General features: G+C 37.1%; 6 protein-coding genes, 1 long non-coding RNA gene and 1 pseudogene across 8 annotated transcripts; 4 read left to right on the top strand and 4 right to left on the bottom strand.

Moving 5' to 3' along the window:
* The first annotated feature begins 2,301 nt into the window (after positions 1-2,301).
* LOC111985189 (aspartokinase 2, chloroplastic) lies at positions 2,302-9,632 on the top strand. Of its 2 annotated transcripts, none has more exons than XM_024016835.2 (14): positions 2,302-2,554; positions 2,697-3,302; positions 3,411-3,493; positions 3,591-3,631; positions 4,838-4,992; positions 5,177-5,326; positions 5,485-5,580; positions 5,989-6,105; positions 7,098-7,217; positions 7,297-7,389; positions 7,469-7,585; positions 7,865-7,981; positions 8,675-8,737; positions 9,274-9,632. In XM_024016835.2, exons 2-14 carry the CDS (start codon positions 2,883-2,885, stop codon positions 9,349-9,351), a joined length of 1,650 nt encoding a protein of 549 aa, XP_023872603.1. In that variant the 5' UTR covers positions 2,302-2,554; positions 2,697-2,882; the 3' UTR covers positions 9,352-9,632. The 2 variants fall into 2 exon arrangements, with proteins under 2 accessions (XP_023872603.1, XP_023872602.1); XM_024016834.2 differs by having other exon boundaries at positions 7,469-7,591.
* A 1,899-nt stretch (positions 9,633-11,531) lies between these two features.
* On the top strand, positions 11,532-12,362 carry LOC136063644 (uncharacterized). Its single transcript, XR_010625272.1, has 2 exons — positions 11,532-11,717; positions 11,994-12,362. It is a non-coding gene; the product is annotated as an uncharacterized LOC136063644 (long non-coding RNA).
* Positions 12,363-68,019: 55,657 nt separating this feature from the next.
* On the bottom strand, positions 68,020-71,806 carry LOC111985197 (uncharacterized). Its single transcript, XM_024016848.2, has 6 exons — positions 70,796-71,806; positions 70,306-70,652; positions 69,810-70,194; positions 69,347-69,665; positions 68,899-69,290; positions 68,020-68,667 (listed from the first exon to the last, which is right to left on the bottom strand). Exons 1-6 carry the CDS (start codon positions 71,804-71,806, stop codon positions 68,020-68,022), a joined length of 3,102 nt encoding a protein of 1,033 aa, XP_023872616.2.
* Positions 71,807-78,128: 6,322 nt separating this feature from the next.
* Positions 78,129-83,399, bottom strand: LOC112015950 (CLP protease regulatory subunit CLPX1, mitochondrial-like; annotated as a pseudogene).
* An 832-nt stretch (positions 83,400-84,231) lies between these two features.
* On the top strand, positions 84,232-85,152 carry LOC112015948 (uncharacterized). Its single transcript, XM_024048415.1, has one exon. The coding sequence runs from the start codon at positions 84,232-84,234 to the stop codon at positions 85,150-85,152; it is 921 nt and encodes a 306-aa protein (XP_023904183.1).
* Positions 85,153-85,463: 311 nt separating this feature from the next.
* Positions 85,464-86,663, top strand: LOC136063338 (uncharacterized). Its single transcript, XM_065763558.1, has 3 exons — positions 85,464-85,565; positions 85,653-85,967; positions 86,127-86,663. The coding sequence occupies exons 1-3, from the start codon at positions 85,464-85,466 to the stop codon at positions 86,661-86,663; spliced, it is 954 nt and encodes a 317-aa protein (XP_065619630.1).
* A 10,215-nt stretch (positions 86,664-96,878) lies between these two features.
* LOC112015893 (UPF0481 protein At3g47200) lies at positions 96,879-112,374 on the bottom strand. The gene is made up of 2 exons (XM_024048347.2): positions 112,215-112,374; positions 96,879-98,281 (listed from the first exon to the last, which is right to left on the bottom strand). Exon 2 carries the CDS (start codon positions 98,253-98,255, stop codon positions 97,044-97,046), a length of 1,212 nt encoding a protein of 403 aa, XP_023904115.2. The 5' UTR covers positions 98,256-98,281; positions 112,215-112,374; the 3' UTR covers positions 96,879-97,043.
* Positions 112,375-124,171: 11,797 nt separating this feature from the next.
* Positions 124,172-125,806, bottom strand: LOC112033783 (CLP protease regulatory subunit CLPX2, mitochondrial). Its single transcript, XM_065763549.1, has 3 exons — positions 125,630-125,806; positions 125,065-125,227; positions 124,172-124,324 (listed from the first exon to the last, which is right to left on the bottom strand). The coding sequence occupies exons 1-3, from the start codon at positions 125,804-125,806 to the stop codon at positions 124,257-124,259; spliced, it is 408 nt and encodes a 135-aa protein (XP_065619621.1). The 3' UTR covers positions 124,172-124,256.
* Between the last annotated feature and the right edge of the window lie 18,373 nt (positions 125,807-144,179).

Below are 144,179 nucleotides of genomic sequence, written 5' to 3'. Positions count from 1 at the left end.
TCCGATGGATGGGTCGACGGTGGGTGGGTATGGGTCTGAGGTCTTGGTCATTGAAACTTTTGTGGTTGGGAGTAATGTCGGTGTCGATGACGGCAATGACGAGGTTGGAGCCAAAGTCGGACTCTTTGCGGAGGTCGGAGTTGTCGGTGGGTTTGAGGCCGAGGAATTGAGGGGAGCAAGTGGTGTGGAGGTATTGGAGAGTGTGGGGGGAAGATGGTGGGTTTGGAGTCTGGGTTGACTTGGATTATGAAGGTTTTGGGTTTGAAAGTGGGTGTGGGTGAGGGTGTGGAGGCAGTGGGTTTGTCGGGGTTTGTGGTTAAGGTGGTGGTGGGGCTTCCGATTTGTTGTTGGTGGGCTATGGGTTTGTTTTGAATTGTGTTTTGGGTTGTGGAGGATGTGGTGGTTGTGTGGTGGTGGCTGTTGGTTGTTGGCAGCAGTGTGGTGGCTGTTGATTGTGTTTGATGAGTTGTAAATATTATTTTAATATGTTATATATATTATTTTAATGTATATAATTGAATGATAAAACATCTGATAAATGGGATGTTGTGAAATGATGTGGTAAAATAATAAAGTAGACTTTTAGTGTGTCAAAATGACATTTTTTATAGAACATCTGCTACGGATGCTCTTACAGATATATAACTCCAAACTTTCATATTAATTGTCCTCCATTCTAGCTTTAACTTCTATCTTAATATCTTTTCATTATGCTTTTCTCTAACCGATTTCCTTTACTATAGACACATAATTGCACCGATTTCCTTTACTGTGGACTTATAATTGCATTTCTAACTAGCCAACAGAGAAGGAAAATGAATGAAATAAGTAAACATATATATATATATATATATATATAAATGTATGTATGTAAATTAACTAAAAGAATATTTCAACATTATTGAATAATATTGGAACTAAACAATGAAATAGATAGTAAAATACTATATAAAATAAAAATAAAAATTATAGGTTACTATGAGAAACCGTGACCTTGGGAAACCCAGTTGAATGAGTAGGCTGCGAATAACTTGTTTCTCAAATTAGAACTTAATTGACAGTATAGTACTTCTTAGATTGAAATTAAGTTTTACATTTGGAGTCCCACTTGTTTTATTTAGAGATAAAAACAACAAAACTAAAATCATATGAAATACCTCTTTATTTCATTGGAATGTTTTAATTTTTATCATAATAGATCATAAAACTCTAAGGTTTGAAAAGTATCTTACTCAAAAAAATTACGATAGCAAATTACAAAATGACTAACTTAATATTCTTAGAAATTTGTTAAATACAAAAAAATTGAATTGATTTAGAATTTGACTAAAATTTTAGGATTGAACTTATATGTATAAATATAATTTTTTTATTGTCTAAAAAATATGTGAAACTTGAATATTACGTTCAATTCAAATAGTTTGAAAAGGTCTAAGGACATAGTAAATGCCACTATATGTTAAAGTGGTCCACTATATTATTTATTGTTAGAATTATGATTAAATTCATCATTTTTAATAATTTAAAATTTTGAAAGTATCGTTCATTTAACATGGTATTAAAGTAGTAGATGAATTCAATCTCAAGTTTAAATCCACACGTAATAATTTAAGTTTTAAGTAAATTGGTAATTTAACATTTATTTTTATTTTTCCCAACCAACCACTTTGAGAAATTTGGTAAAAATTATTATTTTTTGAATGTTACAATCAACCCCTTTGGCAAAAATGGTAAAAATTATTATTTGGTCACGTTAACTTGTGATTGTAGGTTAATTATTAATAAACCATATTAAGAATTTTTTTACATTACTTTCAATAGGAAACATAAAAAACTTCTGTTAACAAAATTAATTACTTTATCATTTTACATAAAATATTTTAAAAAATGAGTAATTCTTTTTTTTAAGGGTAAAAATAAATAATTTTTAAGTGCTCTGAAAAGGATGCCCTCTCTCCTCTCATTTATTATAGGGTATATTTATTAAATTCATGTCATAATACCATTTCTTTAACTAACTAAGAAATTTCCTTTAAAACCAGCAAAGAGTAGAATCTTTGTTCTGACAAATCCGACGCGGCTTCTGGTAGCGTGTCAACGACAATGCTCAATTTACAAGTATTGCCACTGTTACAAATGCCACGATTCAATCTGGACCGTCCGTTTCAGCAGAATCCTCGCGAGGGTTTTACCGAGCAAAGTAGTAGTCGTCGAAAAAGAGAAAAACCCCAAAACTCAAATAAATAAATAAAAATAGAAAAGAAAAAAAAAAGCGCACTATAAATACTAGTATATGTATAAGGCCAAAACGGAAACAACAACACAACACCACGTTTTGGCATTCAAACGGTCTTTTGTGTTGAAGAGAGGCCGCGCCGCCGGGTTTTTCTTCTGAGTCGCATTTTTCTCACATTCATTCACTTCAGAGCGTCAAAGTTCTGCACTCAAAAAAATAAAATAAAGTCCGAGTGAAAACTCTACCAATTTTCTCTTCTTCGAAGCTCTGCGTTTTGAACCAACTCTTGCATTTCTCTCTTCGTAGCTCGGTCTCCAGGTACTAATCATCAAATTTTTTTTTTTCTCTGGTTGCATTTTCTTTCATTGAAATATACAGCGCCGTTTAATCTTTTATTATTGAACTTTTTGTTTTATTTGTTTGTTTTTGAATGATTTTGATTGATCATTGGAATTTGCAGATCGAGCTACTGAAGATTGAAGCAAATTTTGTTGAAATTTCTACTTCTGCGGATTCAGATCTTTGAGCTCTTACTTGAATTTCGTACCTATTCGTCGAAACAACCTGTTAGACTTAGATCAATTGCATTAGCCTCATTTCGCTACAAGTTTTGCGAGATTAAAACTCAGTTTTGAGCTGATTAAGCATGGCGGCTGGTTTGCAATTTAGCGGAGTTAAAGCGCTTTGCCCTGTTTCATTGCGAGGAGGAGGATCTTCGTGTTGCTTGCCTGTACGGTCGCAGCGGCTTCATTTTGCTAGTTCAGTAGCTTCGGTGGCCGAATTTTCGGAATTTTCGAATGCGAGTGCGAGAAGTTGCCTTAGGAGTAGAGTTTTGAGAGTGAGTTGCGACGGAAGGGTTGTGGATGTTCTTGAGAAGAAGGAAACGAAGCATCAAAGTTTCAGCGAAGCGGAGAATCAATTAACGTGTGTCATGAAATTCGGAGGCTCATCCGTGGCCTCTGCAGAGAGAATGAGAGAGGTTGCCGAGCTTATACTCAGCTTCCCCAATGAGAAGCCGGTAATCGTGCTCTCGGCGATGGGAAAGACAACTAACAAACTTTTATTGGTATAAAAATTCATTATGATATACACATTTTTAGTGTTCTTGTTACGTTTTCTTTTGTGTTGAAGGTTCTTTTTTTGGTAATCAAAATTTTCGTTTGTCTATTGTTAGGCCGGAGAAAAGGCTGTTAGTTGCGGTGTTACTAACGCGTCGAGTATTGATGAGTTGAGCTTTATAAAAGAACTGCATCTCAGGCAAGAATGGCTGAGTTTTCTTGCTGTTAATACCATGTGTTGTGAAAATGTAAAATCATATGTTAAATGTGTTGTTTCACCTTTTTATCTTATTCAGGACCGTGAAAGAGCTTGGAATAGACAAGTCTACCGTCACACGTGAGTTACTTCCTTGAATGTGAAATCGGCTGTAGTGGTCAGTTTGAACAATTTAGAGTCATATTGTGATATGTAAATCGGGTTGTGTGTAATGCCTCTAGTCATATGATGGTTTAAAATTGTTTTATGTATCCTTGTGTTTTGCTTCTTCATAGGCTGTTACTGTTTGGTTATGTTACTCTATAATTATGTCCTTTTTAATGGTTATGATGTTGATATGCTGTATCTTAAGCGCTTAACCCCTAGGGGTTGGCTCAAGTGGTCATGGCCTTGGGCTTGGTGGTATTCTCCCTCCAATTCTAAGGTTTGAATTCCCTTGCGTGCAAACTATTTCTAGGGGCCACGTCTTATTGGCAAAGCCAATGGCTTACCTGATCCCTGTGGTGTGGGCGCATTTACATGGGTCTGGGGTTTAACTGGATAAAAAGACATGATGCTCTGGACAGTCTCTGGGGTTCCTCGCCATCAAAAATATTCGGCTGTCTATGTTTGATGTCAATATGCAGCTAAATATGAATATGTCTAGAAGAGTTTTGTTTAACTAAGAAGTTTATTTTAGAACTGGTGCATATAAAGGAAAGTACATGTAAATTATATGTATTTGGCAAATTCTGCTAGTGTCTGTTTTGAGAGTAGCTTGCTTCATAAGCTGCTTCAAATAGAAAAAAAAAAGGCATTAAAAATTAAGGCAAACTTGGTTAGTTGTCAATTAAGGAATTATATGAGAGAGTATGATTTTGAATAGAATAGAATGATGGAAAAAAAAAAAAATACACGTGACTGATCCTAACTAATCTAGTGAGGATAGATAGTTGACCCCAAAAAATATAAGACTAAGGATTGGTTTATTTCTAGTGAGCAGCTTGACAAAGATTGGTTTATTTCTCAAGCTTTGGAACCCCAATGTGAACCATAATACCTTGACAAAGAACCTCATACGTACTTGAACATCTTTTAAACTTTAAAGCACAACACATGTGTTTGAATATTTCTAGTGAGTAGCTTAAGATTGGTTCAGTTCTTCAATTACTCTTCATATTATGTGTTTAATTTTTTATACAATGAAAGTATTAGATTTGTTGTCAAGGTAGATTAAAGTACTTGTACCAACAGTATCCTTAGTACATTTGTTGGATTCAGATGATGGTTGATTGTTCTTATTTGTCTCCATACTGATATGATGTTGTGTCTGAAAAATAACTTCAGCACACTTAGAGGAGTTGGAGCAGCTTCTGAAGGGAATTGCTATGATGAAAGAGTTGACTCTTCGGACGAAAGATTATTTAGTTTCATTTGGGGAGTGCATGTCAACTAGGATATTCGCAGCATATCTGAATAAAATTGGTGTTAAAGCTCGCCAAGTATGTAGTTTCCAGCTTACTTATTTTCTCAATGCATTAGCAAGTTATTATTCTCTAATGACTGGTACATGAACTTAATAAGTCTTCTTGGAAGAGAATGGTCAGACTTTGATTTGTGCTTTTGAGTACCTTCGTAGAACCATTCTTGGTTAGAGTAATTTATGTACTTTTTGTTTTGTGGCAGTATGATGCCTTTGAGGTTGGTATTATAACCACAGATGACTTCACAAACGCGGACATTTTGGAAGCGACCTATCCAGCTGTTGCAAAGAGGTTACTTGGTGATTGGGATTTTGATCCTGCCATACCAATTGTTACTGGCTTCCTTGGAAAGGTCTTCTACTCACTAACTGCTTTGAAAATCTTATTGGAAGAACTTGGGGGTGTTAGCACCACTAAAAAAATGAGTTTCCCATGACGATTTACAATAGTGCTATAATTTTTATATTCCTGATTGTACTTATCAAAAAAAAAAAAAAATCCTGATTGTAGGGCTGGAGGTCATGTGCAGTTACTACATTGGGTAGGGGTGGTAGCGATTTGACGGCCACAGCCATTGGTAAAGCATTGGGATTGCGAGAGATACAGGTCAGTGCAGATGTTTAAGGTTTATATGTAAAAAAAGTTCAAGAGATTTGCATATGCATAAGTGATGAGCCTCAAGGCCTTGGCTTCAGATGTTAAAGGGTTAGGGGGTGGAGTGGAACTAGGGTAGGTATAGGGTTCTTTTCTGGGATTGCATATTAAAAAATAAATAAATAAATAAAAGAGTTGCAAATGCTGCCTGGACACCAACCTTTATGACAAAAGCATGCAACGGATATATAGATAGCGCTGAAAATAAATGCATATAGGCTATTATCTTTTTTCTGAAGCACATGAAACAGTTATATTTTAACAACTTCTTTGTAAAATTTGAATGGGATTCTGGTATTTGCATTTGCATAATTTCTTATTTTCTTCTATTAAAATAAGTTGAATTTCAATCCTTTACAGGTTTGGAAGGATGTTGATGGTGTTTTAACATGCGATCCTAACATATATCCACGGGCAGAACCTGTACCATATTTGACATTTGATGAGGCTGCAGAACTTGCATATTTTGGTGCTCAGGTAAGATTATCTCATAACCTCTAACCTATTTAAGCAGCGGAATCTGCATCATTTTTGGCTTTTCTCATTTGGCTCCTAACAGGCCAAAATTAGTCTGCCATATTGTCATGATGTAAATTATGTCGCACCTCCCTATATTGTGTGCCTCTGGAGTGGTGGTTTCTCTGGAGTGGTGGTTCCTCTGGAGTGGTGGTTGTGGCTTTATTTATTTATTTTTTTCAAAAGAAAATATGCGGGAGTTGGGTTTGTTTTACACTTTTTTCGAGGGGTTGGATTGCTGAAAATTCACCTTCAAATAACCTGATGTCGGTTCTGCAAACACAAGGTTGATACCAATATATATATATATATATGTAACTTATAAGTAGTACCAAGAAGGTCTTGAATCCAAGACCCAAACTTTCACCTTAATCTTATAAAGTGCCATTAAAGCAATAGCACATTGGGCATTCATCATGTTGATGATATATTAATTTCTCAGCAATTTTTTTTTTTTGGGATTATTTCTGCATCTTATTCTAACTTAAAGATGGCCATTTTTTTACTCTAACATGACAAGAGTCCAATCATGGGTGCAAAAGAGTTGACTTCCTGTGTTTTACATGTTTTTTCATGGTTTTGACCCTATTCAACTCGTTACATTGGATATTGCATGCTCTTAAACTTAAATGAGATCTGAAAAGATTTGGTTTCTTGTTTCACAGCATGTTTAGTGTTCATGTAGCATCAGGTTATTTTTGAATTTCTTTGCTCCAATTGCTTGAGAGACTTTGAACAACCTAAAGTTTTTAACTTCATCTTCTGCATCTAATCAAATTTACACTCTAGCTAAGTTGTTATTAGATCAAGCTGGGTGCATTCATTCAGTAGTATTGTGAATTAGTATAGTGTTTATTGGACATCTAAAGATAATCAGAAAATCAGAAACTTTATGGCAAAGATAAACATGATATTTAGACTGTCAGCTTCCCTCTCTTCCCCCCTTTTTGTAGGTCTTGCATCCACAGTCCATGAGACCTGCTAGAGAAGGTGATATTCCTGTTAGGGTTAAAAACTCTTACAACCGTGAAGCTCCAGGTACTCTTATAACCAGGGCAAGAGATATGAGTAAGGTTTGTAGCAATTGAGTGTTATTAGATGTTGTATAGAAGATTCCAACTAGCATTAAATTTTCTTTCTCTAATATTGCAGGCAGTACTAACTAGCATTGTTTTGAAACGAAATATAACTATGTTGGATATTGTTAGCACAAGAATGCTTGGTCAATATGGCTTCCTTGCTAAGGTGAGAAGCTAATGATTGGGTGCTGTTTGGCCTTTTGTTGACTCAAAATCTCATTTTTGCATGGTTTATGTCCATGAAGGTATTCTCAATATTTGAAGATTTGGGCATATCAGTTGATGTTGTAGCTACTAGTGAAGTTAGTATTTCCTTGACATTGGATCCATCAAAGCTTTGGAGTAGAGAGTTGATTCAGCAGGCAAGCGTATGATATCTTGTTCCATGTGTTCAATTTTTTGTTTAAATTTACGATTGAAATTAGCACATGCTTTAAATTCCAGGCATTTTGTGGTGTTCCTGCAAGTCATTTCTTGCATGCATAAAGTCAACTACTGTATCTGCTCCATAGAGCATACCTACCATACTAAATATATTATTAGTATTTTATTCTACAGAGCAGTTGTTTATTTTTTATTTTTGCAACTGCATTTTATTTATTTTATTTTTATCTCATCTCATACTATTATTTTTTGAGCAGGAACTCGACCATGTTGTGGAGGAACTTGAGAAAGTTGCTGTTGTGAACCTTCTTCAGCACAGGTCAATCATTTCTCTCATTGGGAATGTTCAGAGGTCATCACTGATACTAGAGAAGGTGCTGTATACATTTTGCAGATTTAGTTAGAGAATATCTCTTGAATTGTTGTAGAAACTTCTTAAGGTGATTGCAATTGTTGAGTTGTTTTTCTCTAACTGTTGTAAGAGATTTTTTGGATTACCTTCTGTCCATAAATTTGTGGAATATAAATCTCTCTGAGAGTTTTTCTCATGTTCTTTTTCCACTGAATTCTTACAAGAAGTTGAATGCTTTGTAAATAGTGGAAACTTTTGGACAAGATTTGAATAAGCTTTGAGGAAGAATGGAAATTATAACAAGTTTCTATATTTGTTTACCTATCAGAAAAAAAAAAAAAAAAAAAAAAAAAAATCTTACAAGTTTCTATGTTCAATTTTGTCAAAGTTTCTCCATTAAGTTTATCTTTTGAAAAAATAAAAATAAATTCAGTGGAGCAAAATTTTTCATATGAAGCCATTGTCTTTCCATGGCATTTACTTTCTATATTTCTGTTGATCTCGTTGGTCATTCATCTTGTTGGTCATTCATGTAGCTTTATTTAACACACGTGTTCAGTAGTCAGTATACAAACACACATAATTGCAAATGTTTAAACGAGGAATCGTCATTGGCCTTCATAGCACTGATATCCTGCAAGGCTTAGCCCTTATCTAGCTGTCTCTTTTCGCATTGATTTTACGTTACTAACTTACTGGGTGTGTATTATGGCAGGCATTTAGTGTTCTGCGAACAAATGGAGTCAATGTTCAGATGATCTCACAGGGTGCATCTAAGGTCTCTCCTACACAACAGTTTTTTTTTTTTTTTTTTTTTTTTTTAAATTTCTTTTTGCATATATGTTATTTTAGGGTGTTTCATATTTCAGCATCAGACTTAAGCTTCAGTTTCTTAGCACCCTGACAGACAGGCCACCTCTGTTTGGAACTGACAGATTTTTCTTTATAAAACTATCGCAATCCTATGCATCTATAATTTTTTTTTTCTATTTATTTTCTTTCCCTCTGTCTTTGAACATCATAATTACAGGTTAGATAAAGTTTGAAACCGTAACTTTCTCAAATTTTTTCTCCAGCACTACTCAACTTTGACACACAAGCACCTTTGGTAATTTAATCTAGGAATTAAATTAGTAAAAGTGTAGTTTTATTCTCAGATCTTCCAAATCATTGGGGTTGGGCCATCTGTTGAATCTCTCTTTGATTGATCAATAGAACTCCAGGTTTAGGAGTTACTCGGAAGGTTGCTGAAAATAATAAGAATTTGTTTACATCTGTATCTGCCTCACTGTTTTGTTTTTTTCTGCTGGCCAGGTTAATATTTCGTTGGTTGTAAACGACAATGAAGCAGAGCAATGCGTGAGGGCTCTCCACTCAGCTTTCTTTGAGTGATCTTCTCTATGATAGACGTGGAATGTTAAGAATGGTTATGATCCAACATTATCCCTCCACATTGGTGTTGTTTGTTCATGTAGTAGTAGTAGTGATTTTCTCACTGCTAACCATTTACCATAATATTTCTCAATATTATCTCTATACCCAAGCTTTTTGGAAGGAAGTTGCGTCCCTATTCATGTCCAATTAAAGATCTGGCATTGTAGCCATCTTTTTTATTGAACAATGTACTAATATTTTAGTTTCAAGGTTATAGCTAATCATCATTTATGACTCTAGGTAATGAACTATAGCTGAACTAACACTTCTTCTCTCATATGGGATTGAGGTTGAAGTTGTGGGTTCAATATCCACTTCCCTTTCTCCTTGTTTTAATATTTGCTTAACAGTGATTCAAATCCTGATGTAAGTGCTCTAATTTCCCCAGTTAGAGCACCCACATTAAATTAGACTTTAGCTTACCATGTCAACTGTACTCTGAAACCAACCAACCTTTTTATTTTTAATAAAAAAACTAATATTATGCTCATGTGATGCACAATTTAATCAAGAATCTGAAAATTCCCCAAAGAGTATCTTTACAATGTAACTTCATATTGACCCCAAACATTTGCAAAGAAAGCAGGAATGCAGAGGGAAATTACTAGTTTAAGCAAGACCTCATCCTTTTTCGGAATGGGAACTAGAACTTCCAAATGTTGTTGCATCATAATATTTTCTTAAAGAAGCTAAAGATGTACTAATATAATGATCATGCATTTTTACATTATACTCTTGAGATCTATGCAGAAAGCAGCAAATGCTAGTAAAATATTCACAGGTGTGTGTATATATATATATATATGTTATAACAAGTTAACACTACCTCAAAACAGTTGGCTTGTTCTTAAGCACGAGTAATTCTTAGGTACTCTTGGAGCACAGAGAATGGTGCTCCCTCCTCTCACATTCATGGTGGGGTTCACTCATTAAATTCATGGTGGGGTCACCATAAATGTGAGAGAAGGGAGCACCATTTCACTATACTCCCGGATTACCTAAGAATTTTCCCTTAAGCACAATCTGATCACACTTTCTTTTCTTCCCCTTGGAAAATTTCAACATCGAATAACTTTATAAAAGGGCTCAATTTGTATTCAAAAGTGAAAGACGGACATTAATATGTCAAACCAACATTATTATGAAAGGGCTCAATTTTTTTATTTTTTATTATCGATATCATGTATGTGTTCTTTCTACGTATTTATTTAAGAGAAATGATATATCTACAACATTTTTATAACAAATCTTAAGTGGTAGGTTGTTATTCGTTGTTATTGTTACAACAAATCTTTAAGTCTCTTTATTTAATGACGTGTTCTCATTGGAATTAGGATTCAGGAATGTTAATCCACACTGTGGGAGAGATTAATATAAAAAACTGATAAATAGCCGGAGTAGTGCTTAACAGAAAACTTGACCCAGCCCATAAAATTATGGATAAAACACAACACACGCTGCAAGTGCATCTTATATAATAATACTGGTATACTCAAACACAGCACATTCTGCAAGCTCATATATACTAATACTGGTATACTCAATTTGACATCTATGCAAGTGTAGCTAGAATTAAAATTTAAAAAGAAAAAAAATTCAAATAATGCAATTATGTCTTCAAAAGTTTGTTGTACTAAGTCATGTTATAAGACCATCCAAGCCATTGGCTTTATCAGAAGGCCACAAAAATTTCTTGGTGGAAAATTATCAGAATAATTAGTGACTATAATATGAATGATTTGATGTATCACATTTATTTACAGCATCACAAATTAATTTACTTGATTTATGCAATGTTCAGTTACAGAATTGACAAGAGGACAGAACCTGAAGAGTGAAAACTAACTTTCTATAATACATTACAGCCTAAGAAAATAAATTAGGGACTCAAGAAACTCTGTTCAGAACCTTGCTGAAACAATTCATTCCTTACTAGGACTAAAGGCACATTTTACTTCTAGCTGGGTCAAATCAGTTTGTGATATATAAGAAACCCACCATCTGAAGGACCATCCATTAACTTGAAATCAGCAAACTTTATAAGACAAGTGAATATTTTTGGCAACAAAGATGATGATTTGGAAAGTGCAATCTCAAAGATTAATATTAAATCCTTTCTTTTCATGTACGCAGATGTATCCCAGTGTGTGCACCTGCAGATGCGTGTGAAAATTTTACCGTCTCTCAAACTACACTTCATGTTAATGCCCATAAATTTTCTTGTCCCATGAACAGATGAACTTACTGCCTTAACTTCCAAGATAAATCAACTGAATATTCATTTCAGAGACGGCAGGTACTCAATGAGTTTCTAGACTTGAAAGGTTAGTCATCTTCAACTAAAACTTTTAACAATTTTCTAGATTGAAGATATGTAAATGTTTATTTTACTGCTAAATGGTCTAGGAAGGGTATACATCTTCCAAATTGTGAAGTGGTTGCCCTCGGAGAAGTAGGGTACATAATAAGTCTAAGTTTTAATAGTAGATTAAAGATTTCGTTGAATAATAGGTTGCATTCAACCTGAAAAATCTTTGTAACTTCTTTTCTGGAAACACCAATATATAGCAGTAATATTTTCACCATATTTTCCACTGCAGGGTACATTCGAGAGTATTTTGTCATATTAGACCCAAAAGGAGTAAATTTTGGCCATTTATTTATGCTTGTTGTAGCTTTGGATTCAAGGCAAGCATGGCTAATATGCATAAAGTAGGCTAATATATCTCTAATATAGATAAAGAAAGGACATTCGGTATATCCCACACTTCTATGGCATATAAAGCTTCTCTCCAGCCCAATCATTCGTCATTGTTGCTATTCTCCTCCTAACATATCTCTTTCTCCTTTTGACTTTTTCCTACCATCTAGTCTGATCAAGAAACCAGAAAAATACCTTTTTTGCCAATAATATGTAGCAAGAATGATTTAATAAAGTATGAGCATTATGCATTTAACACATTTTTTTATGATGCTAGAAGTTGCATATTTAAAGTTGGTAGTTGTTGTTGGCCTTTCATTACTAAATTCTAAATTCTTCAATACTTTAAGGGTAAAATTCAAATTCTAAAATTTTAAGATGTAAAATTCAAATATCTCAAACTTTAAAGTATAATTTGCAATTTACCTTAACATTTTTTTTCCCTAAAAATAAAGCAATCAAAATGGATAAGAACACAAATCAAACCCCCAGCAGAGACGTCGCTCCACCAAAATAAGCATGTCCTGAAACCTTTTAGCACAAAAACAAAAAAAAGGACCAATTAAGAGATACAAGGCACTAATTACTCGGAATAGCTCTTAAAATTAGAAAATAATACCAATTTCCAAGACAACAACAATGATCCACCAATATAATGAGCTTTCTTTAAAATTTTTAACAAACTATCATCCATTCTACCAAACAAATTTCTCTTTTCCATCGACTCTATAGCTAGTAACATACATTTAAGCCCAACTCACCCAAAACCTAAATGATCACACCTTTACTCCATAAACTCGATTCTTAATATCCACGGTCAGAGTCCCCATGAAGCAAAAAAAATCCAACCATGAGTGATTTCACTTAACTTCCATGTAATTTGCATTAGCAGAACTTGAGATTCCATTTTGCCACTGCTGCGCATGGAAACAAAATTTATTATATGTGGGTGATAGTCGTGTTCATGACAATTAATTGGACTAGTTTAATTTGATTAAAAATTAAAATAACTCTATGGCACAAACGGTCAGTTAACCTAATTTTGGTTGGAAAATTATTATAAGATCTAGACATGCATCATGCACAATATAGCTCTAGCTTCTAGGCAATTCGTCAAATGTACCTAGCCTAAATAAATATATCAAGTAATTTAGAGAGGAAAGGGGAAAAAAAAAACACTCGTACATCAATGCCAACATAGAAAGCGAACCATTTTATTCAATTTGTTTTAAGGAAAGAATAAAGCCATTTATATGCGAAAGAAGGGACAAATTTTAAGTTTAGTTTCTTAATTTACCATTCATTATATGTTATATAAAGATAGATTATTTTCGTATATAAGTGTCAACATTTCTAATTATTTTCAAATATTAGATTATTTATCTATTTAATGAGACCTATTATATAAGCAACTGCAAAAAATTAATTCTTGAAAATTACTTTTAAGTTGTACAAACCATTTTCCTTCAAGTTACTTTTGAGAACATAAGAACCCATGAAATAAATAAGTAGATGTACATAGTCAAACTATCATAATTATCAAACAAAAACTAAAATACTCAAAACCCAACAAGAAACACATTTTTATTTCTTTTCGCATAAGAGTATTTTACTTAATTTGTATGTACCTAAACTAACAAAATACTTGGTTTTTCGCTTAAAAACACACACACACACACACACACACATTATTCATATCACAAACTCCACTAAAAAAATTATGGTAATTTTTAAGATAAAATAGTTTAATTTCAGGGAGTTGGGCATGTAATTCATAGATGTTGCACAATTCTTGAGAATAAATTTATTTTTCTTATGTTTTATATAAATTAAAAGACAAAATAGTTTGGTTTTGGGGACTTGAGAATGTATATGACAGTTAATCACTTTTTTATTTTTTATAAAAAATTTCTTAAAATAGTTTACTAATATATGTCTTAAGGCACATGCTAGTAAAACTTATTTATAAGTCATACCTGCTTAGCCCTTGCATATAGGGGTGAAGCTTTCCTCATAAGGACAAGCACCTTGAAATCAAGCATCAGGAGGAGTGCTTCCAAGGTCAACAAATTCAAGAGCTTTGCTTTTGATATCATAAAAATACCATTTTTTAAGTGTGAAGCTTGAAAATACTAGTATTTTCCCAAACTTGAGGCATGATACAATCTCTGGATATAAGTCATCAGCATCAACTCGTTGAAAATCCTCAAAAAGGACTCTAAATCGAAATACCCATTGATGATTCTCAAACATGGTATACATCTCTAAACATTCCTTAGGGAATGGGACGAAGTCAACCAAACACAACCTCCCTTCATATTCTGCCAGACGCTTTGAAGAGTATACATCTTCTAGTTTTGGAGGTAGACTGATTATTTGGAATGTTTCTTCACTGACATCAAATGCTGTAATATGAAGATATTTCCAAAGAGAATCATTATTCATCCAATATAAAGTGCCATTAAAATAGATTGTAGAGTCAAAAAAAGCGTAGGAAGTTGGAATGTCAACGATCCTCCATGAATTCGATTATCTTGGAAGATGTTCAGGACTTTATATTGCTTTGTTAAAGGACAATATCCAAATCCAATTAACTTAAAACTCCTCCAAGTATCAGGAGGACTGGGATAACAAACTGGTAGGGTAACAAACTCTCTGGTAGTGGGATTACATACATGAAAATCGTGACCATCACTCAAGCAGATCAAACCGTTCAAGGAATATATACTGCCGATTTTGAAAAAGCTTGGGTGGATTGTAGATCTAGATATCTCTTTTGTAATCAAAGTCTTAAAACCACCTCCTATTTGTAAAGAACGTATTTGAAAGGAAATCGTATCATCAGAAATACGATGGGTGTTCAAGCAGATGATCCCACTGTAGGATTATATCTCCTTAAAAAGAATTTTATGTGGCTCATATTTGAAGATGAAACTCATGTCATAAGTTTCTTATTTCATGTCTTAAGTTTCCTATTTGTGAAAGTTATATGTTAGATGTAACATCCTTTAGTAACTCTCAAATGGTGTAACCCATTTGGTTAATAAACACCATGAAGTTACAACTTTTAAGCTCCTTGATGGAAGGAGAGTTATGGAAATCTTCATCTAAAAGGGTCCTTAGTCTAGCCTATATATATAGCCTGTGTTTCCATCAAAAGAATGTGTAAGGTAAATGCCATAAACTAGAAGACACATTTTTTAGATATTCTATCATATAATGAGTCTTCTTTTTTTTCTAAACACTGAGACAACTATGGTTGAAAGTATGTTTATGTTTATTTATTTTCCACTGCAACTCTAAATTTATCCAACATTTGGTATCAGAGCTTCCTTCATGCTATGTTGTTTAGTAATTTTTTCTTTCATAGATTTTTCTATGATTTGGCTAAATTTCCGATGCACATATGGATTTAAGGATATAAAGTATTTGCATTGCATATTCTTATATGCTGGGACCTTTCAGCTAAATTAACTATGACATCAAAATCTGGCCTTTTAACCAATGTCAACAAACCCAGTTTTGAGAGGCATAGAATAGAGTTAAGTTTCATGCCATATGTCTCATGTGTGGGTCATAGCATATAGTATTGAAGCCTATCACTGAAATGGCTTTTACCATCATTTGGGCTGGATGGCTTTAATATGGGATAGTTTTCAGGTATAGACAACAATCTATGGAAAATTATTCCTTACGCATTTGGCCTTGGCCGAATGTTTCTGTGGAGATTATGATTAGTTTTTCAAATTTAAGCTTCTCATGAAATTGAACATTTGTCATGATAACTTTGCATATAGATTATTATGCTTCTTTGTTATTTAGAAGAACTTATCTTGTCCGACTTACATATAGTGTGCAATGATTTTATAAAGTTTGTGACTATATATGGAAATTTGATCATTACATAGTTAAAATTTATGATATTTTTCGTGTATTTACAGTTTCTTACATTGTCTTTAAATATCATTTTATGGTTTATTTTAATTGACAAATATGATGTTTAATTTATTTTTATGATGTCATTTGGAATGGTGAATATCAATATGACTTGAGAATAGCCATAGCATCTTAAGCCATAAAGATAATCACGTCAAATTAATTTTTATAATACTTCATTAAGAAAAATACATCTAAATTGTAATTAATTCGTGAAAAGCCATAACTTGGCCCCATAGGAAGGTTATTATTTTTATGATTTAATTGGAATAAGATGGTGAATTAAGCATTAAGAATATAATTTTCCTAGGCCCAAAGGTATGGAAAATTTTATTCTTATTGATTATATTTACTAGTCTTATTAATAAAGTATCTTAGTAAATTCATGTGTGATGCACCTCTACCCATAGGAAGGTTGGAATTTACTACTAAATTGACATTGGTTGATTTAGAATTAAGGTCTATATTTCATAGCATTAAAGTTTATTTTTCTTGGTTATTGCAGCAATTCCTACTACTTATATAACTTATTCTTCACGTGTTCCAATGCTAATTGGTGACAATTATAATGACTAGAATGAAAGTATTATATTTTCATTAGGATGCATGGATCTTGATTTGGCGCTCCGTGTGGATGAACCACCCGTCCCCACGGAATCAAGTGCACCAAATGATAAACTTGACTATGAACGGTGGGAGCGATCTAATCGCTTAAGTTTAATTTTCATAAAATCCCATATAAATAAGAACATTAGGGGTTCTATCCCTGAATGTAATAAGGTTAAGGATTTTATGAAAGCAATTGAAGAACAGTTCATAAGATCTAATAAGGCTTTGGCAAGCATCTTGATGAAAAGGTTTTTAAGTAAAACTTTTGACTATTCTAAGAATGTGTGTGAGCACATTATGGAAATGAGGGACATGGTTGCTCAACTAAAATCCCTAGAAGTTGAGATTTCTGAGTCATTCCTAGTCCATTTCATACTGAATTCTCTCCCCTCTGAATTTGGTCATTTCAAAATATCGTACAACACACATAAAAATAAATGGTCAGTAAATGAACTTTTGACTATGTGTGTTCAAGAGGAAGAGAGATTAAAACATGAGAAAGTTGAAAGTGCTCATTTGGCCACTCATGTTAAAGAAAATGCTAGGAAGGGCAAGAATGCCTTGCAAGTGAAGAAAAAAAACATAAAGCATAATGACAATAAAAACAAAACTAAGTGTTTTTTCTGCAAGAAAGAAGGGCATATGAAGAAAGACTGCCTAAAGTACAAGAAATGGCTCGAAAAGAAAGGTAATCTCATTTCATTAGTGTGTCATGAATCCTTTTTTGTTGAAGCTCCAAATAATACATGGTAGGTTGACTCTGGTTCCACAATTCACATTGTTAACTCCATGCAGGGTTTTCTAAATCTAAGGAAGTCGAAAGGAAATGAACAATGCATCTATTCAGGAAATTGGATGTGTTCAAAAGTTGAGGGAGTTGGGACTTTTCGTCTGATTTTAAAAACTGGATATATATTAGATTTAAATAATGTTTTCTATGTACCTTCATTTTCCAGAAACTTAATTTCCATTTCCAAACTTGTTGTTGTTGGTTATGGATTTTTATTTGAAAATTCAATTTTAAGTATTTTTAAAAATAAAGTTCATATTGGTGGTGGAACCTTAGTTGATAGTTTATTTAAAATTGATATTGTCCCCAATTTTGAATGCAATTATTTAAATATGCATGCTAATGTTGGTATAAAGCGGAGCTTGATTAATGAGAATTCCTCTATGATGTGGCATAGGAGATTGGGACATATCTCCATAGAAAGAATTAAAAGATTGGTGAAAGATGGAGTTCTAAAAAATCTTGATTTTACTGATTTTGGTACTTGTGTGGACTGCATTAAGGGTAAGCAGACCAACAAGACCACTAAGGGTGCCAAGAGGAGCTCTGATATTCTTGAAATCATACACACTGATATATGTGAACCATTTGCTACTCCTTGCCCAAATGGTTAGAGATATTTTATCTCATTCATTGATGACCATACAAGATATATGTATCTCTATCTTTTATATGATAAGGCTGAGGCACTAGATGCTTTCAAAACCTATAAGGTAGAAGTAGAGAAACAAAAAGAGAAGAAAATTAAAATAATTAGATCAGATAGAGGTGGGGAGTATTATGGTAGGTACACAGAAAAGGGACAAATGCCAGGTCCATTTGCTAAGTTCCTTCAGGAAGAGAGCATCATTGCTCAATATACAATGCCAGGTACACCACAACAAAATGGTGTTTCTGAAAGGAGGAATTGTACGCTTATGGATATGGTAAGGAGTATGATGAGTAACTCTGATCTTCCTTTATCCTTATGGAGTGAAGCTTTAAAAACCGCTGTGTATATCTTAAACAGGGTTCCATCTAAGGTAGTTTCCAAAACACCTTTTGAATTATGGCATGGATGGAAGCCGAGTTTAAATCATTTGCACATAAGGGGTTGTTCTGTTGAAGTAAGGATTTATAATCCACATATAAAGAAACTAGACCCAAGGACAACTAGCGGATATTTTATTGGCTATGCAGTAAACTCCAAAGGATTTAGGTTTTATTGTCTTTCTCACACTCCAAGAATAGTTGAGGCTAGAAATGCTAAATTTCTGGAGGATTTCGAGCTTAGTGGGAGTGCTTTTCTTAGACGGATAGAGTTTGAGGAGGCACAAGATTTTATTGAACTACCCTCAAATGATATCCTTGAGGAGCAACAGACCCATCAAGAACAAGTTCATATTAAACCAACTGCTGAAATTTCTGAAAATACAAGAGAAGCAGAAGGTGTGAGAAGATCCTCAAGAATGAGGAAACCAGCAATTTCTAATGATTATATTGTATATCTCCAAGAGTCTGATTTTGATATCGGGCCTAAAGATGATCCAACTTCGTTTTCTCAAGCCATGAGCGATAGTAATTCCACACTTTGGTATGATGCCATGAAGGAAGAGATGGAGTCTATGGCTAAAAATCAAGTTTGGGATCTCGTTGAGTTGCCAAAGGAAGTAGTAGCTATTGGCTGCAAATGGGTTTATAAAACCAAAAGAAATGCTTTTGGTAATATTGAACGATATAAAGCTAGACTTGTAGCCAAGGGTTTCACTCAAAAAGAAGGCATTGATTACCATGAAACCTTCTCTCCAGTTTCTAAGTAGGATTCGTTTAGAATAATCATGGCCTTATAGCTCATTTTGATTTAGAGTTACATCAAATGGATGTGAAAACAGCATTCTTGAATAGGGATCTAGAAGAGGTGGTATACATGGTCCAACCTCAAGGATTTTATGATGATAAAGACAATCATTTGGTTTGAAAGTTAAAGAAATCTATATATGAGCTAAAGCAGGCCTCACGACAATGGTATATAAAGTTTCACAATGTTATCCCTTCATATGGATTTGTTGAGAACATTGTTGATCAATGTACATACCTTAAGGTCAGTGGGAGAAAATTCATTTTCCTAGTCCTATATATGGATTACATTCTACTTGCAAGCAGTGATTTGGGCTTGTTACATGAGACAAAACAATTTCTCTCCCAAAACTTTGAGATGAAGGATTTAGGTGAAGCCTCATATGTCATTGGCATTGAGATTCATAGAGATAGATCACAAAGAGTGTTAGGATTGTCTCAAAAGGCCTACATTGAAAAAGTATTGAAGAAATTTGGAACGAAAGATTGTGCACCTACAGTAGCACCCATTATGAAAGGAGACAAATTTAGTAAGAATCAATGTCCTCAAAATGAATTCGAGCAAGAGCAAATGAAGAACATACCATATGCATATGCAGTAGGTAGCCTGATGTATGCACAGGTTTGCACAAGGCCTGATATCGGGCTTATAGTGGGGTTCTTAAGTCGATATCAAAGTAACCCTGGTTTGGATCATTGGAAAATTGCGAAAAAGGTTATGAGGTACTTGAAGGTACCAAGGATTACAAGTTAACTTACAGACATACTGATCAATTGAAGGTGATTGGTTATTCAGATTCTGATTTTGCCGGGTGTGTAGACACAAGAAAGTCTACTTCAGGATATATTTTCCTTCTTGCTGGAGGAGCTATATCTTGGAGAAGTACTAAGCAAACACTTGTTGCTTCGTCTACAATGGAGGTAGAATTTGTTGCATGCTATGAAGCAACAACACATACATTATGGTTAAGAAATTTTATCATAGGTCTCAAGATTGTCGATTCTATATCGAGACCTCTAAAGATTTTTTGTGACAATTCGGTTGCAGTTTTCTTCTTTAAGAATAATAAAAGTGGAAGCAAAAGTAAGCATATCGAAATAAAGTACCTCAAGGTTAGAGAGAATGTTAAGAAACAAAAGGTATCCATCGATCATATTAGAACTAAGCTAATGATTGCTAATCCCATGACTAAAGGTTTGCCAACCAAACCATATAAAGACCACGTGGAACATAAAGGATGTAAGGTTGAATTTAATCAACCATTTAATTGGCTTTATTCCGCGACCAATTTGCTTGTAATTTAGCACTTAGCAACCCTGTATTTAGGTGGAAAAATTCTAAGGGTAGTGTGTGAGAAGTTGTGAAGAAAAGCTCAAGAGTGTGCAAGAAAAACAGAGATTCGCGGCTAGGGCTCGTGGGTGGATCGCGACTGGCAAGCCGCCAAAAGCTGGCACGTGAGAGGCATACTGGGAAGCTGAAGGGTCGCGCTAGCTGTCACGCTACAGGACAAAAGTTCCAGTCTGGCCAGGCTATTACGTCGCGACTTGAACTCGCAACTTGGACAAGCCGCGAGACCAAGTCGCCAACTTGCCCTGTTTGGCAAAAACTGACGTTTTGCATTCCCTTCTCACCCTACTATATATACACCCTTATACCCATCATATTGAGGGAGCTTCCAGAGAGAATTTTGTGAGAGAAAACCCTAGAGAAAAACAAGATTACCTCATCCCCAATCTTCATCTAAAGAGACTCTATAAATTCCTCTACTCTCTTCCTCTCCATTGTCATACCTTTGAGAGGTTATTTACCAAACCCTTATCTCATCACACCCACGTCTGTGAGAAGGTCCATTTGGTGCTTAGGGAAGCAGTTTGGGAAGGAACCAATATACATTGGTTGATGCTATGGTCAAGTAACGGAATCCGGGAAGCTAAAGAAGAAATAGGTTCGGCATAACCTCGTTGGAGGAAGAAGCTTGGAGGGTTTAGGTACTTGGGTAGATTAGGCTTGGAGGGTCTTCTGCTGTTCATGTATCCCAACTATATTCTTTAGTGGATTTTATTATCGCTTGGAGGGCGGTGGAGAGGTTTTACGCCGAGGACTTCGGTTTCCTCTTCGATAACACATTGTGTGTTGTCCGTGTGTTTGCATCTCTCTTTCCTTTATCTTTGCCTTATATTTCCTGTTGTGGATGTGTTTATATTTGGCTTAGATTGTTTTATCAATTTTGTTATAAGCTTGTTATCATATTTCGGACATTAATTGTTTGATATTAAGCTTGAATTGGTATTTTTGTAATTGAGGGGTCTAAATGTTCAAGGGTGTTTCATACCCATTTTGAACTTTCAATTGGTATTAGAGCGGGTACACTTGTTGTGGTTTAAATAACTAAGTGTGATCCTTGACCCCTTGTGTTTATTTGCCATGGATTGTGCTTTGTATGCCTCCTTATATGATTTGGTTGGTGATGAATGTAACATGCCACGTGTTTGTGAAAATACCTCTATGAGTGATAATCATTGTGACCATGATGCTATGTTACATGAACCTTTGGATGTTGTTGATATTCTTAACATCAAACTCTTGAAGAAAAATGCTAAGAAGTTTCAAAAGAATTTGAGCAAGTTATTTTGTGAAAAGGATGATTTGATTGCTAAGCTCAATGAATCCAACAAATTGGTTGAGAAATATAAAAAACTTGCTGAAATTTCTCTTGAAAAGCTGAAAGAGTTTGAATGTTTGAATATAGACTTGGATGCTAAACTTGTTTTGTCTAACAAACTTGTTGATGATCTTAAATGTGAAAATGAATCTCTTAAGATGCATGCCAAGTGTTTGATTGCTGAATCTATTGCTAAAATGGATGATAATATATGTTGTAATCATGTTATGGTACCCAATTTTGTGCCTAATGTGTATTCTACCTTTAAGGACAAATCGGTGTACATTCCTCCACATAAAAGAAACCAAAAGGTGGAGAGAAAGGATATTAAATCAAAGCCTCAATTTAGGTCTCAATCTAAGGTTTTGGATGGATCTAAGTTTGTTCCAACTTGCCACCATTGCGGTGTGATTGGTCACATAAGACCTCAATGTTCTAAGTTGAAGAGAAAACAAAAACATGTTGCTAGATCCCTTCACAAAAATCCTAGTGGACCTAGACACATTGTTTGTCACCATTGTGGTGCTTTTGGTCATCTAAGACCTATTTGCTCTAAGTTTCATGCTCTTAAAAGAATTAAAAGAAAAGAGAAACTTGAGCTTCTTGGAAGTTATGCTAAATATGGTAAACCAGTTTTGAGTGAAAATAACATGTTGTTAAAGAAAATGTTTAATGCTCTTAACTCCTTGACTATATGCATCTCCGGTTCTCATTCTTCCAACCCTCGTCTCACTTCTCTTGAGTCACTCATTCCAAACAATCGTTCCGTTTGGATGAGGAAGGGTTCCTACGGTTGAGCTTTTGCTCTTTTGGTCCTTGATCTAATTCTTTCGATCTTTGTAGGACCCTTCATGCATTAGATGCCATATCTTCATGCATTTATGCATCTTGCATTTTTTTGTTTGCATTGTTTTGTTTTTAATCTTACTTTTATGTTTCTGTTTTGTGTGAGTAAAAAATCCAAAACCACAGAAAGAGCGAAAAATTCAAAAAGTTTGATCGTATATGTTTGAGCACATATCACATGTGAGTTTTTCCTTGTACCTCCGTACAAATGACTTTATGCATTTACGAGCTTAGCTTGTTCTTTATGCACTTATATCTTTATGGGAAAAATCTTGACATCTTTGTGTGATTGTTGTAAATCGATCTTCAAGCTTGTCATGAATGATTAGTCAATAGTCTTATTGGTTTTGAGACATGCATAGACTTGTACCTATATATATTCCCACTCTTTATTTTGTTGTTTTTGCTTAAAGAGCTCACCAAATGTAAATCGCCAAATGAAAAGAAATATTGAGCTGCAAAAGCCTGTCGCACATACTTGTATTTGACTAGGAAAAAGGGAAAGCGACCAAAATAAAATATATGATGCCCCAAAAAGCCAAAGGCTAACTCATTAATTGAAATATCAAAAATTTCAGGCATCTATCTCACAATGAGATTTTCTTTGGTCAAAAATTGCAAATGTTATGATTGAATATGGAGCCAAATGAAAAGTTTCAAAGATATGTAATCATTTTCTTGTGGGAGGTCATATATGTTCATTTTTATAATTGAGATAGACCACTTGACTAAGTGCTAGTTGTGTATGACTTGATTGAATTGATCATTGAAATTTCACTCTAGACTATGGACTATTCCACACTTGATACGCACACACAACACACATGCCTAATGTTCAATGAATGCCTTATTCATTTGTTCGATTGTACTTTGTTTAAATGTGATGTGTGTGTGCTCATCTCTATATGGATCAATCCAAAAAGATTTTTGATCATTTTATATGCTTTTGGAAGTGATTTTTATCACTCTTTATGTTCATGTTTAGTGCATACATTGTTTTTTAGTGTTTAAACATGTTCTGGGTTGAAAAACAAGTGTCAGAATTTTTGGCCACTTGATTTGGCGACTTGCAACCAGCCAAATACTGTAGCGAGTTCACACAGAAGGTTTGGCGACTTACTGGCGACTCACTGGCAACTTGCCCAGTCGCCAAATGCTCAGAATCAGTCTTTTTAAGAGCTTTTTCATGGGAAACTTGTTTTAAACCTCTCCCATCCTCTCTTAAACCCTTATTTCAATATTTTTACATCAAAACCCAACCAATTTGAATGGTTTTTCATTCCATTAACATCTCTAAGATAATTTTAAACTCTTTCCATCATTTTGGATCCTTAGATTATGTTTTGGAGAGTTTTGTGCTCTTGGTTGAGATTTTCATTATAGGGGTTAGGCAAATATTTTTTGTCGAAATTTTTGTATGGGATTGGTTTCCTTTAATGATTTGCTTTGGATGTTGGCCCCTTGTGGCAAAAAGAGCATGTATTTAGGGTGGATTTCATAATGTTCATGCATTGTTTTACATTGTTGTTTATAGTGTGCACGCTAGGTGTTTGATAAAATGCCTCTTAGGCATTTTCTCGCTTGTTTGGACTCCAATGAGTTTCAAACTTTAGGGTCTCTCATGTTTCCTCATTAGGAACATGTTTGGTTCTTTGGTTGTGTACTTAACACACTTTATCCCACATGTGCATTTTTCATACATTGGTCATGCATTGCATATAGCCACCTCTTGCACACACCTTGCTACCCTTGTCATGCATTAGTTCATACATTTTTTCTTCATCCTAGCATGTCATGTCTTAGGATTGAGCTTCATTTTCTCTTTCATCTCGCACCCCTCATGTATCATTGCACCCTTCATGCATAATTATCATTATTCATACCTTCATCTATTGTCCTCTTTTCTCCTTGACCCCTTTGTCTATTCATGTCAAAAAGGGGAAGAGTATACTCTAGAGTAGTATACTGGAAAGTTTTGTCATTTCTATATGACTCTTATGCACATTCTTAGGGGGAGAAATTCCATTTCTTGTGCACATTCGTAGGGGGAGAGATATTCCATAGGGGAGATGCATATACCAAGGGGGAGAAGACATTGAGCTAATAAGAAAACTTTGTTTTGGTGTTTGGTCAAGTTGCTCACATGTTTCACATCATGTTTACTTGATCGCAATTTATTTGTTACATTATACTTGTCCGTTTATTACTTGCTTTACCCTGAGGGTCTAATGTGTTTTGTGCAAGCGTTTCAGGTTACAAGTATATATGTTCCAAGTTCATCACAACTCCTATGATTCATGATAGGGGGAGTGATATGATAAGGGAAGTATTTTATATTTTGTATGGTTCAGTTTGTACCCTTTGTTGCTTTTGTAAGCTTTGAGGGTTGTTTCTTGTACTTATGCACATTTGTAGGCTTTTATGGTTTGTGTCATATATTTGCAAAACTTTGCATATGCAGCCTTTGTGCTTTGTGTTTTGGTACTTGTTAATGCCTTGCATTATCTTAAGTACAACACTCTTATGCCCGTGTAGGATTGTTCCTAGATGCATATATGTTTGTATGCATTGGTTGAGTGTTGGACTTGCAAATGATACTCTTCAATTGAGTTTATCATTTTTGCATGTCCGGATGTTCATTTTTTATGTGAATGAACATAGTAATCACTTTTGCTTAAGTGACTACTGGTGTTGATCTTGCCATGAATTATTGCTTTTATGCTTATGTTCATTTTTGCTTGATCATGCTTATTTTACTCTATATGCATATTAAGTTTTCTGCATACAATGATATTGCTATGTTATTGTGTTTCAGGAGTTGCTTATTCATATGTTCAAGAGCTTTACAGAATCTAGAGTTAGGTGTGAGTGAGTTTTCCAACTGTTCCCAACTCATGTTTAAATCTAGAGTCTGTTGTAGGGTTTTGTCACGGAATAGCCAAAGGGGGAGATTGTAAAGTTGAATTTAATCAACCATTTAATTGGCTTTATTCCGAAACTAATTTGCTTGTAATTTAGCACTTAGCAACCCTGTATTTAGGTGGAAAAATTGTAAGGGTAGTGTGTCAGAAGTTGTGAAGAAAAACTCAAGAGTGTGCAAGAAAAACAGAGGTTCGTGGCTAGGGCTCGCGGGTGGATCGCGACTGGCAAGCCGCCAAAAACTGGCACGTGAGAGGCACACTGGGAAGCTGAAGGGTCGCGCCAGCTGTCATGCTACAGGACAAAAGTTCTAGTCTAGCCAGACCGTTACGTCGCGACTTGAACTCGCGACTTGGACAAGCCGCGAGACCAAGTCGCCAACTTGCCCTATTTGGCAAAAACTGACGTTTTGCATTCCCTTCTCACCCTACTATATATACACCCTTATACCCATCATATTGAGGGAGCTCCTAGAGAGAATTTTGTGAGAGAAAACCCTAGAGAAAAACAAGATTGCCTCATCCCCAATCTTCATCTAAAGAGACTCTACAAATTTCTCTACTCTCTTCCTTTCTATTGTCATACCCTTGAGAGGTTATTTACCAAACCCTTATCTCACCACACCCACGTCTGTGAGAAGGTCTATTTGGTGCTTAGGAAAACAGTTTGGGAAGGAACCAATATACATTGGTTGATGCTATGATCAAGTAGCGAAATCCGGGAAGCTAAAGAAGAAATAGGTTCGGCATAACCTCGTTGGAGCAAGAAGCTTGGAGGGTTTAGGTACTTGGGTAGATTAGGCTTGGAGGGTCTTTTGCTGTTCATGTATCCCAACTATATTCTTTAGTGGATTTTATCACCACTTGGAGGGCGGCGGAGAGGTTTTACGCCGAGAACTTCAGTTTCCTCTTCGATAACACATCGTGTGTTGTTCGTGTGTTTGCATCTCTCTTTCTTTTATCTTTGCCTTATATTTCCTGCTGTGGATGTGTTTATATTTGGCTTAGATTATTTTATCAATTCTGTTATAAGCTTGTTATCATATTCCACACATTAATTATTTGATATTAAGCTTGAATTGGTATTTTTGTAATTTGGGGGTCTAAACGTTCAAGGGTGTTTCATACCCATTTTGAACTTTTAAAGGACTTAATAACTTATTTGATGTTTAATTTCTCTTTAGTTGTTTTGTATTTGGGACACATATTTGCTTGTTCTTAGAGAATAAAAGACAATATATATTTTGTGCACATAAAGTATATATATAAAGTTTATTTAATCCACGGGGATAAATAAAGAACAATATATCCATGGGGATGTTTAGAGGAGGACCCGAATGGCTAATAGGTAGTTCATTCATAAAGAATTAATGGCCCATAAAGTATTCATGTAAGGATTACATTACATTGTAATACATGGAAGGAAATACTCATTATAATTGAGGGGATTACCGCCATGATTCATGTATTGGATTCTTTATTTGAGTGAGAGCATTTCACAACTAGTGACATGGATAATATTGTGGCTATAGCATAATGATAAGCACTTATTGAGTTCTTTAAATTTCATGTGGGCCAAGTGCGAGAATGTAGGATTATATCTCCTTAAAGAGAATTTTATGTGGCCCACATTCGAAGATGAAACTCATGTCATAAATTTCTTATTTCATGTCTTAAGTTTTCTATTTGTGAAAGTTACATGTTAGATGTAACATCCTTTAGTAATTTTCAAATGGTGTAACCCATTTGGTTAATAAACACCATGAAGTTACAACTTTTAAGCTCCTTGATGGAAGGAGAGTTATGGAAATCTTTATCTAAAAGGGTTCCTAGTCTAGCCTATATATATAGCCAGTGTTTCCAACAAAAGGATATGTGTAAGATAAATGCCATAGACTAGAAGACACATTTTTTAGATACTCTATCATATAGTGAGTCTTCTTTTTCTCTAAACACTGAAACAACTATGGTTGACGGTATGTTTATGTTTATTTATTTTCCACTGCAACTCTAAATTTATCCAACACCCACGAGATGTTTCCCTTAAGCGCTTTAAGTGTAAAGCTCCAAAGTCGCTGATTAACACAGACCATGCCTTACAAACGCACTTCAATCTGAACACACAATCCAGTGGAAGCAGTGAGAATATACAGAGGATGATTTCATGTGGGAGAGAATCATAACTTCTGCTTCCTTCCAGTTCCGTCGTTCTTGTTCTTCTTTTTGGCTCTCGGCTTGCTCTCAAACGTGAAACACAGTAATATACTAATTCCATAATGTGTAATAGTCGTATATATATACCAAAAAAAAAAAAAAAAGGGTTACATGAGAGAGGGGCTCAAGCCCAATGTTAGAGATATATATTAGACATATATTAGCCCAATGTAATAGGCCCAAGCCCATTCCTGCTTGTACTAGTAGTCTAGGGTTTAGTCGCCTATATATACTCATGTTAGGGTTCATTGTAACACAGGTTATTGTACTACACTCCTACACAATAAAGATGTAGCCCTTAAGGGATTCCTCCGTGGATGTAGGCCGTCAAGGCTGAACCACGTAACCCTCGTGTTCTTGATGTTCCTATTCTATGCTTCCTCTTCCGCATCCACTCTAGCATACACAACATAGTATAACACATTGCGTTTGATAATATTCTCCATTAAAAAAAAAAAAAGGAGGCAAACAACCAACCAAAAAAAAAAAAATCGCAATCACCCAAGTTTATTAAATAGGAAAATCCATGCCAAAAAAAAAAAAAAATTAAAAATCTCGTCCAATTAAACCCAAAAAAGAAAACAAAAAGAATAAGAAAAAGAGCAAAAAGAAAGAAGCACCCACAAAAATGAAAGAAGAGTTGAAAATATCGCATAAAAAAAGAAGAAGAAGCAATTAGCATGTAGGAGGAGAGGTAGTTCAGTCATTTGACTACAACTATTTTTCTCTCTTCTATTTTTTCCCCAAATTGGAGAGAGAGAATTTTGGTGGATCCGAGGAGAGAACACCCAAACCTTACCAATTTTCTCTTATCTTTTCTCTCCGACCAAACATCCACAAAAATCATTTTCTCTCTACTTTTCTCATCCTCTTTTCCATTACCCCTAAAATCTCCCCAATTAAACGGACTCTTAAGTCTTAAAACTCACTCATATCCTATGCAAACATGCAAATCCCTTTTTTATTTTTTGGCGTGCTTATGTTTGTAATGGTGAAATCCAACACATCCGACAGTCTCACTTTAAATCTTTGCTACTTTGATCTTCCCCAATTCTCCAACTATTCCCAATGTTTAATTAAAAAGATTTAGTTATGATTACTAATCAAGAGTTGATCTGGTCACAGGCCTGGAATATTTTGAATTAGATTACCAAATACCAACAAACAATACCAAAGCGAATGAAAATTTAAAAGAAACTTGAGTTTTTTCAAATTCATTTTGGGGTAAAAGAATATTTGGTTCTCTAAACTTTATTAAAAGCTTGTTTTCATCTCTAAACTTTAAGAAATTCTTTTTCATCCTTAAACTTTGTAAATAATTTTATTTTATATTTTATTTTTTTATAATAATTTAGAGACACAAATAAGGATTAAAAAAATTAATTTTTTAAAATAATTTAGGGATAAAAAAGATATTTTTTAAAATTTAAGGACAAAAAGTAAAATATTTTCAATAGTTTAGAAATGAAATACAAACTTTTCAATAAATTAGGGACTATGAACTTCTTAAAGTTTAGGGATAAAAAAAAAACTTTTGGTAAAGTTTAGGGACCAAAATAGTATTTCATCATTTATTTTATTTATTCTCTCTTAAAATATTATAATTTTATTTTATTTTATTTATTTTTCTCATATGTTTTTTTATATTGAGGAGTTAATGTGGCATTATTTTTTTAAGAAAAGAAAAACTATTGTTTAGGAAAAAAAATACTAAATATTACTTTCAAAAAAAGTGGGGGGAAAAAAAAGATGGAAGGAAAGAGAGGGGCAAATGGGTAAATTTCTATCTACGCCTCTATCTTTCCCCAATTTCCACCCCAAATCGGGGAGGCTTTGAAATCACTCCAAATGTTGACTGCAAGAAGAAAACTCTTGGCCCCATTAAAATCTCTCTCGTTTTCTCCCCTTAACTAAACACGCCCCTGTACCATTTTTTCCTTACTTTTCTCTCACTTATTTTTCATCTCCCAATTTTCCCCAACTAAATGCACCGTTGGTTTATGGATAAACAATTGTTCTGTTAGGTATCCCGATTAATTCAGATATAATCCATAAAGTTAACTCCCATTTAAGTGAGATTAATAAGATTTTTGTTTTTTGTTTTTGCTTTTGTTTTGTTTTTATTTTTTATTGAGAGGACCTTAAGTGGAGTTAGACTTTTTTGTTGGCGAGTGATAAAGGATAAGATACTACCAATGTTATTACACAATATATTTAACATTTTTTGAAGTACGTATACACATCATAAGTCGAAATTCCTCTACTTTCTCTCATCTAATCTATGAAAAAATCGGTATTATCGATTCTACTAAAAAATGTTATAAAATTGACCAATAATTAATATGATTAGTATCACGACAATACCAAATTTCTTGATTTTTTGTTTATCTGTTTTATATTTATATATATTTTTTGATTTGTTTTATATTTATATAATATAGTATATTTTATAGTATCTGTAAGGTTAGGATTTGTGGCCCAAGCCCAAAACAATGAATTTGTAGAGAATGGATGAAAGAGCTAGGTTGATTATGGAATTGACAACAATTAATCACAACCCACAAGCATAAACCCACATGAATTTACACGTAAAGAATTGGTATCCGAAGAGGCGTATTATTGATTATGTGGTGAATACAGATCTTAGGGTTACAATAAAGTTTTTTCGTTTTCTTCTCTCCTCTTTTCTCAGGAGCTTCTTTCCTTTATATAACCTCCCTTCTCTTCATCTCCATCGTCCACTTGTACCTCATCCGTGAGCCTACTTGAGTATATGTTATGTCAAACATCTCCTTTAGTTCTGTGTGAGTGGCGGTAGGTAAGGATACACTGTTCAGAGGTCTTCTCCACATAAATGCGGCCAAAGAAGTTGCTGCAGTGCCTTAAATGCGGTGGTAGCAGTTTTTCCTTTAGATATTTCCTCATTCCTATCTTCTCCAGATATATCCAGAGCTTATCTTGATCAGGAGGAGTCCTCGGAAGATCATTTTGACCTTTTATACGTTCAATTGATCCATACTATTCACGTCAGAGGAGTATAATTTCTTCGGATAGAAGGCGACCTCTTCGGATTGTAATCAATTTTCTTTCTGGAGGTCCCTCTTCCAGATGGACCTTGCCCTTACCTCTCTTTCTCTTCGGACGCACAATATTTCTCACATGGGGCTCTAGGCCCACTACTTTAGACTGAGCCTTTTCCCCCCACAGTATCATTTTTATATGAATATTTGATAATATACTAAAATTTACCCTATTATCCGCATTTGAAGCTAGACCTCACGGTAAATGAGGGCTTCTCTTGATAGTACTGCGTGTGCTCTCTCCTTCACTTTCGTAAAAAAGCAAAACAAGTCACGCACAATGTACTTTTACTTAAAAATCATGGCTGCTTCACTTCCTCACAATTATCTCCATTCTCACCCTAACTTAGCATGAACAGCGAGAAAAGGAATAGAAAAGCATGGAAATAATAATTTTATAATATTTATACCCTCTCCGTGGGAGCTTTAATGAAATGAATGAAAGGTCCATTTTTTTGGGAGTTTAAAGTAGTAATGAATGAAATGAAAAGAAGTGAACACTAATAAATATTGTTATTTAAAATATTAGGTAAAAGTAATTATTTAACAAAAATATATAATGATAATCCTAAAAAAATTTGTTATTTTTGCTTCCAATCACGCTGGTAATCAATAGAACATTATGACTGAAACAATGTATAAAATTTTATTTCTATTATTTGAGTGAATAATATTACATAAAAGCCTGCAAAAATCTCTCTTAATAAATTTTTTTTTTTGAGAATAATAAAATTTTATTTCTAAGTGTTATATATTTTCTTTAAAAAAATGACACACCCATATTAGTAATATCAACATCAATTTAAGCCTGTGACAAACTGAGAAATTTGGTATATTTAATGGGGATCCAAGTGTTGGTTGGTTGAAGACAGTTGATCAGTACTACGTTGGCTCCAACAATTCCATCCAGGTCTCTCTCTCTCTTTCCCTTTTTGTCTTTGTTATAAATTTGATTGAAGATGTGTTGTTTTTGGCTGTGTAGGGGGCTTGTGTGCAAAATGTATTGGATTCTCTAGTGCCTGCACTATTGGCTGACCAGAATCGAAAGTTGTCAATGTTGAACAGGCAAGTTTGTTGGTCCAATTAATATTTCTCATTTTAAAAGTTATAATATATTGTACTGGGTTACTGACTACTGAGTTTGGTAGACGAAGAAACATTGGAAAAGAGAAGGAACTAAACTTTTAACCTTTACTGATTTAATTGATGAAAATCCACACACTAAGTAATTATGTTGGGCTTTTTTTACTTGGGTCCTATTTGATGGATAATCTAAGATTTAAAATTGCTATTTTTTTTTTCTACATTGTCCTGGTAAACAAACAAAGCATCATGGCTTGGTTGGTGGAAACTCTGGAGAGACTATGCTGGACTTGCACATAGGAATAGGAGAATTGGAATTTGAGACAGTGAAAGTTTATTTATTTATTTTTTTGAAAAAAAAAAATTTATTGCCTTTGAATTATGCCCCATCTCAGTCTCACCAATGCCCTCTTTGCTGTTCTTGCAATTAAACTATAATATTACAGTTCATTGAATCACAGTGTCTTGAAATTGCAAGGACCGTGTTACATCAAATGTCTAGGTTGCCATTAAATGCTAACAATTGGTTGAACTTGGTCAATTTTGGTATTTTGGTGTTAAGTCACTTTGAGTGCCAATGCAATTCTCTTTCATATACATCGTTGGAACCATCATATATTAGTTTTCCGGTACCTATATGACACGTTTTACCTACTAGCCGTTAGATGATGCCATGTGTTCAATTCTTGCTGTCCTATATTCATAAAATATTAATTTTATGACTTTTTCATGTGCTTCATAAATTCAGACATTTTTCCAGCGCTGATGGAGAAACCAGAGTGAGATAATCCAGCATATGGTCAAGCAGTAGCGAGCTCGGCTCAACTAGAGTTCATGTAACATACTAAGTTAACAAATACATCATGCTATTTTTCCTTTTCTCAAATTTCTATAGAGGCCCACCTAGCAAATGCAAGGGGGAGGAGGTGCAAGTTGAGCTAGTGTTCATTGACATAGGACACAAGTGTTGGCCCAAGATGTTCCCACTCAACCCACTATTCCCTCCGTTGCTCAGGAGTAAATGTGCACACAGTGCTTCTAGGGATGCACCAAATCCTTGGAGAATTTGATCGTGCCAATGAATTCAAACAGTCTCATCACTGGCTACTGCAATATTAATAATGCATTGGCCAGTGATTGTAGTAAAATGGGTCTTCTTTTTTTTGGGGATTTTAATTGAGACCAATGCTTCCTAGTGCGTTGTTTTTAGAATTTTCAATTCATCAATAAAATTCTTGTGGGCATTTAAGCCATTGCATGCACGTCATTCTTGGAATGAATTTAGTTCAAGTTGCATTTATTTAAGTGATTTACTCTCTTTTATAATGTGTTATGCAAAAAGGCATTGTTGCCTAAAATATCGCGATAAGTTCATTTTTTGGAATTTACATTTTCATTTTAATTTATGCTAATTTTGGGGTAATCTAGTCACAGAAAAAGAAAAATGGTGATATGGAAATAGCATAATTAAATTAAGTTGACACCACAATATTTTATTTCATTAAAAAAATTTGAAATGATCTTGAGAAAAGTATTGGTAACATTGGCTTCCTCTTGATTTTCAATAGTCGAATTACTGAAAGTTAAATACAACTAAAGAAAAGTGGACAAACAAATAACGTATATTTGGATGTGAGTTGGGTAACCTACTAATTTATCAAGACCTAATTATGAGCCTTTTGACTAAGTAAATAAAATTTTTAAATCAAGAAAATGTGTTTGTATTTGAAAACTTTTCACATGGTTTTAGTCTATTGATATTTCACAAAATGAGGCTGTTTAGTATCAAAATATAAAATAAGAATAAAAACAAGTTCTGGTTATTTTCAATGATAAAGTCGTACATTGTAAAATAAGGGACTTCAATTCAAATTTTACCTACCCAAAAAAGAAATCAGGTAGTGTCTTGGCTTGAAACTAAAAAACAGTTACTATGGATTATTGGTCACAAATTTTCAAATATTATTATAACTATATTTGTAAAAAATAAAAAGTTGAATACCTTTTCCTATGATTTGTAAATTGAAATTTTCTCGTAATACAATCTTCATATGCAGTGACGAGCCGCAAATTTTCTGTCAAGTACCAAACGCCCTCCTTTCCCTTAAAAAACAAGTGAGAGTAATTTTTCTATAAAGACAAGACATAAGTATTTCCATATATGTACATACATACATACATATATATATATATGTTTTCGTTTTGATGTCAAATAATTTATATTTCTATATATAAAACTATATTTTTAAAGTATATCTTTTTTATTATAAAGCTTTTAGTTATTTTGATTCATCTTAAAGTTGGTCACAATCCCATAAGTAATAAGTAGTATATAGCAAATATTTAAATAATTTAACATTCACGAATTTTGTACTAATGCTTAGTTTTTTTTTTTTTTTCACTTCCCTAGTGCCTAAATTCTACTAATTAAAGATAAATTTAATATGTTTGTTCTTATTATTATTAGTAGCGTAATTTGTCAAGTTATACCTAGTGTGGCTTTAAGTAATGTTACAACAGTTAATTTTTTTTTTGAACGTTAATTTCACTAAATTTATTTTTGAATTACATGTTTACTGTATAACCTCCATGCCTTTAAAATTTTGAAATGATCAGAGATCAATAGCTCGTTAATTTGTAATTGTTCAAAATTTAAGTCCATATTTTTGTACTAAAATTCTGCATTAAAAAGGAGTTTATGGACCGAATAGTTAATAACATCAGATTAGCACGAAGTTTGACATGCGTATTAAGAATATAGGAAAAAAAAATGTAATTCAATAGTGTGTACGTTGGGTTAAAAAATGTAATTCATCAGTCAAAATTTTTACACAAATTTGATTAATATATTTGGGTAGTACGCATGAAGGTTGGGTTAAAGGATTTATATACTATAATAACAGAAAAGGATCAAAACACTTATAATATATTGATTAAAAGGTTTCTATATTTCTCTTTTTGAGGTGTATTTGTACTGTGAGATATATATATATATATATATATTTAACTGATAAGATACTTTGAGTTATATATAGTATATACACAAAATCGTGGATATTGTAGGCGAGACGTTGATAATTGTTTTGCGCTTTGTTAATAGGAGAAGTAGAAACAGCCTTGGAAGTTTTATTCAAAATCCTTGAGCATTATACCAAAAGACCCCTTCAGGTCTATTATTATTATTATTAAATTCATAATTTTCAAGAACATCTTTGGGAAAAATGGCCACCATGAATGAAGTATAACATATTGTGATCTTAATGAATGTTTTCTAGCATTGATGGTATTAATAGAACAGATTTTGATGTATTAAACTAATTCATCAATGACACTTAAACTGGTTTCAGTTTTTATGTCTTTGGTAAGTACTATAAATCCACATCCTCTCGCTTCCATTAGCCTCAAGAGTCCTCCAATACCATTAATAAACTAGTAGTCACACATACTACAAGTTTATCCTTTTTGATAACTACCATGGCATATAAATCACAAAGGATTGCTTTCATGTTAATATATGTGTGTTTGGCAGTGTTGTTTCCTACAAGGCTAGCTCAGTTGCCACAAACACCTGGATTGCCTCAAATACCTAGATTGTCACAAATACCAAGATTATCAGAAATATCTGGATTGTTGCCACAAATAACTCGATTGTTCCCAAACCTTGGAAATGGGGGAATTTCAGGGGCAAATGGGCAGTGCTTGTCATCTCTTGTAGACATACCAGGGTGTCTTACTCAAGTTTTTGGTTCACTTGTCAATGGCCAATTCAGCATTATAGGTCCCTCTTGTTGCAAAGTCATCTCGGAGATTGAGGGAAATTGCTTGTCGAATTTGTTCCCCTCCAATCCCATCTTTGCTCCTTTGCTCAATAACTCTTGCGGTCAACAATCTAAGGGAAACGAACAGGGCTCTGGAATCAATGCGAGTAAGGCCGCTTTACCAGGGATTTTATGGTGGAATCAAGACATACCGAAATGCTGGTCATCTCTTTCGTGTGTACCAGGGTGTCTGACAAACATTATGAATTCACTCTTTAATGGCAAAGTTAACTTCTTTGGCCCTACTTGTTGTAAAGCCATCACTTTGGTCAGTGACCATTGCTTGCGTAAATTGTTCCCTTTTAACCCAGCTTTTCATTCAACACTTAAAAGCGTTTGTTTAACTGGCTCTGGAGTTGAGGGACCTGCACCTTCACCTCTAGGAGCAGATCAGATCGCTGTGAGCAAGCTCTATTTGCCAGGGAAATTACCTTTCCTAGGACTATCAGACGGGAATTTGGAAAAAGATGTTGCAAAATGCTGGTCATCACTTTCGAGCATTAATCGGTGTGTTGATGAGATTTATGGAACACTTTCTGGGGGTGAATTTAGTTTGGTCGGTCCTGCTTGTTGCAAATCCATCACAGTTATTAGTCACAAGTGTTGGCCCAAGATGTTCCCACTCAACCCACTATTCCCTCCGTTGCTCAAGAGTAAATGTGCACACAATGCTTCTAAGGCTGCCCCAAAACCTTGGAGAATTTGATTGTGCCTATGAATTCAAACAGTCTCATCATTGGCTATTGCAATATTAATAATGCATTGGCCAGTGATTGTAGTAAAATGGGTCTTTTTTTTTTTTTGGAGTCTAATTGAGACCAATGCTTCCTAGTGTGTTGTTTTTAGAATTTTCATTTCATCAATAAAATTCTTGTTGGCATTTAAGCCATTGCATGCACGTCGTTCTTGGAATGAATTTAGTTTAAGTTGCATTTATTTAAGTGATTTACTCTCTTTTATAATGTGTTATGCAAAAAGGCATTGTAGCTTTAAATATATGCTTAAAATATCGTGATAAGTTCATTTTTTGAAATTTACATTTTCATTCTAATTTGTGCTAATTTTGGGGTCATCTGGTCACAAAAAAAGAAAAATGGTGATACAGAAATAGCATATTTAAATCAAGACGACACCACAATATTTTATTTCAATAAAAAAATTTGAAACGATCTTGGGAAAAGTATTGGTAACTTTGGTTTCCTCCTAATTTTGAACGAATACAACCAAAGAAAAGTTATCAAACAAATAACGTTTATTTAAATGTGAGTTGGGTAACCTAGTAATTTATCAAGACCTAGTTATGAGTCTTTTGACTAAATAAATAAAATTTTGAAATCAAGAAAATGTGTTTGTATTTGAAAACATTTCACATGTTTTCAGTCTATTGATATTTCACAAAATAAGGCTGTACAGTATGTACGTTTTTAGACCCCTTAAAACACAACCAAATTAACCTAGTTAATTTGCCAAGTGATTACTTAGTCAAATTATCAGATCTAGGTTAACACAAATATATTATATCAATGTAAAGTGTAGAAAATAAAGAACACAAAGATATAATGACCCAAGAAAACCAAATCGGTAAAAATCCTGGGGAAGATTTAACCTAGCTATCCTCAAGGTAAAACTGAATCCACTATGAAAGAATTGAAATAGCGACTTAGACCACTAACGTCCTATTGCTACCTCAAGTAGGAAACTTACTACCATGACCACGTGACAGCCCTGAGTCCACGGACTACTTCTTTCTTATATTCCCAGCAAGCACAAGCACTCCCGCTTGTATATCTTTAAGCTCTTGAATCTACATCTAAATGATCACCAAATTCTTGACATAATCTTGAATCTCGGAAACACTAAGTATGTGTGAAGGCAACCACCTCTTGATCTCACAAAAGATTCACACACACAACATAAAGAGCAACCTCAAAACGTGGCTAGGGTTTTCCCTTTTATACTTAAAGTAAAACATAAAACCCTAAACGTCAAACAGACTTGGGTTGAGTTGGAAAATCTGCCGAAAAAACAATCTACACAACATTCGATTGGTTGAGTCTAATTCTCAATCAATCGAGCCAAGCAGATTTACACAGTAAATCCTACAGCAACTCGATTCTAACTTTACATAAAAAACATATACTTTGAGCAAGTCTAAACAAGACTAAAACATTTTGATCATGATTTGCCAACATTACAAAATAAAGTTCTAATACATTAGCTCCTAATTCTTAGAACCTAACACAGTATAAAAATAAAAAAATAAGTATTACAATAAGTTCTAGTTATTTTCTATTATAAAGTCTTATATTGTAAAATATGGGACTTGAGTTCAATTATGTCTACCCAAAAAGGAAATCAGGTAGTGTCTTGGCTTGAAACCAAAAAACAGTCATTATGGGTTATAGGTCACAAATTTTCAAATATTATAATAACTATATATGTAAAAAATAAATGTAAGATAAAAAATATAATAAAAAAAGTTGAATATTGTGTCCTACGAATTGTGAGTTCAAATTTTCTCGTAATACAATATGCATATGTAGTGACGAGCCACAAATTTTCCGTCAAGTACCAAACACCCTCCTTTCCCTTAAAAAACAAGTATGAGTAATTTTTCTATTAAAACTAGACATAAGTATTTCTATACACACACACACACGCACACACACATATATATTTAAGTTTTCGTTTTGATATCAAATCATTTATATTTCTATATATAAAACTATATTTTTAATGTATATCTTTTTTATTACAAAGCTTAAAGTTATTTTGATTCATTTAATGTGGGTCACAATCCCATAAGTAATAAGTAGTATATAGCAAATATTTAAATTAATTGAACATTCATGAATTTTGTACAGATGCTTAGTTTAGTGTTTTTTTTTTCTTTTTTTCTTTTTTGTACTTCTCTAGTGCCTAAGTTCTACTAATTAAAGATAAATTTAATATACCTCTTCTTATTATTATTATTGGCATAATTTGTCAAGTTACACCTAGTGTGGCTTTAAGTAATGTTACAACAGTTAAAATGTTTTTTTTTTTTTTTTGAATGCTAATTTCACTAAATCTACTATTGAATTACATGTTTACTATACGTAATTTTTCTATAAAAACAATTCATATGTATTTCTATAAACATACATACATATATATATATATATATATGTATGTTTTTGTTTTGATATCAAATAATTTATATTTCTATATACAAAACTATATTTTTAAAGTATATCTTTTTTATTATAAAGCTTAAAGTTATATTGATTCATGTGGGGCCAAGGAGCCAGATAGCCCCGGCCCACTTTGAACCAGGCCCGAAGGCCCATGCCGAGGATGTATCTAGGGTCTGAGGATGAATGTAAGAAGCCCAGGTGCCTAAGAAACAACGCTGAGGACGACTCTGTCCTCGGACAGCCGAGGCCATAAAGTGAACAGGCAACACACCATCAAAGGGAGTCTTCCTGAATATCCAAAGAGAAAAGAGCAAGTACCACGCGTCAACAATGGAAGCATGGTGGAGGAGCAATTCCAGGGTGAACTGTCACCTCCACATTAAATGCCCACAACTAACGTCCTGGCCGCATTAATGAGGAGGGAACTCCAGAACAGTGCTGCCTTGGTTGCCACAATCCACAGGAGGATTGGGAAGGCGGCTGATGGGACAGACACTTAAGTAGTGGCCTAGTTGCTCAACAAGTGTAGGGCTGGGATCAATTGAGAGAGGAGTATATAATGGAAGGAATGCCTCTTGAAAGGGGGGAAGCTGGAGGAAAGAACACTGTAGCAACCTGAATTCTCCCGGAATCCCTTGTAACCAATCACAAAAGAAGTAATAAGAACTGCAAGCTCTCGCGAGAAGGGCCGAGGAGCATCATTGTTCATTTTAATCCACGTTCATACCATTTAAATCCACGAGCAACCATGCATGGCCGTTGCATCCCTCACTAGGGCCTAGTTCTTGATCCCGCTCTCTATAAATTCATTGCAGGGTTAGCTGGGCTTGAGTCCACTCTCTCAACTACTAGAAGTGCTTAAACCTAGTCCCTACAATTGGCACCGTCTGTGGGAAGAAACTCATGCGTTAGTAAGGACAACAACCAAGCATGGTAGGATCAGACCCTCACCAAGGGAGTTCCCATCGACTTGAACAGGCTAAATCCCAGCATCAGGGTAACTATGGTGACCCTAGGCGCGGTCAAAACAAGGAGAACGGACGATTTCGAGAGGGAAGCGTGCATACCTCACAAACTAGTGGAAGCCACACCCACAGGGGCGGCCACGTGCCCCAGAGGCACGATAATGGCCAGGCCACGCAATCGGAAGAGGCTAAGAGCCACGCATCCCAGAGACAGGATGATAAGGTGGCCATGTAACGCGAGATAGATGATTTGAAGAGAAATATGCACCATGCACAGCGAAAACAGTCCAAACCCAGCCCTGACTTGCCCTCTGACGACGAAAGTGATGACGACTACAGGCAAAGGTCAAGAACACCCCCGAGCGAGACTTTCTCTCACGAGAAGGAGCGTTACCAGAGGCATAAACGTAACAGCCCAACTCCTAGGGGCTTAGGAAGTGACGCCATGAGTAGGGCACTGGACCGACTCTTCAGGTCACCCTTTATGCGTTGTATAAAAGAGGCAATGCTCCCTCGGCAGTTCCAGTAGCCAACCTTTACCGTTTACAACGGCAAAACGGACCTCGTGGAGCATGTAAGTCAGTTCAACTAGAGGATGGCTGTTCACTCTAAGAACGAGGCCCTGATGTGCAAAGTCTTCCCATCCAGCTTAGGACCTGTGGCAATGAGGTGGTTCAACGGCTTGAGGACATATTCCATAGACTCGTACAGACAGCTGACCCAAGCCTTTGGTTCACGTTTTGTTACGAATAGCAGACCTCCTCGGCCCGTGAGCGCGTTACTGTCCCTGTCCATGCGTGACGGGGAGATTCTCAAGGCTTACTCGGACAAGTATTGGGAGATTTATAATGAGCTGGACGGCAAGTACAGCGATGTCGCCATCAATACATTCAAGAACGGACTACCAATGGGGCATGGCCTGAGGAAATCCTTAACCGATAAGCCCGCCACTAGCGTGCGATAGCTGATGTATCAAATTAATAAATATAAGCGGGTAGAGGAAGATCTGCTACAGGGCAAGGGGAAGGAGAAGGTTATCCCTCAGGAAAGGAGGGATTTCAGGTCAGACCGGTATAACAACGCCCGTCCGAGGAGAGATTTCATGGGACAAATACCCAGACTGTCAGCGCCATGTTCCGAGAACCAGTACACAGGGTGCTGAAAAAGATCAGGAATGAACCATACTTCAAGTGGCCGAATGAGATGTCGGGGGATCCTGAGAGGCGCAATTAGGACCGTTACTGCCAATACCACCAGGACCACGGACATGCCACAGAGGACTGCAGGAACCTCTGGAACTACCTGGACCAGCTAGTCCGGGAAGGAAAGCTGTAGCACCTCCTGCACCATTCCAATAGCCATCAGGGCCAGACCTACTAGGAGCCACGGAAGGACACCGCCATGAGGCAGCCCGCTAGTATGATTAATGTAATCCTGGCTGCGCTAGGAAGAGCAGGCACGCGCCCCTTGCGAGTGCTGTTTGTGACCCAGGTGCCCGCCGATGAGTCCCAGTCCGAGCTAACGAGGGCCAGGAGAGGCTTTACCCCGACTCTAAGCTTTTCCGGGAAGGACAAGGACGGGACCACCCAACCCCACGACGATGCTTTGGTGATCACCCTCAGAATTGGAGACTACGACGTAAAAAGGGTGATGGTGGATGGTGGTAGCGCGGCTGAGGTCATGTACCTCGACCTTTATAAAGGGCTGGGGCTAAAGCCAGAAGACCTGACGCCCTATAGCTCTCCCTTGATGAGCTTTGATGGGAAGCTAGTCATCCCGAAGGGCATGATCAGGCTGCCCATCTAGACCGGCCCGGAAGTAGCAGAAGGCCTTGGCTCCACACCTTAGGTGGCGTTGCCTCTTCCTTGCACCAAAAGGTGAAATTCCCGTCATGGGGCCGAGTCCTCGAGATCCGGGGTTGCCAGTCCGCAACAAGGCGGTGTATGGTGGCAGCCATCTCACATCGACACGATTCAGAGTCCTCGGCCGCCGCGGCTGAAAGCTTATAGCAATTAAGGACCTCGGTGGTGCCAACTGATACAATCGCCAAGGGAGAAAAATATGAAGACCTAGAAAAAGTAGTCGTCGATGACGACCCGGGGAAGTTCTTTCAGGTCAGAGCCCAACTGCCTCCCCGGGAGAAGGAGGAGTTGCTTGAGTTCCTTAAGAGGAACCTTGACGTGTTCGCATGGGACCCCTGCGATGCCCCAGGGATTGATCCATCCTTCATTTGTCACCACCTTAACATCAACCCGTCTGTGATCCCCAAGAAGCAGCCACCCCGACACCCGTCAAAAGAGCACGCTAATGCAATTAGGGAAGAGGTCAATAAGCTTAAGCGCGCAGGGGCTATCAAAGAAGTTTTTTACCCCGAATGGTTGGCTAACACTGTGGTGGTTAAGAAGAAAAGTGGGAAATTGAGGGTTTGTGTAGACTTCACGGACCTGAATAAAGCATGCCCCAAAGACCCCTTCCCAATGCCACGGATAGACCAGCTGGTAGATGCGACCGTAGGCCATCCTCAGATGAGCTTCTTAGATGCCTTTCAGGGCTATCATCAGATCTCACTAGCCTTAGAGGATCAAGAGAAGATAGCCTTCGTGACACCCATTGGGAACTACCACTACAAGGTAATACCATTTGGCTTGAAAAACACTGGATCTATTTATCAGAGGATGATGACGAGAATGTTCGAGCTGTTGTTGGGCAAAAACATCGAGATCTATGTTGACGATATGGTGGTGAAGAGCAAACTGGTGTCTAAGCATTTGAGGGACCTTGGCTGTATATTCGACGTCCTGAGAAGGCACAGGCTACACCTAAACCCTTCCAAGTGCTCGTTTGGCGTGGGATCTGGCAAGTTCTTAGGGTACATCATTACCCACCAGGGGATCGAGGTTGATCCCGACCAAATCAGGGCTATCCATAACCTAAAGCCTCCGCAAAACCCCAAGGAGATCCAGAAGCTCACTAGAATGATTGCGGCTCTGAATCAATTCATTTCTAGGTCGGCTAATAGGTGCAGACCCTTCTATCTCCTGATCAACAAGTGGAAAGGATTCGAGTGGTTCAAAGAATGTGCCATGGCCTTCTAGCAACTTAAAGAGTACCTAGCCCGGCCTCCCATCATGTCTAATCCGGAGGCCGACGAGGTCCTATATGCATACATTGTCGTGGCGCTCCACGCTGTGAGCTTAGTGCTGATACGGGATGACAGTGGTGTTCAAAAACCAGTCTATTACGTTAGCAAGTCGCTGCACAAAGCCGAGGTCAAGTACTTACCCTTGGAGAAAGCCATACTTGCCATGGTCCACGCTATGCAAAAGTTGCCCCATTATTTCCAGGCTCACACGGTGGTCATTTTAACCCAACTACCCTTGAAGTCGGTACTTCGGGCTGCCGATTACACGGGAAGGATCGCCAAATGGAATACAATTCTGGGGGCTTTTGACATTAAGTACATGCCTCAGACCTCTGTAAAGGGCCAGGTCCTAGCTGACTTAATGGCTGAATTTACCGAACCAATCGTGGAAGAGGTAGCCAAGATGAGGGACATGGATGGCAATCTCTGTCCTAGGGCCCCCGTGTTGGAAGATGTACGTTGATGGCGCCGCGAACCAGAGAGGATCCGGAGTGGGGCTAGTCATATTGTCCCCCGAAAGTCTATCATAGAAAAATCCTTGAGGCTCGGATTCTCGGCCACGAACAATGAAGTCGAATATGAAATGTTGCTTCAAGGGATGGTTATGGTGCAGAAATTGGGAGGGAAAGGAATAAAAGTGTTCTCGGACTCTCGGCTAGTAGTGGGTCAGGTAAATGGAGAGTTGGAAGCTAGAGACGTGAGAATGCAAGAATATTTGAGCCTGGTCAAACGCTTGCAGTCAGCCTTCACCCTTTTTCGCTTATCACATGTCCCCAGGAGCGGGAACACCCATGTAGACTCGTTGGCCATGCTCGCCACGTCCTTGGCTGGAGATCTGCCATGGACCATACTTGTCGAGCATCTGGAAAGAGTGAGTGGGGTGGCAAAGGGCGCGATCCCCATCCATCAAGTCAGTGTGGGACCCAGCTGGATGGACCCCATAGTGAGATTCCTCAAAGATGATGTTCTGCCCGAAGAGAGGTTAGAGGCAAAAAAGATATAAAGGAATGCTTCCCGGTTCTAGTTGTCTGAGGACCACAAGTTGTATAGGCGCTCCTACTCTAGACCATACCTACTATGCATCCACCCCGAAGCAGCAGAATTACTGCTCGAAGTGCTACACGAGGGAATCTGCGGGAGCCACACAGGAGAAAGATCCCTGTCCCACCGAGCCATCACACAAGGATACTAGTAGCCGGGAATGCAAAAAAAGGCCCTGGAGTATGTCAAGAAGTGTGACCAGTGCCAAAGGTTCGCCCCAAATATTCATCAGCCTAGAGGAGTCCTCAATCCTTTATCTAGTCCATGGTCGTTTACCCAATGGGGCTTGGACATTCTAAGACCTTTCCCCAAAGCGCCAGGGAATAAGAGGTATCTCTTGGTGGCCATAGACTACTTCACCAAGTAGGTCGAGGCCGAGCCACTGGCCTACATCAGGGATACAGATGCAAAGAAATTCCTTTGGAGAAACATCGTCACACGATTTGGGGTCCCTCATACGCTCATTTCGAATAATGGACTCCAATTCGACAACAAGGCCTTCAGGAGATACTATTGTGAACTTGGGATCACAAACAGGTACTCAACTCCAGCCTACCCTCAGGGAAATGGACAGCAGAGGCTGTCAACAAGGTCATCGTCAATGGGCTTAAGAAGAGACTGGATGACGCCAAGGGGAGATGGGTGGAGGAGTTACCCCACGTTCTCTAGACATACCGGACTACGCCACGACGATCAACAGGAGAAACACCTTTTGCCATGACTTATGGTGCCGAGGCTGTGATCCCTCTGGAGACAAACCTCCCAACGCTAAGGACTAGTTCTTTCACTCCAGGCGGCAATGAGGAACTGCTGGGAAGGAGCCTAGACCTAGTTGACGAATGAAGGGAATGAGCGATGATCCAACTGGCTTATTACCAACAAAAGCTCAAGCAGGGATATGATGCCAATGTAAAGCTCAGACCACTAGCACTAGGGGACCTAGTGCTGAGAAAAGTCGTGGGGGCTACCAAGAACCCATCCTGGGGAAAGTTGGGGCCCAATTGGGAAAGGCCATATCGAATTACCTCGGTGGCAAGGATAGATGCTTACTACCTAGAAAACCTAGATGAAAAACCTGTACCTCGTCCATGGAATGTAAATAACCTGAAAAGCCTACGTGTTAGATTGAACCAAGGCCGTGCATGGTCCTCTGACTCAAGCCTATGGGAAAACTAACTACTTCAAAGAATACTAAGTGTTAGACTGAACCAAGGCCTTGTATGGTCCTCGGACTCAAGCTTATGAGGAAACTAACTACTTCAAAAAAAAGACTAAGTGTTAGACTGAACCAAGGCCTTGCATGGTCCTCGGACTCAAGCCTATGGGGAAACTAACTATTTCAAAAAAGAGACTAAGTGTTAGACTGAATCAAGGCCTTGCATGGTCCTCGGACTCAAGCCTATGGGGAAACTAACTACTTCAAAAAAGAGACTAAGTGTTAAACTGAACCAAGGCCTTGCATGGTCCTCAGACTCAAGCCTTTGAGGAACTAACTACTTCAAAAAAAAGACTAAGTGTTAGACCAAACCAAGGCCTTGCATGGTCCTAGGACTCAAGCCTATGAGGAAACTAACTACTTCAAAAAAGAGACTAAGTGTTAGACTGAACCAAGGCCTTGCATGGTCCTCGGAATCAAGCCTATAGGGAAACTAACTACTTCAAAGAAAACTAAGTGTTAGACTGAACTAAAGCCTTGCATGGTCCTCAGACTTAAGCCTATGGGAAAACTAACTACTTCAAAGAATACTAAGTGTTAGACTGAACCAAGGCTTTGCATGGTCCTCGAATTCAAGCCTATAGGGAAACTAATTACTTCAAAGAAGACTAAGTGTTAGACTGAACCAAGGCCTTGCATGGTCCTCGGACTCAAGCCTATGGGGAAACTAACTACTTCAAAAAAGAGACTAAATGTTAGACTGAACTAAGGCCTTGTATGGTCCTCGGACTCAAGCCTATGGGGAAACTAACTACTTCAAAAAAGAGATTAAGTGTTAAACTGAACCAAGGCCTTGCATGGTCCTCGGACTCAAGCCTATGAGGAAACTAACTACTTCAAAAAAGAGACTAAGTGTTAGACCAAACCAAGGCCTTGCATGGTCCTCGGACTCAAGCCTATGGGGAAACTAACTACTTCAAAAAAGAGACTAAGTGTTAGACCAAACCGAGACCTTGCATGGTCCTCGGACTCAAGCCTATAGGGAAACTAACTACTTCAAAAAAGAGACTAAGTGTTAGATTGAACCAAGGCCTTGCATGGTCCTCGGACTCAAGCCTATGGGGAAACTAACTACTTCAAAAAAAAGACTAAGTGTTAGACTGAACGAAGGCCTTGCATGGTCCTCGGACTCAAGCCTATGGGGAAACTAACTACTTCAAAAAAGAGACTAAGTGTTAGAATGAACCAAGGCCTTGTATGATCCTCGGACTCAAGCCTATAGGGAAACTGACTACTTCAAAAGAAGACTAAGTGTTAGACTGAACCAAGGCCTTGCATGGTCCTCGGACTCAAGCCTATAGGGAAACTAACTACTTCAAAGAAGACTAAGTGTTAGACTGAACCAAGGCCCTGCATAGTCCTCGGACTAAAGCTTATGGGGAAACTGACCACCTCAAAGGGGACCTGTGTTAGGAAGAATCAAGACCCTACTTAATTCGTGGGACATACAAGGTCTGCCTAAGCATCAAGTGAAGCCTACGAGCAGGCTAATTCAGTTCAGTTAGTTACTTCAATGACTGTTGTAATCATTACTCGTGATAACGGCCTCCCCTATAGCAAATTTTAAAAAAAAAAACAAACAAAAAACAAAAACAAAAACAAAAACAAAAACAAAAACAAAACAAAACAAAAAAAGGGGGTTTGAGCCCATGAGCACCACTTAAAGCGTTTTGGGGGTCGTGGACTTGGTCCTAGTCTAACCCACTTCTAAAGGGGTGAGTGACTGTAGATGCCCTCACGTTATTATAATTACTGCCGTGGATGGCAGAAATACAATTGAAGTTAGGATTATGCAATTAAAAAGAGAGAATGGATAACACACAAACGAGTAAATAATCACAACGAATAAGAGGAAATAAGACTCGCGCTATATTAAATCCACAGAAGTTACATGGCAGGAGTCACATTACAATGTTCAAAAAAAAAAAAAAAAGAAAGAAAGAGATAAAGATGAAGTAAACGGCAAAACAGAAGCAAAGATAAGGCAGATATGTCCTTACAATGCCCAAAACAAGGTGAGACAGGGCCGCCTACTCCTCCCACTCAAATCTTCCCCCCGCTAATGGGTGGCTGGTCTGTGGCAGCCTTAGGATCCTCTGAGCTCTGACTTAGAGGGATAGCCTACAGAGACACGGCTAGGATAGCTGCCTCCTTGGCGAAAGAGGCTTGGGAATCAGAGGAGGGATTTGTAACGTCCTGGGGTGCTTCCTCGTTTGGGCCTTTACTTGATTCAACCACCCCAGGAGGATCACCCCCTTTAATAGGCTCGCCAGCAAGTCCAACAACCGAGGCTCCCTCCCCTGAAGTAGCACCAGCCGTCTCAACGGCCACCTCAACCTCAGAGCTATCGGGGGCAACCTCATAAATGGCAAGGGGTAGTACACACTCTCCGCCTTCCACAGGTCGGACGAGGCCTCCACCCCGACTTGTTTAAGGGCCTCGTTCCAAACCTGTGAACAGTAACACCTGCATACCCCAGGGACTCGAGCTTTGAAGGCAACTTCTGTCTCGGCTACCCCTGCGGCATAAGCTGCCTCCTCAGCTTCCTCTTTAGAAGCCTGGGCCTCATCCCTACCGAAGTCCGCCTCAGCCTTAGCCCTCAGAACTTCGTCTTTGGCCCATTCAACCGCATTTCTGACCCCCTCAACAGTAGCCAACTTACTTGTCAGGTCAGTAACCAGCTCCTTTGCGATCTTTAGCTGCTCCTCTGCCTCACCCAGACGACTCGTCTGATCTTAGGCCTGCTTCTGGGTACCAGAGAGGCCTGACACTGTGCTGTCTCGAGCCCTAGTCAATGCCTTTAGCTCCTCCCGGGCCGTGGCGAGGTCAGCCTCGGAGATCTTGAGGATCCGAACGGCCTTTATGTGTTTCTCATGCTCTGCATCCAGGGCCTTTCCTTGGTCGTTGGCCACCCCCTCCAACCTAAAGGTAACTTGGACGGCCTGCTAATCAAAACGAATTCACAATAAGCCAAACTCAGAAAAAGGAATAAAAACTGAGGTCAGAAAAATCATAAGTGTTGAGGGTCTTACCATTCCTAAGTATCGCTTAAGGCTGAGGAAGACCTGCTTGCTCCTTAAAGTCTCCAGCTTGGCCATGTTCGCAGGAAGTAACAAGCACCTCTCTAGTGCGTCGGCCACATGCGCACCTTCGCCCTCTCTAAAATCCCTGAGGGAGGAGTCATCCCTCAGAGGCTCCCCATGGAGCATTGGGGTGGAAAGCCTGAGCCTCGGGCTAGGTATTGACCTGTCTATCCTGGCCTTGGGAGCTTATCTTCAGCTGTTTTGAGGGCTGTCGAGTGTCGTCCCCCTCCTGCGTGGACCTAGACTTGTCCCTAATAGGCCTTTTACCCTTATCCTTTTTCTGCTTAGAATCAGTGGGCTCGAGCCTGGATGGCAGACTTGTCTGAGGTGGAGGAGGAGGAAGCCTGGATTGGGCAGAGGCCGACCTGGTCTGGGCAGGCTGAGTCTTGAGAGGATGAGGAGGTGGAAGCTTCGGCTGGGACTTCCTCGGTTGGCCTTCGATCAGGTCATATAGATTGGATTGGGGTTTCTTCTTGTAACCCATCTCAGGCCGATAAGAGATTTCTGACGAGAGGAAGTCCGCTTCGGTCAGACGAGGGTCACCCAAGTCTCTAGGAGGGTCCTCGGATTGGTGGACTTGACCAAATACGTCAAACTCGTCCTCGGCAGGGCCAAAATCAACAACTTCCTCTTCCCTCTCTAGGTTTTCTTCTGTGGCCTCTACGAATCTGTGGGAGGAAAAGGAGCCTACTGATGTGATGCCTTCTGGAGTGGAGGGCTCTTCGGGGAACAGGAACCCGTGCTCGGTTACAGTGATTTTCGGCAAACGAGGGTCTTTTGCCCTGATCACGTGCTTCGGAGCAGCAAATGATTTTTGAATCAAGGTGTATCCCAAGATTTTGTGAGTGGCTCTAACTTGATGGTCGACTTCGTTCTCGAAAACCGCCGCCCTTAGCACTATCTGCAAATCCTCCCTGTTGATCAAGCTGAAGTGACGCTCGTAGGCGTGCGGGTCTGCAGAAAGAAGACACATCCATGTTAGTAACCAAACGGAGCAAATTGCCCCAATAGTAAAAAATAAATAAAAAATAAAAAATAAATAAAAATAAAAAACACTTAAACCCCTCCTACTCCCACTGCCCCACCTGGTGTTCCCTCCGTCGTTAGGCAATGAAGGCCATCGTGCCACTCTCCGGACACGATGAGAAAATCCTTGTTCAGCCCTTTGTTGGACTCAAGGACGCACTGGATAAGCCAGACCCTATCGTCCCTTGTCTTCATGTAGTACGACTTGCCCTTTAGGTGCTGAAGGTTGTAACACCATTTTACGTCATGATGGATCAACCTTAGCCCTATCTTCTCGTTCAGGGCGTCCACACAACCCATAATTTTGAAAACGTTGATGGCGCACTGGGTGGGGGCTAGCCGGAAGTACGTAAGGTAGCCCCTCATCATTGGCCCCATGGGGATTCTCATGCCACCTTCAAGGAAGGCGATGATGGGAATCACCACCTCGCCCTCCTTCCTCCGAATGAGCCACTCCCCTTCCTCACAATACTTCAAGCCCACGTTATTAGGTATCTTATAGTCGACGATGAATTTCTCCATCGCCTCCTCAGTGTAGACATACTTCTTAAATCTACCCATTCTAAGTGACGCCTAAGAGAACTAAGAAAGAGCAGATAGAAGAGAAGGAGGAATAGAGAGGAAGAAAGCTCAGAGAGGGATAGAGTAACTTATAGAAATGAGGAGAAACTCCTCGGACAGGCTTTTTGTATTGGAGATGTAAGTGAAAATTTAGCTGGACTCAGGATATACATGCAAGAACTCTTGATTGTGAATGAAAAAGGGGAAAAAGCAGTTCGAATGGGTATTTATACCCCAAATCGAGGAGCCGTGCGGGTTTTCCCGCCCATAAATGCGAAGCGAGTCCCTACCGTTAGATTGGCATCATCTTGTTGAACGTGGGGAGCACAGAGCCGTCTGAATTTAATGAAGGACACATTACGCAACCCGAAGTGTCAGCAACGCACCTTGGGCAGATGAAAAGACCCCAACACTGACGGAGGACAAGACTCAACTGGACACAGAATAGGCCCAAGGATGTCAAAATCCTCCTCTCCACCCGAGGATGCGGACAGCAAGATTTTGAGGGGCTATTGTGGGTAACCAAGCTCGAAGGCCCACACCAAGGATGTATCTAGGGTCTGAGGATGAATGTAAGAAGCCCAGGTGCCCAAGAAACAACGCCAAGGACGACTCTGTCCTCAGACAGCCGAGACCATAAAGTGAACAGGCAACACACCATCAAGGGGAGTCTTCCTGAATATCTAAAGAGAAAAGAGCAAGTACCACGCGTCAGCAATGGAAGCATGGTGGAGGAGCAATTCTAGGATGAACTATCACCTCCACATTAAATGCCCACAACTAACGTATTTTTTGTTTTTTTTTTTTGTTTTTTAAGAAAGAATGGTTAAGAGGGTGGCCAACTTGGGTTTCCCAATTGGGCGAAACTATAGTAGCTCTTAACTTCTCTTTTGTTAAGACCTCATTTTGATGGAATAGTGATTCGTTTAATGAGTAATTTTTAGGTACTCTTAAATGTTTTTTAATAATTCTCTCAAGTATTGCCGTATTGAGGAAAAATATTTTATTTACGTATGCCATGACGTACGTATTCCTCTCTTGACGGGTAGGCCCTCCTATCAAAAAAAAGAAGGGTAGGCCATGACGTATTTTAATTTTAATGTTTTTTTTAGGAAAGAATAGTTAAGAGGGTGGCCAACTTGGGTTTCCTGATTGGGCAAAACTATAGTAGCTCTTAACTTCTCTTTTGTTAAGACCTTATTTTGATGGAATAGTGATTCGTTTAATGAGTAATTGTTAGGTACTCTTAAAGCATGAATAATGGTACTCCTGAAATATAAAGAATGGTACTTCTGAAATATAAAAAATGGTACCCCCTCCTCTCATATTCATAGTGAGGTCACCCAACAAATTTGGAAGCCTAAAGCAATATATTTAAATAGGTCATTTTTGTTATAACTTAAATAATATTTAGCTAGTATTTAATATCTAAATTTTTTTTATAACAAAAATATATTCCATTTATTTTGTAGTATGCTCTTCTTTTTTTTTTTTTTAAATACTAGAGTTATAACAAACTTTACTTAAAAAAAAACCTTTCCAAAAAAAACAAAAAAATTATTAATTTTTTGGAAATACGTAAGGCAGAGGCCTGAAAGTACAAAGAATATTAAATTATCCCCGTACTTTTGGATTTTCTTACCTGTATTTATAATATTTGGAGGGAAGGAGTGACGTTTTGAGTGACGTCTTCGAAAAATTGCAATATCTATCTATTCGATTTTGCTTTGTTTGAATTTTTATATTTAAAAAATGATCGCTGATCTCGTAGAGTTTGCTGGCTGTTTCTCTAGAATGATTTTTTTTTAAAAAAATTATTTTTAATGGTGCAGTTGAAAGAGTAATCAAAAGTAGCAAGTGAGACAAAGTCAGTCAAAATCTTCATGGGTTGAAATTTTCTTCTGTGTTAGGTTATTTCTTTCTGTTTCAGAACTCATAAGAATTATTCTACAGGTTCTCTAACTTCATATTGTGGCCAAAAAATGGAAAAACTGAACTTTAGCCATATATATTGTAAAGTGTGCATTTGATATTGCTTACAAAGTCAACTTTTGATATTATTCAGTTTATTTTTGCTATTATTCATAAGTCTTATTGCACGTTTTAGTACTATTTATAGGTCTCACTATATTATTTCAGCTATCTTTTAATTTTATTCACAGTGATTTCAGTAAAAAGTTTTCTGTTTTAACGAAGCTGTTCTTAAATGTTTTTTTAATAATTCTCTCAAGTATTGTGGTATTGAGGAAAAATATTTTACTTACAAATGCCATGATGTACGTATTCCTCTCTTGACGGGTAGGCCCTCCTATCAGAAAAAAGAAGGGTAGGCCATGATGTATTTTGTTTTTACATAGGTCATGACGTATTTTAATTTTTAATTTTTAATTTTTTTAAGAAAGAATGGTTAAGAGGGTGTCAACTTGGTTTCCCAGTTGGGTGAAACTATAGTAGCTCCTAAAAGCATCTCCAATGGCTTCTTTAAAACCAATTTTAGAGAGAAAACACCCTAAAAACCCATTCTAACAGCTTCTCCATCTCCATTTTTTAGATTAGAATTGCTACAGTACTTCTCTACAAATAGAGAACACTGTAGTGTTTACTGTTCACACTTCAAATGTTTTATTCTATTATAATAATCAACTATTGAATAAAAAAAAAATGTTGGAAGATATGTAGTTGTTAGAAAAAGAATAAAGAATGAATGAAGAAATAATATTTAAATGAGATGGAGAAAATGATAGAGAATCTATTGGAAAGTGTATTTGAAAAAGTAAGTAGGTAAAAGCTAAATATCACTGTTCACTTTCCAAACAGTACAAAAATTTAAATAAACTGTTGGTGATGCTCTAACTTCTCTTTTGCTAAGACCTCATTTTGATGGAACAAGGGTTCATTTAATGAGTAATTCTTAAGTACTCTTAGAGCATGAAAAATAGTACTTTCGGAATATAAAGAATGGTACTCCCTCCTCTCACATTCATAGTGAGGTCCACTCATTAAATTTATAATGGAGTCTATCATGAATATGAGAGAATGATGCACTATTTCATTATACTCCGGAAGTACATAAGAATGTTTCACATTTAATTGGATGAGTGGAAAAAAATTAGTTTTCTCTTCTATGTGCTTGGTTGAAGGGATGAAAACGTGGGAAGGATGGAAAACTCTTTTGTTTGGTTGAGAATAAATGTGAAAGGATAAAAAATGTAGTTTATATAAATTTACTCTTATTACATAATATATAAGAAATAATTTATTTGTACTTATTAAATAATATAAAAATTTACACATCATACATGTAAAGTTATATTATTTTTCTTTATTATTATAAATACTTTAATCAAATATATATATATATATATATATATTCCCAATATCAGAGACACGGCTAGGATAGCTGCCTCCTTGGCGAAAGAGGCTTGGGAATCAGAGGAGGGATTTGTAACGTCCTGGGGTGCTTCCTCGTTTGGGCCTTTACTTGATTCAACCACCCCAGGAGGATCACCCCCTTTAATAGGCTCGCCAGCAAGTCCAACAACCGAGGCTCCCTCCCCTGAAGTAGCACCAGCCGTCTCAACGGCCACCTCAACCTCAGAGCTATCGGGGGCAACCTCATAAATGGCAAGGGGTAGTACACACTCTCCGCCTTCCACAGGTCGGACGAGGCCTCCACCCCGACTTGTTTAAGGGCCTCGTTCCAAACCTGTGAACAGTAACACCTGCATACCCCAGGGACTCGAGCTTTGAAGGCAACTTCTGTCTCGGCTACCCCTGCGGCATAAGCTGCCTCCTCAGCTTCCTCTTTAGAAGCCTGGGCCTCATCCCTACCGAAGTCCGCCTCAGCCTTAGCCCTCAGAACTTCGTCTTTGGCCCATTCAACCGCATTTCTGACCCCCTCAACAGTAGCCAACTTACTTGTCAGGTCAGTAACCAGCTCCTTTGCGATCTTTAGCTGCTCCTCTGCCTCACCCAGACGACTCGTCTGATCTTAGGCCTGCTTCTGGGTACCAGAGAGGCCTGACACTGTGCTGTCTCGAGCCCTAGTCAATGCCTTTAGCTCCTCCCGGGCCGTGGCGAGGTCAGCCTCGGAGATCTTGAGGATCCGAACGGCCTTTATGTGTTTCTCATGCTCTGCATCCAGGGCCTTTCCTTGGTCGTTGGCCACCCCCTCCAACCTAAAGGTAACTTGGACGGCCTGCTAATCAAAACGAATTCACAATAAGCCAAACTCAGAAAAAGGAATAAAAACTGAGGTCAGAAAAATCATAAGTGTTGAGGGTCTTACCATTCCTAAGTATCGCTTAAGGCTGAGGAAGACCTGCTTGCTCCTTAAAGTCTCCAGCTCGGCCATGTTCGCAGGAAGTAACAAGCACCTCTCTAGTGCGTCGGCCACATGCGCACCTTCGCCCTCTCTAAAATCCCTGAGGGAGGAGTCATCCCTCAGAGGCTCCCCATGGAGCATTGGGGTGGAAAGCCTGAGCCTCGGGCTAGGTATTGACCTGTCTATCCTGGCCTTGGGAGCTTATCTTCAGCTGTTTTGAGGGCTGTCGAGTGTCGTCCCCCTCCTGCGTGGACCTAGACTTGTCCCTAATAAGCCTTTTACCCTTATCCTTTTTCTGCTTAGAATCAGTGGGCTCGAGCCTGGACGGCAGACTTGTTTGAGGTGGAGGAGGAGGAAGCCTGGATTGGGCAGAGGCCGACCTGGTCTGGGCAGGCTGAGTCTTGAGAGGATGAGGAGGTGGAAGCTTCGGCTGGGACTTCCTCGGTTGGCCTTCGATCAGGTCATATAGATTGGATTGGGGTTTCTTCTTGTAACCCATCTCAGGCCGATAAGAGATTTCTGACGAGAGGAAGTCCGCTTCGGTCAGACGAGGGTCACCCAAGTCTCTAGGAGGGTCCTCGGATTGGTGGACTTGACCAAATACGTCAAACTCGTCCTCGGCAGGGCCAAAATCAACAACTTCCTCTTCCCTCTCTAGGTTTTCTTCTGTGGCCTCTACGAATCTGTGGGAGGAAAAGGAGCCTACTGATGTGATGCCTTCTGGAGTGGAGGGCTCTTCGGGGAACAGGAACCCGTGCTCGGTTACAGTGATTTTCGGCAAACGAGGGTCTTTTGCCCTGATCACGTGCTTCGGAGCAGCAAATGATTTTTGAATCAAGGTGTATCCCAAGATTTTGTGAGTGGCTCTAACTTGATGGTCGACTTCGTTCTCGAAAACCGCCGCCCTTAGCACTATCTGCAAATCCTCCCTGTTGATCAAGCTGAAGTGACGCTCGTAGGCGTGCGGGTCTGCAGAAAGAAGACACATCCATGTTAGTAACCAAACGGAGCAAATTGCCCCAATAGTAAAAAAAAAATAAAAAATAAAAAATAAATAAAAATAAAAAACACTTAAACCCCTCCTACTCCCACTGCCCCACCTGGTGTTCCCTCCGTCGTTAGGCAATGAAGGCCATCGTGCCACTCTCCGGACACGATGAGAAAATCCTTGTTCAGCCCTTTGTTGGACTCAAGGACGCACTGGATAAGCCAGACCCTATCGTCCCTTGTCTTCATGTAGTACGACTTGCCCTTTAGGTGCTGAAGGTTGTAACACCATTTTACGTCATGATGGATCAACCTTAGCCCTATCTTCTCGTTCAGGGCGTCCACACAACCCATAATTTTGAAAACGTTGATGGCGCACTGGGTGGGGGCTAGCCGGAAGTACGTAAGGTAGCCCCTCATCATTGGCCCCATGGGGATTCTCATGCCACCTTCAAGGAAGGCGATGATGGGAATCACCACCTCGCCCTCCTTCCTCCGAATGAGCCACTCCCCTTCCTCACAATACTTCAAGCCCACGTTATTAGGTATCTTATAGTCGACGATGAATTTCTCCATCGCCTCCTCAGTGTAGACATACTTCTTAAATCTACCCATTCTAAGTGACGCCTAAGAGAACTAAGAAAGAGCAGATAGAAGAGAAGGAGGAATAGAGAGGAAGAAAGCTCAGAGAGGGATAGAGTAACTTATAGAAATGAGGAGAAACTCCTCGGACAGGCTTTTTGTATTGGAGATGTAAGTGAAAATTTAGCTGGACTCAGGATATACATGCAAGAACTCTTGATTGTGAATGAAAAAGGGGAAAAAGCAGTTCGAATGGGTATTTATACCCCAAATCGAGGAGCCGTGCGGGTTTTCCCGCCCATAAATGCGAAGCGAGTCCCTACCGTTAGATTGGCATCATCTTGTTGAACGTGGGGAGCACAGAGCCGTCTGAATTTAATGAAGGACACATTACTCACCCCGAAGTGTCAGCAACGCACCTTGGGCAGATGAAAAGACCCCAACACTGACGGAGGACAAGACTCAACTGGACACAGAATAGGCCCAAGGATGTCAAAATCCTCCTCTCCACCCGAGGATGCGGACAGCAAGATTTTGAGGGGCTATTGTGGGTAACCAAGCTCGAAGGCCCACACCAAGGATGTATCTAGGGTCTGAGGATGAATGTAAGAAGCCCAGGTGCCCAAGAAACAACGCCAAGGACGACTCTGTCCTCAGACAGCCGAGACCATAAAGTGAACAGGCAACACACCATCAAGGGGAGTCTTCCTGAATATCTAAAGAGAAAAGAGCAAGTACCACGCGTCAGCAATGGAAGCATGGTGGAGGAGCAATTCTAGGATGAACTATCACCTCCACATTAAATGCCCACAACTAACGTCCTGGTCGCATTAATGAGGAAGGGACTCCAGAACAGTGCTGCCTTAGTTGCTACAACCCACAAGAGGAATGGGAAGACGGCTGATGGAACAGGTACTCAAGTAGTGGCCTGGTTGCTCAACAAGTGTAGGGCTAGGATCAATTGAGAGAGGAGTATATAATGGAAGGAATGCCTCTTGAAAGGGGGGAAAGCTGGAGGAAAGAACACTGTAGCAACCTGAATTCTCCCGGAATCCCTTGTAACCAATCACAAAAGAAGTAATAAGAACTGCAAGCTCCCGAGAGAAGAGCCGAGGGGCATCGTTGTTCATTTTAATCCACGTTCATACCATTTAAATCCACGAGCAACCATGCATGGCCGTTGCATCCCTCATTAGGGCCTAGTTCTTGATCCCGCTCTCTATAAATTCATTGCAAGGCTAGCTGGGCTTGGGTCCACTCTCTCAACTACTAGAAGTGCTCAAACCTGATCCCTACAATTCATTTAAAGAGGGTTACAATCCAATAAGTAATAAGTAGTATATAGCAAATATTTAAATTAATTTAACATTCACAAATTTTGTACTAATGCTTAATTTCGTTTAGTTTTTTTTTTTTTTTTTCTTTTTGTGCGGGTACTTCTCTAGTGCCTAAATTCTACTAATTAAAGATAAATTTAATATATCTGCTATTATTATTATTATTATTGGCATAATTTGTCAAGTTACACCTAGTGTGGCTTCAAGTAATGTGACAATAGTTAATTTTTTTTTTTTTTAATCTGAATTTCACTAAATCTATTGTTGAATTACATGTTTACTGTATAACCTCCATGCCTTTAAAATTTGAAAATGATCAGAGATCAATAGCTCGTTAATCTATTAAATGTTCAAAATTTAAGTCCAAATTTTCCTATTAAAATTATGCATTAAAAAGGAGTTTATGGCCTGAATAGTAAATAACATCAGATTCACATGAAATTTGACATGCGTATTAAAAATATAGAAAAAAAATGTAATTCAATAATGTGTATGTTGGGTTAAAAAATGTAATTCATCAGTCAAAATTTTTACACAAATTTGATTAATATATTTTGGGTAGTACGCATGCAGGTTGGGTTAAAAGATTTTTATACTTTAATAATAGAAAAGGATCAAAACACTTATAATATATTTATTATAATGTTTCTATTTTTCTCTTTTTGAGGTGTATTTGTCCTGTGAGATTTTTTTTTTTTAACTGATAAGACACTGTGAGTTATATATATTATATGCACAAAATCGTGAATATTGTAAATTAGAAGTTGACAACTGTTTTGCTTTTGGTTAATAGGAAAAGTAGCAATAACCATGGAAGTTTTATTCGAAATCCTTGATCTTTATACCAAAAGACCCCTTCAGGTCTATTATTATTATTATTATTATTATTATTATTAAATTCATTATTTTCAAGAACATCTTTGGGAAAAATGGCCAACATCAATGCAGTATAACTTATCGTGATATTAATGAAAGCTTTCTAGCATTAATGGTATTGAACGGATTTTGATGTATTAAACTAATGCATCAATGACACTTAAACAGGTTTCAGTTTTTATGTCTTTTGTAAGTACTATAAATCTACATCCTCTCGCTTCCATTTGCCCCAAGAGTCCTCCAATACCATTGATAAACCAGTAGTCACACATACTACAAGTTTATCCTTTTTGATAACTACCATGGCATATAAATCACAAAGGATTGCTCTCATGTTAATATATGCGTGTTTGGCAGTGTTGGTTCCTACAGGGCTAGCTCAGTTGCCACAAACACCTGGATTGCCTCAAATACCTAGATTGTCACAAATACCAAGATTGTCAGAAATATCTGGATTGTTGCCACAAATACCTCGATTGTTCCCAAACCTTGGAAATGGGGGAATTTCAGGGGCAAATGGGCAGTGCTTGTCATCTCTTGTAGACATACCAGGGTGTCTTACTCAAGTTTTTGGTTCACTTGTCAATGGCCAATTCAGCATTATAGGTTCCTCTTGTTGCAAAGCCATCTCGGAGATTGAGGGAAATTGCTTGTCTAATTTGTTCCCCTCCAATCCCATCTTTGCTCCTTTGCTCAATAACTCTTGCGATCAACAATCTAAAGGAAACGAACAGGGCTCTGGAATCACCGCGAGTAAGGCCGCTTTACCAGGGATTTTATCGTGGAATCAAGACATACAGGAATGCTGGTCATCTCTTTCGGGTGTACCAGGGTGTCTGACAGATGTTATGAATTCACTCTTTAATGGAAAAGTTAACTTCTTTGGCCCTACTTGTTGTAAAGCCATCACTTTGGTCAATGACCATTGCTTGCCTAAATTGTTCCCTTTTAACCCAACTTTTCATTCAACACTTAAAAATGTTTGTTTAACTGGCTCTGGAGTTGAGGGACCTGCACCTTCACCTCTGGGAGCAGATCAGATCGCTGTGAGCAAGCTCTATTTGCCAGGGAAATTACCTTTCCTTGGACTATCGGACGGGAATTGGGAAAAAGACGTTGCAAAATGCTGGTCATCACTTTCAAGCATTAATCGGTGTGTTGATGAGATTTATGGAACACTTTCTAGGGGTGAATTTAGTTTGGTCGGTCCTGCTTGCTGCAAATCCATCACAGTTATTAGTCACAAGTGTTGGCCCAAGATGTTCCCACTCAACCCACTATTCCCTCCGTTGCTCAAGAGTAAATGTGCACACAATGCTTCTAGGGCTGCCCCAAAACCTTGGAGAATTTGATTGTGCCTATGAATTCAAACAGTCTCATCATTGGCTACTGCAATATTAATAATGCATTGGCCAGTGATTGTAGTAAAATGGGTCTTTTTTTTTTTTGGGAGTCTAATTGAGACTAATGCTTCCTAGTGTGTTGTTTTTAGAATTTTCAATTCATCAATAAAATTCTTGTTGGCATTTAAGCCATTGCGTGCACGTCGTTCTTGGAATGAATTTAATTCAAGTTGCATTTATTTAAGTGATTTACTCTCTTTTATAATGTGTTATGCAAAAAGGCATTGTAGCTTTAAATATATGCTTAAAATATCGTGATAAGTTCATTTTTTGGAATTTACATTTTCATTCTAATTTATGCTAATTTTGGGGTCATCTGGTCACAAAAAAAGAAAAATGGTGATACAGAAATAGCATATTTAAATTAAGACAACACCATAATATTTAATTTCAATAAAAAAAAACAATTGAAATGATCTTGATATAAGTATTTGTAACTTTGGTTTCCTCTTGATTTTCAACAATTGAATTACTGAAAGTTAAATACAACTAAGGAAAAGTGAACAAACAAATAATGTATATTTGGATGTGAGTTGGGTAACCTAGTAATTTATCAAGACCTAGTTATGAGCCTTTTGACTATATAAATAAAATTTTGAAATCAAGAAAATGTGTTTGTATTTGGAAACTTTTCGCATGGTTTCAGTCTATTGGATATTTCACAAAATGAGGCTGTGGAGTATCAAAATAAAAAATAAGTATAACAACATGTTTTGGTTATTTTCAATGATAAAGTCTTATATTGTAAAATAAGGGACTTGGGTTCAAATTATTCCTACCCAAAAAAAAAAAAATCACGTAGTGTCTTGGCTAGAAACTAAAAAACAGTTATTATGGATTATTGGTCACAAATTTTGAAATATTATTATAACTATATATATAAAAAATAAATGTATGATAAAAAATAAAATAAAAAAAGTTGAATATTGTGTCCTATGAATTGTGAGTTGAAATTTTCTCGTAATACAATATGCATATGCAGTGACGAGCCATAAATTTTCTGTCAAGTACCAAACACCCTCCTTTCCCTTAAAAAACAAGTGTGCATAATTTTTCTATGCATCATCAGTTGGTGTCATCTGTGGGGAAATCTATGTTTTGCAATTTATCTTTCTATGACCAAAGGTTGCATGGTCCAGATAAGGTCAATGGCCACTTGTCTAGGCCACCAGGAGTGTGGAAACGCTTCCAGCCACCCCAATCACGCTCAATAGTCTGCACCTATTGTGCAACCGCTTTCTGTCCAACAAATACAGTCCATGGCAGCCGCCATGGCAGAGTTAACCCATCAAAATTAGGAGTTAACTCGAGAGATCAATCAAAGAAGGCAACGTCATGAGTAGTGTGTGGAAGGGCAAGCTCAAAGTCAAGAAGCTAGAGAATGAGAAAATGTTGAGCGTGAGAATCACTCAAGGGGTACCGTTTCACGAAGAGTGCCACACTTGGAAAAGGTGATGAATCAGATGAGGAGAGCCATGGACGAGATGAAGGAAAATATGAGAAGGACGAATCACTTAGATGACTTAGTTCATCAAGCTGATTCCCTTTTCATAATGTCCATCAGCAGTCATCCCCTACCTTTCAAGTTCAAGATGCCTGCGTTGGACTCATATGATGGAACACGTGATCCATGTGATCACATTGCTACCTTCAAGGCCACAATGCATCTTCAAGGGGTTCCAAATGAGACCACGATGCACCTTCAAGACATACAGGAATGCTGGTCATCTCTTTCGGGTGTACCAGGGTGTCTGACAGATGTTACGAATTCACTCTTTAATGGCAGAGTTAACTTCTTTGGCTCTACTTGTTGTAAAGCCATCACTTTGGTCAATGACCATTGCTTGCCTAAATTGTTCCCTTTTAACCCAGCTTTTCATTCAACACTTAAAAACGTTTGTTAACTGGCTCTAGAGTCGAAGGACCTGCACCTTCACCTATGAGAGCAGATCAGATCACTGTGAGCAAGCTCTATTTGCCAGGAAAATTACCTTTCCTAGGACTATATATCAGACGGGAGTTGGGAAAAAGACATTGCAAAATGCTGGTCATCACTTTCAAGCGTTAATCAGTGTGTTGATGAGATTTATGGAACACTTTCCAGGGGTAAATTTAGTTTGGTCGGTCCTAGTTGCTGCAAATCCATCACTGTTATTAGTCACAAGTGTTGGCCCAAGATGTTCCCACTCAACCCATTCTTCCTTCTGTTGCTCAGGAGTAAATGTACACGCAATGCTTCTAAGGCTGTAGCAAAACCTTGGAGAATTTAATCATGCATATGAATTCAGACAGGCGCATCATTGGCTAGTGCAATATTAATAATGCATTGGCTAGTGATTGTAGTAAAATGTGGTCTTTTCTTTTCTTTTTTTGGAGTTTAATTGAGACCAATGTTTCCTAGTTTGTTGTTTTTAGAATTTTCAATTCATCAATAAAATTCTTGTTGGCATTTCAACCATTGTGTGCACGTCGTTATTGGAATGAATTTATTTCGAGTTGCATTTATTTAAGTGATTTACTCTCTTTTATAATGTGTTACGTAAAACGGCATTGTAGCTTAAAATATATGCTTAAAATATCGTGAAAAGTTCATTTTTTGGAATTTACATTTTCGTTCTAATTTATGCTACAATTTTGGGGTCATTTAGTTACAGAAAAAGAAAAATGGTGATACGGAAATAGCATATTTAAATTAAGACAACACCACAACATTTCATTTCAATAAAAAAATTTGAAATGATCTTGAGAAAAGTATTGGTAACTTTGGTTTCCTCTTGCTTTTCAACTGTTGAATTACTGAAAGTTAAATACAACTAAAGAAAAGTGAACAAACAAATAACGTATATTTGGTTGTGAGTTGGGTAACCTAGTAATTTATCAAGACCTAGTTATGAGCCTTTTGACCATATAAATAAAATTTTGAAATCAAAAAATGTGTTTGTATTTGAAAACTTTTCACATGGTTTCAGTCTATTGGATATTTCACAAAATGAGGCTGTGCAATATCAAAATAAAAAATAAGTATAACAACATGTTTTGGTTATTTTCCATGATAAAGTCTTATATTGTAAAAAGGGACTTGAGCTCAATTATGCCTACCCATAAAAAAAATCAGGTGGTGTCTTGGCTTGAAACTAAAAAACAGTCATTATGGATTATAGGTCACAAATTTTCAAATATTATTATAACTATATATGTAAAAAATAAATGTAAGATAAAAAATAAAATTAAAAAAGTTGAATACTGTGTCCTATGAATTTTGAGTTGAAATTTTCTCGTAATACAATATGCATATGCAGTGACGAGCCACAAATTTTCAGTCAAGTACCAAACACCCTCCTTTCCCTTAAAAAACAAGTGTGTGTGTGTGTAATTTTTCTATAAAAACATAAGTATTTCTATATATATATATATACATTCACACACACACACACATGCATATATGTGTGTGTGTGTGTGTGTGTGTGTGTGTTTGTTTTGATATCAAATAATTTATATTTCTATATATGTTGGGTTAAAATGAATTGACTCCTTGCAAATTAATTAACTGCCCAAGTTAATTAATTAGTCAAATTACATGTGATGGTGTGGTAGCACAAATAAATCACCAAATAACTAAATGCAGTGGAAAATAAACTTGACATAGGTGATTTATTTACGAATGGGGAAAATCAATAAAACAAAACACCTCCGGGTGAATTTAAGGTCACCACTCCTGAGAATCCACTATTATCATTCACAAGCAATTACAAGTATAAGGAATCTTACCAAACACTTTGGCCTATCCTAAAATACCAACCTACAGTTGAATCCTTACCCCAATATCCAATTGGACTTGTATTGTAGCGGCAATCTCTCCGTTCAATGCACGAATCCCAGTACGTGACTAACTCACCAACTTGAAGAAGATTGTTGGTTGCAATGTTCTTCAATTCATCAACAATGAAGATCAAGAAGCTCCTTGGTCACAAAACCCTTGGTGTAAAGATTTAGTAGCTTTTACAGAGAGAATGATGAACTAGAGGAATTTCTGCTTCCAGTCACACAATGCATGTATTGTTCTTGCATCACCTTTTGATGGCCCTTAAAATAATCTTTATATATGTCTAGGGTTGAGAGAAAGAAACCCCACACAAATACATAGGAATATGGGTGTAATCAGATTTGAAAAGTTTGATTTCGTAATTCACGACAGATACAGCTTGTGTCGAGCTTTAACATTAAATCTCGATAGAAATGATTCTGCCAAGATTTAATGAATAGCACTTCCTTCACTTGTTTCTTAGTCAGACTTGTATGGCTTCAATACTTAACTTGAACACTTGTTTTTTGAAGTACTAAACTCGTTCTAGATCTACCCAATTACAAGTAAAGTGCGTTTTGTGAAAAGATTAGCCAATTGTATAAATATGTCCCTAACAATATATAAAACTATATTTTTAAAGTATATCTTTTTTTATTATAAAGCTTAAAGTTATTTTGATTCATTTAAAGAGGGTCACAATCCCATAAGTAATAAGTAGTATATAGCAAATATTTAAATTAATTGAACATACACGAATTTTGTACTGATGCTTAGTTTAGTTTAGTTCTTCTTTTTTTTCTTTTTTTCTTTTTTGTACTTCTCTAGTGCCTAAGTTCCACTAATTAAAGATAAATTTAATATATCTGTTCTTATTATTATTATTGGCATAATTTGTCAAGTTACACCTAATGTGCCTTTAAGTAATGTTACAATAGTCAAAATGTTTTTTTTGAATGTGAATTTCACTAAGGGTCCGTTTGGTTGGAGGGGTGGAAAAGTGGGAGAATAGAAAAAAATTTAATTTCCATCTTTTTTGTTTCGTTGAGAGTGGAAAAATGGAGAGATAGAAAAAGTGAGTTTGTATAAATTTATGCATATACCCTTATTAAAAAACGATGCCTAGTTAAAATCCAAAAAAGTGATAAAGAAAAATCAATCGCCTAAATTTATTAAAAAAAAAAATCACGTCCACCAAAAAAAAAAATAATCACATCTAAAAAAAAAAAAAGTGTGAAGAAAAGCAACGTGGGTGAAGGTGCAATTGTATATGGGAATTTTTGTCAAAAAAAGATGCCCAATTTCTCCCTTTAGTTTTCTCTCCATTTTGAAGAGAACGTTTTGGTGGGCCCGGGAAAAAAACACCTGGGTCTCACCATTTATTTTCCTTCCTCTCCACCCAACCAAATACACTCTAAAAAAGTTTTCTTTCCCATTTTCTCTCCAAAGTTTTTCATCCACCCTATTTCACCTTCAAACAAACACACCTTAAATCTATTGTTGAATTACATGTTTACTGTATGTAATTTTTCTATAAAAACAATTCATACGTATTTGTGTATATATATATATACATACATACATATATATATATATATTTATATATACATATATGTTTTTGTTTTGATATCAAATAATTTAAAGTATATCTTTTTTATTATAAAGCTTAAAGTTATTTTGATTTTTTTTTTTTTTTTTTTTTTTTTTTTTTTTTTTTTTTTTTTTTTTTTTTTTTTTTTTTGTACTTCTCTAGTGCCTAAATTCTACTAATTAAAGATAAATTTAATATATCTGTTCTTATTATTATTATTGGCATAATTTGTCAAGTTACACTTAGTGTGGTTTTAAGTAATGTTACAACAGTTAAAATGTTTTTTTTTTATTTGAATTTCACTAAATCTACTGTTGAATTACATGTTTACTGTGTGAGAAATTATATGTCCACAACATTTTTACAACAAATCCTAAGTGGCAAGTTGTTACTAGTTGTTATTGTTGAAGCAAAAAAGTAATCTTAGTGTTAGTTTCAAATTTGAACCATTAACAACTAACCACCTGTGATTTATTGTAAAAATGTTGTGAACATAGCATCTCTCTTACTGTATAATCTCCACGCCTTTAAAATTTTAAAATGATCAGAGATCAATAGCTCGTTAATCTATTAAATATTCAAAATTTAAGTCCAAATTTTTATATTAAAATTATGCATTAAAAAGGAGTTTATGGGTCGAATAGTAAATAACATCAAATTAGCATGAAATTTGACACGCTTATTAAGAATATAGAAAAAAATTGTAATTCAATAGTGTGTACGTTGGGTTAAAAAATGTAATTCATCAGTCAAAATTTTTACACAAATTTGATTAATATATTTTGGGTAGTACGCATGCAGGTTGGGTTAAAAGATTTATATACTATAATAATAGAAAAGGATCGAAAAACTTATAATATATTTATTAAAATGTTTCTATCTTTCTCTTTTTGAGGTGTATTTATCCTATGAGATTTTTTTTTTTTAACTGATTAGATACTGTGAGTTATATATAGTATGTACACAAAATCGTGGATATTGTAAACGAGAAGTTGACAACTATTTTGTGTTTGGTTAATATGAAAAGTAGCAACAACCATGGAAGTTTTATTCAAAATCCTTGATCTTTATACCAAATGACCCCTTCAGGCCTATTATTATTGTTATTATCAAATTCATTATTTTCAAGAACATCTTTGGGAAAAATGACCAACATCAATGAAATATAACTTATGGTGATCTTAATGAAATTTTTATAGCATTGATGGCATTAATAGAACGGATTTTGATGTATTAAACTAATGCATCAATGACACTTAAACAGGTTTTAGGTTTAATGTCTTTGGTAAGTACTATAAATCCACATCCTCTCGCTTCCATTAGCCTCAAGAGTTCTCCAATACCATTGATAAACCAATAGTCACACATACTACAAGTTTATCCTTTTTGATAACTACCGTGGCATATAAATCACAAAGGATTGCTCTCATGTTAATATATGCATGTTTGGCAGTGTTGGTTCCTACAGGGCTAGCTCAGTTGCCACAAACACCTGAATTGACTCAAATTCTTGGATTGTCACAAATACCGAGATTGTCGAAAAATATCTGGATTGTTGCCACAAATAACTAGATTGTTCCCAAACCTTGGAGCTAAGTGACTTTCAGGGGCAAATGGGCAATGCTTGTCATCTCTTGCAGACATACTAGGGTGTCTTACTCAAGTTTTTGGTTCACTTGTCAATGGCCAATTCAGCATTATAGGCTCCTCTTGTTGCAAAGCCATCTCAAAGATTGAGGGAAATTGCTTGTCTAATTTGTTCCCCTCCAATCCCATCTTTGCTCCTTTGCTCAATAACTATTGCGGTCAACAATCTAAAGGAAACGGACAGGTCTCCGGAATCACCGTGAGTAAGGCCGCTTTACCAGGGATTTTATCGGGGAATCAAGACATATAGGAATGCTAGTCATCTCTTTCAGGTGCACCAGGGTGTCTTACAGACGTTATGAATTCACTCTTTAATGGTAGAGTTAACTTCTTTGGCCCTACTTGTTGTAAAGCCATCACTTTGGTCAGTGACCATTGCTTGCCTAAATTGTTTCCTTTTAACCCAGCTTTTCATTCAACACTTAAAAACGTTTGTTTAACTGGGTCTGGAGTTAGAGGATGCAAGAAATATCAATGGCTAAAGGAATAGTAACTGATTTAGAGGACAGCTGGTCCTCCTGAGCAAGATACGGGAAACAAGGGATTAAAGAAAGAAAGAAATAGAAAAGAATAGGATATTCATTAGTCAAAGTTGTTCCCCTCTTCCCTCATACACGTGCCTTTATATACATGGTTTCAACTAACTCTCCAGCTCACACTACTCTGCCACAATTGCTACTAACCCAACTCAGGTCCTATTAACCCAGCCTCACTAACTATAGTCACTTACCACTAACTATAGTCACTTACAAGCCTCATACAACAGTAAAACATACCACAGACACGGTATTGAATCATAATGTCTAACATAACCCACTCTTCACTACACAGTAATGATCTTAACAATTTCTCCCCCCTTAAAGCACCTTGCCCACAAGGTGAGGGAACCTGTTGTGCAAGTCATACAATACTTCCTAGGTAGCATCGTCTTTGCTTTCACCTTGCCACTGCACTAGCACTTGAGTCACAATCCTGCTCCTTAGCTTGATTGATTTCCTGTCTAAAATCATCACAGGTTCAGGAGTAAGCACCAAATTATCATTTACAGCAGGTAAAGTTGGTCTATGCACCACTTGATTGCCCACTTTAGCCTTAAGGTTGGACACATGGAACACAGGGTGGATCAAGGAACCAATAAGCAAATCTAATTTGTATGAAACCTCCTCAACCTTCTAAAGGACCTTAAATGGCCCATAATACCTTGGGGCAAACTTACCAAGCCTCTTATTGTGCACTGAAGTCTGCTTATAAGGCTGCAATCTTAGGTATACCCAGTCCCCCACAGCAAAGGACCTTTCCACCCTTTTTTGATTGGCAAACCATCTCATACGTTCCTGAGCAGCACACAAGTTCTGTTTGAGCAAGGCTAGAATCTACTGTCTGTCCCTTAACATCAAATCCACTGCATCAACTCTTGTAGTACCAGGCACATAGTCTAGAACCCTTGGGGAAGAATATCCATACAAAGCTTCAAAAGGTATCATCTTAATTGAAGTATGGAAGTTGGTATTAAACCAGAATTCTGCTAAGGGCAGCCACTCCACCCAAGTACTAGGCCTATCAGCTGCAAAGGCCCTTAGGTAATGCTCCAAGCTTTTGTTCACCACCTCAATTTGGCCATCAGACTGAGGGTGATAAGCTGAGGACATGGCCAACTTAACACCTTGTAACTTCATCAATTCTTTCCAAAAAAGAGAGGTAAATACCGGATCTCTATCACTAACAATGGTAGATGGCATTCCATGCAACTTGAACACAAAGTGCAGATAAAGATTAGCAACCTTGGCAGCAGTGTAAGGGTGGGAAAGAGCCATAAAATGAGTGTATTTGGTGAGTCTATCCACAACTACAAACACCACAAACTTCAAATGGGACTTCGGCAAACCTTCAACAAAGTCCATGCTCACATCCAACCATGGTTTCTCAGGAATGGGCAGAGGTTGCAACAAACCAGTAGGAAAACACGTTTCATGCTTAAGTTTCTGACATGTATCACATTCTTTGACATACTGTTTCAGATCCTGCCTCAACCCAGCCCAATAAAAATCCTTCTAAAGCCTATGCAAGGTCTTGAGGTAACCAGAATGACCCCCCAAAGGGCTGTCATGCACCTGTTGCAACACCACAGTCTTCAAATCCTAATTAGAGTCTCCCAAATACAATCTACCTTTGTAAAATAGCAGCCCATTGCAGAAAGTAAACCCTGGAGAACTAGTGGAACCTGACTGAATATTCTGCAAAATTGCTTTAACCTTGGGATCATAATCATAGCTGTTTTTCAGAGTAGACAGCCAAAAAGGAGTAGGGAATGAAATAATACATAAAGTGCCTTGAGAAGAATCATAAGCATCAGAATGACATGTATCATTGGCAGTAAGGACCAATGCTTCAGACTGAGCCAAATTAGAACCAGGAACAACCAAATCAGAATTAAAAGCAGCACATTGTCTCATAGACAGGGCATCCGCCACCACATTCTCCCTTACCTGTTTGTATTCCACAATGAAAGCATACCCTAAAAGCTTAGAAATCCACTTTTGTTGAGCTGGGGTACCCACCCTTTGTTCCAACAGATATTTAAGACTATGGCGGTTTGTCTTGATAATGAAAGGTCTTCCCAACAGGTAAGGTCTCCACTTCTTTACTGCCACCACCAAAGCAAGGAGCTCCTTCTCATAAGTGGAGAGAGAGAGAGCTTACTACCCTTCAAGGCTTGGCTATGATAAGCAATAGGCCTGTGATCTTGCATCAAAATAGCTCCAAGGCCTAACCCAGAAGCATCACACTCCACAATGAAGGTTTTGTTAAAATCAGGCAAGGCCAATAATAGAGGACAAGAAACAGCCTCCTTAAGCCTTTGAAAAGCAGTGGTAGCTTCAGAGGTCCAAACAAATGAATCCTTCTTCAAAAGAGCAGTTAAAGGAGCAGCAATTTGGCCATACCCCTTCACAAACTTCCTATAATACCCAGTCAAACCAAGGAACCCCCTTAAGGCTTTAACATCTTTAGGAATTGGCCACTGTTACATCGCAGCAGTCTTCTTAGGGTCAGTTCTAACTCCCTCACCAGAAATAAGGTGTCCTAGGTACTTCACCTCATCACAAGCAAAGGTGCATTTAGACTATTTAGCAAAGAGCTGGTGCTTGGCTAATGTTTCTCAAACCACCCTAAGATGTCCAAGGTGATCAGATAAGGTCTTGCTGTAAATCAATATATCATCAAAGAAAACAAGGACAAACTTCCTCAAAAAAGGCCTAAAGATAGCATTCATCAAGGATTGGAAGGTGGAGGGGGCATTGGTTAAGCCAAAAGGCATAACCAAGAATTCATAATGCCCCTCATGTGTCCTAAAAGAAGTTTTGGGTATATCCTCCTCCCTCATTCTGATTTGATGGTAACCAGACCTCAAATCCAACTTAGAAAACACATAAGCCCCACCCAACTCATCCAACAACTCATCAATGACTGGAATAGGGTACTTGTCCTTAATAGTTTCTTGATTCAAAGCTCTATAGTCAATGCACATCCTCCATGACCCATCAGCCTTCCTTACCAACAGAATAGGTACTGCAAATGGACTTCAACTATGTCTAATTGAACCCACAGACAGCAAGTCCTTAACTATTTTCTCAATTTCATTCTTTTGATAAAAGGGGTACCTGTATGGTCTTTGGCAGATAGCTTGAACACCCTCCTTGAGCTGAATTTGATGCTCATGCCCTCTAATGGGAGGTAAACCAACAGGAGTAGCAAAGACTGCCTCAAACTCCTTAAGCAAGGCAGCAACTTGAGTAGGAACAGAAGCAACCCCTTCTGCAGGCACTTGAACAGCCCCCTCTGCAGAACTACTGGAATTAGAAATCTGCAAAACTAAGCCTCTTTTAACCGATTCCTTCAAGAAATGAAGGCCATCTTGAATGAGAGTATCTTCTGCCCCTTTCAAACCATGAAGTATTACAGTCCTCTGATCATATAGGAAGCACATGGTAAGCAGCTTGAAGTCCCACTGAATTACTCCAAGGGTACTCAACCACTAGTGCCTAAGATCACATCACACCCCCCCATAGGCAGAACATGCAACTGAACCAAGAATTGATGACCCTGCAAATTCATAGGAACATCCTTGCATAAGCCATGAGTTTTAAGTACCTCACCATTAGCAACCTTAACCTCCAAGATTTGTGTACTATCCAAAGGAATATGCAATTGAGAAAACGGTGAGGGGTCAACAAAGTTATGAGTGCTGCCTGAATCTATCAAAATCACCACAGATTTACACTTAACTCTACCCTTCACCCTCATAGTCCCAGAAGTAGGAGTACCACTTAAAGCATAAAGTGCAATACCAGCCTCCTCAACACTATTATCTTGACAACTTAAGGACTCTTCGGACACATAACTACCACTACTATCATCTAAGTCAGTAATGTGCACATCTGAATTAGCATTAGGCATAAATTCTACCCAATCAAGAAGGAAAAGCATAACATTTTTACACTTATGACCTGGACCCCATTTCTCATCACAATTGTAACATAAACCCTTTTTCTTTCTTTCCTCCATTTGAGCAGGTGAGATTCTTTTAAGTGGTAGCCTATTATTCTTGTTATCTGTCAAGGTTGGTACTTTAGGAGGTGGAGCAAGAATTGAGGGCTTACCTGGTTCCAATTGATTCTTGAAATTCTTTCTACAGATCCAATTGTATTCCTCTTGAATCTTGGACAATCCAAAAGCCTCATTCAGTGACTGAGGATTGAGCATACGTACAGGAAGTCTAATCTCAACCTTCAACCCACTGAGAAAGCAACTCAATTTGTGTGAAGCTGATAAGCCTTTGATCCTGTTTGATAAAACTTTAAATTGGGCCTTATATACTGCCACAGTAGAAGTTAGCCTCAATCTTGTTAGTGTCTCCATGGGGTCATCATATGCAGTGGTACCAAACCTCACATGCAAAGCTTGAGTTAAAGAATTCCAATCATGAAACACCCCTATTTCTTCACCTTCTTGGAACCAAATTAGGGCCTCACCTTCCATGTGAAATGAAGCTAACATCAAATTTTCTCCAATAGGGGTATTGTAGTATCTGAAATACTGATTAGCTTTATAGACCCAACTCATAGGATCTTCTCCAAAGAATCTTGGAAATTCCAATTTCATGGTGCGAGATACAGGTACTAACGTAGAACCAGAATTAGGATTCAAATTCTCACCAGTTCTTTAAGACTGAAATCCTTGGGAGCCTTGATCAAAAGAACTTAATTTCTATAACACCATATTCAACTGTTGACTCATCTCATTCAGAGTTCTTGTGTGAATTTCCTGTACAATTCGCATCTCCTGGAATTCCTTCGTATGATGATCCGTTGTGGTTCGAAGTGATGCAATAGCTTCATTGGTCGCTGCGGTAGCATGCATCTCTGCCATGGTTGATCAAGAAAGCCTGCTCTGATACCAAATTGCAAGAAATATCAATGGCTGAAGGAATAGTAACTGATTTAGAGGACAGCTAGTCCTCCTGAGCAAGATACGGGAAACAAGGGATTAAAGAAAGAAAGAAATAGAAAAGATAGAGAAACTGAGATAGAAAAGAATAGAATATTCATTAGTCAAAGTTGTTCCCCGCTTCCCTCGTACACATGCCTTTATATACATGGTTTCAACTAACTCTCTAGCTCACACTACTCTGCCACAACTGCTACTAACCCAACTCAGGTCCTATTAACCCAGCCTCACTAACTATAGTCACTTACCACTAACTATAGTCACTTACAAGCCTCATACAACAGTAAAACATACCACAGACACGGTATTGAATCACAATGTCTAACATAACCCACTCTTCACTACACAGTAATGATCCTAATAGAGGACCTGCACCTTCACCTGTGGGAGCAAATCAGATCACTGTGAGCAAGCTCTATTTGCTAGGGAAATTACCTTTCCTAGGACTATCAGACTGGAATTGGGAAAAAGACGTTGCAAAATGTTGGTCATCACTTTCAAGCATTAATCGGTGTGTTGATGAGATTTATGGAACACTTTCCAGGGGTAAATTTAGTTTAGTCAATCCTGGTTGCTGCAAATCCATCACTGTTATTAGTCACAGGTGTTGGCCCAAGATGTTCCCACTCAACCCATTGTTCCCTCCGTTGCTCAGGAGTAAATGTGCACGCAGTGCTTCTAGGGCTACAGCAAAACCTTGGAGAATTTAATCATGCCTATGAATTTAGAAGGCTCATCATTGGCTACTCCAATATTAATAATGCATTGGCTAGTGATTGTAGTAAAATGTGGTCTTTTTTTTTTTTTTTTTTTTTTTTTTTTTTTTTTTTTGAAGTTTGACTGAGACCAATGTTATATTTCCTAGTGTGTTGTTTTTAGAATTTTCAATTCATCAATAAAATTCTTGTTGGCATTTAAGTCATTATGTGCACATCGTTCTTGGAATGAATTTAGTTCAAGTTGCATTTATTTAAGTGATTTACTCTCTTTTATAATATGTTATGCAAAAAGGCATTGTAGCTTAAAATATTGTGATAAGTTCATTTTTTGGAATTTACATTTTCATTCTAATTTATGCTACAATTTTGTGGTCATCTAGTCACAGAAAAAGAAAAATGGCGACACGGAAATAGCATATTTAAATTAAGACAACAGCACAATATTTCATTTCAATAAAAAATTTTGAAATGATCTTGAGAAAAGTATTGGTAACTTTGGTTTCCTCTTGATTTTCAACTGTTGAATTACTGAAAGTTAAATACAACTAAAGAAAAGTGAACAAACAAATAACGTATATTTGGATGTGAGTTGGGTAACCTAGTAATTTATCAAGACCTAGTTATGAGCCTTTTGACCATATAAATAAAATTTTGAAATCAAGAAAATGTGTTTGTATTTGAAAACTTTTCACATGGTTTCAGTCTATTGGATATTTCACAAAATGAGGCTATCCAGTATCAAAATAAAAAAAAATAAGCATGACAACATGTTTTGGTTATTTTCAATGATAAAGTTTTATTTTGTAAAATATGGATCTTGAGTTCAAATTATGTCTACCCAAAAAAGAAATCAAGTAGTGTCTTGGTTTGACATTAAAAAACAGTCATTACGGATTATAGGTCACAAATTTTCAAATATTATATAAGTATGTGTAAAAAATAAATGTAAGATAAAAGAAATAAAAAAGTTGAATATTGTGTCCTACGAATTGTGAGTTGAAATTTTCTCATAATACAATATGCATACGCAGTGACAAGCCGCAAATTTTCCACCATGTACCAAACACCCTGCTTTCTCTTAAAAAACAATAAGTGTGTGTAATTTTTCTATAAAAACTAATTTTTCTATAAAAACAAAACATAAGCATTTATATATATATATATATCTAAATATATGTTTTTGTTTCGATATCAAATACTTTATATTTCTATATTTAAAACTATATTTTTAGAGTGTGTCATTTTTATTATAAAGCATTAAGTTATTTTGATTCATTTAAAGAGGGTCACAATCCCATAAGTAATAAGTGGTACATGGCAAGTATTTAAATTAATTAAACATTCACGAATTTTGTATTGATGCTTAGTTTAGTTTAGTTTTTTTTTTCTTTTTTTTTTTTTCTTTTTCTTTTTTGTACTTCTCTAATGCCTAAATGCTACTAGTTAAAGAGAAATTTAAAATATATGTTCTTATTATTATTATTTGCATAATTTGTCAAGTTACACCTAGTGTGGCTTTAAGTAATGTTACAACAATTAAAATGTTTTTTTTTTTTTTTGGAATGTGAATTTCGCTAAATCTATTGTTGAATTACATGTTTACTATATAACCTCCATGCTTGTAAAATTTCAAAATGTTCAGAGATCAATAGCTCGTTAATCTATTAAATGTTCAAATTTTAAATTTGAATTTCTATATTAAAATTATGCATTAAAAATGAGTTTATGGACCGAATAGTATATAACATCAGATTAGCACGAAATTTGACACGTGTATTAAGAATATAAAAAAAATATAATTCAATGGTGTGTACATTGGGTTTAAAAATGTAATTCATCAGTCAAAATTTTTACATAAATTTGATTAATATATTTCAGTAGTATGCATGCAGGTTGGGTTGAAAGATTTATATACTATAATAATAGAAAAGGATCAAAACACTTATAATATATTTATTAAAATATTTCTATTTTTCTCTTTTTGAGGTGTATTTCTCCTATGAGTTTTTTTTTAACTAATAAGATTCTACTGTGAGTTATATATAGTATATACACAAAATCGTGGATATTGTAAATGAGAAGTTGACTACTATTTTGCATTTGGTTACTGGGAAAAGTAGCAACAACCAAAGTTGCAACTCAAATTACAACTTCCATGCTTACCAACAAAACATTTTACTCATATTCTAATGGATGAAATTTTATCAAAAGAATTTGTTGCTTACATGTCATCTATATATATCAAAAAGTTGAAGTGTAATATTTATTGTTGCTATGCTTCTGTTGAGACACATCAGCAGCCACATCCTCCACTTACTTCCAACTCTCTCTCTCTCTCTCTCTCTCTCTCTCTCTCTCTCTCTCTCTCTCTCTTAACTCTTCTTCTTTTAATTAATTTTCTTAGCTTATTGTTACACATTCTCAAACCTTTTTCTCTCCCTTTTACCCTTTCATCTTCCCACTACTAATTACATTAATATCTCTTCCTTTATCCCTTTATCTTTCTTTATTTTTGGCTCTTTTTATTCTTATCTTCTTATTATAAATTTCCAATTCTCTTTCACATTCTGTGCATAGTTTTCTCACACATAAAATGTTATTTCTCTCTCTTTCTCTCAAAATTTTAATTTTTTTTTTCATTTTCTGGTGGTCTTGATTTCCTATTATGTGGCTCCTATGGATTTGTTGTGCTAGAGAAATCATGGTCCACTCCCAATCCTTTGTGATCATGGTTCAGTGTATCAAAAGTTTTTTTTTTTTTTTTCGTATTTATCGTTAATATTTGTTTGCAACTCATTTGCATCAAGCCACATCATAGAATTCATGTTTGTGATTTCAACCAGTTTGATGTAGATATAGGAGTAAGGAATAACTATACTACTAGTGCTTGGGAAGCAATGAACCTATATACTTGGCCTAAATTGAACATGACCATGCTAAATTTTGAGATGCATATCCTTTTGAGTTTTCAAATATGCCTAGACCATACGAGTTTCTAAGTTTTCATTTTTTTTTTCTTTGGTTGAAATTATGAGTTTCTTTCCAAAGTATTATTGATAATTGTGAATTGAAAAGTTTCACAATTATTTTCCTTCTTTTTTATATATTTTTATAAATTTTTTACATTCTATAATATGGTTGATGTGGTATGGCTAGCCTCATATTACACAATAAAAAATGCAAGTATATTTTCAGTTATTGAATAATTAACATTCTGTTGTAGGTTATTGAATTATTCAGTCTCATATTATCAACATAAGCTGTTTTCAAATCTTACTTTAAGTTGATGAATTTTTATGTTTTTTAGAGCTTCACTTTAGATTGATGTGATTTAGTTTTGTACTTTTACAATGGTAATTTCTTTCTTTGATTTAATAGATGTCATTTTATTACATTATAAATATAGTATATAAGAATATATCATTATTATATTATATAGCATGACTTGAATAATTTGATGTTTATTACTATATCTTATCTTTTTACTCTTTTTCCCCTCCCTTTCACCCTTTCATCTTCCCACTACTAACTACCTTAATATCTCTTGTTATGAACAGAGTTGATGGTAGTTGAATTCGAGGTCAACTAGGCCTCCTTGAACAAGATGAAGAGAACTGAGTTTGGAGGAAGAGAGAAGATACAGAAGAAAGAATTATCAATTAACAAAATGGTTCAATATCCCCCTTACAATTGGTTATCCTTTTATATACTTGTAACCCCCCAATCATAACCGTTGTAACAACCTTATAACTACCATGACAGCTCATAGTCTAACTAACTCCAGCTCATAGTCTAACTAACTCTTATATCTACTAACACCTCACACAACTCCTTACACTTTTACTACTTACACAGAATTGCATAACCACACTGGCAGCCCTCCCATGATCAGCTGTGCATGCACTGGCAGCCCTCCCATGATCAGCTGTGCATGCATGCTGAGTACCCTTTTATGCAGCCCCACCTGCATTAGCCATGCATTAGCCATTAGCATCACATCATCAGCATCCCATACGCATGTTCAACCTTGCCTTCACTGAATTCCTAACAATACCCCCTCCTTTAAAACACCTTGCCCACAAGGTGAGGGAACTTGGTTTGCAACTCAAACAAATTCTCCCAGGTAGCATCAGCTGTGCTCTCATCTTGCCACTGCACCAGTACTTGAGTGATAAGTCTGCTCCTCAATTGATGGGTTCTGGTATCCAACACAGCCACTGGTTCAGGAGCAAGAATATGTTCTGCAGACACCACTGGTAAAGCAGGCCTAGGACTGACATTAGCACCCAACTTAGCCTTAAGGTTTGAGACATGGAATATAGATGGTGAGTCCTTAATTGCTTGGAAGTCCAAGAAACAACACACTGTGTCTAGGTCTTCTGCAGAATCAGAATACAGGTCTATGGCTGCTGTTGTTAGTGAGTTTGTATGGTTAAAAGGCTTGCTTAAGGACTTATCAATCAGTCATGAACATCCTGCTCTTTTGTACTGTGACAGTAAAGCTGCAATCCACATAGCAGCTAACCCGGTCTATCATGAGAGGACTAAGAACATAGAGCTTGACTGCCATTTTGTGAGGGAGAAGATACAAGATGGCTTAGTCAAGACCTTTCATGTTTCAACAAAGCACCAATTGGTTGATTTACTTACAAAACCTCTGGGACATCAACAGTTCAGCAACCTACTTTGCAAGATGGGCATGAGCAACATATATGCTCCATCTTGAGGGGGAGTGTTGAAATATTCAGTCAAGCTGCAAGTAGTTTAGGTGCTTTAGTTTTCACTGCTGTGCTACATGCAGTTTTATATTTTCTGTTATTTGTTCCTTTATTTCATCACGTGTTGGTCATGTGAGTTAGTTATTTGTTTGTTAAGTTTGTTAATGAGTTTGTTAATGAGTAAATGACGCAGTGTATATAAACAGATCAGTTCTTAATAATAAAGCAGTAGAGCATTATTCATTTTTCCTTATCTCGTTCAAATCTCTCTCTCCCAATTTCAATAACAATCATCATTGTTTGGATGGAGGAGACAAGGCGTTGTGGTGTGGAGAGAAAGGGGTAGAGTGAGTTGTCTCCACGAGTCCAGGCGGTGCTTCACGAGTTGCGAATTTGGGTTACACTTCCTCGGCCTCTCCTCTACTTAATATCCAAAATTTCTTAGATAAGTAAAAGCAGAAATCATCGTTGAAGATATGCTTTGAGTCATGTAAAGAAGAAATTATCTAAATCTAGCCCATTCTTAAATTTGGTCACAGATTAATATAAGATGTTGCCAGCTCTTTTGATGCAAAGATTTCCAGTGTTATTAAGGATGACCATTGGAGGTGGAAAGTGGAAACCAACTAGACCAGAGACTTGGTGCAGGATCAGAGAAGACCATTCCGAGTAGAGGTAGAGAATTGACTCTGTAGATTGAAAGCTGTCTAAAAAAGAGAAAAAATAAAGGAAAATGATCTCTTTTATAGTGATAGGACATTATCCGATACCATGAAGTGGTCAACATAGAGGAGCCTATTCAACTTGCACGGTTGCTTCGCTTGAAGGAAGAGAGAAGGGGGGGGGGTGGGGGGGGGGGGGTGTTTGTTGTGGTGTGGGTGGCCCGAAACAAAAACAAAAACCAGAAGGCATAGTTGCATACAAATTATAAGGGCTAGGGTAGATACTAGGACCCAAGTATACCTCAAACATTGCTTCTGTAAGAATATTCTCTAATATGGCTCTTAAACCTCGGGCACCAGTGTTCTTTGCCATTGCTTTCTTTGCAATCAGTCTCAAAGCATTCTCAGTAAAATGCAACTTTACCTGAAATTTTATAGACAGAAGCAGTACCAATTGTACCGCATAGAGGGTTACCATATCTGCATCAGATGCTTGAGAACATAAACCAGGTAGAAGAAAGAATAAAAAGCACTGACCACAGAAGAAATGGTTCAAAAGCTTACATTGCTCATGCTGAATATCTTCTTGAACTGTTTAGCAAGAGAATTTTTCGATTCGGTGAGGACCTATCTTGCATCAATAAACCATAAACAAGTTATTACTTCCTTGTCAAATGGGACAAACCAACATATTCTAGACTTCTAATTTCTAGAATTACAACCTGCTAGAAACCAAACTACTTTAGAAGCACCATCATATCATTATTGTATAAAACAGACATGATACAACATTTTGGAGTTTGAGCAAATTAGGCAAACTAAAGTTACAAAACTCCAAGTACAAAGCCACATTCATCCCTCTAAAACTGAGTGAGCATGTTAAGGCCCTAAAAAGTAACAGACAAAATTTTTAATATTTAAAACATTTAAATGACAGAACACACCTGAACAAGTTGGTCTTCATTTAAAGCTCACAAACTCACTAAAATTGGAAATCTCCTAACGAATTCAGGTATGAGGCCATATGCAATAAGATCACTCCTTTCTACCTACAAGTTCATTAAAAACCCATAAGGCTAGATAATGAAGGGAATCAAAATATGCATTGCACAGAAAATATAAACGCAGAATGCAATCAATATGAATATCAAAAAATTCTGTAACCGTATTGGGTGGATTCTCACATATTCCAACAATGAGGATGTCACTACAGCATTGGTTGATCCACCAGTTCTCATGTTTGCGCAAACTGGAGCTCCAAAGCCAATGGAGGAATCTTGTCGTCTGGAAAATGAATGTAAATAATTAAAACTCACATTTAGGGAGAAGCCAACAATAGTAAACATTTCTGTTTGACATCCAGCACAAGAAAAGGGTATTACCTCTCTGAAATCGTCTTCTCCAAATCAGCAAATGCCCCACCACAAATGAAGAGTATATTTTTGGTATCCATCTGTGAATCATCAATAGTTATAAGAGGCACAAGTAACAACTATAAGGAAACACAATAGTGGAAATAACAAGCTGTCCAAGATATTTAACTGTTTAAAATTCATATTCATACAGCTCCCAGTAAAACTACATTTATTTCAAATATTTACAAACTGTTTTCAACAATTTCATGTGGCAAGAGCCTGGTGTAACACCAAGTTCTCCAGGCATTGTCAATTCCAAGTGCAATTGAGTGCTCCTTTTGCCTATGAGGCTATGACTCGCCAGATATAATTGCATAAAATGGAAACAATTATAGGAGAAAAACAGATAGTTTTAGATCCAGCATACCTGAATGAAATCACCACGAGGATTCTTCCGAGCTCCTCTATTGGGAACACTCACTATCTGACAGAGAAAACATTTAGTCAACATATATATAGCCTAATATATTATCATACCATACATTATCAAACAAGCAGATTCTCGAAGCTTTGGAACTGATATCTTCATTATATTAAAAATGTGTTCCTCGTGTTAAGGACATCTTCAGATGTGAAAATGCTTGTTTTTGTTTTATAGGTTAGTTACAAACAAACCCAAAGAGTCTTGAACCCACAAACTCACCCGAGACCTAGCACTTGCACGGGAAGGAGGTGCTAGTTGAACTAGGGCTCAATGGCCTTCAAAGGGTGGAAATGCTATATACAACTAAGAACAACATTATATTTTCCCTTTTTTATATTACCAAAATGATTATAAAATTCTACTTAAAGCTCCCTGTTATGTGTTCAAAGACCCCATCAAGTCCTTAAACCTTTCATGGACTCAACTCTTTCAATTCTTAGTTCACTCAAGTTATCCACACACCACCATATGTGTACTTTCTTTTTAATGTCAAGTAAAATATTTGAAGAAAATAGTTCATATACACAATATGCACACCAAACTGCTCTTAAAGAACTATGATCTGAAATTCAAAAGATTTAATAAATCTTAAAAAGACACAATAAAGGGATGCTGCACAAAAAATCCATCCAATCAGACAAGGATCTCAAATGAGATTATTTAATAATATTATTAGAATGTTGAACCCCATCAAAACTTGTCTACAATACACAAAATGAAACAGCCTTCCAGATTTGTGAACTCCTACAACGATGAAACCTTCATTGCCAACAGGCCAAAACTTTTTTTATTTTCTTGTGCTAGGGTAGGGTCGCCTAGGGGTACCTTCTAATCAATATATTTACTTGTGATTAAAGTGACAAATACAAGGCAAAACCTTGCGAACGACACCGTGTTCACCCACTATTAACCTTAAAAATCCCATCCTACAAAACTCTAGCAAGTCTGTCATCAAATAGCATTGAAAACTCCATATACATAAAATCTACTCTACCATTTCCTGTTCATGGATATCGTTACAGCCCCGGATGACAACTTATGGTATGTTTGATAACTGTTTTTCCCCCTTAATTTTTGTTTTCAAAAATAATTTTCTACTTTTGAAACTAAAAAATTTGTTTGGCAATCCAAAATGAACAGAAAATATGCAAAAGACTCTTTTCAGTTTCTAATTTTCAAAAGTTAATGACAATATGCATTTAATTAAATGAATTTGTCTCATTTAATGAGTTAACATTAAATTTCAAATTCTAGTAATGACATATTTTAATATTTTCTATTTTTATCTTCAAAAAACTATTTTTAATTTCAACTAACCAAACACGTTTTTAATTTAAAAAATACAAGAAAACTGTTTTTACTTTATATTCCCTAAAACAAGTTCTTGAAAATAGAAAACAAAAACTGTTACCAAACATAACCTTAGAGTCTCAGTTTTCTAGTGTTGCTTTCAACTCCAAACCATCCATCAGCCTTTGAGTAGATTTCTTAAATATTCCAACTTAAAGTTTATGGCACTTCCTCCCACATAAGAATGACATGGAAGTTGAGGACATGGGTTTATTGGGTGCTTGTAAACACACCCCAAACAACACCCCCCCCTCCCCCCCCCCCCCCCCCCCTCTTTTATTAGAAAATTTTGATTTTCATCCCCAAGAAATGAGAAAAATCAGTTTCCCTAAAATTTGGTGGGCCATTTAGGAATTTAGTAGCGACCTCCTATTCTTTATTTTCTATATTGGAAGAGCCACGCCCGCTATCATGGGATTACCTAAACTTTTCCGTCAATACACTGCCCTTTCCAACTCCAGTATCACGAAAGTGTTTGCAGTCCTGTTCTTATCAATGGACATCTTTGTGTAATAATGTTATTTTTAAGGCAACATGGCTATGCCCAGAAACTTTTAATGTAATATGTAATAACACAAATAGTACTATGATTAATAAATTTTATTGATACCCTGTACAAGTAACCAAGGAATGCAGTCCTCTCCCATGCACAAGATTCTTCACAGTAACAGAAACAATTGTTTGCCCATTTGAGTTACTAAACAAGTCAAAATGAAATTTAAAATTTTACAAGCCCTTTTTTTGCTGGCACATACACCTCACCTAGTGGGTTTTGAACGCACAACCTCACTCTCTGCCCACATTTGTGAGAGGAGGAAGTGCATTTGAGCTAGGATTCATTGACGATACTACAAAGATAACCATTACTGGACTTTCAATTCCAAAATTCATGCTAAACTCCAACAAAATGGCAAATGCTATGATTTTGGCATACCAATCTAGACCAATATATAAGTGAAGTTGATATACAAAAGTTGGGATGTCTACAAGGATAAAAAAATGGAATATGAAAATACATAATGCATCAGCACATATGCAAGATTGTAATTCACTGAAAGCATGAAAAACCAAAGCTCTAAAAAGAGGGGGGGCTATCAACAGTGAAAAAAATTAAGGTAGTGAGGTGACTTGTTCAAGAATAATGCCGAGTTCCAACTATTATATTTTTAAGGGGTAAAACTTAGATACAGTACTTTAGATGCATTACAATAGGCTCTCTAATTAAATTCAAACACTTGGATGCATCAACCAATAAAACACAAATAGTGTTTTCTTCACCAAGGATAATTAAATTCAATCCACCCAAGTGTTTGAATTTAATTTGGAGAACCTAAGTACTATAACTAAGGTATTGTACCTAAGTTTTTACCCATTTCTAAACTAGGAAAACTATAGATATCCTGATGCCAATGTATTGAACTTATAAAAATGTAAAAACTGAATAATAATAATAATAATAATCTACTTCTTCCAAGAATTAAAGAGGTAGGAATCAGACAAAAGGAAAAGGGTAATTTATTGACGCACCGTTCCTTCCAACATTTTTAGCAATGCCTGTTGAACACCCTCTCCAGAAACATCTCTGCCAACGTTTAAGCTCTCAGTCTGCACAAAATTCGTTTTTGATTATTGTAAATAACACATAGAGATATTTAAGTGTGCTTTTCCATCTATTAACATCACAAAACCTTCTTAGTAATCTTATCAACTTCGTCAACATAGACAATGCCTTTCTGAGCTGCTTCAACATTGAACTCAGCTTCCTAAACACCAATCAGAAAATCCAGTATATAAGTTTTGTGAGCTAAGGCTACAGGCAAAACAAAAACAAACAAACATTGAGGACAAGTTCAAAAACTGAGTGTGAAAATGCATATTTTCATGTCAGCAATGCAACAAAAGAAATACAATAGCGTCTGATTGTGTGACCATATTAGACATTTACTTGCCAATTTGGCATTGGGGTCTTTGTACCACAACTTATCAGGAACTTACCATTGACAAAAGCAGATCCAAAACATAAGTAATTAGAATAGAACCCCAAAAAAAAAAAAAAAGAAATTTATACAATATACAACAGGAAAAGGAAAAACTAGGAACTATCCAGGTCTGTTTGTGAATTGGTCAGTGCTTTGGACAAATCATGGGGTAATTCCAAAGAGTGGATGCTACAATTGTGGGATGGTTGACAAATAGTGATTCTCTAATCTCTATATCGATCTCCAGAGAGTGTGTCGGATTGCTCAGTCACTGATGTAGAGACTGTAACAGGTATTGATTCTTTTATCAATGACGGTCAGATGGTTAGCTGAGCAGAGGACTGATGGGTTAGTTGATTCTTTGTCTATTGTTAATGAGGCAGAGGAGGAGATGTGGGATTTTGATGAGAGGTCGATGTCTTGGGAGTGTAGTGGCAAGCCTTTAGTTGTGGTACCTTTGGCCACAAAAGTTCCTTTGGAGTTGGAGTGTAGTTCTGAGCTGGGGGGTGGGTGTAAGGAGTCGGTTGATGGTAATAATTTATCACAATGGGTAACAAATTGGATTAAGGCTTTTAGAAAATTAGTGGGCACTTCTTTGGAAGGTTTTGAGGAGTAGATTACGGGTTTGCTGCTAGCTATAGAGGCCAGGAAAAAAAATAAAAAGCTTAAGGCAATAGATGATCAAATGAAGCACTGCAAGTCGGGGCAGAAAGGTCAGCGGGAGTTGAAAAATTTATTGACCTCTATGAATGTTGAGGTTGGTTCAACGAAATCAAGGAATGTAAGCAAGGAGCGAGCTGTTGTGGTTCATCAATGAATTTGAAGATTATTTCTTGGAATGTTAGAGGGCTGAATGATAGGGATAAAAGGCTTCGAGTTCGTAATATGGTCAGGAGATGGGGTCCAGATGTTATTTGTCTTCAAGAAACTAAAATAGAGTTGATAACTAGAGCTGTGATTCGCAATTTGTGGAGGGGTCAACATGTTGATTGGTCTTATCTAGGCTCTTGTGGAGCTTCTGGAGGGGTGCTACTGATGTGGGATACACGGGTTGTGAATAAAGTGGAGGAAGTTGTGGGGCAATTTTCGGTTTCTTGTACATTTACAAGTGTGTTAAATCAGTTTGTTTGGGCGTTTACTAGCATTTATGTTCCTAATTCTGTGAGAGACAGAAGGTTCTTATGGGAGGAATTATTTGGTTTGAACAGTTGGTGGAATGTTCCATGGTGTGTGGGTGGTGACTTTAATGTGGTAAGGTTGCCTTCCGAGCGTTCTGGTTCTACCTCTTTTACTGCTGCTATGCGGGAGTTTTCTAATTTTATTTCTGAGCAGGGCCTCATTGTTATTCTGTTTCAAGGGGGATCTTTCACTTGGTCTAATACTTGTGAAGTTGCTGTGAAGGCTAGGCTGGACAGATTTTTGTTTTCTGCAGATTGGGAGGATAAGTTTCCATCTGTCTCTCTACAACGCTTGCCTAGGCTGTTATCTGATCACTTCCCGATTGTTCTTAAGGGTGGTTCCTTTCAAAGAGGTAGGAGGCCGTTTAGATTTGAAAATATGTGGCTTAAAGATGAGGGTTTCGTGGAGACGGTGCAATCTTGGTGGGAATCTTATAATGTCCTAGGAGCTCCGAGTTTTGTTTTGCCCAATAAATTGAAGCTCTTGAAAACTAATTTGAAGAAATGGAATGTGGAGGTTTTTGGAAATGTTGAAGATCGGGTGAGAAAATTGTAGCAAGAGCTTAGTGATTTAGAGATGATTGAGGATAGTCGACCTTTATTGGAGGAGGAAAGGCTGGAGTTAGAGAGAGTTCAAGGTGAATTAGAAAAAATTACTTTGATGGAGGAAATATGTTGGAGGCAGAAGCCTAGAGTCTTTTGTATTAGAGAAGGAGACAGGAATACCAAATTCTTTCATCGTATAGCTAACTCTCACAGAAGATTTAATTCCATTGATAGGCTTATGGTGGATGGAGATTTGTCTTTAGATTCGGAGGCTATAGCAGGTTGTATTTCTCATTTTATAGGTAGCTATACGCTAAAACTATGGCTCATAGACCTTTATTAGATGATGTGGAGTTCTCTTATATCTCGGAGGAAGATGCACTTTGGCTAAATAGGCTATTTGATGAGGAAAAGGTGTTTGCGGTGATTAGTGATTTTAAGGGTGATAAGGCTCCTGGCCTGGATGGATTTTCTATGGCATTCTTTTAGTCTTGCTGGTGTATTTTGAAGGCTGAAATTATGGCAGTGTTTCAAAATTTTCATACTCAGGCTATGTTTGAGGAGAGTCGTAATGCTTCTTTCCTTGCTCTTATTCCCAAAAAGGTGGATGCTGTGGAGATCAAGGATTTTCGACCTATTAGCTTAGTTGGTGGGATTTATAAGATTATTTCTAAGGTATTGGCTAATCGTCTTAGAAAGGTGGCACATGGGCTTATTTCAGATTCTCAGAAGGCATTTGTGAAAGGTAGACTGATATTGGACTCTTTTTTAATTGCTTCAGAATGTATTGATAGTAGATTAAGTCAGGTGTTCCAAGAGTGTTGTGTAAGTTAGATGTGGAGTAGGCATACAACCATGTGTTGCATCTCTATTGTTAAATTCTCAATTCTAATAAATGGTAGTCCTTTTGATTTTTTTGGTAGTTCTAGGGGGATTCAGCAAAGGGTCCCCTTGTCTCCGTTGCTATTTGATATTGTTACGAAGGGTTGGAGTCGTATGTTGGATGTGGCTACTACTACTAGTCAGTTCTCAAGCTTCTCTGTAGGTAATACGGTTGGTAACTCGGTGATGGTGTCTCATCTTTTATTTACTAATGACACTCTTATTTTTTGTGATGCTGATCCTACGCAAATAGCTAGTTTGAGAGCAATTTTGGCTAGATTTAAGGAGGTCTCAGGTTTAAGGATTAACTTGGGGAAATCTGAGTTGGTTCCTATAGGGGTGGTGCACAATATGGATGTTTTGGTGGGGATGTTAGGTTGTAGGCAATCCTCTCTTCCATTGAGATATTTAGGGCTACCGTTAGGAGCTAAATTTAAGGAGTTGTCAATTTGGAATCCTATTTTGGAGAAGATTGAAAGGAGATTAGCAAGGTGGAAGAGGTTGTATCTATCTAAGGGAGGTAAGGTAACTCTTATTAAAAGTACTCTTTCCTCCTTACCTACATACTTTCTTTCCCTTCTACCTTTACCTGGGAAGGCGGCTAATCGTATGGAGAAGTTACAACGAGATTTTCTGTGAAGTGGTATTAATGGTGACTCTAAATTACACTTAGTCAGTTGGGCTTAGGTTTGTAAGCTACTGCAGGTTGGAGGGTTGGGTATTAGATGATTGAGGAGTTTTAATTCTACCTTGTTAGGAAAATGGTTATGAAGGTATGACATGGAGACCGATACTCTACGGAGGAGGGTTATTGAGGTGAAATATGGGAATGATTGAGGTGGTTGGTGCACGAAAAAGGTGACTAGTGCTTATGGTGTTAGTTTGTGGAGACATTAGGAGTGGTTGGATGAGTTTTTCTAAACTACTTCTGTATGATGTAGGGGATGGTACTAGAGTAAAGTTTTGGAAGCATGTGTGATGATGAGATCGTACTCTTCAAGAGGCTTTTCCGGAACTTTATTGTATTAGTAGAATAAAGGATTCTTCAGTAGAGGAGGTTATGCGTTGGTTTGGTGGGAGGATTCATTGGGATGCTAAATTTCGTCATCCTCCATAAGATTGGGAACAAAAATCCTTTAATCTATTTATGGATATGGTCTACTCTTCGAAGGTACGGGGATTGGGTCTAGATTGGGTGTGTTGGAAGCCAGCAAGGAGTAGAGGTTTTGAGGTTAAAGGATTCTATCTTTCTTTTTACCCTCCTACCATCTTATCCTTCCCTTGGAAGATGATTTGGAAATCGAAGGTTCCTCCAAGGGTAACTTTCTTTTCATGGTCTGCTTCCTTAAGTAAGATTTTAACAACAAATAACCTTCATAAACAATGTGTGCTAGTTCTTGATTGGTGCTATATGTGTAAGAAGTCTGGGGAGTCAGTGGATCATCTTCTTCTTCATTGCCCCATTGCTTGTGAGTTGTGGTCGTTGGTGTTTTGTTTGTTTGGAATTCAATGGGTTATGCCTCAGAAGGTTATTGAGTTGTTTGAGTCTTGGCAGGGTAAGTTTGGTTGACATAGAAATATAGAGTTGTGGAGAATTGTGCCTCATTGCTTGTTATGGTGTATTTGGCGCGAAAGGAGTGCTAGAAGCTTTGAGAGATGTGAACACTCTATGTTAGAGATTAAGTCTTTTTTTTTTTTTTTTACACACTCTCCTCGATTGGAGTGTGGTCTTTTGTCATTTTTCTTGTTCTTCCCTTCCCGTTTTACTTGATCGTTGTAATCTTGGTTATTGATTTATGCCTCCATAGTACATTCCTAATGTACTCGAGTTGGTTGTTTTTTGTTTTTTTAATAAAATTTTCGTTACTTATCCAAAAAAAAAAAAAAAAAAAAATTTGTTTCATAATTCTTTCAAATCCTTGAATCTAGGTTATCACCATCCACACACATTCACTAGAATTTTATTTTTCAATCCAAATGCAATGTTTAATAAATTGAATTAGGGTTTATCACATGCATACACATTAAATTCAACATGTAAATTGATTGACATATTGGATGATATGATATGATTGTTGGCCACCATAGTCTAGAAGACCGGTTTCACCGGGCAAGGTGGGTGCCTAACACCTTCCCACCTTGTAACATAGCCTCCGAACTTAGATCAAGGGTTAGTAAATCAAATGCTTATCCTTGTAATTTTCAATTTCTAGATTGTAACTAGGAAACAAAGTCATGTACTTTATCTTAGAATGTATCTAGGACCAAAGCCATGTAATTTCCTATTTTCAATGTAAATTCAATTTCAAATTAATAAAATGAGGAATTTTTTAATTATGGTTTTCTTATTTTTCTAAGAATTAAATAAGTGGCGACTCCATTGTAAAACCCTTAATCTAAAGGGAAAAATATAACTAGTCGAACCTCCATTTTGAGAGGCAATAACACAACTCCACCCATTCACATGGGTTTGGCCCAACATTCTAAAAAAGGGGGCCGGGGACGCGGTCTCTCACAGTACTAGAGTGAAGTTTTGGAAGCATGTGTGATGATGAGATCGTACTCTTCAAGAGGCTTTTCCAGAACTTTATTGTATTAGTAGAATAAAGGATTCTTCAGTAGAGGAGGTTATGTGTTGGTCTAGTGGGAGGATTCATTGGGATGCTAAATTTCATCCTCCTTCACAAGATTGGGAACAAAAATCCTTTAATCTATTTATGGATATGGTCTACTCTTCGAAGGTATGGGGATTAGGTCTGGATCGAGTGTGTTGAAAGCCAGCAAGGAGTAGAGGTTTTGAGGTTAAAGGATTCTATCTTTCTTTTTACCCTCCTACCATCTTATCCTTCCCTTGGAAGATGATTTGGAAATCGAAGGTTCCTCCAAGGGTAGCTTTCTTTTCATGGTCTGCTTCCTTAGGTAAGATTTTAACAATAGATAACCTTCACAAACAATGTGTGCTAGTTCTTGATTGGTGCTATATGTGTAAGAAGTCTGGGGAGTCAGTGGATCATCTTCTTCTTCATTGCCCCATTGCTTGTGAGTTGTGGTCGTTGGTGTTTTGTTTGTTTGGAATTCAATGGGTTATGCCTCAGAAGGTTATTGAGTTGTTTGAGTCTTGGCAGGGTAAGTTTGGTCGACATAGAAATATAGAGTTGTGGAGAATTGTGCCTCATTGCTTGTTATGGTGTATTTGGCACGAAAGGAATGGTAGAAGCTTTAAGAGATGTGAACGCTTTATGTTAGAGATTAAGTCTTTTTTTTTTTTTTTACACACTCTCCTCGATTGGAGTGTGGTCTTTTATCATTTTTCTTGTTCTTCCCTTCCCGTTTTACTTGATCGTTGTAATCTTGGTTATTGATTTATGCCCCCATAGTACATTTCTAATGTACTCGAGTTGGTTGTTTTTCGTTTTTTAATAAAATTTTCGTTACTTATCAAAAAAAAAAAAAAAAAAAAAAAAAAAAAAAAAGGAAAAAGGTTTGGATATACAAGGTACTCACCCATCCCCACCCCCAGCGAAACATCAAAACCAATCCACCCAACCCCCATGACTTGTTACCCTACACCTACGTGACCCACGACCTCCATATAACCCTAAGGTTCCAATCTATGACCAAACCCTCTTCCCTCTTCCGTCTTCCACCTACACCTCATTTACAAAGACCACAATGGAACCTTCAAAGGGGTTTGGTGGCAAGATGGGATTCAAGGCTTACACTCCTCCAAACAAGCTCTCTACAGGGAGTCCACCCCTTCCTCCAAGGGCCCAGCCCTAGCCTTGGCCAAAAACTCCTCCAAAGTCATCATATTGTCCTCGGCTGCCACACATCCATAGGCATTGAAGAAATCAAAGAAACTTATTGGGACTGGGATTGGAGTTGGGGTTTCGACTAGGTGATTTAGGAGTTGAGAAAAGAGGACAAGGTAGTTGAGGGCTTGGAGTGGTAATAGAAGGCCATCAACAATCATTGAGGAGGAGCCCAGATTGCTGTGAGAGATCAAAACAAGAGAGGAGATAGAAAAGAAAAAGAAATGGGATGAACAATGAGGGTTTGGGATTTGAAAAAAAAATAGATAAATAACAACACTTTTGTAATGTGATTTTATAGTGCATTTATTTGCACAGTTCATAGGCATGAAAATCACTTCATCACTTGTTCTCATGAACTAACAAAACATCAAAAATATCTTTCCCATTTCCTTCAATTTTAAAGTAAGCATTTCCATACACTAGCTTTTAGAAAACACAGAAAAATTTTCCATCCAAAAAGTAGTTGTCTATTCTAAAAAATAGCAACCAAACAAGCCCTAGGTCTCCCCTGAGTCATCAATTGACATCATAGTGTTCAAATGTAGATGGTTGTTCCACTATGACATCACAGTCAGGCTTTTGAGGGGTTGGAGCATATGATTTTGTCATTCAAATACTCTTTTTTGAGAGGGCTGTGGAATAGATGTGTGCTTTTCAAAGTTATGTCTTCCATTCTCCTTTTTTTTTTCTTTTTTTCTTTTTTTAATTCATTGCATGAATTTCAAATTGTAATCCACTAGTATTATTTTGAAATAAAAAATAAATGAAATGGCACAAAATAATGGTTTTTTTAATAGATTTATACTTAACCATTAAATAAATGAAACCCAGTATTATTTTGAAATAAAAAAATGTAAGGACGCAATTTGAGTCCCTAGCCTAAATGATAAATGAACTTAGGCCCAAAAAGTCCAATACAATGAATTTGTAGAGAATGGGTTGGGAAACTGGGTTTTAATGAATCAGTCAACAAATAAAGCGGATTCAGATGACAAAAAAATGTAGACAAACTAGTTTAATCTAAAGGAAAATTGTCATCGGCACAGTCCGAGGAGATCAGTTCTTATATATTGATTCTCAAGTTTGATTACAAGTTCAAGTCTTAATTTTTATAGTGTTTTTCTTTCTATTTTTCAATCCCCCTTTCCTCAGGGGTCTCTTACATTATATATCTCCATTTGAATAATCTTAACCCTCCACTTGTCGATCATCCAAGCCACTACTTGAGTGCTTGTCCCATCAGACACCCTTATAGACCCTTTATGAGTTGGGGTAACTAAGTGCTCAAGGGTCTTCTTCTCATAAATGCGGCCAAAGAGTTAGTTGCAGAACATTCAATACGGTGATAGCAACTTTTTCTTAGATATTTCTTGGCTCCCATTTGTCCTGTACGTTTGCAGTGCATATCCTTATCAATAGAACTTCTTGGAATATCATTTTGAACGACAGAACACACTTTCTAACCCTTTCTTCATTTAGCTGAGGAGATACTCTTCCTTGACCTACCTCTCCTAGCCTTTACAATCATAGCTTACTCGTGAAGTTCAAAGTCTTACTTCTTCCTTACTATTGATCTATTCTTAGACCATTGTGCCTCCTCGAACAAGTCCAAGGCCCAATATATATTTGGGCCTACCTCTCCCAGCCTCAATATATATTTGGGCCTGTGCCCCTACAAAAAATTATCTATGATTTATTTTGTAATAAATTTAGTCACAATTTCACTTTCTACGGACAAATCAAAGAGTAATTTAAAAATCACTCTATTTTGCTTCAAAACTTCATTTTGACATATTCATAATCATGACTGAAAAAGTTAAATATTGTAGATGATTTCCCACCATATACAAATGAAATGAAAATCTTAATTATTTTTTCATCATATGCCCATTATTCTTCTACTAATAACAAATTATTGTTGCCAAGTCAGAAATTTTTTTTCCCAAACGCAAATAAAAGTTTGAAACTAGTGTCTCAATCTCAACATTATATTTTGTAAATGTCTAATGTTCTTTTAATTTAGTTTGAAAGTTCAATATAGGTATGAAACACCCTTGAACGTTTAGATTCCAAATTATAAAAATACCAACTCAAGCTTTATATCAAACAATTAATGTGCGGAACATGATAAAAAGCCAATAACATAATTGATAGATAATTTAAGCCAAATATAAACACATTTACAGCAGTAAATATAAGACAAAGATAAAGGGAAGAACGATGCAAACACACGGACAACACACGATGTGTTATCGAAGAGGAAACCGAAGTCCTCAGCATAAAACCTCTCCGCCACCTTCCAAGCGGTCAATAATCCACTAGAAAATGTAGTTGGGATACATGAACAATAATAGACCCTCCAAGCCTAATTTACCCAGGTACCTAAGCCCTCCAAGCTTCTTGCTCCAACGAGGTTGCGCCGAACCTTTTTCTTTTCTAGCTTACCGGATTCCGCTACTTGACCATAGCATCAACCAATGTATATTGGTTCCTTCCAAATTGCTTCTCTCAGCACCAAACAAACCTTCTCATAGACATGGGTGTGGTGAGATAAGGATTTGGTAAAAGACCTCTCAAGGGTATGACAATGGAGAGGAAGAGAGTAGAGGAATTTGTAGAGTTGCTTAGATGAAGATTGGGGATGAGGCAATTTTGTTTTTCTCTAGGGTTTTCTCTCACAAAATTCTCTCTGGAAGCTCTCTCCATTTAGTGGGTATAAGGATCTATATATAGTGAGGTGAGATGAGAATACGAAGAGACAGATTTTTGCCAAACAGGATAAATTGGCGGCTTGGTCTCGCGGTTTATCCAAGTCGCGAAATCAAGTCGCGACGTAACGGCCTAGCCAACCTGGGACTTTTGTCCTGTAGTGCGACAGCTGGCGCGACCCTTCAGCTTCCTTGTGTGCATCTCACGTGCCTGAAGTTAGTGACTTGCAGTTGCGAGCCACTTGCGAGTCCTAGCCACGAAGCTCTACTTCTTTGCACATACTTGAACTTTTCTTCACAACTTCTCACACACTACCCTTACAATAATCCCACCTAAATATAGGTTTACTAAGTGCTTAAATTACAAGCAAATTGGCACGAAATAAAGCCAACAAGATGATTGATAAATTTCAACCTTACATAGTTTCTAATTAAAAAATACTGTATAAAAATTAAAAAAAAAAAATGAAAACACCCGGACAGAGCATTAAGTTGTAGTCAACAACATTTAAATCCCAAAAATTTAATATTTTTTACTTTAGGTCCTAAATAGCAAATAGCTTGAGTTCCAAAAATCCAAACACAAATTAATTTCGGGGCAAAAGAAAAAACCAAACAATTTTTTGAATAATAATGATAATGAAATTCAAATAAGTTATTAAAGCAAGTTCAATAACACTTAGAAACTTGTTGCGTACAATGAGTTTTTGCTTTTCTTTTTTTGGAAGTGAACACCAGCTGGGAATTGGTTAGATGAAAATTTTATTTTTTGAATTTTTGGGACAATATTCAATATAGAATGACTGGGTACACTACTAAAATCAATCTTCATTAGAATTAAAATTTATAGGTGTAGTTTGTTTATCCTTCCCAAGAAAGTTATTAAAACGGTTGAGAAAAATCTAAGACTTTTATGCATGGAAAGGATGTGACCCCAAAAGCTCTTGGGGTGAAAGTTTTATGCGAAATGTTACAAAAAAAGGGATTTGGAATAATAATATGAACCTTTCGCTACGCCTAGTTCCATTGGAAAGCATGAGTGTATGTTTATCTATTGAAGAATACGAGTTTTTATGGGTAGTAAAGGTTCCTTGCAAATCTTCTTGGACTTGTATGAAAATCTTAAGTTGAGAGATATTGCTAGACCTTTCCTTCGGCACAAAATAGGACAACGGAACTCCTTGTTTTTCCGGCATGATTCATGGTATCCAGATGGGCTTCTATTTCCTAAATTTGGACATGGATTAATACCTGCCAATGAGATGATGGATTATGGATATTGAGGTTGATTTTCATTTTGTTGGTTTCTAAAGAATCTCCTATTTTATGATATGATCGAAAACAATAGCTCGGTCTATGAACGGAATCAAGATTATATCTTTGAGAGCCCAACAATATTAAACAAAGAATTTTACATTTCAAGAACAAGAAATGTAATTCAAAACTAAACTAATATATGAAATTTTAAACTATTATCTATTCAATATGAATAAATAAATAAATGAAAATGCACAAAATAATACCTTCATAATTTTTTAACGAAATGAACCAATGTAGACCAAATAAACAAACTAGACCGAAGAGGGCCGACGAAATACTTACAAGTATCTCTTAAGTCATAGCCCCCTTAATTACCAATGAGACAACAAATGGACCAAATAATTACATGTATAGCTTCGAAAGAGAAAGGTTTCGCTTATAGTAAAAAAGTGATTGGCAAAAAATTGAAACAAGTTGTCTAGGTAAAACATAGTTTTATCTATGGATTCCTCCTTCTTCTTCTTCTTCTTCTTCTTCTTCTTCTTCTTCTTCTTCTTCTTCTTTTATTTTTTTATTTTTATTTTTTATTTTTTTATTTTATTTTTTTATAAAATGCTATGCTACTGCCAGAATAATGAAAATGAATAACGAAAATAACATTGACGAAAAACATTGAAGAACACACAATGTGACACAAGTAAGAGAAGGGAAAAAACTCAAATGAAACACAGAGCCAACATGCATTGTACTCAAAAACAAAACCTCTCCCCTTGCAAACTCAAACTTAAAAACACACACACAGCCAAAACCCAGGTTCACCACCATCTCTAGATATCTCTTTCTCTCTTAAACTACGGCACTGGTTGCCACCGATGACTACCGCACTCTATAAGGGTTAAGCGAAGACCCTGGGTGACTCAGCTCGATAGATTAGAGAGTAGAGGATATTGAAATGAGAGAGAGAGAGAGAGAGAGAGAGAGAGATTATCGGCACTCAAGTGGCTCACTCTAACCAACGTTATCCTGCCAAGGGGTTACCTCCCCATTAATGCGGCCAGGGGGGTTGGTTGAGTGCATTCAATATGATAGTGACAGCTTACTTTGGGGTTAACCTCTCCCCAAAATCACCTTTGTCAGGCCGAGGACAAGGTATCCTCGGCGTGGATCCAAGAGAATAGGCTTCCCCCCCTTCTCCTCAGAAATAGCTTGCGCTCCTCGGCATAGGCCTTGGGCCCGCTATATGATGGGCCGAGGCTATCAGGCCCACGGACCCCACAGAGGTAATTAAAAATAATTTGAGAAATTAAATTAAATTATTTTTTCATTTAAATTTGAGGTTGTATTTCTTAAATGTCAAATATAATTTTTATTATTATTTAGTAAACACGTTAGATTATCTATTATATTTTTTATTTTATTAAAATATCAATTTTTCTTAATTTTTTAAATTATTTTTTTCTTTTCACGCGTTACAACTACTATTTCCTCTCTTCCTTTATCCAAATGAATAAAAAATACATATAAACAACTATAGTAGACCTATAAATTTACACGGTTACTTTAGTTTTTTTTTTTTGGGAGAAAGATAATTTTAATAGTTTTTAGAGTTAAATTGATGAATTTTTTATTTGTTTGGAAGGTTACATTATTTTATCATACACAAAACAAAACAAAACAAAATGTAAGGGATAGTGAGGATAGTTGATTGGAAGTAATGGTTTGGTTCCAAAAATTAAAAGTTTAGGAAATGACAATTATATTTTAGTTAAACCTAAGGTTTAAGGGTTTTATGGGCCTTTCTGGGCTAAAGAAATAAGATATAGTGGGCCATAAACTCCAGCCCAAGCGTAAAAAAAAGGTGGCTAGGCCTCTATTTTCTTCACAACTAGGACTCCTAATGTTTTAGCATATAAAGGTTAACAGGTTGGTTTGATTTAAAAAAAATTAATAAATAAAAAAAAATCAAGAAAGGTAATAGGCTGGCTATAAAATATAGATACACGTGTATATTTGTTGATTCCTTAATTAATATGCGTTGCTATTCAACGCTTTTTTTTACTTAATATATATATATATATATATATTTATACAAGATAAAATTTCTACTCTAACATAATCTAAGTGTATATGTGTGTGAAACTCCCTTCTAGAAACTTGAACTCCGGCCCTTACCCTCCACAACCCACAAATACTTATATTTATGGAGTATCACATCAAGGATGTGTGGTGGTATAAGACTTTGGCGATATGCAATTGTACAGTTCATGTGCTAACTTTGGTTGCCAGCTTGTAGAGAACTTCCACGAAAATTAAAAAAAGTGCTTCTCAAATCTCGAATTACTGTAGAAGAGATTAGTGTTTTAAGAACAGCCATAATGCACCTGTCATTTGTTCAACCTGTAAATTGAAGATGCTTTTATCATTAAGTTTCGTTTTGACCCTTCGTTATTCAAGATTCGCTAATGAGACCGCAGTATGTGCCTCTTGAACTTTAGCTTTGGCTTGATCTTTGTTGTATATTTGTTGATTCCTTAATTAATATGCGTTGCTATTCAACTCTTTTTTTTACTTAATATATATATATATATATTTATACAAGATAGAATTTCTATTCTAGCATAATCTAAGTGTATATGTGTGTGAAACTCTTTTCTAGAGACTTGAACTTCGGCCCTTATCCCCCACACCCCACAAATACTTATATTTATAAAGTGACTATTACACCAAGGATGTGCAGTGGTATAAGACTTTGGCGATATGCAATTGTACAGTTCATAAGCTAACTTTGGCTGCCAGCTTGTAGAGATCTTCCACGAAAATTAAAAAAAGTTCTTCTCAAATCTCGAATCACTGTAGAAGAGATTAGTGTTTTAAGAACAGCCATAATGCACCTGTCATTTGTTCAACCTGTAAATTGAAGATGCTTTTATCATTAAGTTTCGTTTTGACCCTTCGTTATTCAAGATTCGCTAATGAGACCGCAGTATGTGCCTCTTGAACTTTAGCTTTGGCTTGATCTTTGTTGTTATTCTCTGAAGAGTATCAATTAACAACATTTTTTTTTCTTTTTATTAGAACAAGCACGTACACAAAAGGGAGAACTAGCCTACAGGGACATTGAAACACGCGGATCGTGTCTTTTACAATGCAAAGTTCTGACAATGAACAACAAAAATAATACTAATAATTCATCAGGAAGCAATCAAACAAGAAGCCAAACTAGCTAGTACAATTAATTACTTCGGTAGTACCTGGATGACGGAGCATACAGTTTGTATGAAAGTGAGGACCAGAAGGATAATAGCAGCTATGGTAGAAGCAGTTCGCCAAGGATTGCTAAAATAATCCCGCTTCAGTGGTTTCTTCCACATGTGCATCAGGTTTCTTGGACGATTATGGAATTTTTTCAATTTCTTAAAGGTAAGAATGTAATCATGGTTCATATCTATCGATTCGATATCTCTGCAAAGATCTTGAACAATTGATAGTAGTGCGTCATCAGTCTTGTAGTCAAAACCTTGAACAATTTTCAAATGTCGAAGTAATTCCATATCTTCTATAGATTGGGCAAGGGAAGACATCATGAGAAAGTAATCCGTCACGTATCCATTTCCCACATATCGGGTCTGCTCTAGTGCCAAAACATTTTGCACAACTATCGTATAAGCAAATGTTAAGACTAAGCATGGGATTTGCAACCGTCCAGTTTTGAAATCGAATTTAAAGTCAAGTATGCATTTGCTTGAACTCACCTCAATCTTGACTCCTGCCTCTTGCAGCTGGGTTGCAGTGTACAAAAGTTTAATACTTTTCCTGCCTCTTTTTGGTAGTTGACGGGATGGAGGTAAGTAAAAGGTTCTAAGCAAATCGGTGAAGTGTTCTATCTCTATTTTCAGATCTGCGGGTTTTATGTTTAGAACGTTGAATTCCTTAAAAAAGTCAAAAGTAAGTTCAATCAAACTGGATGAGGTATTGGCATATTCACGGCGGAATAGTTCCTCAATAAAAAAGAATGGAAGCTGATTTTCGAGTAATAACAGGTCAATCCTCCTCGCATCGTCTATAAGCCGCAAGAAAATCTCAATAACGAGATACGCATCCCGAACGAATAATTTATCTGTAACATAATTGGGGTCATCAATAGTCTCTCTATAATAATGGCGAATGTCAAACTCATCCATTACACCTAGTTTCCGGCCAGCGCATTCAGATATTAATATGTTAAGTTTAGAAAAGTACTCTCGACGTATGTTGCTGTTGCAGTGATAAGGGCCAATTGAAACATTGCTAGGTGTGTACGCTCCTTCGTTCCATTTGCGAATGTTAGCTGGAACCTTGTGGATAGGAGGAATGCTTCTCAACTTTTTTTGCCCTTCAGTTGCTATCAATGCACTATTTGATGAAGCACCTACTGGTTGTTCAATTTCAACAATCGTTGATTCTGCCATCTACCAAGTTGCTTTGGTCTAATTTCCTGAGAGCCAAAAACACCACAACAGCCACTAGCATTAAAAATACTACAGGATGATATGCGTGATCCACGGACGTACTAACTTAATCGCATCCGCTCTTTTTTTCTTTTCTTTTTTTTCCTTTTCACAAACTCATTTCATAATTTATTATTATTAGTAATTAATTAAGAAAATGGAATGGAAATTGTCAAGCATTATATCTCTGTTAAATTGATATATTTAATAAAATAATATTAATTAACATGTAAAAATATTATTTTGCATCATATAGATATAGTATTAATCTTCTTCTTTTTTCTACCATAGAAATTTAAAGCAAAACCCGTTTCATGATACTTGTTTTTTCTTTTTCTTTTAAAAGTAATTCAATATTTGGGGGAGAGACAGAGAGAGAGAATGGAGGTTTAAGCCCTAAATATCTCTATTGAAAATATTAATAAGTATCAATTAAGTTATAAAATTATAGGTGTTCATCTTTTATTCCTAACAACTGATTAGTGGCATTTGGCCAAAAGTCAAAATAAAATTATAACTTAGACCAATAAGTCTTCAAAGTAGCCTTAATAAGTGCCCAATTTAATAAATATCACATTTAAAATGACCTAATTTTCTTATTAGATGCAACTCATAACAGTCCATCTCTCCATTTCAAAATTTATTCATTTTACGGTCAAAATTAAATTTTACAAATTGGAAGGTATGTACTTTGTAACCAAAAAGAGGGGGTGGGGGGGGGGGGTGGGGGAGTCAGATTTTTGGCTTTTTGGGCCTACATGTGCCCCACCTATCTAGAGATGGCAAAACGATCGAGTCAGGTCGGGTTCGGGTCAGGTCAATCGAGTCGCGGGTCAAAATGGGTCATTTTTAAACGGGTCAAATGGGTCGCGGGTCAAGTCGGGTCGCAGGACGGGTCAAGTTGACCCGTATTTTTTAAACAAGTTTTTTTTTTTTTTTGGAAATAGATGCAATTTGTCAATTGTTTTTGAGTTCCTTAAATGTGATTAGATTCTCATTGGTGATACTGTTACCAGTTACCAATTACCACTAAACACTTGATACCTAAATTTGGTGCAACTCTTGTTCCAGCTTTCTAGAAGTTAATCTTGGTATAATTTTTGATCTGTTTAAAGTAGGAAGAGAAAATGAAGGTGGCAATTAAAGAATGACAAACTATAATGGAGTACATAACATATTAAGTGAAAAAGAATAAGTAAATATCTTATAAGAATTACACCTCAATCTCAATCTACTTAACGTTGGTAGACATGGCAAAACGGGCGGGTCGGGTCGGGTTTGGGTTGGGTCAATCGGGTCGCGGGTTAAAACAGGTCACAGGTCAAAACGGGTCATTTTTAAACGGGTCAAACGGGTTACAGGTTGCAGGTTAAACGGGTCGGGTCAAACGGGTCTGACCCGTTTTGCCATGTCTACACCTATCCCACTCACTATCCACCACACATTTCACTCCCTCACTTTCTTGGCCAGCCAACTAATACTCCCCTCTCTTTTCTTTTTTCATTTCACACAAACACTACTCTCTATCTCTCTCTTTTCACTCTCTCACCAGTGCTCATCTCACAGCCACCTCCATCATATTTCTGGCAAGGTTTACCAGAAAACTCTATAGGAAAAAGCTAAGGTTCACTCATCTCTATTATTTGAGGTAAAATTTTCTTATCTTTTTGGTGGGTTTTATACTTTTGCTTGAGGTTCTTTTAATCTAAGCTTTGATAATGAAATTCATGTGATTTATGAGTTTTGGAAGTAATATTCATGTGTTTATATGTATGAGTTTGGTCTTGGTGGATTTATTTGATGAGTGAGTTTATGGTTCTTACAAATGGTGACTATCTAAGGTTTGTTATGGTGAAGATTTGGGGGTTTTGGCTTTCTAATGTGATATAGTTGGTAAATATAATTTTTATTGTTTATTTGGAGCTAGTTAAAGATTTAAATTATTGTGATTTTGGTTTCATGGGTTTCTTGATGATGTTATGAAATTCTTGTGGGAAGTACTTATAAGGTGTTGAAGTTTTGATGTTAGAGAGAATTACTTGAATGACTTAAGTTTATAAATTGGAGTTCATGCCTTGTAAATTAAATTGTTGAGAAACTTTGGAAGTGGAATACATTATTTGTGAGGTTAAATACTAGGCTTGTCTAATTAGTTTCTTATTTGGCAATTCCTAATTCATAGCTAGATGCAATGTCAAGCTTTATGCTTATCGTGATAGGTTGGTTTGGCATTGTCTAGGTTCTAGCAAATCTCCATTGGAGCTTAGAGAATTAGGTTTTTCTTGGATTGCAAGGTAAGTGATTTCTTAATGGGATTTTTAGAAAAATACGCATATTGCATAAAATGTTATTTTTTGGGTTAAACACATTTTGGAAAAATTATTTATGGAACCATGTTTTCCTAAAAAGAGTAGTGTTGTGACCCAACTATATGTGATTATATATGAAAAGCGCATCATATTTAATATTACATATGGGGAAATGCATGAATATTTGGCATGGAAAAGAAAAGCATCATTGAACTCCCTTGATAATGGATTTCATGGTTTGTGGTATTATTTGGAAATACAAAAGATGCTTTATCTTAACCTATATTATTTGGAAAATTTATGCAAAATATTAATGACAAGAAATGGTTTAAGGACTTTGAGAATATTGTGGATATTTGGTTATTTAAATATTTTATAAAACTACTTGGAAGTGAACTGTGTATTTCAAGTACATTAAATTTTGAGCTTTTGATGTGGTTTTGCCATTGTGCCATGAAATTGGTGATTACCCCCCTATCTTTGTGATGACATTTGTGTAATGACCTTGTTTGTGTTACGTCGATGTCTGTGTGACGACCCCGTTTGTGTGACGACTTCATCTGACATCTGTGTGACGACGTGTCTGTGTGATGACCACATCTATGTGACCACTCCGTTTGTGTGACAACCTTGTCATATGGCCTTGGGTGAGGTTTCTAGTTTTGAAACAGTATTATGTATTTTTATGGCTCACATTGACTAATATGTAGTTTCATAGTTATTTTGGGAAGCTTGGTGCTACATTATTTCTATCATTCTTGTTATGTTGTTAATGAAATTGATTTTATAGAAATTAAATGGAAATTCCTAATTATGCATGCTGTGTAAACTATTCTTTATTATGAAACTTGCACTTCCCCTACCCCCATTAATTATGTTACTTACTGGGTTCTGTCTCATTCCATTCTTTTACAAACTTTTTCAGAGTAGGCAACAATCATTTTGAGACAAGTTTGTCTAGCAGTATTTAGACTATCTACTGATGGAGGTTGGACTTTTGTGATTGTGATATTTAGATAGTGTACATCCTAGAGTAGGCTTGACTCATTCTTTTCTATCTAATAGTGGTTATGACTTTTATTTCCATTGATGAGACAAGTTAATGACATGTAATTATATTTATTCAGACCTCCATTCTTTTGTGGTCAATGGTCCTTGTAATTATTGCATAGAGGTTTGACTTATGTTGGAAGTATCTTTAATAGAACTATTATGATAATTCTTGATGCTAGTATGTGATATAAATTATTTAAATTGAAGGCGAAAACACCATTTTGGTCCCTAGATTTTGGAGTCACAATCAATTTGGTCTCTACATTTTGTTAGCAGTTAATTTAGTCCTTGTTATTTTCAAATTGCAGTCAATTTGGTCTCTACTGTTAATTTACTAATGGAAAATGCCTACGTGACAAACGGTGTGCACTGTTGGCACACTTAAAACTTACGTGGCATATAAAATAATATTAAAAAGTACCAAATCAACATTTTTATAATTAATAAAAAGCCATGTAGAAAAAACAAAACCTACAATTCTAAACTGATTTTTTTAACGAAAAAATTAAAAATGAATTAAAAAAAATAAATAAAAAAAAATAAAAAAAAAAACTCAATATTAAACACATCAAGATCTAAGAAAGACCCAGCAAAGTTTGTTTGTGTTTGGTTCTAAAGAAATGCAAAGGATCTAGATTACCAACAACTGAACAGAGAGAATCAAACCAATTTAACCTTTGATATCCTTATACATCACTGAAATGTTTGGATGCAAATGGATATGGGTTCTTTACTTTTAGATATGACGAGGAGATGAAGTTTGCAGCAGATTTCGTGGAACCCAAGCCATGGCCAAGCTTTACGCAGCCAAACCCCACGATTGTCGCCAGCAACCACTGCGAGCCACAAACGGATGGCTAGCGCTCACTCTCTCTCCCCTCACAAGGGTTTCTCTCTCCTAAGCTCGATTCTCTCTCTTTTGATTTTCCTTTGATGTGTGCACTGTTGAGATTGTTTGTGACTTTGTATTTCTGGAATGGGGTTTTGATTTAGCTTTCAGCATGGGTTTGGAAATGAGGTGGTCTTTGTGGTGGCAGTTTGTTGAAGAAAGTTGGGTTTTGGAATAGATTAGTGTAAGAAAGGCGAAGACATGTTGGGTCTTTTAATTGCATTTTTTTTATAGTTGCCGAAAATGGGAATGGGAGAAATCTCTAACTAACTGGTCAAGAAAAAGAGAATGAAGAAGGAGATTGAACAACAATAAAGATTAACACTTAATAAACCCATTTTGAAAGCCTCCAAGCAAGATCAAGACTGATCAATCTCCAAATCAAAACAAATGATGCGGGGAAAATTTTTGATTCACTTTCACTTCTGGGTCTTTTGCAAACCATCAATGTTTGTGTGTTTGGATTGCAAGAAAATGAAAGAAAATCATAATTTATTTTTATTTTTTCCGTTAAAAAAATCAGTTTAGAATTGTGGGTTTTTTTTTTTTTTTTTGACATGGCTTTTTATTAATTATTAAAATACTTGTGAGGACTCAATTTGGCTTGGATCCAGAGTATGAATGGGTTTTTAGCCCAACGAGCCCAAACAATAAATTTGTAGAGAGTGGATTGAAGGTTTAGGCGCTGGCCGGCGCTCACGAAGCATGAACTCTCTTCTTTTATTAAAAAATACTTAGAACTATTTACAACTGGGGGATGCTCCTTGGCCCATGGCCGAGGAGCCCTTTTTTTTCTTTCTTTTCCCCCTCCCCCCTTATCTTACTTTACTCGCTCTTCTTATATAGTCTTCATCGTCCTATCTCGTTCTTCCATCTATTGATTATTCATTCGCCTTTCTTCTGACCGTTCGTCCCATTAGAGGCCTTATCAGCACTCAAGTGGTTCACTCTGATCAACGTTGCCCTGCTAAGGGGTTATATCCCCATTAATGCGGCCAGAGGGGTTAGGTGAATGCATTAAGTGTGAAGGTGATGGCTAGCCCTGGGCTTGTCCCTTCCCAAAATTATCCTTGGCATGCTGAGGACGAAGAGGTCCTCGGCGTGGATCCGAAAAAGAGGCTTTTCCCTAATTTAGCCTCGGATGGTCAGTCTTCCTCGGCGTGGGCCTTGGGCCTACTACACGATGGGCTGAGGCTATCAGGCCCATGGGCCCCATAATAGCCCCTCAAAACCCTGCTGCACGATCCCTCGAACAGGGAGGAGGGTTTTGATATTCACGGGCCCTCTAGACGAATCGCCCCACTTCGGTCCGCGCTAATGCTGGCGACTTTTCGACTGCCCGATGTGCGTTTTTGACGTTTCAAGACTTAATGTGTGCCCACATTAAATTTTGGCGACACCACGTTTCCCACTTTTAACGGTGTAATGGTAATTGTTCGGTGGGGATCTCCTGCTTTTATGGGCAGGCGGTTACATTTGGGGAACCTAAGGGGGAGTATAAGTACCTGTTTGAACTGCCTGGTTTCCTCATTTTCGTGCTTACAACCATTGATGCGTATGATTTGAATCTGGTTCAATTTGCACACTACCTGAAGAGAATCGTCATATTTCTGTAAGTCTTCTTCTTCCGGTGACCCTAAATTTTCCTTGATTCTATTCCTTCTTTTCTTCTTCTGGAATCTTTAGTCGTCCTTGGGGGATGGGTAAGTTTAAGAAGTTGGTTGAGTCCGACGAGATGATGAACAAATTCATTGTTGACTATGGGATACCCAATAATGTGAGTTTGAAATACTGTGAAGAAGGGGAGTGGTACATTAAGAGGAGAGAGGGTGAAGTAGTGATCCCGATAGTCGCTTTCGTAGAGGGAGGGATGAGAATCCCTATGAGGCCAGTGACTCTCAATTACCTTAGGCATTTCCGCCTGGCTCCTACCCAGTGTGCCGTGAATGTATTTAGGATATTAGGGTGTGTAGATACCTTGAATGAGAAAATGAGGCTAAGACTGACTCACCACGATGTGAACTGGTGTTACAACCTTCATCACCTGAGGGGTAAGACGTACTATATGAAGACGAGGGACGATAGAGTCCGACTCATCCAGTGTCTTCCTGATTCTAATAAGGGGTTGACTCAAGATTTCCTTATAGTGTCAGGGGAGTGGCACACCGGTTTTCACTGCCCAACAGTAGAGGGGGAGCCAGGTAGGGTATCCGAAGTAGGAGACAATCTAGGTTTCAGTATTTTTATTTGTTTATAGCTGTATATCCGCTTTGATTGATTAACCACAGGAGTTTCGCTTTTCTTTTCGCAGATCCGCATGCCTTCGCACGTCATTTCCACCTAGTCAACAAAGCGGATTTGGAAACCGTTCTTAGGTCAGAACTTTTCCTGAACGAAACTGATAACCAGGTTAGAGCTACTCACAAAATCCTCAGATGTGACCCAGCTCAGAAATCATTCCCAGTCCCGAAGCACGTAATTAGAGCTCGTGACCCTCGGCTTACGCAGATTACCGTGGTGGAGGACAGTTTTGCATTTTTCGAGGGATCTCGCATACCTGAAGGTATTCCGCTAGCAGGTCCCTCCTCATCCCATCAAGTAACGGTGGCCGAGGAAGGACAATCTAAGAAGGTAGGGGAGGTGGTTGAACTGAGCTCTTCTGAGGACGAATATGGTGTGTTCGACCTAGCTGATCAGTCCGAGGATCCCTCTGGTGACCTAGGAGACCCTCATCTGTCCGAAGCCGATCTCCGGTCCCTAAGAGTTGGTACTCAGGCTGAGATGGGTTTAAAAAGACAGCCCCAAACCAACCTTCTTGACCTGCTTGAAGGCAATTCCGAGAAGGGTGCACCGGAAGAGTCGCAGCCTAAGCTCCCAACACCTCCGCCCCAGATTTTAACTGTGCAAACCAGGTCATCCTCCGTCCCCACAGTATCAGACCCTCAGACCGAGTCTTATGACCCAAAAAAGGAAGAGACTTTCCAAGGGCAAGGAGCCGATGGACGGAAGCAAATCCCATTCCCCGCCCGAAGAGGGTGGATTTCGCAGGCCTCCAAAGCAACTGAAGCTCGGTGGTCAACGGAAAGGTAGGAAGATCATCCAACAGTCTGAGGCCCAAGCCTGGCTGCCCGCTGCCATGCTCCATGATCAACCCTTGATGGATGACGCATCGATACGGGAACCTCAAGGGGTTGAGGGGGCTCTCGTAGCCGATGCCCTGGAGAAGTCTCTTCTCCTTCCCACTGACATGGCCGAGCTAAGAAATATGAGTGGGTCAGAGGTTGTCTTTGACCTTAAGAAATATCTAGGCATGGTGGGTCCTTTGGTACCTATTTACTTTATTCGAACTTTGTTACTTAGTACCCTCCCTTCTCTTTACAGAGTTACTTGTTTTTATTGGCAGGCTATCCAGGCTCTTTTCAGGTTAGACGAGGAGGTCGATGGCCAAAGCAGCGCCTTAGAGCAAGAGCGTGACAAGTTTTTGAAAGCTGCCAGTACCCTCAAGAGATCTGAGGCTGACCTAAAAAAGGCGATCGAGAATCTGGAGGAGATGACAAAGGCCAGTGACACTGCTGCCTTCGACTTAGCCGCGGCTAGGAAGCAAGCTGAGGATCAAACCAATCGCTTGCAAGACATTGAAGGCTACCTACAGACTGCCAAAGAAGACATTGCCTACTTGAAGAAAAAGTTGACCGAGGCAATCCATGAGAAAGGTATTGCCGAGTATGCCAGGGACAAGGCTGTGAGAGCCAAAGATGAGGCGGTATTTGCAAAAATAGACGCTGAGCGCTCTGTAGAACAGGCGGAGGAGGAGGCTTTCGCAGATGGGGTGGCTAAGACTGAAGCCACCCTTCGAGCTCAAGTTCCTGCAGTGTGCAGGCATTTTTGTTCTCAGACCTGGCATGAAACCCTCAACCAAGCAGGGGTTGATGCCTCATCTGACCTTAGGAGGGAGGACAGGGTATATTACCCTATTACAATTCGCGAGACTGCCCCTGCTGCTCCCGAGGAGGGGTCCGCATTACCAGCGACTGAGAGCCACAATAAGTCCGCCGAGGATACATCTTTAGCTGACCAACCCTCCGAGGAGGTTGAACCCCAGAGAACGTTGGGGGGAGTTAGAACCGAGGGTCAGGAAATGCCACAAGACGTGGCGAGCCCTCCTGCGGACCCTCCGAGACAAGGCCCTTAGGCCTTGGCTAAAGCCTTTTGATCTGCTTATCAAATTAATTTGCCTACTGAATTGGGAAGACTGGTGTATGACGTAGGATAATTCTGTTTATTTTCTCTTTTATTTCATTTTGTTTCTTGCCTCGGTGGCGTTGTAAGGAAATTGTATATTTTCTGTTTGAACTGAATGCTCAATACTTTGCTTCCAACTACGGATATTTTCTTTTACTTGCTTTACTCTAATATTCTACTCAATACTTGTATTCTATTCTGGAGTTAGTCTTGTGAGATCATCTGTTATCCTTTAAATATAAATCTAAAGACTGTATTATAGCTTGACTCTAGGTAACGCTTTGGTTTTTCTCCAGATAGTTATTTTCTCCATAGGTTCGAGTCCGAGGACCATGCAATACCTTGGTTCTGTCTACCACTTCTATTTTTCTGTAAGTATCTAGTTTCCCCATAGGTTTGAGTCCGAGGACCATGCAATACCTTGGTTCTGTCTAGTACCCAAGTATAATGGTGTGATTAGTTTTCCCATAGGCTTGGGTCCGAGGACCATGCAATGCCTTGGTTCTGTCTACCACTTCTATTTTTCTGTAAGTATCTAGTTTCCCCATAGGTTTGAGTCTGAGGACCATGCAATACCTTGGTTCTGTCTAGTACCCAGGTATAATGGTGTGATTAGTTTTCCCATAGGCTTGGGTCCGAGGACCATGCAATGCCTTGGTTCTGTCTACCACTTCTATTTTTCTGTAAGTATCTAGTTTCCCCATAGGTTTGAGTCCGAGGACCATGCAATACCTTGGTTCTGTCTAGTACCCAGGTATAATGGTGTGAATAGTTTTACCATAGGCTTGGGTCCGAGGACCATGCAATACCTTGGTTCTGTCTACCACTTCTATTTTTCTGTAAGTATCTAGTTTCCCCATAGGTTTGAGTCCGAGGACCATGCAATACCTTGGTTCTGTCTAGTACCCAGGTATAATGGTGTGAATAGTTTTACCATAGGCTTGGGTCCGAGGACCATGCAATACCTTGGTTCTGTCTACCACTTCTATTTTTCTGTAAGTATCTAGTTTCCCCATAGGTTTGAGTCCGAGGACCATGCAATACCTTGGTTCTGTCTAGTACCCAGGTATAATGGTGTGAATAGTTTTACCATAGGCTTGGGTCCGAGGACCATGCAATACCTTGGTTCTGTCTACCACTTCTATTTTTCTGTAAGTATCTAGTTTCCCCATAGGTTTGAGTCCGAGGACCATGCAATACCTTGGTTCTGTCTAGTACCCAGGTATAATGGTGTGAATAGTTTTACCATAGGCTTGGGTCCGAGGACCATGCAATACCTTGGTTCTGTCTACCACTTCTATTTTTCTGTAAGTATCTAGTTTCCCCATAGGTTTGAGTCCGAGGACCATGCAATACCTTGGTTCTGTCTAGTACCCAGGTATAATGGTGTGATTAGTTTTCCCATAGGCTTGGGTCCGAGGACCATGCAATGCCTTGGTTCTGTCTACCACTTCTATTTTTCTGTAAGTATCTAGTTTCCCCATAGGTTTGAGTCCGAGGACCATGCAATACCTTGGTTCTGTCTAGTACCCAGGTATAATGGTGTGATTAGCTTTCCCATAGGCTTGGGTCTGAGGACCATGCAATGCCTTGGTTCTGTCTACCACTTCTATTTTTCTGTAAGTAGGGGTTTGTCCTCGGACCGCTTTACTGGAGAAGATTCCTCCCTGGGGTCGGATTATGATCTATACACGAGGCGTTGATCTCGCCTCCAGCTTGAGCCCCCATCTTTTTCATATATGAAGCATCCCTAGGCTGTTCGTGTTCCGTGCTTAACGCTTCAGTGCGCGAGACGCGTCTTCATTAATGTTCTCGTGAATTAACACGAGTCCAACAGTCTACAGCCTCCTTGGAATTTGGTATCTTCATTATTAGGCCTGTTGATAACTCTCTTTTTGAATTCTGCGTGAATTAATTCTCACCAACCCTCATCCTCTATATAAGGCTTTCTGGGGAGATGGTTTCTCCATTCTCCATGAACCTCCCAACACAAACAGAAAGTACACACCCTTTCATCTGCCCAGGCCCCTTTAATAATCCTGCCGGAATTGTGACCGGAACTGGTAGCTATGGGGCGGCTTTGGGCAGGTGTGAGGACATCCGTGCCAAGAGCCGTTGTGGCCGCAGCCCCCACTGGGCTTCCGGTGCGGCAGAATCTAGGCGTAACCCCGATGGCACCATACACGGTGGCCCGGAGGGATGTCATTGAAGTACCTAATGTCTCTCCTCGGAGCGCACCCCCGACGAAGGAGACGTGCGAATTCATGTCATGGGCGGTGCTCGAGTGTTGCCGTCTCCAACGGCCAACGCTCGTGAGGATTGGAGAGAATCAAGGGAAAATCATTGGGGAGGGTGTCCCGGAGCCCCTGCATCTGCTCCTCGCTTTGTTCAAGCTCCGCCGCTCCAAGAAAGGAGTTGTTGGTGGCTTTGAAACGAGCCAGCCTCAGCCCCCTTCCGCCCTCTTAGTGTCAAGTTCTCCCATTCTCTTGATGCCAATAAGGGAACGAGTTGACACTTCCCTCTAGCTAGTTCTAGGACGGGTCCACCTGGGCCTCTGATTGTAGGATTAGCTTGTAAATTTGTTTGTAAAGCACGCCTGCCTGAGCCTCTGATTGTATTTTGTACTTTTTCTATCTATGAAATAATATCAGGATTTCTCTTTTCGCTGTCAAATCTTTTTTTTTTTTTACTTCGCCAACCTACTGTAAAACGACCACTTAGAACAATCGCTTGGTGCGCCGGCCAGCGCACTAATCCTCCCCACAGACGGCGCCAATTGTGGGGACTCAATTTGGCTTGGATCCAGAGTATGAATGGGTTTTCAACCCAACGAGCCCAAACAATAAATTTGTAGAGAGTGGATTAAAGGTTTAGGCGCTGGCCGGCGCTCACGAAGCATGAACTCTCTTCTTTTATTAAAAAATACTTAGAACTATTTACAACTGGGGGATGCTCCTTGGCCCATGGCCGAGGAGCCCTTTTTTTTCTTTCTTTTCCCCCTCCCCCCTTATCTTACTTTACTCGCTCTTCTTATATAGTCTTCATCGTCCTATCTCGTTCTTCCATCTGTTGATCATTCATTCGCCTTTCTTCTGACCGTCCGTCCCATCAGAGGCCTTATCAGCACTCAAGTGGTTCACTCTGATCAACGTTGCCCTGCTAAGGGGTTATATCCCCATTAATGCGGCCAGAGGGGTTAGGTGAATGCATTAAGTGTGAAGGTGACAGCTTGCCCTGGGCTTGTCCCTTCCCAAAATTATCCTAAGCATGCCGAGGACGAAGAGGTCCTCGGCGTGGATCCGAAAAAGAGGCTTTTCCCCAATTTAGCCTCGGATGGTCAGTCTTCCTCGACGTGGGCCTTGGGCCTACTACACGATGGGCTGAGGCTATCAGGCCCGTGGGCCCCACAATACTGATTTGGTAATTTTTAATATTATTTTATATGCCACATAAGCTTTAAGTGTGCCAATAGTGCACACCATTTACCACGTAAGCATTTTCCATTAGCAAATTAACAGTAGAGACCAAATTAACTGCAATTTGAAAATAACAGGGACTAAATTGATTGCTACCAAAATATAGGAACTAAATTGACTCTGACCCTAAAATGTAAGGACCAAAATGGTGTTTTCACCTAAATTTAATTGTTAAAAAGAAAAAATATACAGGTACCTTTGAGGTGTTTTTCTCATGCTTTGCACCATTTTGAGTTTAAGGCATGACATGAAACCCATAACCATTGCCATTGAAAACCGAGAGAGAGAGAGTGAAGAGAAGAAAGTGCCAAAGAGGCAAGAAAAAATTTTGAGAGAGAGAAGAGATAGAGTCAGAAGAGAGAAGAAAGAGTTGAATAAGAGTAAAAAGGGTAAATTACGTATTTGGTCTCTATCCTATAAATCATATTTCAATTTGATCTCTAATCTTTCAATTGTGTCAATTTGGTCTCTAACCTTTTAGTATCGTGTCAATTTATTCTCTGCCGATTTCTTTTAGATGAAAATTAATGACGTGTCTAATGACCAAAATAAAAAAAATTAGCTTTTGTTGATATGACAATAAACTAAAATTTTATTTTGACCATTTGTCATGTCAGCAATTTTCATCCAAGATATAACAATATGGACTAAATTGACAAAATACTAAAAAGTTAGGGACCAAATTGACACAATTGTAAGGTTCGAGACCAAATTGAAATATAATGTAAAGAATAGAAACTAAATATGTAGTTTACCCAAGTAAAATTTTTTGCATTTGTGTTTGTAGACTTCTAATACTAGAAGCATATGTACGGATGCTAATGCTAAATTTTTTTAGCATTTAAAACATTTGATGTTGTGGTGTTTCTGAAGTTTAGTGTATTAAATGCTAAAAAATTAGCATTTAGAACACTTGATACTAGTGCTCTTATCTTATTTTTTGGACAAATGAGAGTGTCCAGACTATTTAACTATTCTCTCAGGTGTATGTATTCCCCTCGTCCCACATGTACTAAGTTATTACAAGAAGAAATTTCATGGTAGTGGCCCCAAAAAATTCTAGCAAGAGGTTTCAAACCCAAGATTTTATGGATATCATAAGACCATAGGAATTACAAAGCCAATCCCTTAGGGTATAGTACTCTAATCTAATTGCATGAACCTATTGAAAGTTATCCCTAACAAGCAAGTTGAGCATGTGTACCGGGTCTAGGAAGCTAACCAATGTGTTAATGCATTGGCGAGTTTGGATAAGGATTTATCACCTCTTTTGTATATTTTAATGAACCACCACCTGTGGTGGAAATCCTATTAGTTTTTTATAAAGTTAAGCTGTTTTGTAACAGACTTGTTAACTCTTGATTTATGCATATCCTCTTTTAAATCCAAAAATAAAAAATTTGATATTTGGAATAAAGATTTTCCATTCTACCTTCAATGTTCTACTTACACTTCACCAATCACAAGTTATTGCACATCATAAATCAAACACATAACATATTATAGTTGATGAATTTTCAAATGAAATATTAAAAATGAGAAAGATCATTTCGTCCGTAACATTTGTATCAAAATTCCAAAGCAAACCCAAGCTAAGAATTAATTGAAAGAAAAAGACAAACAGGGGGGGTAACAGGGGGGGGGGGGGGTGTGTGGAGTATAATAGTGATTGCAGTTTAAAAGACAATCAATGAACGTTGTGCCTAATATTAATTGTAAATCCAAGCAACTATTACCAAGTTTGTGAGAGGTATGACATGTTGTTGTCGTCCGTTAATAAAAAATGAGAGAAAAATCAGCAAATAACTGTTGTATGGTATTGGTTCTGGCTTTGAAGATAAGGGATAAAAAAAGATGATATCGGTAAGAAAGATAAGGAGAAAATAAATAAATAAAAAGATAGATAGAAAAATCAAGGAACAGAAAGAGGAAATGTTAAGAAAGCATATACCTCAGTCCTCAGTTATTATTTGTGTAGCACTAGCAGCTGAAAGAACGGCACTGTAATCTGTAACTGTAAGTGCAACTATCAACAAACGATGCTATGTTTGGTTCTCACACAACTTACAGCTTTCAAATGAAGCCCAAAGGATATATATAAATAACAACACTGCAACTGTATCTCAAAATATTACGTCACCTCTTCTCCTGTGAACTTACGTCACAGTTACTCCTATCTTGTTGCATTTAACTTCACCCACCAGACTACTGCACACCATTGTGCGTTGATCACTACAACTATAAGTGCTTGTGGGTTATGAGAGAGGTAAGGGCCTAGGTTCAAATCTTTAAGTGTGTAGTGCTTGTGGGGTATGATGTTGTACAGCTCTTTTGATGCAAAGATTTTTAGTGTTTTTAAGGATGACCAATGGAGGTTGTTAAACCGGATTGAGATCTGGTGCAATATCAACCCTTCGATTAAAACTTTTAACTTTTTCACCACTTTACCTTCTCAGCTCTTTTCTCTTGCAATTGCACCTGATTCAAATCCATTAACCAACCAGCTAATCAGAGAACTTGGTGCAAGTTTAAAGAAGACTATTCCAACTGGAGATAGAGAATTGAGAATCTGCCAGCTGTCTAAATAGACTAACTACAAGGGATAGGCTCACAAGCTTTTTAGATAGGCTTACAAGAATTTTTTGTGTCTTTTGCAAAAACTATATGATTGAAAGGTTTAGGTTGGTCATGAGAGGCCTTTGCATATAGATGGACTGGCCCAGTTATCAGGTACCTACCAATGAGATGGTGGATTATGGATATTGAGGTTGATCTTCTTTTTGTTAGTTTTTGAAGAAAGACTCTCTTATTTTATGATATGATTGAAAACAATAGCTTGGTTTATGAACGGAATCAAGATTATATCTTTGGGGGACCAACAATATTAAACAAAGAGTTTTCACATTTCAAGAACAAGATACGTAATTCAAAACATATGAAATTTTAAACTATTATCTATTCAGTATAAGAAAAAAAAAATGAAAATACACAAAATAATAGTTTCATAAATTTTTAACTTAATCATTTATTAAAATGGAATTTAATGGTTTTTTTTTTTTTTACTTCAAAATTTATTTATGATTGATTCTATAATAAATATTGTTGCAATTTCCCTTTCAATGTACAAACCAAAGAGTTTGTTAAAAAAATCATTCTCTATTTTCTTTTGAAACCTAGTTTTGACATTTTCATAGTTAGGAAAAGTCAAATATGGTAGTTGATTTGCCATCATCAATAAATAATATGAAAATCATATTTACTTTCTCATCATATATCCATTATTAATCTAACTAAAAACTAAATATTGTTGCCAAGTTAAAAATAAAAATAAAAAATGAAACTCCAAAACGCAAATAAAAATTCGAAACCACTCAGCTTCAGTCGATCAATATTTTTATTTTGTAATATGCCCAATGTTCTTTTACTTGTGTTGCTGAGTAAAAAATAAATTTTGAAAAAGCACTCAAAAATGTCGTTTAGTTGTAATTAGAACAATGAAACGATAATATTTAAATCCCAAAGTTTTAGTATTTTTAACTTAGGTCCCAATTAGCAAGTAACTCAAGTGCCAAACATAAAGTCTTTCCTTTTTGGGGAGAGCCAAACAGTAATTTCAATAATTTTTTTAAAAATAAAAAAGTCAAATAGGTTAATAAACAATTTCTTTTTTATTGATAATTTGATAATTGGAGAATGAGAGAATTGAACGTTGAACACCTCCATTGAAAACATCAAGAACGGTTAGTTGAATTATAAAGCTCTTGGCATAAACAACATGATATCAATAAAATGTAACACTTAGGAACTTGTGAGAAAAATTAGCTTTTTTGGGGGGGGCGGGGGGAGGGTGTGGAACCACCAGGTAGGAATTAGTTAAATGGCCTTTTTTTTTTAATTTTTTTTTTTAATTTTTGGGACAATATTCAATTTATGATTTAGATGACCAGGTGACACTACTAAATCAATCATCTTTAGCATTCAAATTTACCGGTGTAGTTCATCCTTCCCAAGCAAGTTATTAAAATAAAGGATTGGAGATTGAAATAAAGCTACATTCATGAAGCATATTTGGAACCTTTTGCTACGCCTAGTTCCGTTTGGCATGAGTGCACCTTTATCTATCGAAGAATAGGAGTGGGTAGTAAAGGTTAGTCGCAATTCTTCTTTGGACTTGTAGAAAAATCTTAAAGCTGAGAGATGTCAAGGAAACTCATTGCTTTTACGGCATGATTCATGGCATCCAAATGAGCCTCTATTTTCTAAGAAAAATACTTAGACATTATTCCCTAGATACCCCTTTTATATTTCAGCCACTTGTCTACTTAACTATCTCAGCAAATAGCTTTAAAAACATCTCTTTATGTTCTTTTTCTTTTGGCAAAACTACACTGTTGGTTCCTGAAGTTTACCATGTGTGCGCAATTGGTCCCTCAAGTTTGAAGCAAGCACAATTAGTCTCTTAAGTTTTAAAACTAAGTTGTATTGGTCATTTTACTAACTGCTGTTAATAGTGTTTTTTACGTGGCTAACTGATCAATGACTTGGCATTTTTTTAAATGATGTGGCATGTTTTTAATCAAAAATTTAAAAAAAAAAAAAAATAGTTTCCATGTTAGATGAAATTGAAAAATCATATTGACTAGATTAAAAACAAATCTGATATTTTAAATTCCTATCAATGATCAATCCACCATCATCATCAAGCATAGCCACTGCAGACCGTGCACCATCATCAGCCACTAATCAAAACCTAGATCATCAAGCACTATCATCAAACTCTTCCTTAACCCCCTGATCAAACAAAGAATAAAAACCATAAAAACCTCAAAAATCATCAAAACCATCAAAGAAGGCGGCGGGTTTGAAGTTGAGGGAATCGAGGATGTAGGAGACCATGAGGCCGACGGTTAGGGTGGTGAGCACGACAGTTCTGCCGAGGTCGAAGAGGAAGGCGGCGCAGGGGATGAGGGCGATGGCGAAGGATGTTGCTTCGGCAATTCCGCAGAGCTTTTGAGCATTGTAGGTGAAGGATTTGCTCCGGTGGCATCATTTTGGCTAGCTAGAATATCAGATTGAAGAAAAGGATCTAAGATTGAAGAGAAGGATCTGAGAGCAATAGAGACAAGGAGAGGGATTGAGATAGAACGAGAAAACAAATCTCTGTTTTCTTTTTCTTAAAAATCTCTTTGGATTTTGGTGGCGTGGCTCTGTGATTCAACGTTAGGATTCTCCTTCTTGCAATGAAAATTGCAAAAACAGACAAGTAAAATCATTTAAGAGTAAGTCTTGGCTAAAATGATAACACACAAGCCCAACGAATTTGTGGTGGGGGAGATGGACTATTAGTTAGTGGAGTGATTTTCCAGATTTGATTTTTTATTTTTTTTTTAATTATAAAAAAAGAGCTTGTGATGGAAAGTCCATTTGAGTTCTTGTGGCTGTCAATCTCTCAAACAAATATCAGATTTGTTTTTAATCTAGTCAATATGATTTTTCAATTTCATCTAACGTGGAATTTTTTTTTTTTTAATTTTTAATTAAAAACATGCCACATCATTTAAAAAAATGCCAAGTCATTGTTCTGTTAGCCATGTAAATAACACCATTAACAGCAGTTAGTAAAAGGACCAATACAACTCAGTCTTAAAACTTAAGAGACTACTTGTGCTCGCTTCAAACTTGAGAAACCAATTGCGCATACAAGGTAAACTTCAGGGACCAATAGTGTAGTTTCGCCTTTTTTTTTTTCTTTTTTCATGCTAGGAAATCAGTAAAGCCAACAATACTTTTATGGCGAAAACACCATTTTAGTCCCTATATTTTGGGGTTACAATCAATTTGGTCCCTACATTTTGATAGCAGTCAATTTGGTCACTGTTATTTTCAACTTGCACTCAATTTGGTCCTTACCATTAACTCACTAACGGAAAATATCTACGTGGCAAACAGTTTGCACAGTTGGCACACTTAATATTAAAATATTAAATAAAATGCTGATGTGTCTAAATTATAGTGATTGATGTAGCCACATCAGCGCTTAGATGGCAAAAAATAAAGAAGCCACATCAACTTTTAAGTACATATTTTTCTTTTTTTTTTTACCGATCTGTTTTCCTTTTCTTTATTTCTTCTTTTAATATTCTTACAATTGTTTTATCCATTTAGAATTACATTTTAATTTTCTCGATATTATAATTCAGGAAATTTTCTCAATATTATTTTTTAATTTCTTGCTAACCAAACAGAATTTCATTCCAATTCATTTCTTGCAATTTCTTGATAATCAAACAATAATCTAGTCCAACAATTCCAGAACAACACATATCACATTATTTCTAACCTTCAATTTGGCTTTCAATCACTAGGAATCCTATGCAATCGATCAAGAAAGATAACATTAATTCCATAAATTTCAGCCAAAATCCCAAATGAAAACTAAACCCCAAACCCAGAATCTCCATAACCATTCGTCCAGCACTACAAACCCACCACGGAGCCCAATCCATGGCCACAGGTCGACCGTGACTCCTTTGACCTGGATCTCTTTGTCTCAAGCTCAACCCGTTAGAACCCAACCCCGCATCGTTGCTGCCTTGTCAAGTGTCAATGAGAGATTGGTGGAAGAACATAGTTGACACAATGGAGTAACGAGATGCGTGTGATTTGGAAATTAAAAGAGAGGTGGAGATGAAAATGAGTGGTTTGGTGGATTTGGGTAAGGTTTGAGGTTTAGTTTAAATTTGGGATTTGGGTTATTTGGCCATGAATAACAGATAAAAATAGACTAGATATATATATATATATATATGCCAGCCCATATGTGTCCTTCTTGTGCTATTATTGTGGGTTTCTATTTAAAAAAAAAGAAGGTGAAAATCTAAAGAAAAGGGAAAAAAAAAAAAGGGTAAAAATGAAAAATATATACTTAAAAGTGGATGTGGCTTTTTTTTTTTTTTTTTTTTCNAAGATATTAAAAAAAAAAATCGTCAACATAAAGGGGAGAGAGAGAGAGAGAGAGAGAGAGAAAAGAATCAATAACTAACTGACTAACAGAATTATGCTTATTTACAGGAACAATAGGAATTAGACACGTTGCTGCTGATGTGGAAACGATTATTAGTGAACCGTTAACTGAAGGCACCTGACAGACGTGTGCTTGTTTTAATCTCAATGCTTTATACAACTGCTAATTACAACATTATATTTTCTCTGTTTTTTACCAAAAAATTTATAATTTCTATTTAAAGCTCCCCAGTATGTGTTCAAGATCCCATCAAGTCCTTAAACCTATTATGAACTCGTCTCTTTCAAATCTTAGTTCACTCAAGTTATACACACACCACCACTGTGTTATATTTTTTAATGTTAAGTAAAATATTTTTATTCATTAAAGAAGATTATTTCAGATACACAATATCTGCATCAAACTACTCTTAAAGACCTAAGAATCTAAAGATCTAAAAAAAAATAATCTAAAAAAGACAACATAGGGATACTGCACAAATATAAGCCAAAACCTTGGCACGTTCACATTGGGAATATTGTTATTGAATCGTCTCAATCTTCTCTTGAAGAGATAAAGTCTGCAGCCTCCTATGCTCTGCCCAAGTATCTGTGCCCAAGTATCTGCTATTGGGAGTACCAAAATTCAACTCCTTACAACCACATACAAATAGGCCATGGGGTACGATGTCAAATGCCATAAAAGATTTGAGGTGACGTGGCACAATGTACGGTACAACATCTTCCTTTAATCTTGGACCAAATTGATAATCTGCAGAAGAAAAAATTTATGACGAGTTGCAGGTAATTGTACAACAATCCGTAGATAAAGCAGAATTCCAGGATTCTAGTGTTGAGAAGATTCTTAAATTACTATTCAACCACTGTGAAAGTGATGAAGAGGGTGTTCGTAATGTTGTAGCTGAGTGTCTGGGGAAAATTGCACTGTCAAACCTTCAAAACTTGTTCCAGCACTCACAAGTATGTTTGTTTTAATTTGTCCACTTCTCCTTAAGCTTTTGATGAATACTTTATTTTTACATTTGATGGGGGTTTGTATGTTTGTTTTATAGGTACGAACAACCAGTCCAACTGCAGTCACCACAGCTACGGTTGTCATTGCTGTAAAATATTCTATAGTTGATAGGCCTGAGAAGATAGACAAGATTATATACCCTGGCATCTCACATTCCAGAATTATTGCCACTTCTTTATGATCAGACAATTGTTAAGGTAACTTCATATTTTGACATTGTTCATGTTAAATGATTCTTTTCCGTAATCTGAAGTAGTATGTTATTGATAATGCTTGTGCATATGATTTGGTGTAAATGATTTTATTTATTATTTACTTGTTAGTTGCTCGTTGTCTTAATATTTGGAACTTATTTGGTGCAGTTAGTATTCCATTAAAATGCTTTGGCTATACTGATGTTTTAGTTCGCTGAACTGCATTACTTCCATTTTATTGTGATTTATTATTCGGCATTCATGTGTAGACCTATGACTGAACGTATTAATGTGGCTTGGACATTTCGTTCCTTTTTTATTTCCAATTAGTTTGTGCTCCTCTCCCTTTCTTCTTACTCTTGTTTGTATTTATCTATTGTTCACCAATGATATATTGATGTATTGACATGATGTTCTGTTTTTAAATTTCTGGCGCCGCAAGAATTAATAAGGACAGTTGATCTTGGTCCTTTCAAGCACATTTTGGATGATGGACAGTTGATCTTGGTCCTTCAAATTTCTGGCGTAGCAAGAATTAAATGCTGTGATTGGTAACGTGTTGGGTGCAAGCACCGTGTAGGTCCAGCCCACATGCTTGGATCAAAGCTCATTTAATGAGCTTGCTTCCTCAAGCTTCCAAAGTCAGCATGCCATTCCTTGGGCAGTGACTTAGGCGTGTGGCCGGGACACGCTGAAGCTGAAAAAGGAGAAAAGAAAGAAAACTAAGGCTATTTGGCCAAGTGTGAAGAGCTGAAACAGAGAGCCAATTTTTGGCCATTTTGTGAATTCTAGAAAGAGCAAGACACACAGAAATAGAGTTTCAACTTGAGTGGTGCAGTCCAAATGAAGAAAGAGTGTGAGAGAGTGAAAAAGAAAAAAGAAATATTTTTGTTTGCACAAGTTACATACAAGGAAGATAAATTGGTGGAGTTTTTATAGAGTTTTTGAGCGCTACAACCATGGAGAGTTGGAGTGTTCAGAGGAAGATTTGGCTATTGGCTTTGTGGTGAGATTGTATTTACTCATTGAGATTTATTTGTTGTATGTCTAATTTATTGTGAACTCAAGTTTAACATAAACTTTATAGTTGTAATCTCTATTTCATAGTAGATATTTTTCGGGACTGTCCGTGATTTTTCCCTCTACACTGGAGGGTTTTCGACGTAAGATTTGGTATTCTTATGTGGTTGTGTTTATGTGTGCTTGTTGGAATTTTTTGTTTCCATAATATTATTATTGCTTGGTAGTTATATATTTTAATTCACACATTGACAAAGTGGAGATTAGGATTTTTCCTAACAAGTGGTATCAGAGCTTTTGGTTGCTTGGGTTTGATTGTCTTGTGTTGGATTAAATGGAGAATATGACTATGAATACTATGGTTAAACTCTCGGCATCAAATTATTTGATTTGGAGGTCGATGATGGAGGATGTCTTTATTGCAAGGATTTGCATGACCTTATTGAGGGTGATAGTGCCAAGCCTAGTGATATCTCAGATAGAGACTGGGAGAAATTAAATAAAAAACTATTGGGTGTATTAGACAATGCATCGATGTTAGTTTTTTCACCATGTGTCTCAGGAAACAAATGCAGAGGCTCTTTGGGAAAAATTAAGAGTCTTTATGAAAGAAATCAGCTCAAAATAAAGCTTTTATTTCTAGAAAACTTGTGAATTTGAAGCTTAAAGAGGGTAAGTCCATTGCGAGCACCTTAGTGAGTTCCAAGACTTGGTTAATCAGATGGTTACAATGAAGCTAGTAATAGATGATAAGTTGCAAGTTTTATTGCTTATAAGTTCCTTACCTGATAGTTGGGAGACTTTGGTAGTGTCATTTAGTAATTTGCTTCGAATAGTGTGTTACAACTTGCCATGGTTAAGATAGTTTGCTTAATAAAGAAACTAGAAGAAAGGATATGGGCAAGGATATTGCACAGGGTCTTGTCATAGAGAATAAGGGGAGAATAAGAGTAAAAGTTCTAAAGAGCTAGGTAAATCCAGAAGTCAGTTAGAATCAAAAGGGAAATTCAAGTGCTTTTACTGTAAGGCTTGGAAGAACAAACAGAAAGAGAATAAAAATTAGAAAAGGGCGGATGATGAGAACACTACTGTTGTTATAGGTTTGAAGATGAGGTCCTAGCCATAGGACAAGATGATGTTGTACAGTTTCAGATCATTATGTGAATGGGTGATTGATTCAGCTGCTTCCTGTCATGTCACTCCAAGAAAGGAGTTATTCACTTTATACAAAGTGGGAAACTTTGGGAGAGTGAAGATGGGCAATGATAGTTATACGGACATTTTGGGAATTGGTGATATATGTGTTAGGGCTAACACTAGGCACACCCGGATTTTGAAGGATGTGAGACATGTTATTCACTTGATTTGATTTCCACTCATGTTTTGATAAAGAAGGTTATGGTAATTATTCCGTGATGGAAAATGGAGGCTTAGCAAAGATCATTGGTGTTGCTAGAGGAAAATTTGTTGTACACTTTACAAGACACAAGTAAAGTTGTGCAAGATGTTGTTAGTGCAGCTCAAGAGAATTCTTCACCTAACTTGTGGCATAGGCGGCTGGCTCACATAAGTGAAAAAGGGTTGCAGATTTTGGAAAAAAGTATCTCATTCCCTTTGTCAAAGGTATGCCACTAAATCCTTGTGACTTTTTTTATTTGGTAAACAACATAGAGTTTCATTTAATATACCCTCTACTAGAAAACCCAATGTATTAGATCTTGTTTATTTTGATGTATGTGGTTCCATTGGTGTTGAAACTTTAGGTGGCAGTAAATATTTTGTTACATTTATTGATGATGCTTCACAAAAGGTGTTGGTTTATGTTTTGTAAACAAATGACTAGGTATTTGAGCACTTCAAGAAATTACATGCCATGGTGGAGAGAAAGAAATGGAAGCCTTTCAAGTGTCTCTATAGTGATAATAGAGGTGAATACACATCTAATGAATTTAAGATTACTGCTCCGAGAAAGGCATTAGACATGAGAAGACAGTTCCTAGTATCCCACAGTAAAATGGTGTGGCAGAAAGGATAAACCGCACTATTGTTGAGAAGATTCGATGTATGTTGAGAATGGCTAATTTGCCTAAGTCATTCTGGGGTGAAGCTGTTGTGACTACATGTTACCTAATTAATAGATCTCCATTAGTTCCTTTGGGTTTTGATATTCCAGAAAGAGTATGGACAAGAAAGATGTTTCTTACTCTCACTTGAAGTTATTCGGGTGCAAGGCATTTTTCATATGCTTAAGGAACAAAGATCAAAGCCTGAGAGCAAATCCACTCCTTGTATATTATTGGATATAGAGATGTAGAATTTGGCTATAAGCTATGGAATCCAAAATAAAAGAAGATGATTAGAAGTTGAGATGTAGTTTTTCATGAGAATGAAAACTTGGCAGATTTTGAGAAAATTGAGAAGCCTAAAGCTACAGTTGAAGGTATTCTTGATCTTACACCTACCTCTTTTTTCTTAGATAATGCCACAAATAGGGAGAGGTACAAGATGAGAATTATGGTGATGAACCAACTAAATTTGATGCTGATGAGCCAGCAGGTGTTGATGGTGATGATGTGACAGATATAGATGGTGTTAAGCAGGGGGAGTAGCATCCTCCACTAGAGATGGTAGAATCTCAGGTGAGAAGGTCTACTAGAGAGCGTCGTCCATCGACTAGATACCCTACTTCTGAGTATACTATGATTTGCTAAAAGGATTTGTGTGCAATTCAAAATTTGCACTTCGTGGATAATTTTCTCTGCTGTCCATTCTTTAGTAGGGCATAAGGAATCTAAAGGATAACAATTTCAGCCTTTGAGGGTTAATGTGGAAAGTTGCTTTAGCTACCATAATTTATCATATTTGGATTCAAACATGTGTTACGGTACAGAATGTTGTCGTTAAATCTCGGGTTGAGTTTTGTAAGGGCATTAAGGACTTGCCATTGAATAGGCTTTAATGTGTCAATGAGGGGTGTTGAACTCTGTTTTTAGGCTTTAGCCTAGTCTGTCTGTAAAGTTGTGATTTACAACTATGTTTTTTGGCTTTTATTCCGTGTCAAATTTGATTGTAATTTCTATCAATCGTTTATACCCTGTATTTGTTGTGTGAATTGTTGTAAGGGTGTGTGATAGAGAGTGTATGAAGACTCAAGCAAGTTGGAAGCTGATGGAATCTCGCGGGTATCTCGCGACTAAGCTTCCCGCGAAGTGAAGCATGTGCCCTGCACATGTTGGAATGCGAAGAGTCATGACAGATGGAGACAGCTGTCTCTCGTGAGTATCTCGCGGGTAAGGCCTTCCCGCGAGACACCCGCGAGACATGCTGTTCTGCCAGCCTGTACTGACTGACTCATACATTTTGCACCTATCCTATATAAACCCCCATTACCCACAAATGTTGTGGGATGCTTCAGAGAGAAAACCCTAGCCAAACACATTTGTAATTAGAGATTGTCATCCCCACCTTTCTCTATACACTTGCTTGTGGTATCTCCTCAACCCTTCCCTCTCCATTTCCACACCATTGAGAGGTTGATAGCCCAAACACTTACCACACCTTTGGAGAGTGTTGTGTGACGTTGGTGCTGCTGGGAAGCATTGGAAGAAGCCTGGAATGGCAGATGCAACATGGAGCTTGTTGCGGGATCCGGATAACTAAGACAAGACACGGTTCCGAGAAGCCTTGTTGGAGTAGGAGCTTGGAGGGCTTAGGTACATCGGGTAGATTAGGCTTGGAGGGTCTCTTGCTTACTCATGTATCCCAACTGATTGTCTAGTGGATCGATTTCTGCTTGGAGGGCGGCGGAGAGGTTTTTCGCCGAGTTCTTCGGTTTCCTCTTCGAAAACACGTCTTGGTGTTTTCTGTGTTTGTATCTCTCTTCCCTACTCTTTTATATTCCATTATACTGCTGTGTTGTTTAGTTTATGGATTAGAGTAGCTATATTGTTCATCCACTCGCTTTTACATTATTCCGCACTTTATATTAAAGTTGTGTAAAATCTATCGAGCCGTTATTTTAATCGGGGGTCTAAACAGCTCTTGTGTTTTTTCAACACGTTTTCGAGCTTTCACTGTCCATTGTAGTTTTGGGTAGTAAATCTTATTTGGTTGGGCCACTCATTGCAAAATAAGTTGCGCTTGCAATCCATCTTATATGATGACATTCTTTTCTCAATCCATTATCTTTTTGCTATCCAAATCATTTTGTAATCCCTATGGAGACAAATCAAGCATATATTTTCAACTAGCATCTGTTCATTGGGTAAGTAAAACTTGACACTGGACAATAGACACCCACATGCTATGGTTCCAAATGCATATGAGAGTGATGTTACATATATCTGTAACACAACAATATACCACCTCCAACTTTAACAAAATTCCCATGGGCACACAATTCTCACCCAAAAAATAAATTAAAAAGTAAAGAAAAAAAAAAAGAAAAATCACTTGGACACACTGTTGGTGAGTCATATTTTACCTATTAAAGATCCATCCAAGTAAAATAGTCAAATAGAATGCACCACAAATAACCAATCCCCTTGACTCAGAATGAAGAAAGACAAACAGCCGGCTATGAAAGAAAGGCACGAGAAGCAATTGAGGTGAATCTAGTTCTCGACAAGCTTCATTAGATTGTTAGAAGACCCAGGAAAAAGAGAACTTGAAACATGAATTTATTTTCTTTGATGATTGTGAATACACATATGTTCTTTACACATTTTAAATTACATAAAATTTATAAACGAATGGCTCCTGACTGAACATGCAATTCATCTTCCAAAAACTCACTCTCAGACACCCCACCTCCCTGCAAACCAAGGTTAATTATGTTATTTAAGCAATTGGGAGGATCAAAGGGATGTGCTTTTCTAGACTCTATGGGTCATAAGGCCCTCAATGGTTCAAAAGAGCACCGCATGAAAGCCACACCCTTTCCAAAAAATTAAGTCATTAGATTTTAACGCTAGTTATACTATACATTAAAGAGGCGTGTTATCATAAAGTCCATGAGGAGGTTGTTCACGAGACAGTATGTGGTAATGCATCAACAAGACTCATATTTGGTAATGCTCTCAACTGCATTTTTAGGTTATACATTTTCCCCTTCAGATCAGTGACACACGTATACAGTTGGTTTTGAGCTACAACCTTAACTCCAACCATGTTTTTCAAGGAAAGAATGTGCCATTTGAGTTAGAACTCATTAGCAACATATTTTAATTTTAATTTTCTTCTAGAAATAGTCTTTTATTCCAAATTCAACTCTTGTATATTATTGTGTCCCTTATAATGCTATTAGTCATCAAAATGATAATAATCAATAAGGTCTGATCTAGCCGAAATCACTGACAGTCCACTCAGCTTTCAAGCCACTCAAGCTTTAGAACTCTAGATTATGTCAGTATTATATTAGTCCCATTATTTTTATCATTTTACTTTGCAGCAGTGAAAAACAGTAACAGTGAAAAAGTTGAGAGTAATCCTTTTTTTTTAAAGGATTGAGAAGGGTAACTTGGGTAATGGGGCGGACACGATAGTAAAACTTCCCATGGGATCCCTGAACTTTTTGTCAGGGAGCAATTGATTGAATGCATCATCATCATGAAGTATTTTTGCTCCACATCCAGGAGCAGCCACAGACCCAACAGCCTCTTCATCAACCAAAACTGCATTTATAGTATCATTTTCTGCTCTGATGTCTGGAATCTATACATGAAATGAAAAAAAAAAAAAAAAAAAAAAGGGTTTCCATCAGGGAGTTATAAATTGTCATTAAAAAAAAAAAAAAAAAAAAAAAAAGGGTTTCCATCAGGGAGTTATAAATTGTCATAAAAGACCTTCAAGCTGAAGGCTAACATTTATTTTTTGATAGGTGAAGGCTAACATTTATTTAAGGTCATATGGAGTAACAGAAAAAATCAATCAGAATACAAAGGCCTCTTCCCCCTAGACAGGTAGGTGATTAATTTCATTGAATTGGTCGCCGTTTGGTTGGGGGGCGCGCGCTTGGTTGGGGGGTGGGTAAGCGGCAAAACAAAAACAAAAACCAGAAGGCATAGTTGCATACAAATTATAAGGGCTAGGGTAGATACTAGGACCCAAGTATACCTCAAACATTGCTTCTGTAAGAATATTCTCTAATATGGCTCTTAAACCTCGGGCACCAGTGTTCTTTGCCATTGCTTCCTTCGCAATCAATCTCAAAGCATTCTCAGTAAAATGCAACTTTACCTGGAATTTTATAGACAGAAGCAGTACCAATTGTACCGCATTGAGGGTTATCATATCTGCACCAGATGCTTGAGACCATAAACCAGGTAGAAGAAAGAATAAAAAGCACTGACCATAGAAGAAATGGTTCAAAAGCACTGACCATAAAAGAAATGCTGAACATCTTCTTGTACTGTTTAGCAAGAGAATTTTTCGGTTCAGTGAGGACCTATCTTGCATAAATAAACCATAAACAAGTTACTACTTCCTTGTCAAAAGGGACAAACCAACATATTCTAGACTGCTAATTTCTAGAATTACAACCTGGAAGAAACCAAACTACTTTAGAAGCACCATCAAATCTTTATTGTATAAAACAGGCACGATACAACATTTTGGAGTTTGAGCAAATTAGACAAACTAAAGTTACAAAACTGCAAGTACAAAGCCACATTCATCCCTCTAAAACTGAGTGAGCATGTTAAGGCCCTAAAAAGTAACAGACAGAAAAATTTTAATATTTGAAACATTTAAATGACAGAACACACCTGAACAAGTTGGTCTTCATTTAGATCTGACAAACTCACTAAAATTTGAAATCTTCCAAAGAATTCAGGTATGAGCCCATATGTAATAAGATCACTACTTTCTACCTACAAGTTCATTAAAAACCCATAAGGCTAGATAATGAAGGGAATCAATATATGCATTGCACAGAAAATATATACACAGAATGCAATCAATATGAATATCAAAAAATTCCGTAACCATATTTGGTGGATTCTTACAGATTCCAACAATGAGGATGTCACTACAGCACTGGTTGATCCACCAGTTCTCATGTTCGCACGAACTGCAGCTCCAAAGCCAATGGAAGAATCTTGTCATTTGGAAAAAGAATGTAAATAATTAGTGAACGGTTTTAGACCCCTTAAAACAACCAGATTAACCTAGTTAATTAGCCAAGTGATTAACTTAGTCAATTTCAGCAATTTTAGGTTATCACAAACACACAATCATATCAAAAGTATAAAGCAGCGGAAATATAAAAGACACAATGATATGATGACCCAGGAAATCACATGGTAAAAACCTGGGGAGGATTTGACCTAGCTATCTTGAAGGTAAACCTGAATCCACTAAGCGAAAGAATCGAAGTTCATACAAAAGGACTTACGAGCTCCCCGCTTGACTTCCTAATGCTACCCACCAGTAGAACTTACTGACACGACCACGTGCAAGCTCTGAATCCACAGACTCCTTCTTTCTTGGATTCTACAATCAGCTACAAGCACCCATGCTTGATAATTTTTAAGCTTCAATGGTAGCAACCGAGTTGATCATCAAGATGTTGAAGTAATCTCTACCTTGAAAACCCTAAACTTTGTGTAAAGGAAAGCTCCTCTAGATCTCACAAGAGATTTACACAAAACAGCAAAGTATGAGCAACAACTCAACTGGAGCAACTCTAAAAACGTGGCTAGAGTTTTTCTTTATATATCTAGGGTAAAAACAAAAAACCCAAAACGTTTAATGAGTTAGGGTTGAGCTGGAATATTCTGCAGAAAAACATTCTGCCCGAGATTCGATCAATCGAGTCTTTCCTTCGATCAATCGAGCCAGGCCGAAATGCACCAATGTATCTGCAGCCACTCGATTCCAACTTTACATGAAAGACCCAACTTTGAGTAGGCCTAAATAAGACTAAACAACCTGTTTTAATCATGGTTTGCCAACAATACAAATTAGAGTTCTAAATACATAAAATCCTAAATCTTTAAAACCTAACAAACTCTTCATTTGGCAATTCGTGACAAAACACAAATGCTAAGCTCAAAGTTTACAATTTAAAAAGCCCTTTACAAAAATAATGCTCATAAACCAAAATTCAATCCTAACTACTATCCATCAGTTACAAGTGTAGACAGCAGCTCAATTGAATCATCCTGTTTATTCCTGAAATACTCAACAAACGCATAAACGCATGTGTGACATAAAATAGTATATAAACAGGTATAACATTCTTGTATGATTCACATAACACACAATAAAGACATATATCAAATGAATAAATCATAGAATATAAATCAATAAACAGTGAATCCAAAGCAACAAGAATGAAAAAGAAAACATGTATATCAATCAATGTTACTCCCCTTAACATGAATATCCCCAAAAAGAATGATATACAAGGTGAAACGCCTAAATACAATCTAACAGCTCCACAAGCTCCTCAAAACAACAAAAACTCTCCCTAACTACAAAACTCCTCTACAAATACTACTCCCCCTTTTTGTGACGGAATGCCAAAGGGCAATCACAATCCATCATCAAAAGGAGGTGGTGAGGGAGACCGAAGATGTGCCAGATCAGCTCGCAACGCATGGATCTCATCAAGCAATTCCACCAAAATCTAACCAAAATCTGACCATGAGCCGCCTGAACAGTCAGGACAGTCTCCAAAGTACGACGGATATCAAAGTCATCTGATGGAGGTGGAGGAACAGCAACAGCAGCAGCAGCATCAGGATCAGGAACAGCCTCACCAGAAGGACCTGTAGAAGAAGAGGGAGGAGGTGCGGACCCAGAAGGTGAAGACCTAGGGTGTTTAGAGCCAGCTTGAAGATGAGCAGCCTTCTGTCTAAGAAAAGACGCACCTAAAGGACCAATGACATGCACAGGCATAGAGGAGGGAAAACCACTAAGATAAAGATAAAGAAGAACCCTATGAATAAAAATAGGATGAACCAGGGCATGAGAGGAAGATGAACTCCTATACATTTCGTTCAAAGAACGAAGAAACAAATGAGGAAAACTGATAGGAGCATCAGTAACTAGAGAATACAAAAATACACACCTCTCGAGAGGAATGGTGTGTAGATGAGAAATGGGCCAAAAGCAGTGACACGCTATCCTAAAGAAAAGATAGTGTAGCTCAGAAAGCTCAGCAGTGGTGATCTTAGGATCAGAACCCCATTGGATAGATGACCCAGTGATGTAAGACATGACATCACTTAAAATGGGAGACTCATCATAAGGGTAGACAGGGTACTGGACCAAAGGTACCCCTAGAGCATCAGCCACTACGGTAGGAGTAATGGTGTACTCTACGTCTCGTATCCAACTCTTTACTAAAGTGTTGGAATCATAGACGCGGATTGAGATGTTCGAGTAGAACTCTCGAATTAAGGTAGCAGGTGGAGGAGGATCAGAAATATCCACCAAGGGTAGCCAGCCCCTACGCTCTAAGTTTGCCTTAATGGTAGGATCCAACTCATCTAGAACGACAGAATGCTCAGACCAAATCTTACGCTTAAGGTTCAGCTTCTCAAAGATCTCCTGGTCTTTCTCACTCGGAAATTTCTCACTGTCAAAGGACGAGGGGGAAGGAGTAGGTGAAGGGACAGACTTAGGAGCCCTAATTTTCCTAGGCATGATGCTAAGAAAAGGACAGAGACACAAGAGAAAACCAAAAGAGAAACAAATAAAAACCAAGGGCAGACTGTAAGTCAGCACCAAAAATAAAAAACTATATGATGCATGAACAGTTAAAATGCCATGATGCATGTACAAATGCAATAAAACTAAGCTCAATTTAAGTTCAATTTAACAAAATTGGCTTGAGAATGGAGTTTATAACAAAAACCCCAAAATTGAAAAAGCACTTGTTAAGATTTTGAAGCACATTGATGAATTAAGCATTACAAAATACAATCCATAGATGATAATGCCTAATTACATCCAATTAACAAGCCAATTTTATCAAATTCAACCTAATTGACCAAAATTCTCAATTCGGAATAATTATAAACCCTAGAATTTTCAATTTTCCACAAAACCCAAAATTGATCAAATTAAACTATCAAGAGCATATTTATAGCTTGTCCCCATAAAAACCCATTGATCAATTGCACAAAATTGGGCTTAAAACATCAAAAATCCCAAAAAGAAAGAGGTCTGAAATTATGAGATAAAATGCATGAAAAATGCAAATAAACTAAAAAATGAGGGGCAAAAGAGACTTACTGGCTTGAGGAAAGAGAATTCTTGCAAAAATTTTGTAGCAAAACGACAAAAAATCACTGTAGATCCTTGCCTAGTTGGAGAGAGAAAAGAAAGTTTGAAAAAGTCTTTTGAATAAGTAGAGGAATTAGTCAAAGAGTACTGTTTAAAAACCTGATTCACGACTTTCGATTGATAGAAAATTACATTCGATCGATTGAATCACTCCGAAAGTTTTAAAAAAGATTTTAAATATTTTCGATCGATCGAAAAACAGAATGGATCGATCGAAACAGGTAGTGGATCACAGTATTTTGAGAAAAATTTCAGTTTTGAAAAACTCAAACCAATTTTTGAAAATAACTCCTCAAAGCATTAAAAACAATGAAACACAATGCATGAGTATGAGATGAAATGGAATGCTTTTTCAAAGACCCAAATTTATAATCCCAAATTCTCCAAGGTAAAATGTCAACTGGTTTTTCCTTTAAATTCACAAGCAAAAAAATGTTTTGCATAATGCTCAAGGTATTTTTCAAACTTGGTTGGTCAGACTAAAAACACACAGAATAACATGTACAGTGTTTAGCAAAGAGTAACTTGTGTAGTGTGTGCAAACTAGCAAAAAACTTGAGATACATGTGAGGTGATATGTGAATAGAAATCAATCACAAAATTTACAAAATTCATCACACATAATTTAAAAGAGACTATCACCTAAAGAGTTACATCTTATAACTCCCACATCTCCTAGAACAAAAGCTTGCAATCATGTAAGTTTCTTGTATTTTTGCCTCATTATTATGTGAGATGGCATCAAGCCTAGTAATACACACCAATTTTAAGCATCAAACAATTAAGCTGAGGCATCACCTTATGTTCTTTTTGTCCATGTGCTACACTTTCTCAAGCATAGAATCTTATGATATGCACTAAGGTGTTCATGATTGGCTAGTGAACAGTGGTGAGATGGTTATTTATGTCTTTCTTAAAAGGATCAAGTTCGATAGTCAAATAGCATGTGACTTCAAGATCAAGACAAAATGATCAAAAACCATAAACATCTTTCCCACACAACATGCACTACAAAATTTCAACTAGTCAAGTGCAATAAATAAGCTCATCAAAACTAAACAGGGTATATAAGACATGTTATGTGAAACTAAATTGATCAACCTTGTTTTCAAAAACCAAGAAACATAGTGCTTAACATATTTTGCTTTTCTCCTTTTTTTTTCCTTTTTTTTTAAAAAAATTTTTTAAAATTTTTTTTATTAAAAGAGAAAACCAATAAATTCTAGAATGAAATGCATGAATGTAATGCAATGCAAGTCTTAGAAAAAAAAAAAAAATCAAATAACAATGGTCATAAAGGAATGAGCAATGAAGCACAAGGACCATGTCAGAAAGATTTAATTAGGTCGAGTCTTTTGCATTCAAAACCTTTTAGATGCACCATGAGCATTGGAGTTCTTATTCACATTCGCATAATTTTCAACTCCAGGATTGGAATAAAGGTTCAACGCCTTTACCAATTCACCAATGAGTGCCATAGGATCTTGTGCTTGAGGCACAGACACCTTTGGTTTGTTTGCTCTCTTAGCAGCTTGAAGCTTGTAACATTTAGGACGAATGTGTCCAGACTTTCCACAATAGTGACAAACCCAAGCAGGTTTACCATGTATCTTGTCCTTAGAATGGGTAGAATCCTTAGGTTTAGACTCTCTTAGATCAACCCTAATCTTCCTAGATGGTGAAACTTTTATGGGTTTAACAACCTCACTCACAGAGGGCTTAACAGTTTCACTCACAACCTCACTCGTAGAAGGTTTAGAAGAAGATTGAGGAACAAAGTTTGTGGAATGTGGTGCAGAATCAAAGATGCTTTTAACATATCCTAAACCAGATTTATCAAAAGGATACTTTTGAACGTTCAACATGTGATCTAATTTAGAACTAGCAGATCTAGCAACAGATAAATCATGTTCCAAAGTTTTAACTCTATCAAGCAAGAGCATGTTCTCAGATTTAACATTATTCAAAAGATCATTAGCATCAAACAAGTTAACAGGCAAATTTTTCTTTTCAAGCTCAAGAGATTCAATTTTCTTCAGGCCATAACTTTACCCTTAGATCTCAAGAGTGTAGGACATTCAGATTTCACATGACCATACCATTGACAGCTAAAACACTGAGCACCCAAAGGATTGTTTGAAGATTGCCCAACTTTTTCTCTAGGTTTTTCAAAATTATTAACCTTAATGGGATCATTCTTCCTAAAGTTTCTAGGTTCAACAGTGTTTGCACCTCTTGCCTTTCTATTGTTATTTCTAAGAAAGTTTCTAAAGTTCTTGGCAAGGTACGCAATCTCTGTAGCAGAGAGCTCATCATCAAATCCACTAGCATCAACATCATCAACTGACTTAAGAGCCATTGATTTGGATTTGTTCACTTTGGGTAGGTCAGACTCATAGGACTGAAGAGATCCTACAAGCTCATCAACAGGGATGGTGTCCACATCCTTGTTCTCAGTAATGGCAGTCACTTTGGGTCTAAAATCTTTAGTTAAAGATCTAAGAATCTTCCTAACAATTTTAGGTTGATCATAGATTTCACCAAAATTAAAAGCAGAATTAACAATATCATTTAATTTAGCATAGAATTTATCAAAAGATTCATCATCAGACATTCTAATGCTTTCAAATCTAGAAGTCAATTGCTGCAGTTTATTGATCTTTACTACCTTTGTGCCTTCATGCATAGTTTGGAGGATTTTCCAAACAGTGTGAGCAACCTCAACATTAGAGATTCTCTTAAATTCCTCCATAGAAACAGCATTGAAGATGGCATTCATAGCTTTGCTATTGAAGCCTGCTGCTTCTTTTTCAGAAGTTTGCCACTCACTCATAAGAGTAGTGGGCTTTTGCCATCCGTATTCAACGGAATTCCAAACCCTCTCATCAATAGATTTCAAGAATGCTTTTATCCTTACTTTCCAATAAATATAGTTATTCCCATCAAAGTGAGGAGGAACAACAAGATAGTGTCCATGCTCCATGACAACAGGGGTCAAGGATCAGCTCAGAGATAAAAAAATCTCTAACAAAAGAGCTACTTGCTTTGATACCACTTGAACGATTTTAGACCCCTTAAAACAACCCGATTAACCTAGTTAATTAGCAAAGTGATTAACTTAGTCAATTTCAGCAATTCTAGGTTATCACAAACACACAATCATATCAAAAGTATAAAGCAGCGGAAATATAATAAACACAATGATATGATGACCCAGGAAACCATACGGTAAAAACCTGGGGAGAATTTGACCTAGTTATCATCAAGGTAAACTTGAATCCACTAAGCAAAAGAATTGAATTTCATACAACAGGACTTACAAGCTCCCCGCTTGACTTCCTAATGCTACCCACCAGTAGAACTTACTGACACGACTACGTGCAAGCTCCGAATCCACGGATTCCTTCTTTCTTGGATTCTCCAATCAGCTATAAGCACCCACGCTTGATAATCTTTAAGCTTCAATGGTAGCAACCGAGTTGATAATCAAGATATTGAAGTAATCTCTACCTTGAAAACCCTAAACTTTGTGTAAAGGAAAACTCCTCTAGATCTCACAAGAGATTTACATAAAATAGCAAAGTATGAGCAACAACTCAACTGGAGCAACTCTAAAAACATGGCTAGGGTTTTTCTTTATATACTTAGGGTAAAAACAGAAAACCCAAAATGTTTAATGAGTTAGGGTTGAGCTGGAATATTCTGCAGAAAAACATTCTGCTCGAGATTCGATCGATCGAGTCTTTCCTTTGATCGATCGAGCTAGGCTGAAATGCACCAATGCATCTGCAGCCACTCAATTCCAACTTTACATGAAAGACCCAACTTTGAGCAAGCCTAAATAAGACTAAATAACCTGTTTTGATCATGGTTTGCCAACAATACAAATTAGAGTTTTAAATACATAAAATCCTAAATATTTAGAACCTAACAATTAGAACTCACAATTAGGGAGAAGCCAACAATAGTAAACATTTCTGTTTAACATCCAGCATAAGAAAAGGGTATTATTACCTCTCTGAAATCGTCTTCTGCAAATCAACAAATGCTCCACCACAACTGAAGAGTACATTTTTGGTATCTATCTGTGAATCATAATAGTTATAAGAGGCACAAGTAACAACTATAAGGAAACACAATTCAGGAACTAATAAGCTGTCCAATATATTTAAGTAATTTAACTGTTTAATGTTAGGTTCTAAAGACTTAGGATTTGATGTATTTAGAACTCTAATATGTAATGTTGGCAAACTATGATCAAAACAATATGTTTAGTCTTGTTTAGGCTTGCTCAAAGTTGTGTAATTCATGTAAAGTTGGAATCGAGTGGTTATAGATGTATTGGTACATTTCGGTCTGGCTCGATCGATCAAATGATAGACTCAATCGATCGAAAGTCGGCCAGAAAGTTTTTTCTGCAGAATTTCCAACTCAGCCCTACCTCATTAAACGTTTAAGGTTTTATGTTTTTGCCCTAGGTATATAAGGCAAAACCCTAGCCACGTTTTGAGAGTTGCTTTGGTTGTATTGTTACTCATATTTTGCGGTTTGTGTGAATCTCTTGTGAGATCCTTGAGGAGTTTTCCTTCACATAAACTTAGGGTTTTTAAGGTAGAGATATTATCAACACCTTGATGATCAATTCAGTTACTGCTATTGGAGCTTAAAGAAACACAAGCGAAAGTGCTTGTACCTGATTGGAGAATCCAAGAAAAAAGGAGTCCGTGGATTTGGAGCTTGCACGTGGTCGTGTCAGTAAGTTCTACTGGTGGGTAGCATTAGGAAGTCAAGCGTGGGTGCTTGTAAGTCCTTTTGTATGAACTTCGATTCTTTCATATAGTGGATTTAAGTTTATTTTGGGGATAGTTAGGTTAAATCCTCCCCAGGTTTTTTACTGGTTTTGTTTTCCTAGGTGATCATATCATTGTGTTATTTATATTTTTATTGCTTTATATCTTGATATGATTATTTGATTGTGTTAACCTAGATTTGCATAATTTGACTAAGTTAATCACTTGGCTAATAAACTAGGTTAATCTAATTGTTTTGTTTTAAGGGATCTAAAAACCTAACATTTAAAATTAATATTCCCATAGCTCCCAGTTAAACTACATTTATTTTAAAATATTTACAAACTATTTTCGGCAATTTCATGTGGCAAGACCCTGGCGTAACACCAAGTTCTCCAGGCATTGTCAATTCCAAGTGCAACTAAGTGCTCCTTTTGCCTATGAGGCTATGACTTGCCAAATATAATTGCATAAAATGGAAAAAATTATAGGAGAAAAACAGATGGTTTTAGATCCAGCCTACTTGAATGAGATCACCACGAGGATTCTTCCGAGCTCCTCTATCGGGAACACTCACTATTTGACAAAGAAAACATTTAGTCAACATATATATAGCCTAATACCATACACAATCAAACAAGCAAATTCTCGAAGCTTTGGAACTGATATCTTCATTATATTAAAAGCGTGTTCCTCGTGTTAAGGACATCTTCAGAGGTGAAAATGCTTGTTTTTGTTTTATAGGTAAGTTACAAACAAAAACAAACCCAATAATTCCTGAACCCATGACGTTGCCCTAGACAGTTGAACTAGGGCTCAATGGCCTTCAAAGGGTGGAAATGCTATATACAACTAACAACATTATATTCTCACTTTCATTTTTTACCAAAATGATTATAAAATTTTACTTCGAGCTCCCTGTTATGTATTCAAAGACCCCATCAAGTCCTTAAAACTGTCATGGACTCGACTCTTTCAATTCTTAGTTCACTCAAGTTATCCACACACCACCATATGTGTACTTTCTTTTTAATGTTAAGTAAAATATTTAAAGAAAATAGTTCACATACACAATATGCGCCCCAAACTACTCTTAAAGAACTATGATCTGAAATTCAAAAGATCTAATAAATCTAAAAAAGACAATAAAGGGATGCTGCACAAAAACTCCATCCAATCAGACAAGGATCTCAAATCAGATTATTTAATAATATGATTAGAATGTTGAACCCATCAAAACTTGTCTACAGTACACAAAATGAAACAGCCTTCCAGATTTGTGAACTCCTATAACGATGAAATCTCCATTGCCAACAGGCCAAAACTGTCGTGTTTTTTTCATGTGCTAGGGTAGGGTCGCCTAGGGGTACCTTCTAATCAATATATTTACTTGTGATTAAAGTGGCAAATACAAGGCAAAACCTTGCGAAGGAGAGATTCCAAGGTTTTCTATCACTTTCTTGAAATGTTCGTCCTCTTTTCTTTAATTTCAGCCAAAACAAGACCTTGTTCATCCACTATTAACCTTAAAAATCCCATCCTACAAAACTCTAGCAAGTATGTCAACAAATAGCATTGAAAACTCCAAATACATAAAATCTACTCTACCAGTCACTGTTCATGGATACTGTTTACATCCCCTGGATGACAACTTAGATTCTCAGTTTTCTAGTGTTGCTTCAATTCCAAACCACCCATCAGCCTTTGAGTAGCTTTCTTAACCATTCCAACTTAAAGTTTATGGCACTTCCTCCCACATAAGAATGACATGGAAGCTGAGGTCATGGGTTTAAATAAAATCTATTGGGTGCTTGTAAACGCGCACACCCCCCCCCCTAAAAAAAAAAAAAAAAAAAAGTCACTCCAAGACGTATCCTTTAAAAAAGAGATACCGTGTAGAATCAAAAAAGAAAATTTTCAAGAAGAAGAAATGAAAGTTTGTCAGAAGAAAGCAATTTAAAGGAAGGAATTCAAAGGTTTGTTTTGTGTGTAGAAAATCAGGTCATTTTGCAAAAAACTGCCCAAAAGAGGAAAAAACAACAAAGCTTCTTGAACAAGCCCATATTCATGTAGAAGATACTCCCTTCTCTGATTTAGAGTCATTATATTTGCTGGATGATGAATACTCTCCCCAAGCCCTAATGGTCAAAGCATATTCCACAACGGAAGAAGATTTAGACTCGTCCAATTCGGATGCTTCAGACCTAGAAATTCAAACCATCTATACATCCCAGCCCATTATAGCTCCCCTAACTAAGCCCACTCCCATAGCCCAAGTACATATCCTCCTAGTTACCTACTTTAGACCCACTTTTGTTATAGCCCTTTTTGACACTAAAGCTACAGCAACAATTCTCCATCCCAAACTCTTACCTACAAAGTTCTAATTGCCCCATTACAAGATGTTTCAAGCAGTAAATGGAGAAACATTTCCAATCACTCAAAAAAGCAAGCCTAACCTTATCAGAATTTTCCCAACACTCACCATAAAACACCAAGTCTTGGATACCCTCTCACTAGCAGAGACGTTCTTATAGGTATTGATATCCTACATCAAATACCTAGCCTCAGGTGGTCCTTAAAAGGACTCTCACACAAACAACACCTCCTTACCTGGACCCAGGTTCCTCACCTATTCACATTTGACCCTTATGACTCTTTGAGAACCAAGACCATTAATGACTAATGTGCAAATAGTCATTCTGAATTCCTCCTTAAAATTCCAAATCCCTTATGGAAAAATCCAGATTTTTTCATATACCTCTCTTTTAAAAAGAATGAAGATGTGAATCCCACAAAAGCCAGTCATAAAGGAATGAACCCAAAACATTTCGCTTTAGCCAAACAAGAGTTATCCACCCTCCTTACAGAAGGCCTTATTGAACCCACATCCTCCCCATGGGTATGTGAAGCTTTTTATGCCAGCAAGATTGTTGAACAAATCCGTGGAAAACTCAAACTAGTGATTGATTACCAAGATCTCAACCATTTTTTGGCAGATGACAATTTTCCTTTGCCAAATAAAAGTGCTTTCTTCCAGCATTTTTCAAATGATAAGGTGTTTTCAAATTTTGATCTTGAAGAGGGATTTTGGCAACTGGGAATCCACCCTGAAGAAAGGTACAAACAGCATTTTACATCCCAGATCATTATTACCAATGGATGGTTATGCCGTTTGGACTAAAAAATGCTCCATCTCAATTCTGAAAAGCAATGGTAGCCCTATTTTAACCTCTCCTAGCTAATGCATTGATCTATACGGATGATATACTTCTATTCTCAAAAGATGCAAAATCCCATGAAAGATTACTCACTAAATTTTACAATTTAGTGAAATCTCAAGGGATTGTTCTTTCAGAAAAGAAGATGGTCATTGGGCAGACTTCTATAGAATTTTTGGGAGTAAACATCTCAAATGGAAAATACACTTTGTAACCACACATTGCTGCCACTCTTGGCAAATTTCCAGATAAGCTCACAAGTGCCAAACAGATACAACAGTTTCTTGAAATTGTTAATTACATGTCTGATTTCATCCCGAAGATCTCCAGATACAGGAACTGTCTAGCCCAACTCCTAAAGAAAGCCCCTCCAGAATGGAATTCCCTTCACATAGAAGCAATCCAGCAATTGAAAAGGTTAGTGAAAAAGCTTCCCCCTCTACAGATTGCAAGACCAGGTAAACAAATTCTACAAATGAATGCAAGTGATGATTACTGGACAACGGCCCTTTTTGAAGAAGTTGATGGAAAAAGCAATATCTGTGAATATAAAAGTGGTGCATTCAAATCCTCAAAACTCCATTACCACTCTACGTTCAAGGAAATACTTGCAGTAAAACATAGAATTGAAAATTTCTAGTTTCATCTTCTCGAGCATGAATTCCTGGTAGAGATGGCTTTGTCCTCCTTTCCAAAATGCATCAATTCAAAAGGAAGATGCTCTCTCACTCTCAGTTGCTCAACTGATCAAACTGGTTTTCACAATGGTCTTTCAAATTCAAGCACATCAAAGGAAAAGATGACATGATCATTGATTACCTTTCTAGAAAACCCCCAGCTATTAATACCAAATTCATTCCCCCACCCTTGTGTGTATATCCACTTATAGATCCATCCTTATCCTTAGATCCATCCTCCTCAACCCCTGATGATATACTTAATATGATAGATAGCCTTCCCCTAGAAATAAAAGATCAAATAAAAACTCAGACCCTTGAAACCAAATCCAAAAGGAAAATCGAAGTCTTCAATGATTACCTCAAGCAAAATTACAATCATTTTCTTGCCATCTATCCTAACCCAGATCAACCATAGAAAACCCTTTTGCCTTTTGGATAACCAACTGGACTATTATACATTATCTTTACTTGTGGTACTTACTCAATGAGTATTACTTGTGTCTTAATTTTGAATCAGGATTTTATAGACTCATTTTCCCCAATGACAATAGATATTTTCAAAAATTCTAGTTTGAAATTATGAAAAAAGATGCTCATAATGGAGATTGGAAGAAGTATCCTATCACATATCATCCAAAATTTTGTCACAAAGTCAGTACAAATTCCCTAATTGTTAAGCTCAATTCAAAAAATGACATCCAAGCAGAAGGAATCTTTCACCCATCAAAAATTCATTAGCTCACTAACCCAGATGATTCCCTCCATGTACATATGGACACCATTTGGGCATGTTGTCAGAATGCACTTAGAATGACAGAATCTCTTAATATGAGAACATTACCTGAAACAGGACCAAGCACTCCATAAGCTTACAAATAATAGTGGCCAGATGAAGCTGACCTTTGGGAAATGGCCAATCCTATACTTGGCAACCATAACCCCTATTATGATAACCATGACCTAGATGCTGATGTCGACGAAGAATGGTTCCAAGGAAGAGATGGATGGGACTAAATGTGTCGAATACTTTAAAAATAAAAAATTAATTAAAAAAAGGTACCAAAACAATCTTGAAGCATTTTCACTCATCAGCAGCCTTCAACCTTAGTCAGACACACTTATTGCTCTCTGTAGCAACCTTATCCCAAAAGAAGCTTTAACTCAACCAGGCCCCTACCTTTGCAGACACTTGTCAATCACAAGCTAGGCCTCTACCATTTGCTACATGATCAGACAAAACTAATTGTAAATTGTATTTAAGTTTGTTTGAGTTCTGAGGCCTATAAATAGCCACTTTGTATCTATGGAAAGGCATAACTCAGCCCCTGAAATATCTCCCTTGTGTAGAATCCTCATGAAATATGTAAAAACCCTCTTCAATCTAATATTATCAGTTAGTTTTTTGTATCTAATTTCCTATTCTATTCCATGCTTTCAAGTAATTTTCTATATTTCATTAGCTGTTTACTTTCTTAACCAATTTCCATAATAATCTTCTTACACCTTCTATTACGTGTGTTACGTGTGTCTTCTCTATATATATTATCAAAATCTTTCACCACCTCGCAACTTTTGTGTGATGGTCACTTCACAATTAAAAAAAAAATATTATCAAAAACTTTCCACAACTTGCGCATGCATGTGCAACAATAAATTGGATTCTTCAAACCAAACCACAAATAAATGGATACATATCTTAAATTAAGAATTCATTTGATAATAAAAAATTTAGTGCAGGGACACCAATCAATGCATAGGAAGTGTATATGTGTATATGTGTTCCCTTTTTTCTTTTTTTTCTTTTTTTTTTTTAATATATACGAGATAAAAATTTTATTCTAACTTAATTTAAGTGTATATATGAGTGAAACTTCCTCCTGGAGACTTAAACTCCAGTTCTTGCCCCCCACACCCCGCAAGCACTTATACTTATGAAATAACCACCGCACCATAGGTGCATGATGGTGGGTTCCATTTTCTTTTTCTTTTTTTTTTTCTTTTTCTTTTTCACATAGCTAAGCATAAGTAAATGCACACAGCAATCACCAGGAAAGAGATACTTAAGCTTCCTGCAGCCCAGTGTTCGTTACAATTTGAGTCACTTTATGAATAAAATCTTCTCTATACTTTCTGGATCTAGCCTAGCATTGAATTTCAAGTCAAACTTAATAATAGATAAGTTATCACATCCATCAGACAAAGTCAACCATTATCTTTCATGAGGGTGGATCCTATTTGTGAAAGACAAACTCTAAAAATAAATTTAACCACTTTTCACTCTTATGGGGATATTTTTCACATGACAATTCAACTTTCACATCACTTTTCTTTAAAAAATTTATAAAAAAAATGAAAAGAAAAAGAATTTGTTAACCTCCTAGTAAAATATACTAATTATTTATCTTCACCCCTTTCAAAATGCATCAATTTTGGAATTACAAAATTAACATTGTGCCTTATTTCATTTTTTTTTTTTTTTTTTTTTTTTTTTTTTTTTTTTTTTTTGGAGAAAGATACCTATTATCTAATTAATGACCAATAATGGAGTTTTGTAGTTTTGTGGTATATATTATTTGGTTTCCTTTATAAGGAGAACTAGAGTTTTAATGACTCAATGTTTAATTTTTGTGTAATAATTGAATAATAAATAAAAATAATGGTCAAATTCATTAGAGCACCTGTCAAAACTAGTCAAATTAAGTGTTATTTTATTATTATCATAGATAATGACTTTTTACTATACTTATTTTTCTTTTGTCATTTTAAGTTGAGTCGAGAAGCTTTCTAATCACATTAATAAATCATTATTTTAAGACAAAATAATACAAGTACTAGTCTTACATAGTATCACAAGTGTATCAGAGTTCACAGTCTATACCATGATACTCGTCCAACAAGTGAGATTTTTAACGTTTTAAATGAGAGATATTGTAGAAGACATAGATTGAGTTTAGGATATTTTCTGATATAATGTAAAAATATCGATTTTTTCGAAAACTTAGACAGTTGATAATTTATCAAATATTTCTATCAATACTAACGAAAAAATATGGAGTCATATATTACATGTACAAATTATTTTCATTGTAATAACTCTTTTTCTTTGTAGTAACTCTATGCAATTTCCAAATATTTTATAGTAAATATTTTTTAAAGTAATCATTATTATTCAAACTTAATTTTAGTTTTTTGTTTCTGTCCAGAAAAGGTAAGCTAATAGAATTCACACACCTATAAATATTGTTCTTGGAATTCCTCCCATCAATCACTCAATTTAGCTTCCCTCAAAAAATATTTTTTTCGATGGCTAATGACATTCAAACTAAACTAGGATGCAGCACATTTTTCTTCATAGCTTTACTTTGTATGCTAAGCGAAAAAATTGTTGATGGAAGAAGGATGTCTTCTATGAAAAAATAGAGAACTGGTTCCGCGCAAAGGAACAGTTAAAACCATTGAGGTTATAACTAGTCCTGCATACTTGCCTTCTATGGCTATGCTTTTATTCCAAATGTTCTTTTATTTTTATTTTTTCATTTTTGCATCTATTTGTTATGTATATAATTGGTTCTGATGAATCAAGAAAATTCACCAATGAATCGCACGATGCTCCTCTCGCTTCGTATGCTAACCTGCACGAAACAAAAGAGAAAACCTATCGAAGGACACCGAGGTGGTGCCGGCCAAACACCCTCCGAAGGTTAAGTCAGAAAGAATGCTCACAACTCCAGAGTGCTAGAGAGGGTTAATTATGCGTACCTTGGCTTGTGAGGGTATTGGGGCTTTTATAGTGGCTTGAGGTTGACATCCCTTCCTTGGCGCGGAAGTCTTTTCCTTATAGGACTCTTCTTGTAGAATCCTAAACGTGATGAATAAGTCTCCTCCTTATGCGGAAGATTTTTACCAAGTATATAAGATTTCCGGAGTCCTACTAGCGCAAGGACTCTATTTGGGCCCTTATGAGAATGGGTCGAAATATCCCCCATTAGGGGCTCAGCAGGCCTATGGACAACTAGCCCACCATTACCCCGTCCGTATCCGGCCCGTTCACATCAGGTCCGTCCACTAGAGGCCCGTGCAAATGATGGATCCGTTCATTAGGGCGTAAGCGGACCACATTAAGGTCCGTTCAGTCACATAAGACATTCCAAAATATTTTTCCTCTTTCAGTTTCCCCCTCACCCGATGGGTCCGTCAGCAATTATAAACGGACCCATGGGGTGACGGATCTAAAACTCGGTACGCCTCTGTAAATTTTCATTCGTACATTGCTGAATCAAGAGCTGACGCATTAATGCGTTGTGCCAAATGTCAATCTGTCAGTGGCTGTTGTTTTGGAATGAGGCGTCGCTTCGTCTTCCGTGCACTCCCAGTATAAATACCAGTCCTCCGCCTCTCATTTCTCCACTTGCTGCTGGAAGAGATTTGTCAGAGCGAGTCCGTCACGTCTGTCAGAGCACAATCCGTTCACTCAAGCATCCGTCTCTCGTCGCATCCTACTCCAAGCTTCTGGTGAGTTATTTTTATACCCGTCCTTTCTTTTTCCTTTTGTATTTACTCCATGTGTCCGTCGTTATTTCCAACCCCGTCAGAGTCTTAGGTTTTGTCATTACGTGTAGGCCATGTCTAGTGCGTCAGGTAACCAGTCGGTCATTCCCGACGGGGCGGATTACGAAGGGGTTTACCCGTCAGGTCCCAAAGACCACGACGTCCCGAGCGAGAGTAGTCCGTCATCATCTTCCTCGTCCTCAACACATGAGGGCCTGGAGATGATTGAAGTCCAAGAGGTGTCAGACGACAAAGAGCAACTAGTGAGGTCCGTCATGGGGGCTGAGGGACTTAGGGAGTTCGTCCTGCCCCCAGAGTGGACGGTCCATGCCTTCACGTCAACCATCAAGGAGGGTCACTTCAACACCATTAGGGACCGCTACCAAATTCCAGACCACATCCCACTCCGTCTTCCATATCAATCAGAGAAATGTTATTACGAAGGAGTTGACGGAGTGGGTGTGTATGAGCAAGTGCTTAAGGCTGGTCTGAGGTTCCCGTTGAGTTCGCTACACTGCGAACTCTTAAACTATCTAGGCATCTCCGTCAGCCAGGTGTCCCCCAACGCCTGGAGGGTTTTTATTGCCATGGAGGTCCTATACGGAGCCATGTCAGATGGAGCGAGGAGGCTTTCAGTAAGGGAGTTCCTCCATTGCTACCGTCCACAAGTCGAGGGGCATGTACAGCTTCGTCCCTAGGAGTTCTGTCCTGAAGGTCATTTATGAGACCCCGGACTCAAATAGGGATTGGAAGAGTCGCTACTTTTTTATGGAAGGAGAGGACTGGATGTGTCATCCAGGGGAGACAGATTTCATGCCCGTCAACACAGTTTGGGGCATTTTAAACTCATCTGGTATGGTCCGTCATAAACTACTCCGTTCATTTATGTAATTTGTAATGTTTCTAACCTCCGTCTTCTATTTTGCAGTTCGACGGCGTCCCCAAGTTACACTTGAGGAATTTAGTTTCCTTGAGAAAATTTTTTCCAAGACAACACCAGAGGAGAGGACGTGGGCCAAGCTCGTCAACCTCAATACTATTCATTGGTATTGCGACGGTCTCGAGCCCTCCCCGGCGGCCTTAAAGTACGAGAAAACGACCCGTCTGCGTAAGTCCGTTCACCTCATGCCCT

This window comes from Quercus suber, unplaced genomic scaffold (assembly GCF_002906115.3).
Source record: "Quercus suber isolate HL8 unplaced genomic scaffold, Cork oak 2.0 scaffold_21, whole genome shotgun sequence".
Lineage (NCBI taxonomy): Eukaryota > Viridiplantae > Streptophyta > Magnoliopsida > Fagales > Fagaceae > Quercus > Quercus suber.
The sequence above is the reverse complement of the archived record's forward strand: the minus strand, read 5'-3'. Positions and strand labels throughout refer to the sequence as shown.

Excerpts from the sequence above, each read along its gene's own strand:
- LOC111985189 (XM_024016834.2), top strand. The coding sequence starts at position 2,883 with ATGGCGGCTGGTTTGCAATTTAGCGGAGTTAAAGCGCTTTGCCCTGTT. Across the intron at positions 6,106-7,097 it reads TTGCATATTTTGGTGCTCAG|GTCTTGCATCCACAGTCCAT; the intron begins GTAAGATTATCT and ends CCCTTTTTGTAG. Across the intron at positions 7,218-7,296 it reads GGGCAAGAGATATGAGTAAG|GCAGTACTAACTAGCATTGT; the intron begins GTTTGTAGCAAT and ends CTAATATTGCAG.
- LOC111985197 (XM_024016848.2), bottom strand. The coding sequence starts at position 71,806 with ATGAAATTGGAATTTCCAAGATTCTTTGGAGAAGATCCTATGAGTTGG. Across the intron at positions 70,195-70,305 it reads ATCTGCCAAAGACCATACAG|GAAGGCTGATGGGTCATGGA; the intron begins GTACCCCTTTTA and ends TCTGTTGGTAAG. Across the intron at positions 69,291-69,346 it reads TAGCCAAGCCTTGAAGGGTA|TAAAGAAGTGGAGACCTTAC; the intron begins GTAAGCTCTCTC and ends TGGTGGTGGCAG.
- LOC112015948 (XM_024048415.1), top strand. The coding sequence starts at position 84,232 with ATGAATTTGAAGATTATTTCTTGGAATGTTAGAGGGCTGAATGATAGG.
- LOC136063338 (XM_065763558.1), top strand. The coding sequence starts at position 85,464 with ATGGCTCATAGACCTTTATTAGATGATGTGGAGTTCTCTTATATCTCG. Across the intron at positions 85,566-85,652 it reads ATGAGGAAAAGGTGTTTGCG|GCTGAAATTATGGCAGTGTT; the intron begins GTGATTAGTGAT and ends TGTATTTTGAAG. Across the intron at positions 85,968-86,126 it reads AGGTGTTCCAAGAGTGTTGT|GGTTGGAGTCGTATGTTGGA; the intron begins GTAAGTTAGATG and ends ATTGTTACGAAG.
- LOC112015893 (XM_024048347.2), bottom strand. The coding sequence starts at position 98,255 with ATGGCAGAATCAACGATTGTTGAAATTGAACAACCAGTAGGTGCTTCA.
- LOC112033783 (XM_065763549.1), bottom strand. The coding sequence starts at position 125,806 with ATGATAACCCTCAATGCGGTACAATTGGTACTGCTTCTGTCTATAAAA. Across the intron at positions 125,228-125,629 it reads TTACAGAAGCAATGTTTGAG|ATTCCAGACATCAGAGCAGA; the intron begins GTATACTTGGGT and ends TTTCATGTATAG. Across the intron at positions 124,325-125,064 it reads GTTCAGGGATCCCATGGGAA|GTGGGGTGTCTGAGAGTGAG; the intron begins GTTTTACTATCG and ends GTTTGCAGGGAG.